Source organism: Arvicanthis niloticus, chromosome 1 (assembly GCF_011762505.2).
Source record: "Arvicanthis niloticus isolate mArvNil1 chromosome 1, mArvNil1.pat.X, whole genome shotgun sequence".
Taxonomy (NCBI): domain Eukaryota; kingdom Metazoa; phylum Chordata; class Mammalia; order Rodentia; family Muridae; genus Arvicanthis; species Arvicanthis niloticus.
The window spans coordinates 39,950,099-40,073,611 of NC_047658.1; the positions used below are offsets into that span (position 1 = coordinate 39,950,099).

The following is a 123,513-nucleotide window of genomic DNA, read 5'->3' on the forward strand; positions in this document are numbered from 1 at the left end:
GAGATGGAGGGAGGGAAAAAAAGACAAAACAAGTCTTGCTTTTTTCCTAAAGCTTTGGCCACAACTGGAGTACCCAGCACACAGGCAGGGATCCCCCCCCACTTGATGGGCAGCTTTTTGTAATAGCCAACGATTAACAACGATGTCTGGGAGTCCAGCACGACGTCTCCATGAGGAACAGCACCAGAAAAAGCACGTTGTAAGTTCTACTCATCAGTTAAGCGCAGCTGCTGCACCTAAGGGTGAGAGTGACAGCCTGGAGGTTGTGTGGCCAGGCCTGCTGGTGTTCAATACACTGCAGAAACAGGAGAAGACGACACCTGGAGGGTAAACACCTTTATTAAGAATTTAAACAAGTTAGAACAAAAGTATCCTACACCGTCTCTCAATGAGAATTCCTGAGTATCAGGGTGACATGTCATAGCTCCACTTAAGACATAAGATGGTTGAGGGCGAAACAAAGGTGCAGCCCTGTATTTCGCTGCTGTTCATTTAAGCCAAGCACATATGTGAAGTGTCAGATCACATTTTCCTGCCTCCAGCTTATATACATGTAGGGCTTGTGCTGAAACTTCCATTATTCCGAAGGATGAAAGAAGAGGTACATTTGATCCAGACGCTCAGTTCCTATTATACTGTAGGCCTTTGAAATATTAAGGCTGAACAGAGCAAGTTGCGAAAGGGACAGGAGGAAGTAGGGACAGTGGCGACACATGGTATGCATGGCCGCTTTCTGCCTCTGCCATTACTTGGAGAGTCAGTTTTTTGGGCAGCAGGTGGTGTGACTGCAAAGAGATCACACACTTGTCAGTAACTATGTAGGACTTTTGGCACTGTTAGAGCCTAGAATTACAGTTAGGCTGGCTAACAAAATGTTGCCAACCAAAGTTTTGGGAAATAGTTTTTCCACCAAGCAACCCTTCTTGATTCTCCTTTTACTCATTTTACATAAATCATACCAGTAAATAGAGAACTTTTACCCCCAAAAGCAGTACTCCACAGCAACGAAATGAACACCTGAAAGTAAAGCAGATTACAGTGGCATCCTTTTAAAGGAAGAGCAAATCAGTCCGCCCCCCACCCCACACCCTCCCAGAGAGCTCATCTCTCTGGCAAAGGAAAGCTCATGGGCTTTTTGCAAAGGTGGAGTGTGGACCCATTCATTCCTTCTGTTTCCCTAGGGAGAAATCAGAGGAAAATGAAGGCAATTTCACATACTAGGTAAATACACTAAGCCCCATTAACAGCAGGAGATCAGAGATGTCAAGCTTACCAATTATAAGAAAAATTTTAGCATAAAAAAATCCCCAATATTTCAAAGTGTCTTTTTCTGTAATAGTTTAGAACAAAAGTATATTCAATTAGTGTCTACATTTTTGTTTTTAAATCCCTCTCAAAAAATGTCTTCATAGGTTGCAAAACTTAGAAATATAAGACAGGAACTTTCCAGAGAGCGTGTGCTCTGGAGCCCGCTGTGGCTCTGCAGGAGTCTAACTGCTCCAGCCCAGGTGCCCTGCCCTGCTGTGCTGGCTGCCGAGGCCATAGGGGTCGCAGAGACTCCAGAAACTGACAAGTTTCTAATGGAGAAGCTCATGAGAATAGTCTCAAGGGGAAATGATCCTCTGGGGAAAGACAGAGGATCATCACCAAAGGTGTGCCATCCAACAGTTAATTTGGTCCTATTACCAAATTAAGAGTTCTTCAGGGAACTGTAGCTCGCTTTAAATTAGATGTGGGGAAGCTCATCTGACTAAGCTTATGTATGAAACACACTCACAAAGAAAAACACAGAAGACAAAATGTCCTTAATTTGGGGGAGGATATATTCCGACTTGAGGGAAAGGTGAAGGCCTTTTAGTTGTGAAGCCCAATCAGGACATTTCCAGAGAGTTCAGATGCCCCTTCTCTGGACAGGACAGGGCAGGATGGAAGGGTCTGTCCTGCCTGGCTGGCCTCTCCTGGCCCGGCCGCACATCCTGGGCGATGGCAGGCAGTTGCAGTGGCTGAGCTGGCAGTGCTCCTAAGGCTCGAGTGTTTATCAACACAGCAGGTTAAAAGTCCGCAGACACTGGGTGGAACAGCAGTAAGCCACGAAGCCAATACTTGTCCTCCTGGGGGTGGGGGGAGACGGAGGGAGAGAGGAGCACTGTTAGCTCAGGAGTGCAGCAGCTGGTCCTTCCCCACTGGAGACACTTCTTTCTTTGTTAGAACAACTGACTAGGCATGAATAGCAGATTGCATTGTAGAAACGTAAGATGCCACTTTCAATCCAAGCCCAGGCTGCAGGTAAGGCGTGTGCGCGCATGTGTGCTCCCTCCATTAGTGGGGTTTGGATGACAACCATCCCTGTTAACAGCTAAGCTTTTTTATCTTCTAAAGGGCAATCAAAGAATATGAAGTACATTATAAAAGTCACAGATAAGCATATTTTTTTCATGTCTATATTTCTAGTACCTGGAGGCTGAGGCAGGAGGATTGCTATGAGTTCCAGAGTCAGACCTTGTCTCAGAACAACAACAACAACAAGAACATAAAAAGCACCATCGATTTAGCTATAAAACACACTGCAGAGCTTCCTACCACTTGAAGGAATTCATCCTCCTAAGACATTCACACAGAGTGCTCACGGAATCATTTCAGAATGCTTACATGACTCAAAGGCCTTACATAATGGAGAAGCTCTTCTCCTGCTTGGGCACCTTTGCATGGTGAGTCACGAGTTCCCTGGAGCTCCTCTGGACAGCACAGGCTCTTAGAGGCATCTCCCCCCCCCCCCAAGAGCCATGCTCTGGTGTGGGGAGAGTGGCTTACTTTTCACAGGACTGCCTGTGCTGACTGCTCAGCACTTAATCCTAACTCTGCCTTGCTCCTTTGAAGCTGCACTGCCGATCACGTGCGCTCAAAACGTCAGATGGAATGACAGTGGATGGTGAGGTTCCGGGAGAGCAAGCGATTCCAATGCTCAAAAGCTACAGCATCATGGTGTGGAGTGAGATGGCCAATTCTGACTGAACAGAACTATAAGCTAACCAATCAAATAAACTAACCAAAACTCAAATGTGCTCCCTTAAGATGACAGAGGAGAGAAGCAAGGAGTCACTCTCAGAACCGCATCAGAATGCTGGAAATTCTGACCTCTGCAATAGATCGAGAAAAGGGCAAACACAAGGGGAGATAGTATTTATTGGCAAATGGCAAGACATAATTGCCTATGCAAAAAATCCCATGTACTCTACAAAAAGTACTCCAAAAACCTAGTAAGCAACAGCAATAAGACAGTTGCAGACACAAATTGTATTTCTTTGTACTAACAATGTACACATAGAAATTGAAGTAAAAATACCATTTAAAACTACAAAAAGAAAGCCAAATCTCTGGGCATAAACAAAGCATTTCAGCATCTGTACGCTAACAATCATCAGTTGCTGATGAAAGAAATAAAGGAGAGCCTTAGTCAGTGGAGACACACTGCACTCATCAGTAGATCCAGCACTGCAGACAGCAGCTCTGAGCAAACTCATCTGCGGGCTGAATGTAATTCTCATAGAAAATCTAAAAAGGGGTTTTGGAGACAAAAAACAAGCAAGCAAGCAAGCAAGCAAGCAAGCAAGCAAGCAAGCAAGCAAGCAACCAAGCAGACCCAAGAGTAAGCTAAAAATAAAAAACTACAACAAAAAACTTAGACCCAAGAATGACCCAAGACAACTTCTAAGAGAAGAATGAAATAAGCTTCAACTCTACTTGTGTTAAGCCTATTACAGCTGCAGTTTGGTCCTGGTTGAGAGGCAGATCCAGAATGAAATGATCCAGAATCCTAGAAAAGCGTCATGAGTGTACTGCTAACAGAGATGGCTGATCTCCACGGCTGATCAGCAGGATTTAGAATCATCATGGAACAAAGCCCTGGGCATGTCAGAGATTTTCTAGATTAATTGAGGTAGAAGACCCACCTTAAAGGGTGGGTGGCACCATTACTTCAGTGCTAGCCTGGACTACAGAGTAAATTTCAGGCTAGCATGGGCTAGAGTAAGCCAGGTGTGATGCCGCCACCTTTATTATCAGTACTCAAGAGGCACAGGAAGGCATATCTCTGAGTTCAAGGCCAGCCTGGTCTGTGAAGTGAGTTCCAGGACAGCCAAGGCTACACACAGAAACCTTGTCTTGAAAAACACACACATACACAGAGAGAGAGAGAGAGAGAGAGAGAGAGAGAGAGAGAGAGAGAGAGAGAGAGACTGACTTTGTCTCAGAAATAACTAAATCTTAAAAAGACGAGGGCAGTAAGGAAACAGCTCCGCTGAGCTCCGCTTCCATGGTGTCAGGAGCTAAATTTAGAGCATGGCACATGTTAGGCAAGTGTGTGTTCTGCCACTGATCTGTGTGTGTTTCCAGCTTTTACTTTTCACTTTGAGACATGGTCTTTTTTCTTACTATGTTTTCCAGGCTGGTCTTGAACTCACTTAACAGCCCAGGAAGGTGCTACAGTTGCAATCCCCTGTCTCAGCTACTCCCTGGTCCTGAACCTCCAAGCCTGGCTGGAATTGGTTTTCTTACTGCAAGAAATGATAGAAGCTTTCTGTTAGGTAGTTTTCATTGCCCATATCTTTGTTGTGTTGATAGTGTGGGGTGGTACCAAGGGGCTCACATACTAGGCAACCGCTCTAATGATGAGCTATGCTTCTACCCTTCTCAATTAGTAAAGTCAGAAATCTAGCCGTAGTTATTTTTATTTGACATTGGGATCTATACATTTGTATAAGTCACAAGTAAAATGGCTTTAGACAAAAGATCTGTTTCTAATGCATTTTGGAGATTAGCTGATAAAAGTGGACTCTCGCTTTTATGATCGATTTTACCTTTACTTGTCTGTGTGTGGGTGCATACATGTGAGTGTAAGCGCCCTCAGAAGCCAAGGCTCTGGATGCCTCTGGAGCACACACAACTGCTGGGGCACTGCCCGAGCCCTTGGTCTTGGTTTTAACAATAATTACGGGAAGCCAACCCCTTCACAGCAAGGCGACTATCCTTAATGCTGGAACCAATGAGCATCTAACAGTTGTTTCTAAGTAAAAGAAGGGAAGTCTGTGAAGGCCTGCTCGCAGGAGGAGTGGCCTGGAGGTGTTCTATCCGTGTTACAAGGACACGGCAAAGCTGCACACTTTTCTATTTCTGAGAGGCTCCTGTAGCAACTGGAGGTGTCTGTGTATTGTATAGATGGTCCAGTTGTCACAAGTCTGTGTGTGTGTACTCACTGTGGTCTCAGAGGCTTGTCGGTTTTAGGGGACAAAGTAAACGACGCAATAGCTCCAGTTAGGAAAGGCTGCCGACAAGTTCTACAAAGACCACGAGGCATGACGCATGCTTAGAATCTGTGTGTTTACAGCTGAGGCAGAAGAAAGAGCATCTGAGCTAGTTTTAAAATACAGAACTACAACGATTCCTTACGAGACGAATCACAATGCTGCTGGCACAGACTAGAGCCCACAAACATCGTGAGAAATGTGGGATTTTCTCTTTTAACGTGTTTGCTGATTAAAAATAAAAAGCATATCTTTGACTCATTACAGAAATTCAAGCCAAAAGAAGAATAATATTTATATGAGCTGATAGAATGAAGTCCCACGCACATAACTTGTGGAAGAATCACCTAACTGCGTCGCATACTGTTACATTTATGCCACAGCAACTTCCTCAGAGAACATCCCTGTGTAGAACCAGAGGCTGTCCCAGACTCTGGGAACAGGATGAGTTAGATGATGCAGTTATGGTAAATTCCCAGTATAGCGCACAGCACATAGTAGGTGGTCCATCAGTAATTTTTGAGAAGGCAATGAGAAAGAAACAAAAAGAACACCTGCCAGGCAGTTAGTTACACAGGCCTGTGTTCCTAGCTACCTGGGAGGCTGAGGCAGGAGAACAGCAAGTTCAAGGCCAGCTAGGGCAACTTATGAGACCTGGCCTCAAAAGATGAAATGAAAGTAGGGCAGCGGTGTAGCTCAGTGGTCCAATACCTGCCTTGCACAGGGAGGTTGTAGGTTCTATCCTGATACTAGGGGAAAATAAAAACCAAACAAATGTTACCTTTGGAGAGTATTTTTCTTATGGGACATAGCGTCAGTTACTTTGAGGGTGTCAATAAATAGGCTTCTCTTAGAGAAAAAAAAATCCCAAACATCCATGCAAATAATGTATTTCTGATATGACTTGGTTTTCTAGAAGGAAGTGATATGAATGAAAGAAAGGGCAAGGAAGTGTGCAACATCTCACAGGAGACCACACCAGGAAAGAACTATCTGGAAGAGACCATTAAAAAGCAGACTGCTGTCAAGAGGGAGGAGGGAGTGTAGCAGTGCTCCACGCACCTTCTAACCAACGGTCCCGGTCCCAAGGTGCAATGACTTCATACCCACAGCACTCACGCAGTCACTCTGCAGCACACTAAGACTCCCAAGAACCAGAGGCCACTCCAAGATTGACAGCAGCCTGAATGAAGCCACTGCGCTGCCTCCTCCCAAGGCCCCCCAATGTGCGTAAGTCAATACATGCAAGGCCTGTGGGAGGAGGCATCGCAGTGCCTTCTGAGATGCACAGAGCACCAAAGAATTTCTTATAAGGAATTAGTGGCCTACTAATGTTTTACCAATTGAGGTTCAACTTCCAAATTGATTATCATTTTTAAATACAATTCTATCTTCTTTTTTATGACAAGGCTTTTCTATAAATATATAGTTGTTTACATGTAATACTGTACATGTGCAGGAAGAAGAGAGAGAGAAATGCGGCGGGGATGGAAGCTGACACTAATGAGCTTGGCTACCAGCCTTTGGCAGAGATGATATGAAAAGGTTAGGATAGATGGGATAACTTGTCTAATCTGTGTGAGCATCTTGTGATTTGAATATTTGCTAATATATAAATCCATTGGTTAACTTTAAGTATCAAGAGTTTTGATTTACTGGGTTACTGCAAGTGGGTCTGCCAACAACAGAGTGGTTATGGCTGTGAAGGAACTAGCGGCTCCAGGGATGAGCAAACCACAGCTGGATGCACAGGGACTTGTCGGACTGGTCGCTATGGGGGCAAGCTAGAGTGAGTAGCCTGGTGGAACGAGCTCAGGAGCTCCGGCCCACTGGAGAACTTGTGAGACAAATGGGCTTAGTGCAGGAACATGGCGGCTGAGCCAGGAGCCAGCCTCATTTCTAATACCTCCTGCTATATGGCCCCCATTGGCTCATATACTTGAACTCCTGGTCTTAGGGAGTGGCACCGTCTGATAGGGATTAGGAGGTGTGGCCTTGTTGGAGTAAGTATGTTATGGAGATGGGTCTTGGGGTTTCAAATGCTCAAGCCAGGCCCATAATCTCTTCCTACTGCCTATAGATCCTGATACACAACTTTCAGCTACCTCTCCAGTACTGTGTCTGCCTATGTGCTTACACAGTTCCTGCTATGACAATGAAGGACTAGAGCGCTAAATGTACTTGTGCCCAAATTAAATGCTTTCCCTTACAGGAAACTGCTATAGTTACAGTCTCTTCAAAGCAATAGAACACTGAGTAAGGCAACACCTATTGCATGAGAAGGAGCCTGATCTGGTGGCTCTGGAATATGAAGGGGCAAACCGCCTTCTGCCACGCCTTTCACTTTCGTCTTTCTCTTGCTCATCACATGTCCCTGTGTCACTGAGGTGCCACCACAGCTGACCAGATGCAAGCTCCATGCTCTTGAGTCTCTGTAACTATGAGCAGAATAAATCTTCTTTCTTTGTAGAACACTCTGCCTGTGGTATTTTTGAAGGAACACAAAACAGTGTTAGGCACCTCAGACTTCATAATTCCCAAAAATAGTCAAACTGACGACATCTGTCCAAGCTTTTTAGTGTGTGCTGAAATCATATATGCATGTAAATGCATACAGATACACACATGTATATTTCTTTTTTTTTCCAAGATAGTGCTTCTCTGTGCTACAGCCTTGGTTGTTCTGGAACTCACTCTGTAGATCAGGCTGGCCCTGAACTCAGAGATTTGCCTCTGTCTCCCAAGTGTTGGGACTAAAGGCATGTGCCATCATACCTGGCTCTGGAGATATATATTTCAAAAATATCTTGCTCAGGCTATTAGGTTATCAGTTTTGTATTTTTGAATGCTACTTCAACAGTATTCTCTCTCACTGAACAATACAGTGACTGAAATGCAGGGCTGGAACCTGACTGTTAGGGTTCGAATCCCAGCTCCACCATGAAACTCTGCTCTAGTAAAATCAGAGTTACATTTATGCTGGACCACATGAAGTGCTGGGGCATATGACTCAGCTTAGCCATAGCTGAACAAGGAGGCACCTGAGACTGGCACACAGTGTAAAGAAATGTATTGTAGGCTACCACTCAGCTGCCAAGCTGGAGCTCCTGGTGCTAGGTCTTTTCACCGCACCCTCAGGGCCCAAATGCACAGAAGCAGAACTGTTAACCATCCAAACCGAAATGTACTTTGTACTGTCTGCTATGCAAAGCTTAACCCAGCATTTATGGAAGAACCATACAGGTGGTTGTTTCTAAATACCTTGGTGAGTTAAGTGAGATCTTTTAGAGATGGTAACAGCTGCTTTTATGGCAAATTGCTTAGGCTATTGGCCCCCATTGTTCAGGCAAATCAGTCACAATGTTGCTGTGGTCATGTTTTAAAATTAATACTTAAGTTAATAGACTTGAGTTAAGTAGATCACTCCCTCTCATACAATAGGTGAGCCTCTTTCAACTAATCTTAAGAGCAAAGCTGTAGAAGACATTCTCCCCAAGACAGAAACCATGTCTGATCTCCTGAAGCACCAAGTCCCACCGTGCAGTTGTGAGTAGCAGCCCTCACAACTGTCCTTGAAATCAGTCAACCTTTCTCTCTCAGTCTGGGAGGAAAATGAAATTCCTTAGAGCCTGTTACAGCGAAGTGATAGCTTGCTGTAATAAACACGTCTAGAAAGGTGGAAACGGTGCCCACACTGACTAACAGAGGCTGGAAGGCTTTGAAGTCCATGATAGAAAAAGCCTATGCTGCTCACAACTGCTACTGCCAGAAACAAAGGAGAATGTGGTGAGGAAAGACGGAACACGTAGGGCATTGTGACTGTCTTAGGGACACAGAGCTGCCTTGAACACAATGCATGACATGAGTGCTGAGTGTGCTCCCCATGACATAACAGAACACGCCCCGGGAAACCACGAACTGCTCTCTGCCTTGACCGAGTCACATTCTCTGAGGTGGAAAGCAGAACTTAGAGGTGATAATGAAGTGACTTCTCTACAGTTTCTAAGCCAGGTGCCCAGTGCACCACTTGACTTGTCACTTACAGTAAGATGCAAGGGAGAGAAAGAAAATAGGGCAATTTTATTATTAACCAAAAATGAAGCAGACCTTGAAGATTGGGAAAATTCAACCTTTCTTGAACCAAATGTTGGGACGATCAGGGTGAAAGAAAAGTCAAAAATAGACACTGGAGAAAAGACAGCATCTTCAACAAACTGTCCTGGTCAAACTGTGTGGCTACGTGCAGAAATGCTGCTGTCTTGATTTGGACAGGTTAAAGAAAGAAGAAGGAGGAGGAGGGCTGTAAGACACTTGGGTCTCATGGGCCAAAATGGGCTCATTGGCTTTCTGGCTACAAGCATGTTATGCCTGAAGGAAAAAAAATCAGCTAGATGTGGGGCCATCTCAATTCTTTGGCTTACCAAGCCTGAGGGGTGGAGCTGTCCTGTGAGGGGGCCAAGAAGACAGACCATGGAGGCCTTTGGGGCTTCAGCCTGTTAGAACCTGGGATCCTTCTTTCCTTCAAAAGTTCTCTCATCTCAGATGATGCTGGGCAGCCTCTACCTGCCCCACATCACACAGTAGGAACGGAGACACTATTTGCTTTCATGTTTGCAGATGGAGTTCTGCCTAGAAAGAGTAATATACTAAGTTTTGCTCATACCTAATTTACACAATATTTAAGACAAGAATCTGTACATTTAAGAGTTGATGCCAAAGGAGCTTAATGTTTAAATGTTTCTCAGACATTTGTTTCTCATCTTGAGAACTGTTAAGTTGCACTCCCTTTTATAAACTGGATTGTTTTTGTTGACATTCAGATTTTTAAAGGGTTTTGTGTGTGTGTGTGTGTGTGTGTGTGTGTGTGTGTATCTTAGAAACTAACCTTCTATTGGATACATACTTGGTAAAGCTCCTTTCCCATTCTGTAGCCTGCCACTCTGCCCAAATGATGGTGTCCTTTGTTATACAGACATGAAATCTCTATTAATGTTCTCAGTGCCTGCTCACCAAGTCTTCTGTGCCAATGAGTTCAAAACTATTTCTTACTTTGTCTTCTGACAGATACAGGATGTGCAGCCCTATGTGAAGGTCCTTGATCCATTAGAGTTGAGTTTTGTGCAGGGTGATAAATATGGATGCTTATAGTCTACTGCCCGTAGCCACACAGTTTGACCAGGACCATTTGTTGAAGATGCTGTCTTTTCCCTAGTGTCTATTTTTTACTTCTCTTTCAAAAATCATGTGTGTTAGGTGTGTGGGCTATGTCTGGGTGGACATGTTGGCTCATGTTTGTGATCCTAGGACTATGGAGACCAGCCTGGTTTACAGAAAACAAAAACTTTTACACACATTGGAACAAAGTGAGTTATTTTGTGAGAAAGGCATGAACTGTGTGTTTGGGGGTAACACTCTGGAACCACAAGTAGTCTTCAAGTTCCTTTCCTGACAATGATCCTAAATCTTTTAGAATTGTCTGCATGCTGATAACCTGACTGGCCCCTCAGTGCACAATTACCCAGTTCCCACTTTCAGCCCCACCCCATCTTCCGTCATCTGGGAGAGCCTAAGTGCTGAGCTGAGCTGAGCTGGTTCCCAGCGGCCAATGACTTCATCACTTACGTCTATGAAGTACATTAAACACTGAAAGAGCTGGGTTTGGAGAGCTTCCAGGGAGTGGATGATGTGGTACTAGAGGGTAGTGGACCTCAGAGGGCATGGTGGTTCAGTGCACTTCCCACACGCCTGCCCTCTGCAATCTTCCCCTGGCTGCTCATCAGGAGTCTCTGTAATCACAGGTAAACATAGGTGAAGTGCTTCTCAGAGCCATGAGCCAGTCTAGAAGATTAACTGAACCCATGGAGGAAGTGACATGCTGTCAAACTGTCTCTAAATAGGTTTATATCCATAGATCACTGTTGCTTTTAGCCTTGGTCAGAGAAGCTCCTGTTTCCAGTGATGTGGTTAGCAGAGCCTTATAATTGGTCAAGGCATTGAGAGTAAGACTCTGGAGTGTCAAGCCCTAAATGGAGTATGGGACTTTGTGGAAAGACTGTAAGGGTCAGAGAACAGATAAGACTGCTGTGAAACACTAAGTGGTTACACCCATGAACTCACAGCAGTGGAGGTTAAACCTGCACAGGACTGAGCCCATCAACATTCCATCACGAAGAGGAAGGGCCTCATGGAACCTCTCACCTCCCTGAGGAGTGATGCCACTTACCAGGAGAGAAGGAGTGTCATAGTTCAAGGTGATGGAGGCACCACAGGTTAAGTTGCCCTTCCTCAAGGAAATAATCTCCCACCCATGTCTGTACAAGGAATCCTAATTAAATGCAGTGAGAGCTGTCTGTCTCTGTCTCTGTCTCTGTCTCTGTCTCTGTCTCTGTCTCTCTCTCTCTCTCTCTCTCTCTCTCTCTCTCTCTCTCTCACACACACACACACACACACACACACACAAGGACATTAACACAGGAAGATTTGGGGAGATAAAGGGGTTAGAAGTAGAGGGAAGGGGTTAAGAGGACAAAGGAAGTGCAATATTATCAAAGCACAATACACACACACACACACACCACACACATGCAATTGTAGAGGAATAAGATAGAAATATTTAAAAAAGTAAAGTTTCCACAGTTTTTTTTTTTTTTTTTTTTTTTTTTTTTTGCTTGTTTTCCTATCTCAAATGTATGAGAGATCATTATGGGTAGAGTTTTATATGGTCCCATATAAAATTCCTTATATGGTCCCAGCCCTTAGTATTTCAGAATGTGTTTTAAGACTATCCTCATTGTGTCGGGGTCCAGCACATATCCCGAAGGGAATAACTTGTGTACATAGAGGCCAAGAAGAATGCTGAGATAGACACACCCTGTGGGATCCCCAACCAGGTCTATAGCAATCATGTCACACAGTGAAGTGTCCATGAAAACCCAATGACAAGGTTTAGGAGCTCTTAGATGAATGCATGGGAAGTCTGGGAGGCTGACATACCAAGGGAAGGTATGTCACACCTCTTCCCCAGGCCGCTTCTGAGAGTCTCTGCTATGTACTCTTGTGATTTTTTTTTTTTTTTTTTTTTTTTTTTTTTTTTTTTTTTTTACAATAAGGTGGCTTAAATATTTCCCTGGGTTCTGTGAGCTGCTCAAATAAATGAACTGAACCCAAAGAATGGACTCTGGGAGCCCTGACTGTACCCTGTAGTTAGAGGTACTGGTCAAGTTAGCTGGGGCCTTCTGAGTGTTTTCCAGATGGGAAGGACAACCTTGGGGTCTGAGCCTCAGGCTGTGGGATCTGCTACCATGTCCAGATAGACAGTGTCATACAACCAGTGTCATGAGTGTAGAAAACCCTTGAACGCTATATTGTGTATACAGTAAAACAAACAACACAAGTTATAATTGGGGGCTTGTTTTTTTCCCCAAGAATAAGCATTAAATTAAAAAGGTTTAGAGTAAAGCTTCTGTACACAAAAGACATTAAAAAATACAAAACTGCTGACATCAGAACCCATAGTGTATCAAACAGGATTACTCAGGGCAAGGGAGGAACGAGCACAGTCTGGGAGAGGAGCAGGCAGAGACATGGAAACTCGGCTCCACTTGCTGAATGGTGATCGGGTGCCAGGTGTTTGCCTTCCTCATCTGTTACTCACAGCTATGGCCAACAACGCAGACTGTTCTGTCCCCATTCTGAGGCTCAGGGAAGCTTGGCAGGCTGCCCAGGTTCTCAGTGCAAAGTCTATGCTTTCTGTCTCTTATCCCACTTAGATTAAGGAACAGAAACAGGGCTGGGGGTATATGCCTTGCCCACAAGGCCATGGGCTCTGTTCCCAGCCCTGGGAGAAAAAAAAGAGGGGAAACAAAAAGACAGGAGAAGGGAGAGGAAAGAGCAGTAGAAGGGCAGGGGACAGGTTCCATGAAATGATCCAAGGCTGTGGGCACACCTGTTACCCCCATCCCTCAGGAGGCCAACCCCGGCTGTTATATAACAGGATTCTATCTCACACAAAAATGATCACCGTGGAACTCGTGCTGACACTGACAAGGAGTGAGAAGCTCCCACATTCGGAAAGTTCCCCAGACAAGTGAAAGCATCCTTTTTGTTTCTCTTAGCTTTAAGGTGCTCAAACGTAAGCTGGATGTGGGGGTATATATCTGCGGTCCCAGCATTTTGGGAGCAGAGGTAGGAGGATGAGGCCATCCTCTGCTCACAGCTGGTTTTAGGCTCCATCTCAAAGGGAGGAGGAGGGAAAAAACCAAACATGAAAACCTATAAGCCAAGGCCAGGCACATGGGGGCTTTTCCAGTGCTCCACTCTTTCCCATCTGGCGTTCTTGCTTTCAGTAACAGTGCTGGCTCTGGATTTTTACTTAGTGAACATTCGCCATGAATTCAAAGCACTCTGCCAAGAAATACAGAGTGGTATGGGAATGCCGTTGGAAGAGTTAGATTCAGAACAGAACCAATCGCTCATGTGCAGAGTGTGGCTCACACTGTAGGTTGTGCCAGGTGAACTCAAGGGACGGGTTCTCTTTATACAAAGCTCCCTCCCCTTGCATGTGGGGTGGGACTAGAAAGAATGAGCTGCTCCACACAACACGCAGCTGTGCACGTGTTCTGTGCATGCTCCTGTGTATGCCCCCAAGGCGAACCGAGGCTTTGTTGCAGTAGTGAAAATGAGCAGGTTTCTTTTAGCCCCGTGGATCTCAGCCTTTCTAATGCTGCAGCCCTTTAACACAATTCCTCCTATTGTGGTGACACCCCTACCACCATAAAAATAATGTCATTACTACTTCATAACTGTAATTGGGCTAATGTTATGAATCGGATATAAACTGTGTTTTCCGATGGATGGTCTTAGATGATCCATGTGAAAGACAGTGCTTTGAAACCCCACGGGGTCTCAACTCACAGGTCGAGAGCCACTGATTTAGCTGCCTTAAGCTGCAGACTCAGCATCCCCTCCGTGTATGATCCCCTCATTCCCATGCTGCACCACTGGCCCAGGTGAAGCCCCAGTGAAGCCCACTTAGGCCTCATTACCTCTGGTGCAGGCCTGCCATAGGTGTCTCTCTCAAGGGGAAGAGCTTAGGATAGACGAAGGTAAACATGGGCTCACTACACCGGTGACAGTGCCCCAGGGGGCAGTGCAGCAGCTCCAGGAGACTTCTGGGTAATGAGATTGGAGACAAAAAGTTCAGATCTAAAACAGAAGAGAAAAATCAGGCATATGAGTGAAAAATCCTATTTCCTTAAACTAGACATTTGAAGTTTCTCTTTGTTACCAAATAAGTTCAAATAGTTAAAAGAACATCATGTTGAAAATTCTGTTATCTGATAGACATTCAATAAAAATCTAACATTATTAGGAAATGAAAGATGTTTTTTATATTTTTGATAGTAAAGGAAAATGAAAATCCATTCTTTTATGAGCAGCTAGAAGCTGTCCAGAGGCAGAGGCAAGGAAAGAATTAGATCAAATAGTCTTTAGGAACAAGGATCAAAACGCAGAGCAGGCTTTCCTAAGTCAGAGAATTAAAGGACAGTGAGGTCTGAAGACCCACAGCAGCTGCCCTCAAGTTCTCTCCAAAGCCATCAGCCGTTCTGCCAATTAAACACTTACGAGAGCCTAAGTATGAAAAGGCTGATTGCTAAAAGTGTCAGATACGGGAAGTCAGAGAGGATGAGAGGAAGATGAGGAAACCAAGGTTTGCCTTGCTCATTCTTGTCAACACAGGGAGGGAATGGTCTTCCTAGCCCAGTGTGAGCCACGCAAAGGACACATCTAGAGCAAGCCACCGAAGCCACCCAGGCAATCTTGACACAGATTTGATTAGTTTTTACCCTTAAGTTAGCCATGCACTGAATGCTCAAACTGAGGTGACATCTCAAGTTTACCAGCTAATCCTGGCAAGGACACAGAAACTGTCTTTTAGAACTTTCCAGATGATTGACATCCACTTAGAAAAATATAATTTCTATATAAGTAAATAACTAATAGAATTTCTGTTCTGTAAAAACAAAAAGGATAAACAAAAACCAGTCTACAGGCCAGTAATATGGCTTAGTAGGTAAGGGTGATTGTCACCAAACGTGGAGACCTCAGTTTGATTTCTGGAACACACATGGGAGGAGAAATAACTCCCCCTCTATTTTAAAATGAGAATTAAAGGAGCACAGTTTTAAAAACAGCTTAATTTTGGACTAACTGGGTATTCCTGGAAAGTTAAGTTGGTTTTCTTTTAGTTGAACTTCATGGCCCCTCTCCAACTGCAAAGACAAAGCACTGAGCAGCTTTAAAAACATGTCAGTGTGGTTCAGTTAAGAGCACTTGATACATTTGAGATCCAGCACACATGTCAAATGATTGGGGAATGTGATGCCTTCTTATGACCTCCGTGGGTACCCTACTCATCAAACATGTACACACATACAAATGTCATAAATGTAATTTTTTTTTTTTTACAATAGGAGATATTTTATTAACACTGTTTGGGTCAGTTGTTTGCTTATTCTTTCTTGCTTCTTTTTCTCCTGCCCTTTCTTTTGGCACTGGTATTGGTCTCAGGGCCTTATGCATGCTCTAGTACTGAGCCCCATCCTCATCCCCATCCCCCACACCCGCCCCCATCCCCGACCCCCATCCCCCATCCCATCCCCATCCCCATCCCCCTATTCCCATCCCCATATCCCCAGCCCCAGCCCCAGCCAATGCTATCTTGACATGTTTCCTTCCGATATGTGCTGAACAATGCCTATACAATCTAGACCCTTTCCAAACAAGCATCAGCCTGCTTGAGAATGCTGACAAAGGCTTTTGGGATTTTTTTCTCCTTACAGTTGCTGGATCCCAGGAGACGAGAGACAGCTCTTCTGGAAGAGACATCTGACTCTTTCCCTACTGTCCACCTTTCACTTCAACCACACATATTTCCACACCAGGTTTTCTAACTTATAGTTTTCTCTGGGAACTGCTGCCCTTTGCAATGAAAACCACATTTTAATAAATGCTTCTATGCGTCTGCAAGGGGTACCAAAGGAGCCAGTGTTGAAAATTTTAAAACTTAACAAGCTTCATGGGGGGGCTGAGACAGGGAGACCACTAATACACTCAATGCCAAGAAATGTCACACTTGGTTAAGATGGTAAATTTAGTGTGAAATGTGTATGCTGTCATGATTAAAAAAAAAGAAAAGAAAAACAAAATAAAAGATGAAAATCAAAACAGACAGGATAAAAGCCAAGTATTTTATTTCCTGACCGAGACAGCAGAGAAGACCCATGTACTCACCTTTCCAAAGCCTATGGTAGGTGCGATAGAGACTCCGCATGGTCAGTTCTTGCAGAGGCAGGACGTGATCGTTCTCTGTGCCTATTGCCTTCACCTCTGCTGGGAGGAAGACGGTCAGCTGCCCAGATGAAAAGGTCAGCAGCCTCACCTCTGACAACTGGATGGGGATGCCACAGCTGCATAAAGACACAGCACAGGGGCATCAGTCATGAGGTAAGGCTTTGGGCCAGGCTACAAGGCATTCACAAGGCATATACAACAATTCACGGTGGCTGAGCTGCCAGCTTCCTTTCAAACTGAGTTGATGCTGACCCAGGCTCTTTACTCAGTCCTGGCCAGAGACACAGAAGCAGCTGGAGTACAGGTGCACCACTTATAGCACGGCTACCTATATAGTAGTCCTCCTCCACAAGATCTGTAAAGCTTGCTGCAAACTCTGCTTTCCCCCATTTAATACCAAGTTTATGTTGCTGGATGCTTCCAAATTAAGTTTCTAAGACAGAGTCTCACTGTACAGAGAATTTACTACATACATGAGGCTGGCTTTGAACTTTCAGGGATCCTCCTGATTCTGTCTCCTAAGTACTAGGGCTACAGGGTAGAATACCCATGCTGGGCTTACCTTTTAGGAGTGAAGAAATAGCTGCTGAGATGTCTAAGTAGGTACAGTGCTTGCTATATAAGCAAGTGTCATCAAGTCCCCAGATTGCACAGAAAAGTCAGAATCAAAAACATAGACATCTGTAATTCAAGTGTGACCCTACCAAAAGATGGGAGATGAGGGCCGGAGCCTTGCCAGGCCAGCCAACATGGCTATGAATTGGTGAACAAAATTGATGTATCTCAAAACAAGGTGGAAGGTGACATCTGATGTGTCCTCAGACCTCCACTCATATGTCATGGTATGTACCACCATCTCCCACAGCAGGGATGGGTGGCGGGTGGAGAGTCTGGTACTCTGTTGAGAATATTCTACTTTAAAATTTTTAACATTTTTTTGTGTTAGAAAAAGCTAAGCCCACAGACATACATTTGAAGTGCCAGAGAGTAACTTTAGTGGGTCTTTCCATATACATGTGGGGAAGTATATGGGCCAGGAATGTTAGCTTGAGTTTGATGGTTTTAATTCATGGCTCACTCTCCTACAACCTGGGTCCCTTCTTCTAGCCCCTGAATAGGCCAAGCCATGATTTTTCTGCTGCCAAGTTGCTCTAACCATACCCACAAACTGAGGTCACCTGAAAGTCTACATTCCTTTCTTCTCCAATGGCTAAAGGCTTTATTTAACAAAGGCAGTTCTCTGAGCACTACCTAGGGAGTTTTGGCTGTCAACTTGACACAACCTAGAGTCATCTGAGGGAAGAACCAAAGAACAGTCCAGATCAGGCTAGCCTGTGGCCAGGTCTGCAAGAGATTTTCTTAATTAATGACTCTTGTGGGAAGGGGTACTAGTCCACTGTAGGCAATCACTTAGGCCTGGGATGCATAGGAAGACTAACTGAGCAGGAGACAGCAAACCAGTATTTCTCCATGATTTCTGCTTCAGTTTCTGCTCTAACTTCCCTTTCCCTTTATGATGGACCATGATTATGGGAGTGGGGATGGGGTGGGGAAGGGGGGTTAGGGGAAGGCGTATGTGTGTCAGACAAATAAATCCTTTTCTCCCCAAGTTGCTTTTGGTCAGAATGTTTTATCACAGCAACAGAAAAACAAACCAGAACAACTACTAAGATAATATTTTTGACTTTGGCCAGAAAAGACAAGGACACAGGGTACAGGACTGGAAGGCAGAAGCCTGAGGCTCCTTTGCTCATAACAAGTTTATTCCTGTATCTCTTCCTTTATCTCACTAGGAAACAATTCCAGAACAGTTCCACTGTAATGCTTGTGACTGAGAGGGAGGCAGGAGAGGACCTGAATGAGTCTTTCTGTAGGACTTTGAGGGGGATGTTTCAGAGGGACCCACTTTGACTTGAGAAGTCTCCAATTTAGACCAAAATGCCACACAGAATAAAAAGCAGGTGCCGTAAGCGGGGATCAGCACCTGAAGACAAAGGCTGTGCGGACATTCCAGGGGCTGGAAAAAGGGACTCAGGTTGTGGGAAGGTGGGCCAGGAATGTTAGCTGAAGTCAGGGAGTTTTAAATCATGGTGAAGACTATTGGCTGTCTCTTTTCAAACTGTATGGTGATATGGACAGCGAAGAGACTTGACTACAAAGAGGGAAAGAAAACTACAGATACAAGGGGTGGGGCAGGACTGAAGGAGTTATGAGAGTCTGAACAAGCAGGGAAGAGGAGGTATGGGATGGAGAGTTGAGTAAGAATCCAGTGGCCTTGTCTGCAAGTTGTAAAACCAGATAATTCGTACCTTCTAACTGCTGATAATTTGAGGGTCTGATGTGTTTTAAAGAGAGTGTCATTACTCTTCAGAAGCAGGGAAACATGAGGTGGACTAATCTCACTCAGTGATTTCTTCTTCAGAAGAACTGCTTTAGTTCATCTGATCATATGAACTTTGGTATTTTAGCCAGGAGTCTTTTTAAAAGTGTTATTTCAAAACAATATATTATTATAAATTTAAATGGTAGAAATGACATAACTTATTTCCATGGGTTAAGCTGTATTAAAAAATGGAAAAAAAAAAGTTAATTTTTTTTCTAGGCTTCCCACCTTCAAGCCCTACCTCCAGTCTCTTAGTCCCAGTGGTATTTTGGTGCTTTAAAGTTTACTTTCTATACTTGAAAGAGAGAAAGAAAGAAAGAAAGAAAGAAAGAAAGAAAGAGGAGGGGAGGGGAGGGGAGGGGAGGGGAGGGGAGGGGAGGGGAGGGGAGGGGAGGGGAAAAAAGCTGAGATAGACCCTCTCTTTTACTTTTTAATCAAATGAGATCACACAGCACTACAATGTTCCACTCACACAATCATGTGGCCTATCAAGACACAACGAGAGAAGTCTTTTAAACAGCTATGGAATAGTCAGAGTGTGACTGGAATTTACTATGTTCATCTCAGCTTTTTCAGTTTTCCCTCCTATCACATGGCGTTACAATAAAAGCAACATATCCTTATGTACAGAAATTCTCATGACTGAAGATAATATTCCCCAAAAGGAAACTGCTAGCCACAGAAACAAAGCTGTAAATACAGAGAGGTTGTGAACTGTACTGTCCAAAGACTGCAGGGTAGCAGTTGCTTGTACAGTCACAATTGAGTTATCAATCTCTTCACTCTGGCAGGTCTGACTAATGGAAACCCACGGCATGCTTTCTAGTTTATAACCTTTGCGGATGTTTACTGGTTATTTACATTTCCTCTTCTGTGACCTACCATTCACACTTTTGCTTACTGTTCAATTGAATTAAAAATCAATTCTTAGAACCTTTCATATTGGCAAATCCTTTTCACACCTGATGGTCCCTTTCCCCACTTAGCTGACTCCCCTGCTGTTACAAGTACCCACCCTTCCATCCACAATATCTGAGTCTTCCAGTTGTTAGGAGGGTTGTCCTAAAGTTTCTTCTAGTTACTTACTCTATTATCTTACATGTAGATGTTTCTTTTGTTCCATGTTATAAAATAGAACAACCTATAGTGATACAAATAAAATAACTGTTCACCTCTGAATTGGAGTGCCATCTTCACCATGTTAACTTACCAAGTGAACACCTTTGAATTAATTGAGGATTTTCCTGTCTGTGTTAGTACTACATCTGTCAGACTACAGGGCTCTGATGACCCTGCCTTGCAGAAGATCCTTGCAGGATCCTTATTAAAGTCTTTTTCTTGCAACTTTTGGTTGCTTATTATTAATCTTGAACTTTACACTAGTTTTATCTGGATATCACCCAAACTTTCCTGGGATTCAGTTCTTTTAACAATAAAGAATAATATTGATTCTTGGTTTTCAAAGATCTATTTTATCAGATAAAGACACCCCTTCCCCCACAGCAACCCAGTTTGCTGACAGGTTTTCCTGTTTGTTTTTTGAATTAGAATATTTATTGTTTTCCTTTTCCTTCACAGTAAGTAGAAATACAAGGTAGTGGCTATCCTAGAAACTGAAACCTCACTTCAACTCATCCCAAGATGCACAACTGAGACAGCTGTTAGTGACCACATCCTGCCAGCAGGTCACTGTACTTGTAAGGGTCCAATAAGGAGTCAGGAAAACAAAAAACCAAACAAACAGGGGACACTCTTAAGGATAATAAGCAGTGAAAAGGCAGTAACTATATAAAAGAGCTGTGACGTTGACACTGACTGCCAGCTTCACAGGATCTAAGTCACTCAAGGGACACACCTCTGGGGATGTCTATAGGGGCCTTTCTAGATCAGGTTGAGGTGGGAAGACCCTACATGTGGGAGCACCATTCTATGGGCTAGGGTAAAGGCTTAATGAAAAGGAGAGAGCAAGCTGAGGACCAGCATCCATCTCTCCCTGCTTCCTGACTGCTCCGGTGTCTGCTGCTCCTGCTGCCTTGACTCCCCTGCAGTGATGGACTGTAGACTCTCAAACCGTAAGCCAAAATAAGCTTTTCCTCCTATCATCTACTTCTACTCGGGCATTTTATCATCAAAAAACAAAACCAAAAAACTTCAAAAAACCCAAACCTAACCTGATTTAGGGTGTAGAAGAAACGAGAGCAGACAGCAGATAACCCCTCTATAATTTAGGGAGTATGAAGAAAAAAGGGAAAAACTTACAACTGTTGGGGAACACTTTGGGGTTCACAGTTCTTGGGATGAGGAGTTAAGAGGACTGAGTACTACGGTGTTTGGTGTGTAGTGACCCAACAGGAAGAGGATGCCACAAATAAGGAAATAGACTTAGAAAAATAACAGCCATCTGTCAAGTGGAATTTTGGCAAATGTCTTTTCTTTTCTTTTTTTTTTTTTTTCTTTTTTTTTTTTGTGGCAACCTGGTAAGGGCATAGTGCCCAGGTATTGAGGTAAACACCAGACTAGGTATCCTTGCGTAGGTATTTTTCGATAGGATTAACATAGACTACATTTATAACGGTAAAGCGTATGGCCCTCTGGAATGTCGGTGGACTCATGTGCTTAGTGAGGGCCAAAAGGACCAAGAACAACCATCACCACAGACAGGGGAATTCCACCAAAGACTGCTTTGGACTTCTGTTCTTCCCTAAAGATCCTGGACTTGCCAGCCTCCATGACTGTGGGAACTGAACCCTGACAAATACATGTATGTACTAAGATAATATTTCCATTTCTAAACTTTATTCTTTGTTTTGTATTTTAGTATGATGGGCATTTGTGAATTTCTCTGAAGAATTCTTTGTGCCCTTGTGGATCATCTCAGAGATTCAATATCATGAATGGCCACCATAGGGCCATTTTTTTTTTTTAATACAACATAAAATAGTCCTGACTTGAAGACTGATCTGAGCTGTAGCTTGAAGGCTGTTTCCAAACTTTATATCCACACTGAAAATTGAGAATCCTGAGCAAAAATATAAAATAAAAATGTGGAGTAGAAAGCATATTAAAAAGTTGGCTTCCAGCTTATGACCCCTGTCCCCTGCCTTCTGTTGGCCCCCTGAATGCTGAGATTATAGTACATCATTCATGAATGTACCTCAAATCCTGTGCTGTGACAGCTGCTGCTTCCCAGCTTTATCCTGAGTGCTTCTGCATGGATTAAGCCCAAACCCATTAACAACAAAGGGGTAGGACACTGAAAGCCAGGCTTTAAGGCTCTTTTGTCCCTTGTAATTACAATCACAGATTATATTGAAGAGGCTCACACTAAACAAGTATACCCTAATTTTATAGAAAGTTTAATTTTTCTTTGATAATTCTTTTAGCAGACACCTCTGTTCTTCACCACTAGGTATTAAGAAGCTAATTAAATTTAAGATTCATCTATTCATGGCTTCTATGATTCACCCTCAAGAGCCAGCTGCAGCAAGGTGCTGCCAGGATTGAGGGACTGAGTCAGCCATTCTGCTGCCTACCTTCCCTGAGCTACTGGAGGAGTCAGCAGAAGAGTCCCAGCCCACATAGGTGTGAGCCCAGGGAAAAGGGAGAGACAAAGCGGTGGCAGCAGTATGGCTACTGCCCAGGCTGAGTGCGGATGATGACGTGGCTGCTACCAAGATTCTTAGACAACTTCCTTCTAATCTAAAATAGGGAAAAGTCACAAGGTTTGTTGGGAATATTTTGTGCAATGACACAAATGAACCAAGAGCACACTGTCTGGTACCCAACAATTCTAATCCACACATACAGTTAAGCTTTCTTTTTATTACTAACTGTTATTATTGCTGCTTCAGAGTAAGATTAGAGTTGTGGCAGTCAATAGAAAACAAACATATGAACTTGGACTTAGCCATTTAAGGCACAGGGCACAGGGCACAGGGCACAGGGCATTAACTGCAGTTCCAACTGGCTAGAGTTTGGTACATGAGAGAGGCTGGAAAACACTGCCTTGAGAAGTGAACATCATAGATCTCAAAATTGAAGTGAGGCTGGGTACTGGTGTCCCACACCATAGTCCCAGCACTCAGGAGGCAGGGGCAGACGGATATCTCAGTTTAAGGCCAGCCTGGTCTACAGAGTAAGATCCTAGACAGCCAAGGACAAGCACACACAGAGACAAAACCCTGCCTCAAAAACCAAACCAAACCAAACCAAACCAAACCAAACCAAACCAAGAATAAAAGGAAGTAACAACGAAGCAAACTCTCATTTGGAAGGAATGGAAGATACAAAATGCTTCAAAATAAATAGGATTATTACCCAGCAATTATTAAACATTGGTAGTTTTGATTTAGAATTCAGGCAGTTTAAAACATTTTAGACTAAATGTCTAGGAGGTTACAAAAATATACGTACACTGAATCCTTAAGTAACTTATTAATATCATAAATGTTAGCACCTCTGGTTTAGATAATTATAGTAATCATTGGGCATCTCCTTTTAATTCAATATTGCCATAGTTGTCACTCATTATTTAGCTTAAAACAGGTTAACTGAAGAGCAATGTCACCTTGCCACTGAGATTTTGCTACACATTTGTCCCAAATATATGATGTAGTAAATTAGTTCATATCCATTTTTGCTTTCATTATTTCATTATTCCATGTCAAAAACAAAGTTAGGGCTGGAAAGATGGCTCAATGGATGAAGTGCTTGCTTTGCAACCATGGGAACCTGTGTTCAAACCCTCAGAACTAATGTAGGAGGGCTGGGTGCAGTAGCAGCACATATCTGTGATGTCAGTGCTCCTACAGCATGAAGGGCAGGGGGTGGAGACATAAGACATAAGGAGCTGTGGGCCAGCCAGCCTAGCATCCACAGTGGCAAAGACAACTTGCTTCAAATATGGTAGGAGGCAAGGACTGACAACAGAGTTGTCATCTGACAACAACCATGTCATGGAGCCTGTGTAACTACCTTCAACCCCTCCCCACAGACAGACAGACAGACAGACAACAGACAGACAACAGACAGACAGACAGACAGACAGACACACACACACACACACACACACAGAAGAGTGGGAGGGAGGTTGGGATTGAGAGATTTTTTTTTTTTAAGTGAAGATTTAAATTCTCTTGCCAAAGCATTCAGATTTTTTATCCTTCTGAAAGTATCCATACAACATCCATCTGCCATCACAGGGATGCTCCCTTGTAGCAAAAAACAGCTTTTCATTTTAGAGAAGGAAAGAAACTGCTACCTAGAAAGAACACCTTCATCCTGATGAGGCCTTTGCTCACTGGATAGTTACTAAGCAGCTCTGAAGTGCTCCTTTGCTTTCACTCTGTTTTCTCATTCGTTATGAAGCCCAGGATGGACTTGCACTCAGAGCAATGCTCCTGACGTGTCCTCCTCTGTGCAGACATTATACACTGGGTTTTATATTAGTACCTTAGAAAGGTCTCCTTGTTATCTTTAGTTGCTTTCAAAGTTCCCTTCCCAGCTGACTGGGCCATGCTGCCAGGCAGAGCTGTGTTGACACTGCCTCAGAGGTCCAGAGCTTGTTGAGGATGTGAAGCCCAGACAGCAGAGGTATGACTTCTTGAACCCTGCTGCTGCCACCTCATTCCCTCCTGACTCTCCTGGGACAGGGCATGCAGAGTCACGTGGGCTGGGGCTTCTGTCCTGGATCTGCTCTGCAGTCTTAAGGCTGGGTCTCCTCCACTCCATGTGCCTCCAGCTTCACTTCTTCCTGTTTGTTTGCCTATTCTGCCATAGGAAGCTAGCAAGCAAAGGTTTTATCTCGGGTACTTTATTTTTTTTATTCTAAAACCTTGTTATATTTCTTTTTTGGTGTTCTGTTTTCCTGGTCTTTTCTTTCAGGATAAGTCTATTCTTTGCTTACTGATGAAAGTTACACAATTATTTCACAATCTTTATTTTTGCATCCCAACATTTCAGGTCACTTCAGGTTGGTCTCTAAATGTCTTTATTCTTGAGAATGGGCCTAATTCCTCCAGTTCTTTACATGCCACAGAATTCTGAACTGCATCCTAGACATTAACACCAAGATTAAAGAAATGCTAGGTTCTATTATATTCCTCTAATGTTTAAGTGAAACTAGTATTTTTGTCTCACCAGGTAATTTACTTTGTTGGAGTCAAAACGCAACAAGTGTTACTTGAGAGATGATAGCTCAAGTAACACTTTTGTTAGATGCAGCTGGGCTGTTCTGGGCCTGCCTCAAGGGGGTGCGATTTGGATACTCAATATTGTTTTGAGTATAGAGAGCCCTTACATAAAAATGGTCTGTGAACAATGGAAACTATCAGCAGAACACATAGCTTACAGAATAAGAGAGTACAGCTAGCTGTTCTTAGCAGAGAGTTAATATCCAGAATATATAAGGAACTGTGAAAATTAAACAGAACCTCCTCTCCCCCCCCCCCCCACAACACTGCCAATCAATAAATGGGTTAGCTGGTGGTCCATGGCTTTAATCTTAAAAAGCAGAAGCAGGCTGATTTCTATGAGCTTAAGGACAGCCTGATCTACATAGTGAATTCTGACTCAACCAGGGGTATATAAGGAATAAGATCAGGTCTCAAAAATAACGACTGAACAGACAATTCTCAAAGAGAAATAAGAAATATATATAGTCAAGAAATATATAAGTGGCCAATAAATATTTTAAAAAGCATCTAACACCCCTTGCTATTAAGGAAATGCAAATTAAAACTGCTTTGTGATTATATCATCCCAATCAGAACGGCTATCATCAAGAAAACGAATGACAACAAATATTAATGAGGGTGTGGGCAAAGATGAATCTTTACTCACTGCGTGTGTGAGTGTAGGTATAGCCACTGTACAAGAAAGAATGAAGTTTTCTCAAGAACATAAAAAACACAACTACCACGTGCCTCAGCTATAACATTCCTGGGTGTATACCCACAAGAGTATATCCTACCACAGAGACGCTTGCACATCCATGTTTACTGCTATTCTAGTCACAGTAGCTAGGAAGTGGAACCAGCCTAGATTCTAACAAGAGATAAATGAATAAACTTATAAAACTTTCAGAAGGAGGAAGATCTGGAAGTTATATTAATCTAAGAAACCCAGACTCAGAAAGACAAATATCACACATTCTCTATCACACGTGGATCGTAGCTTTTAATGTTCATGTGCGTGTAAACATGTAAACTACTACTAGACTACTAGAGAGCGGAAGAGGTGTCGAGGAGCACATGTAATGTCCAAGTGGAAAAGGAAACTGGGGGAGAAGGAAGGGAGAAACAAAAATAAACTATGCTTGAAATATAATTCTTTGCATGCTAATTTAAAATTCATAATTTCCCAATATATTATTGCTTAGTAAGTCTATTCATGATATATTAATAAACAACTTCCACTGACTAGAAAAATACCTTAAAACTGGTCTGTTATCTAAAAAATTTTTAGTCCATTGGTTCAACTCATTTGAATAATTCTATGACCTTAAGTGCCTGCATAACAAACCATTAGGTCACTTAAAGAAACTGCTCCCAGATACAGCTGGAAATGTCCATGTACAAATGTTCATTTCCTTTTTCTCACACAACCAGGCTTCAGGAGATATAACTTGTGTGGGACCACTTTTACCATTAAGAATGTAGGAAGAGACAGACAATCCCAGAGAAGACACTACTCATGAAGCTGGTGCAGAGCATGCATGTAAGGATGCTGTGAGAGCCAGTTAGCCTCTACTTGGCCCTCCTAGCCGTGGCTTCTGAAGCTCCTTCCACTGTGAAGATGCCTGACCCGTGTAGTCAACAGGATTTAATGTGTAACTCCGAGCGGGGACACAGGAGTCAGTCAAGCTGTAGGTTCACTCACCCGTCTCAGGGTGAGTGAACCTACAGCTAGCTACTCTCTATTGTTAGTTATGCCACAACAAGCATTTGAATTCTTCGGCTTTCTAGCAACTTCTAACACACTCCAGACATGCTTATTAGTGTTCAGTATTTGGACAACAAATAAATTCAATGAGGAGGGGCTAACTTTGTTCACATTTCTATAAATGAGGTTAAGTTCATGAGACTTCTGAAACGTTTGTAAATAACTTTATTTATTTATTTATATTTTTATTTTTATTCATATTTTATGCTTTTTGTATATTTTATATCCATTCTCTAATCTCCCCCAGAGTTATGACATATGTGTGTGTATAGGTATAGCATAAGCAAAATATTACCAACAAAATATCTAAGGTGGTATTCTATATACATACATATATATACATACATATACATATATGTATGTATGTATACATTCTGGTCTACTGGTCCCTAAAGCTGTGTCATTCTATACTGCTGGAGCTCTGGTTTCCTGGATGCCTAAGCCGAGCTGAGTAGAGCTGTTCCTTTAATATCTGAGTCCACGTGGCAGCTGGAAGCAACATGAGTGAGAGTGAAGAACGAGTGATAGAAGCCTGTGTGTCAGTACACATGACATCTTGTGCAGGTCCCTTCCTTACAGTCCTTCCCTGATCCCAGCTGCACATAAGGGCCATGAGGGCTGGCACCTCGTCACTTGGCTCACCATGATATGTGCTTTGCGGTGACCAAACAGGGAAACTGATCGCTAAACATCCAACAAATGAACAGGTTACCCAAATGTTTGTTTAAACAAGCTCCCTGGCTCAACCTCACAGGCACACACACCTTTTTCTCTGTCAGGACCATCTCTGTCTTTCCTCTCCTCTCCTACAGAAAAGCAGGAGCCTCCCAGACCCTGACTGGGAATCAGGGCCCTGGCTTTTGATTTTCTGCATAGACAGAAGAGGAGAACAGTGGGACCTCTCTTCAGCATCCCCTAGAATTTTGAGAATGTTTTGCCATTTAAATACTATACAAACAAGTATCATTTTAGGCATAAATTAGGCTAAATGACCTAAGGATGAATGGCTTAGGAATCTAATGACAAGAACATTCAAAGTTTTGTGTTAAGCCAGCAGACTGAAATGGAGCACAGTCTATTTGTAAGCTAGACTGCACATATCCCAATACTAATATAAAACTGGGTATACATGTCCTATTACTATCAATGAGGTAAGCTCATAACAATATGAAGAAAGCACAGACTATTAATTAACACTTCATTTATCTTTTTCCCATTTATTTCTCCAAAAGTTTAGCATTTTCCTAAAATCTACTAACATTGCTGCTGATATAAACTCAAAGACAAAAAACTTTCTCTATTTAGCACAAATAGAACATTCTGGCAGTCAGCAACACCCATGTCTACACAACAGCTATTTCCTAACTGTGGCAGAGGCTGAACTGACCTTGCAGCACAGCTTCTGAGGGTCAGTGTTGGAGCTTGCTTACATTTTTGGTATGACAAAAGCTGAGGTCATTCTGTTTACCACATGGAAGAATCAGGCTATAGTGAAACCCTTTAAGAATTCACTGGGGTATGACTATGCCATGTCACATCTGTGACAAAGTCAGCTTTAGAAAAGTCACTCAGCTAAAAACTTTAACACCATCTATTGTTCCTACTTCAAAGAAAGTTTTGGATTTAATCTGCCTGGACAGGCTGAGCTCACCTAGGCTTCCCACACTAACAAGAGATCCCTCTTCCTAAGGGAAAGGCACAGCTCCTACCCAGAAACAGCATCCTCTGTGTTCAGTATTGTTGCCTGTCTTCTCGCTGAGCTCCATGGGGTGTGAGTCAGGCTGTAGAGCCTGCTGGGAGTGAGAAGAAGAGTCAGATGTGTTAGCACCTTCATCTCTAAGGTGCTCCTTTGGCTGCTGAGGTGAAGAAAGTAAGCTGGGAGTGTGTCAGTCCTTCCATCTCAACACCCACCGGGGACACTTCCTCTCAGGTGCTTGTGCCCATGCTGTTAGAGTTCACATTCCTGAAAGCCTATAAGAAGGGGATTCTTGTTGCTCTGACTGAAGCATTTGCTTGGTTGTTTGTCTCAAGCTACATAAGAAGGGTTTATGTCTGCTGTGGAATTCTATTCTTTTTCTTTCTTTTTAAAGATTTATTTATTTTATGTATGTAAGTACACTGTCACTCTCTTCAGACACACCAAAAGAGGGCATCAGATCCCATTACAGATGGTTGTGAGCTACCATGTGGTTGCTGGGAATTAAACTCAGGACCTTTGGAAAAGCAGTCAGTGCTCTTAACCTCTGAGCCATCTCTCCAGCCCCCCTGCTGCGGAATTCTATATACTTAAAACCAGTAAAATCTTAGCTAAGAGGCAGTTACTGCAGCAAATTGGCCTTGTAATCATGTTCCAAGGAAGAAAATCTTTTAATTTAATGCCAATTCCTCTACTTTTTGGAGTTTATAATGGTATGTGTGGTATACTGGCTCTGGTTTTGTGTGTCAACTTGACACAAGCTAGAGTTATCAGAGAGAAAGGAGTCTCCCTTGAGGAAATGCGTCCATGAGATCCAGCTGTAAAGCATTTTCCCAAGGGGGTGGGCCCAGCCCATTGTGGGTGATGCCATCCCTGGGCTAGTAGTTTTGAGTTCTATAAGAAAGCAAGCTGAGCAAGCCAGGGGGAGCAATCTAGAAACCAGCACTCCTACACGGCTTCTGTATCCACTCCTGCCTTCAAGTTCCTGCTCTGTGTGAGTTCCTGTCCTGACTTCCTTTGTGGAAGTGTAAGCTGAATAAACCCTTTCATCCCCAACTTGCTTCTTGATCATGATGGAATAGAAACCCTGACTAAGACATGTGGCAAGGTGAGACATATTTGAAATTTTCATGCTCTAGACTTAAATATATACAATTTGTCAATTAAGACAAAAGTAGACTATTTCTATAGCAAAATAAAAAAATAAAAAAAAATAAAAAAATACATGTACTCTTTTTTTTTAGATTGAAAAGTAATAATTCATGGACTGTCCATGGCTTACTAGCTGAAATCAACATACATACAATCTTCTAAATTGTTTGCCTTATATTCTTAGTTCATAAAGATATTTGGCCTAAGACAAACTTAAGTAGAATTGTCCAGCCTCGTTCATCTACTTGTAAGTGCGCAGTGATGGCAGGCAGCCTTACCCGTTGCAGCCGATGACTTTGTTGTAGAGGTACGAGGGCAGGCCCTTCAGCTGGACGTTGTTATCCACATACACATACTGCAGTTCTCGAGAGCGACCTAAATCTGGAGTGCAGAGAGCAGAGTTGTGATTCCTTTGGGAATTAACCATTATAGTGTCAAGTACAAATGTAATGCCTAACATCATAAGTAGCCCCCCAAAGTTCTATTTGGAAACAAAAGATGAATGCATGATTCTGAGTGTAAACTTAAGGCAGCTGTAATACTGGCTTTGTGTTGAGAAACATGCTGTAGAAAACTTAACCCAAACTTTGATTTTTAAACTGGAAGAAAAAATTGTCAAGAGTAAAATACTTAATTTCTTCTTACATATAACTTCCTTGACATTCTACAGACAACTTCGATTGTCCTGTTACAGGGACCCCATTTTCCCCTTCTGAGCCATAGAAAATGTTATACAAAGAAAGGTGATAAGTCAGCCTAAACAAACTTTGTGCTTACTCCTTACAACTTGAATTTATACAAGCCGGTGATGGGGCACGCCTTTAATCCCAGCACTCAGGAGGCAGAGGCAGGCAGATTTCTGAGTTCAAGGCCAGCCTGGTCTATAGAGTGAGCTCCAGGACAGCCAGAATTACATAGAGAAACCTTGTCTCCACAAATTTTTGCCCAATAATTTTAATATTGCCCATAATTTTACCATGGATCTTGTTAGCAAACATTCCATAGTTATGAATGTAATAGTGATTTTTCTATCATTCTTTTTTTTTTTCTGGCCACATTTACTAACTGGAATTCCTCTGTGAGGAAGGGTTATCCTTTAAAAATACTTTTATACTAGTATAGATTCACTGACCTCTCTACTGTAAAGAATAAAGACCCAATAGTACTATTAGTTTGTTCTGTTGCACAAATGCTCCAGTCTTGGCAATCATAAATGATGTGTACTTGCTCTAAGTTATTTAACTTATCCTCTTGCTTTTCTGACCATTTCAAGACTTTCTGGCATTACACTATACTTCAGGCTTAGCTCACACTCTCTGCCAAAGCTCTGGAGTTAAACCACTCTCCAAGGTGTCTACTTTCTTTTCTTGAAGAAACCTATCTATGAGCCAGGTGTGTCCATGACTACTGAGAGATCACACAGAGATCTAGGGTCTGGGAGGTGTGCATGCACACTGACCCTTGCAGACACACACCTCAGGTGCCAGAGATGTTTCCAGCATGAGCTCTGAGAAGTGAGCCTGCGAGCTCAGACTCTCTGGCACTGCTAACGTTCCTTCAGAGAATATATCAGTCAAGTTCCACCAGCACTGAGAGAGAGCAACCTCTCACCCACAGGAAGCATTTCATATCATAGTTTTAAATCTTTGCTAATTATGGCCAAGAAACAGAATCTAAGAATTATTTACATTGTAATTTTCTAATTGTGTGTAAGCAAACAATTAAAAATTGTATTTCTGTAGACCCTCCATTCCATATTTTTCTATCAGGCTCTTGAAATTTATCTTTTTCCTTCTTTAGGGAAAACTAATATATATCTCTGATACATATTACAAATATTTTCTTTTAGTTTGTCAGTTGTCATTTTACTTTGTTGGTAAGTGTTTTCTGATATATAAAAAATTGTAAACCAACTTCTCACCCTTCCCCCTATGTTAGGAAGGTTAAGCCTAAACTACATGGTGACTTTAAGACCTGCTTAAACATCTAGCAAGACCATGTCTCAATAAAACAAATGCCCCAAATCAGAATATTAAAAGTTGTTAATGCAAGCTCATCACACTCCTCCTGTGTCTGCACACCTCATCTGCCTCCCTCAGCACTTGTGGGGTTCCTCTTCACCTCCTTCCCTCCCCTCTTTCTCTTTTAAATTTATATTCTCAATCCAGTTGGAATCTTCTCTTATGTAGCACAAAATACTTTAGCATTAAACATTTATGTTTAGCCAGTAATTTATTTTTCCATTTCTGAAAATCTTTTGCTTACCTTTACACCAGAAAGAAAAAAGAAAGGTCTCTAAGATAGCTTTGTGGGTAAAGGTGCTGCCAAGTCAGACGACCCAAGTGTCACCCTCAGGACCCACACAGGAGGAGAGAACCAACTCCTGCTAGTTTTTCTCTGACCTCTACACATGTACCATGACACATGCACTAAGCACACTGCACATGAATGATGATGATGATAATGATGATAAAATAATAATAACCTCGAAGATTAACAAGAGGAAAATTATCACCAAGGGCTCAGATCCCAGACTTTCTAACTGCGGCTAAGTCAAGCTGCAAATACATAAAACAATACAATGGCAGAAGCACTAATCCAGAAAGCCCAGTGACTGTGACATCAGCACTGTGGCTGAGGACCTGTTTGTGCCTCAGCAGTTCCCGTGTGAAATGGCACAGCACTGCCTGGTCCCCAGCTTTATCAGGGGTAAGGAGCATATGAAAAGAATCAAGTTTCAACCATTATGTGGCACAGATTTAAAGTAATAAAATATGTATGTACCAAAAAACTGAAAACTGCTCTTTTAGTGAACCAGAAAAATTTACACTTACAAAACAGGTGAGAAAAATATTAATTGATCAATACCACATTCCATTAACAACAGAAAATTCACTAAAGATACCTGTTTCTTCACAATTTCTATGACAAAGGTTTTAAACACAAACAGAAATTTATGTTGTTTAAAGACACAGAAAACTTTTAAAATAAAAACTTCATTAATAAATTATAAATGGGTTACCCCTAGGTGCCACATGCATTTAGTCTTAGCTCTGGGGAGGCAGAGGCAGGTGGATCTCTATGATTTCCAGGCCAGCCTGGTCTATATAGCAAGCTCCAGGGCATACGTAGTGAGACTCTGTCTCAAAAACAACACAACATCAAAATGCTAACTGGTCTCTAGTCTCAGATTTGCCTTTCTGAGCCCCCAAGGGCTCAAGGAAGTACAAGTGGGGGTTCCTGGCTTGGACTGGAGCAGCAGTAAGGCACAGAGCAAACTAGCAATTAGGAAAGGAGAGTAGATTAGAGTCAGACAGCTTGGCTTGAATCTTCATTTTTCTGCTTACTAGATCTCATCTGTGTAATAGGGGAAATAAAACTATCTCCTAAGTTTGGGAAGAATGGCTAGGTTTATAAACATGTGAAGCAGGATTCTTGGAACAGAGCCTTCTCTAGTATATGACAGGTATTATTCTCATTATTATTAGTAAGTGACACACTGGGAAGTGTGGCCAATTAACAAAGAACTTTCTTTGGCATGTAGCAAGGGTACTAACCCTTTTCTATACTTTAATTGCATAGAACGAGTTGGAGGCTACAGCCTCTGGAGATGATTCATCCCTTCAAGCCAAGGACACAAAATGGGACATGACAGAGGAAGCACCTCTCTGCTCTAATATACCACAAAAGCTTCTGTGCAAATTAGATGAGGTGACATGCAGACATCACACCACAAAGTTAAATACACACTGACACTTGCTACTTCTTACACACCATCTCTCCTTGCTTTATGGGAAAAAGATGACTAGTTAATGACTTAGAAATATTATTTGGCTACATTGTATCTTAGGAGGATCTGGCTGGCATTCCGGAGCACTTTTGAATTCATTCCATATGCCTTAACAGTATATACTATCTTGTGCTATAGCTGGATCAAAACTAGTACCAACTGTATAAAGCCTATTACATATTAATGCCACTTAATATTTCCAAGTAGCACAATCTGAGGAGGGAGGGAATGGAGGAAAGGGAGGAAAGAAAGAGGGAGAGAGGAGAGAGGGAACGAGAGCAAGCAATGACATGCTCTTAGTGTGTTTGGGGTCAGAACTGAGACTGGATCCTGGCTTCCCACCTGGTAACTTGTTCCTGGTTCAATCTTTCTTTGCTGTACAATAGGGACGACAATGTAATGGCACACAGATTTGTGATTCCATGAAATTGGTGTATATGGTGGCAAGCTTCATTGCACAATAACTGGTCCTCAGTACATCTTGGTCATTTACTTCCCTCTTCTGAGTGTAAAGAGATCAGAAAAGAAGTGTAGATCCTGAAGAGAGCCAGGCAGCTGTTTTAGCTGACACAGCACAGCCTGCTGGCCAGGGTGAGACAGCTCCATGTTTGGCAAGGTCCCAGCTGAGAGAGCAGTGTTCTGACTGCCTCAGGAAAGCATGCTCTTAGCTGGCCAGAATAGAGTCTGCTGCCAAGACTCCCAAGCCCAGAGGACTAGCATTTTAAATAAATGAGGCTGAAATACAAGTATCTGCGGCATGTTAAAGCTTTTTTGTTGTTGTTGTTTTGTTTTGTTTTGTTTTGTTTTGTTTTTTGAGACAGGGTTTCTCTGTATAGCCCTGGCTGTCCTGGAACTCACTCTGTAGACCAGGCTGTACTTGAACTCAGAAATCTGCCTGCCTCTGCCTCCCAAGTGCTGGTATTAAAGGCGTGTGCCACCACTGCCCAGCATGGAAAAGCTTTGAGACTGTTTTTATATTGTTTTACCCAGATTAACCTGAAACTCACAAAGCAGCTCAGGCTGGAGGCAACCTCATGACAATTCTGCTTCAGCCCCTCAGTTAGGATTACAGTCATTAGCCCCTATGCTTGGCTTTTACATTCATTCGTATGTATGTATGTATGTATGTATGTATGTATGTATGTATATATGTATGCATGTGTATGTATATATGAGTGTAAATGAATATATGTGAACATAGAAATAACACTACACACATAATGTTGTTTCTTATTTAGATTATTCATGTGTATGAAGTTTATGTACGCATTTGTACCATGTCATGCCTGTTCTTACAGAGATCAGAAGAAGGCATTGGATTCCCTGGATATAAATTTATGAGTTACAGATGGTTATGAACAACCACACGGGTGTTGGGAATTGAACCCAGGTCCTCTGCAAGAATAGTAAGTGCTCTAAACCAGTGTACCATCACTCTGGACCCTGTTTCTTACATTCTTAACAGAAAACCTTCACTAACTTTGGAAGAGACTACTTACCTACTACTCATTAAAGGTTTACTTTCTTTTGATTAATATTATTTACATTATTTTATGAATACTGTATACTAAATAAAGATCATAAAAGAAGATTAAAAAAAATACTTGTACCCAGGAAGCAGAGGCAGGTAGATCTCTGAGTTTAGGGCCAGAATGGTCAACATAGTGAGTTCTTGGACAGCCGGGGCCATGTAAAGAGACCCTGTCTCACAAAACTAAGTCCAAACACATATGCAGAAACCAATAAAACAAAAGAGCCTGTGAAAGGGCTCACCATGTAAAGCTTCCAGAGCACAGAGTCAGCTATCTGTCTGCCTGTCCAGATTTAAAAGCAACCAAGGACTGTTCAGGTGGCCGTTTTCTTGAGACAGGGTTTCTCTGTGGTAGCCCTGGCTGCCCTGGGACAGAACTGTAGACCAGGTTGGCTTGGAACTCACACAAATTTGCCTGCCTCTGCTTTGAATGCTCTGATTAAAGGCACACATCATTACCAGCTTCAGGTTACTTTGAAAGGAACTGCACCACACCTCAAGTAGCTCCTTCTTTTACAGCCTCACAGACCAAGTGTGGTGCTAAGAAATCAGCCAAGGCTCGGAGTCCTCCACAAACCTCAGTTCTCTCCTTTTTATCAACTTCAGGGCTCTGGCATATGCAGTCCACATGGCTGTAGGAACAAGAAGCTCCTATGTGTTCTGGCTACTGCTCTCTTAACCACGCAGTATGAGCAAGCACAGAGCGATACATGCCAGAACAGAACAGGATCTGTGTTTATTACGTCCTGGCTAGTATAAACTCCATTTACTTATCAAAAGATGAATAACAAAGTCTCTTAAACAAAGAGATGGGCTAACAGAAACTGAAGCATCAAAGGAAACTGCCTGCTTGAAATGCTCTATCCATGTCGAGCCAGCCAGCACAGTTCAGTAAGCTGGATGCCCAGTCCTACAAAACCCAGGGAGTCCACACAACAAATTCAGAGTAATTTACAGACCATCCAAAATGACTTTCAAAATTAAGTCACCTATATAACTCCCTAAATAACAAGGACACTTCAGCCACTTTCCAGAACAATGCATTTCCTTTAGATGCTAACTTCTTTGAACACAGATAAGCCTATGCACCAGACTCTACTCTATCTTTTACATAACCATAGTCATTCTGATTTATTCAACTTTTACAAGATAAAATTTCAGGCTCGGCAAGATGGCTCAATGGGTAAAGCAGTTGCCCCTAAGCCCGATAATCTGGATTCAATCCAGGGTGCCACATGGTAAAAGAGCACCAACTCCAGCATGTGGTCCTTGGATTATGCACACGTGTGCATACATGCACACATACATGTGCACATGCATACACGGAGATAAATTTAACAAAACACTTTCATAGTAGATTATAATTTAATGAGATGCTCCCTACTTTGTAGAACATAAACAACTGTTAACAAACTGACAACAGTGGATTGCGTAGTGGAAGGCTTCCTTGCTGTTGGTTTGAATAGTCACACTCTAGGATCTCTAGTTCCATTGCACAGGTCAAGTAACAGAAACCAGAAGCAATGGGCTAGAAACTGCAGGATGTTTAAGGGCACAAAAATCAAGACATAGTCCCTACCTTTTTTATAGTCTAATGTAAGAAAAAAAGCGGCTAAGATTGATTGGATATTTATGAAGATTTTACAGTATGCATTTTTCATGTATCTTACTGAATCCTTACAGAAGTGCTATCAAATGTGCTACTATTACCCTATTGCTGATAATTAGTTCAAATAACTTTCCTAAAGCCAAGTCCACAAGAGCTACTTAACTGTAGTGCTGGAACTATGGATATAAGTGCCTGCTTCAAAATGGCATGTGCTGGACAGCCCTTTAAGTAGAGCTCACACAGAAAATAGGTATGGTAATGCCCAGAGAAGGCATGGACATTGAAGGAACATATCCCGGGCATTCAAGTGTGATGTCAGCTGAATCTGCAAGGAATACTGCCAAGGAAACAAGCAATGGATATGTCTTTGCTTCCTTTAAAAGACCAGGAAGGGCTGGAGAGATAGCTTAGTGGTTAAGAGCACTGACTGCTCTTCCAGAGGTCTTGAGTTCAATTCCCAGCAACCACATGGTGGCTCACAACCATCTGTAATGGGGTCTGATGCCCTTTCTGGTGTGCCTGAAGACAGCTACAGTGTACCCATATTCATAAAAACAAATAATTAAAAAAAAAAAAAAAAAAGACCAGGAAACTAGAAGATAAGTTTTGCCTCACGGATTTCAGGCAGACACATCAAGGGTGGGAAGATCCTTGGGAGGGACACGTGCTAATGACTGCCCAGCATGGTAGGGACTGGAGAACTCAAAACAACATGTTGTCTAGTGCCATGGCCAACAGCCAAGGAGCAGACTGTCTCTGCTACGAGCCATCCTGCACTGCTGCTTGGTTGGACTCAGGCCTGTATGTTTTGAATGTTAAGAACTTTAGAACGATGTCTGATGGAAACTCCAGATTCTTGCTTTTAAGTCGACTGACGACATCATCCAGACTCTACCAGCACCACACACTCTTGTCACCATTCTAAAACAACAGAAAGTTTTGCCGGCTAGTATCTGGCTCCAGGCTTAGCCCTCACGTCACTTAGCTTTTAAACTTTCACATCTGTATCTTTCTAAGAATAGGTGACAGGATGTTTACTTGTTTGAGACAGGATTTTAGGTAGTCCAGGATGCTGTCTCATTATGTGACTAAGGATGACCTCGAACTCCCAATTCCCCTGCTCTACCTCCCAAGTGCTGGGATTATAGGCGTGTACCCCCATCTGGCTTTGTTTTTAACTGGTACCTTCCATCTCAATCTCATCCCACCCCACCAAATCCTACTCAAGCTTAGCAAAAAATACATACTTGTCCATATAAAGCTCAGCAAATCTCCGCGTGCTTTCTCATTACACACTAGCACAGAAAGTCAACATCTGGCCCACGCTTGTAGAAGCCACATTAAATAATCCTTGTTAACTCTCTAAGAAAATCAGAAGCCAGAGCAAAGACTTGGGAAGCCGATATAGCCCCATCATACAACAGCAGACAGGGATCAGACAGTGAAAATGACTTTCATCACAAATACAAAAGGGAACACTGAACAGCCATTATCCATTTCTCTCTCCTCCTCTCCCTCTCCCCTTCTCTCCTCCTTCCTCTCTCTCCTTCTCTTCCCTCTCCCTCTTTCCCTCATTCCCCCTATGGATATATGAATATATGTGTGGAGGCCAGAGGTCAACCTCAGGTGTTATTCCTCAGATGCTGTCCAGCTTGTTTTTCTGAGACAGAGTCTCTCCTGGCAAAATAGGCCAGGCTGTCTCCTCTTCCCTAGTGCTGTGCTTACACACATGTGAGCCACAACGCAGCTCTTTCACAAGGTTCTGGGGTTTGAACTCAAGAGCAAGCACTTAGCCTGAGCTACATTCCTAGCCTTGAATGTCCATTTTCTTGAAGAAATTTGGATTACTCTTAAAGTAAGATCTTTATGGCTTTAATTAATAGATTATTCCCTCTGATGTCTTCCCACTACTAATTTTTGGACTTTACTATCAAGGCTTTCTTATGATTTCTACTTTGTAATTAGTTTAATTTCTTTTTCAGTTTTTCATTTCATTAATATTTCTCCTTTGATTACAGACTTACCCGACATTATTCCTAGAGAATACAATCTTTTTGCCTCATGTTTAGGTTTCCCTTTAGAAGGCAGTTATTATACTTTGAGGTCAAATGTAGCCTAATTCTGACTCCTGAGACTCTTTGTACTAGAACAAATTTGCTTACGTTCAAACTTATTCAAGGCCACAAACTTGGCAATTAACTCCCATTAACTGGAGTTACAAGGGCCTCATGGTGGCAGTTCTTCAGAATACATCCACACATCTACAGGTCGGTAGCACACAGCTGACAGGCATCTCTAAGTCTCGGATCATCAAACTATTAACTGATACATACATCAAAGCATCACAGGGTATCTCATAAATATACATTTTAATCTTTTTATGTATAAGCTAAAAGTTAAAAAATGAAGTTAGTAGTTTAATACAGCTCTAATAGTGGTTTGCAGTCTGATTGGTTTTATCATGTAGATTTAAACAAATAAATAAAAACAAATCCTGTAAATAGCAGCAATTCCTGATTTCCTCAGCAAACATGGAGGAAGTGGGAGTCAGAAAGAAGCAATACAAGCAGTACATATAAGGACCACACTTGGAGTTTTCATCCACCATTTGCAATGAGGAGTTTGCTTCAGTGCACATTTAAAATCCTGGGAGCTGGTTTCAAACACTAACTTACCATGTTTGATTTTTTTCCTAATAAAGTACCAATTCTTATAAAGCTAGTGGACAGCTACTCCAAAGCCCCCAGTGCTCTCCAACTGTGTGGCACGGAGACAGCTTAAAGCATTCTCTATGTCACATGGTAGGAGACAGTACAGACCTACTGTTCCATTGTAGCATGGGTCCTTAACACTCACAGCTTCCCAAGAAAACATGTCACTGCTAGACTAAGGGACAACTCTGAGGCTCGTCTAGAAGCCCAAATCATTTCTCATTACTATGCTCTACTAACTTCTCGACTTACTCCATGATAATCTATGCACAGGCTCTTTTGTCAACCTAATGTCACATGCTAAGTGTTCTTAAGAATTTACTCTCTGGGGGCAGGAAAAATGGCCCAGCACTTGCTATTCTCCTAGAAGACCTATGTTCAGTTCTCAGGACCCACATGGCAGCTCACAACCACCTATATCCCCAGTTCCAGAAAATCTAATTCCCTTTCCTGGTCTCTGAGAGCACCAAGCACACCATGGTATACAAACATACATTTAGGCAAAACACTCTCACACATAAAATTTAAACAAATCTTTCAAAACAAATAATTGACTGTTTTTAAAAACAGTCTTTTTTTTTTTTTACATTTCTTTATTATTATTTAATGAGTGCACATGCAAAGTCACATGCTGATTTGCAGGAATCAGTCTTCTCCTTCCATTTGGGTCAAATTCAGGTACTCAGGCTGGACGGCAAGCACTTCTAGTAGCTGAGGCATCTTGTTGATCCTCATTTATAACATTTAATAAAAATTTAGCCTGCTAAACTAGATGCACTTTTGTTTTCTTGTCAACTATAAATGCCGCACGCACTGAATTTAGTGACAGAGTACTTTTGGGGATCTAAAACATGCTTTTCTACAGCCAACCTATGCCGAGCAATCCACAATCCTTGCATCCATTATTCAACATGGAATAAGTAGTAAACATTCCCAAATAATTAGGTTTACTAATTATTCGAGGAAAAACAGGAGCAGCCAGGGAAAGCTTTTCTCTATACTCCCCTCAACTCTCAGGAGGTAAGAGGTGAAGCTACAATTCTGTGAGCTAGTGAGTCAACCAAGCTGTATCAACTCAATAGCAAGAAATGCCAAATTTTGAGCCCTCTGCTAACTTTCATAGCACAAGGCTCAAGCGACTACTTTTTTCCTCCTATGCTGAGAGTCACCACTGTGAACAAAGCCTGTCTGTAGGCTCATCTGTCATTCAACTGTCACTGTACAGGAATAATAGGAACATCCCTCTTTCTGATGCATCTTTTCATTTCAGGAAGAACAGTCAAAGAACCTTAACGGTTTGACAGTATTACAAGTGACTAAAGCAGTACATACCCAAAGGCAGCTAATGGGTTCAATGGTATCACACACGATCTAAGCCATCCTTACAGGCAGCCTTTGTAGCTGCCAACTGAAGCAGCTAGTATCAGACAGCTGTTTAAGAAAACTCATAAAAACTGAGCTCCAGGAGACTGGGGAGGTGGCTCAGCGGTTAAGAGCACTGGCTGCTCTTGTAGAGGACACGTGTTCAATTCAGCACCCACACGGCAGCTCACACCTGCCTTTAACTACAGTTCCAGACGTCCGACACCCTCACACAGACATACACACAGGCAAAACACTAAGGCACATGAAATAAAAATAGAGCCGGGCATAGTGGTGCACACTTTCAATCCTAGCATTCAGGAGGCAGAGGCAGGTGGATCTCTGTGAGTTTGACATTAGCCTGGTCTACAAAACGAGTTCCAAGACAGCCACGCCAGGGCTGTTACACAGAGAGACCCTGTCTCAAAAAAAAAAAAATTAATTAATAAAAAAATTGTAAAGAAAAAAAGAAAAACTGAGCTCCTTCAGCTGAACTTTGGTAAGAGGCTGAATTTAGTGAGTGGTCCCTAAATTATGGGTTCCACCTCCCATTACAGAGACATCTCACAAGACTTAAGTACTTATACAAAGTTCTCAGTAGCATGGCTAAACACAAAGCTTTCTTTCTTTCTTTTTTTTTTTAAATTTTTTATTAGATATTTTATTTACACTTCAGATGCCATCCCCTTTCCCCATTCCACCCCCCTTAGAAAACCCCTATCACATGCCCCCTTTTCCTTTTTGCATTTATACATTGTTTTAAAATAATGTTAATCATAAGCGTTATAAGTTTGGAATTGTTCAATCAGAGGTGTAACCCACTGACCAACCTAGATATAACAACTATCTTTGACTGGTGGAGATACATGAATATCTGCCTCCCTGTCTCCCCCCTCTTTCTCTCTTTCATCACCTAGCTTCTCCTCTCCTTCTTCTTCTCCTCTTCTTACTCCTTTTCTTCCTCTCAGTACTCCTCCTACCTTAGCTCCTCCTACATATCACTCTTCCTGTTAAAATGAAACTTTTCTCTCAAAAATACAATTAGAGCATAATTATGCCAATTTGTACCAGTGAGGTACAAGATAGTCCTAATACCCCGTCCATCCTTTTGTTGACTAACCAGCACCTCTGTCATCTATCCTAATTAAAACATTTAGTTCTGAACCTGGCTTTAGGATGAATGTCAGCTGACGACCATCCACTCAAATCTTTTCTCTCAAGGTAAATAGCTATAAGTTTTCAACCCCGTCAGAAATCCAGAATGACTTAGTTAACTATAATTGTGGGAAGCACAAAGCATAGCTTCTACAACTTAGCCAATTTATAGAGACCTCTGAACACCTGAAAAGCCCCTATACTACCGAACGTTGGAGCATTAAATCTTCAGCCTTCTGGCCCAGAATCATCTGACAGACCTAACACAAAGCTTTCTATTGTTCAAATACTTTGTGTATATGTGTATGTCTGTCCATCTGTCTGTCTGCATGACCATTAAGAAGTATTCATATTTGCTAAGAGTCTGTCTGAATGACCATAAAGAAGCACTCATATTTGCCACATTTCTAGATGGCTCCTCAGTTTTGTTAAAAAAAAAAGGGGAGGGGGGGCAGCACCAGCAGCGGCCATGTTCCACTTGATCCTTTCTCAAACAGTTCTTAGAATTAGACAGCTATGGTTTAGCACGAGTCCAAAGGAAGATTTCAAGTGTATATACTTAAAAGATTCCCCTCCTCCTCTCCTTCTCCTCGACATAAGCTCTCACATGGTGGGCCAAGCTGGCCTAGGGCTTACTGTACAGTAAGTCCTCAAACTCACAGTAATCCTTCAGCTTCTGAGCAACACCAGCATCAGGCAAAGGACATTTAGAAGATAGCTCAAAGCTGTCACTACCGAAACAAGGGTAGGAAAGGAAAGCAGATGGTCAGGGGAGCAGGAGCCAGGGCTGAGGAGGTACTGCAATGCAGGAAGGACCTGAAGGCAAGTGCAACTGTGTGAAAAGTTGGGTGGAGACAGAAGAAGTAACAGCAGCACCCAAACCAAGACTTAGCCTGTGGCAACAGACTCTGCCAAGAATTGGAGAGACTGCCAAAATGGCAGCGTGATACCAGATACTAGAGATGGCCACCTTCAGTATGGAGTCCCCTTATACGGACCAATTCTGGACTATAAAGAGTATATAAGGTGGAAAGAATGTCAGGCTTAGAACTGGAGTCTGCCCTTGAGTTCTATTACTAGCTGCAACTCCAGGCAGGTTACTGTACATCAATCTCTTCATCTGTAAAATTAGTTTGTCAATGGGTTTGTACAATAAGTTTTATAATTTTAAGAGACTAAATGTTCAGCAATTAAACAAAATACTTGACTAAAGAGAGTATACATTAATAGCTTATTATTCCTGCACAGTTAAATTAGTACATGTAGTTTCTAGTAGAAACACATATTACACACACAGAAATATATATGTGATGATAATAAAAATGATAGAAAATTGTATATACAACATGAGATTTAACTAGCTCATGTGTTTCTGGTAACATCTGACAGTCAAGCAAAGTTCAAGGTTGCTTATAAGACAATTTGCAGTTTTACTCTGAACTCTGATGTTACATTTGCAAGTTGAGTTATATGCCATACAAATGAAATAATTTAATCTTTTTCCTTCCCCCCTTTCAGCCGTGACTGCACCATCCTGGCAATCACATGGTTGAAAGCTATTAGGAAGTGGTCAAAGGTGGCTCCGGTGGGTATGAGGTGCCTCGCACATGAAGAGGAGGATGAGCACAGTGGGTATCCACTCTACAGGTAGAGCTCCTCACACCAGTGCACTTCTTATAACTCTTATCCATCAACTTTGCAGGATAGAGACTGTCATCTCTGACCTTCAGATATGGACAGCGAAACTCAGCAATTACTACAGGTCACACACTGTGAAGTGGTACAACTTGTCCAGGTGCTGGCCCCTGCAACTGTTCTCAGTTCTCCCTGTCAGTCCAGCAGGCATGTTTACTCTTTAAATATGTATATTTGACATTCTCACTCAAAAAGCTCAGACTTTTTTTTTTTTTTTAGAAGTATAGCTTGTTTTTTTAAATAGAGTTATGTTGATTTGTTAATTTACTATTGTAGACTATATATGTGGGAAATTAATCTCCTTAAATTTAGCAGTTTTTATTATATGAATTGATTTTAATGTTTCTATTGTTAATTTATTATTATAGAATATATCTGTGGGAAATTACTCTCCTTAAATTTAGCAGTTTTTATTATATGAATTGATTTTAATGTTTCTATTATTTTAAAGATTTCATGAAGAAACTTTAAATTGAAAATACATAAAATGAATTATATTGGTAAACATTTCCTTCAGGGACTGGTGAGCTATTTACTTCATTGTCCTCAGAGATAAATTACTATTAAGATGCTTTTATGAATGAAACTGTAATAGTTTAGGGTCCTATGTGACTTTATTTTTTTTTTTTAACTGGCACTTGCATTTCTTAAAAGTTGAAAAAATAATTTAGTTCTATGTGAAATAAATGTACCTTATTATTAAAGACCCATGTGCCCAGCATGTAACGTGTCAAAATGAACCAACTATAGAAATCGGTAGAGGATAAGGTTTTATTTGCCAAGATGGCATTTCTGGTTCAGTAGGCAATTTAGTCTATTTTAAAGTCTTCAAAGTCTTACAGTCAGATTTTCTGACATTAGTACTTATAACAATACTCAAAAATAAGTTTAGAGGGCAGAAGCCAATATGGATATTGGCTTCTAATCTAAAGAGACAAATTTTGGGTTTGGGGTATGTGGTTAGTGGTGGAGAGCTTGCCTAGCATGTGTGATCCTGGGTTAAATCTAAGGACCACGGGAGAAGAGGAAACAGTTATTAGCAGACGTGTTTGTACTAGGAGTCAACCATATACCATATGATACCATACCATAGCTGGTATACTCTGTGATGGCATTGACTGACTTTGTAAGGATGGGACCCCTGAGCTAGGCACGGTGGCACATGGGAGGCTGAGGCAGGAGGGTAAAGGTCAAGAACAGTGTTGCCATACAGGGAGACCCTGCCTGGCAATACAAGCAATGACATCATCCCTGACTAAAAAAAACTTCACTTGTCATCTGGCAATAATGCTGTTGTTCATGTCAAAAATGGATCTACAGAGGAATCATCAGGATAAACAGAAAGAAACTAATCCATTTTAGTTAAAGAAATGCGTTGTATTTTATGTGTTGGCTAGTCTAGTCATCATATAACCACAGTACTTACCAACTGGCAAAGATGCAAGACGGTTTCCAGCCATGGAGAGCTCATTGAGGCTGGGCAGCTGGCAGAGGTGACGCGGCACACACCATAGCCGATTGCGGTCCACAGTGAGGTACTGCAGAGAAAGGCACAGGTGAAGCCTCTCGGGTAAAGCTAGCAAACGATTGGTAGAAATGTCTAGTGTCTGCAGCTCCTTCAAATCGCCAACCTCTACAACCAAAATCAAAATTAATATAAATCGCATTCTGATTTAACTCCAAAGAATAAAATAAAGAGAATCAATACTGCTACAGTTCAAGTAAATAAAATTAGTTATATCCACAGATATGATGCTGAAGCACAGAACTTGGGTCTAGACTGCAAACCATCCAGACTTGGTAAGCATGTTTCTCTCAGCTAGCCAGATTTGGGGAGAGTGGCTGCATGTGTACACAGATGTGAACACAGATGTGCTTAGCCATGAGTGCATGTATGGAGAGCAGAAGCCAACATCATCCATCTTTCTCTATAGCTCTTCACCTTAGTTTCTGAGACAAGGGTCTCTTGTTGACCTTCTGCTAACTGTTTCAGCTACTCTGGCTGGCCATGGAGCCCCAGGTTCTACCTTCACCCCTTTACACCAGTTAGGGTTACAGATACGCACTAGGCTATACACAGATATGTATCTGGCTTTTATGTGGTTTATGGGGATCTGAATTCAGGCCCTAATGCGTCGGTAGCAAGCACTTTACTTACTGAGCCATCTCCCCAGCAAGTGCCAGAGTTTCGTAAATACAGAAAAGTATTGGCTTAAAGGGTGGGGCACAGAGTCATTAACCTGAGCCAGAAATCTGATACTGATGAATCCAAGTTTTTGGTCAGGTGAGAAAGGAAAAGTTACTTCAAGGTAGCTGTTTCTGTAACTGTACAGCTGCCCTCCTAAGCTGATAATTTAAGATTTACGAGCGGAGGCACCCAGATAAACAGAAGAACTCTACTTGGTGTAAAGACTGTGATGATGCCACTGCCCCCTCACACCGCCTTTCCTAACCCCTTTCTCCAGCCATTCATTCCTCTTAGGTTAGGGCTTGCAGTTCCACTCTGGACACAGTTGTTTAGGACGTAGATGAGGAATATCATTTCTGTCAGACAGTGAGTCTTTTGCATTCACATGAGCTTTTATTGTTTGTTACTGACCAGGAGTTAGCCACACTACAACTCAGCAGATCAAACCTGCTTGGCATAGTAAACTACAGGGGCTGGAGAGATGGCTCAGTGGTTGGGGGCACTGACTGCTCTTCCAGAGGATCAGGATTCAATTCCCAGTGCCTACATGGCAGCTCACAACTATAACTCCAAGATCTGATACCCTCAAACAGACATAATTCAGGTAAAATACTAATGCACATAAAAATAAAGATAAATTATTTTAAAAAATAGTAAAACCACAGCATTCAAACAAAGATTATGTGGTAAAGATCATATGTGTCCTACAAACTTAAATACGCTTAGAATCAGGCCATTTACAGAAAAAGTTTTCTGACTTTTCTACAAAATTATTATTAAAAACATCCTTTAATTTTTTTATTACATTTATTATTATTACTGTTATAGCTATGTATACACAGACTTGTACAGGTCAGGGGCAACCTCCGAGAGTTAATTCTTTCTGCCACCACGTAGGTTCCCATCATTAGGCCTAGCAACAAGTGCGTTTACCCTCTGAGCCATTGAGCCATTTCTTTGGCCCTAGCAACATTCTTAACAGCTAATTTTTTATGTGAAAGGAATGTGGGGTCAAAATATATTGACTTCAAGTTATTTTTCTAATACTGACAAACTTGTCCTAGGCTACTCATTATTTACTAATTTATCCAAAAACTGAGTCAAATATTCATTTGAAAACAGGTAGGGATGGTTCTGTATGTAGCAAATGACTCTCAATAGCAGTTTTGTTCCATCTGAACTTAACTGATCTGTAATACAAGGAGCTAAATTCACTCTTGTGTTCACTCTTAGCAGTGATATAGCTGATAAAGTCCATTTTTGTATCTATTCACAGAACCAAGTTACTACATATGTGGGCTGTGCTGGTGAGGTAGTTAGTGGGCCTATGTTTCAAAAGCGAATAAAAAAAGACAAAGAAAACAAAAAAAACAGGAAGGAAACTTTTGACCTAACTTTAGCAGTGACTATAGGAGTGACTGGACATCCAGGTGGGCCAGGTGACAAGAGAATGTCTCAGTAGGCAGTGCCTTTGGAACCAGGACTCATACAGGAAACAAGGTGGGACAGGAGCTCAGAGAAAGGAAAGCCACATGAAGAGCTCAGGCTTTTGGAAAAGTTCCTGGGAATGCAGCCAGGAAAGGGCAAAAGGAAAGAGGATATTGCATTCCCAGCAGGGGGTGGGACGTAACTGGAAGCATGAGGCCAAGACACAGACGTGAAAACACTAAACCCAGTGTGCCCATGCCCAGCAAGCACCCATCCGCTACAGGAGGAGCGGAGAGGAATGCCAGGGCCGAGGGCCTGCTGGAGGAATGGCGACAGTGATCACCAAGAGCCAGAGCTTGGAGTGTTGATAGGAAGTCCTCTATGCAGCCTCCAAGTAAATATGCAGAAAGCATCCCAGTGGGAGAGAGCCTGGCTGAGAGGATGTATGTCACTATAAAACAGAAAGTATGAAGGAACTTGAGGAAAAATCCAGGGACATTTAAAGAAAAGCAGACAAACTTGACTGGAGATGGTAAACAACAAAATCAGAGAAAGTCAGAATCAGGCTTCGGCTTTTGCTACCCTCTAGAGCAGTGCTTCTCAACCATCCTAATGCTGTGACACAATTCTGCATGTGGCAGTGACCTCAACCATAAAATGTTATTGCTACTTCATAACTGTAATGTTGCTACTGTGAGGAATGGTAATGTAAATAGCCAATATGCAGAACATCTGATATGTGACACCCCCCCCCCCCAAAAAAAAAAAGGTTCATGACCACAGGCTAAAAACCACTGCTCTAGACCATTATTCAAAATATGTATGGGGATGCAAATCCAAATTTTTGTTTTCCTAGAAAAGAGCATAATAGAAATAATTAAAAACAAATCAAGCTGACCTCATGTGACACCTCAAAAGCTAGAGCAAAAGACACATTGTGTTTCAAAGTGGTGTTTATCCCAGGTTATCCCAGGTTTGACCACAGCTGTAACATTAAGCAGGTCTCACATTCCAAAGGACTGAAATGATACAAAGTAAGTGCCATGATCAAAGTAGGTTAAAGGCACAACTGCTCCACAGGAGGCCCAAAACACCAAAGGCCAAACCAGAAAGCAACAGAAAGACACAAATCAACAGAACCAGAGACACCAGTAGGACAGAAGGTAATTGCAAAAACACTTGATACCCCAATAAGAAGAAAATCCAGAAAAGGGGGGCTGAAAATTCAAAATAGTGGTTAAATTTTAATCTAAAGATTCAAAAAGCTCAATAAAGACTACAAACACAAAGAAACACCTATGTTCACATCATGAACAACACTGTTAGAACCAGACTCTTCATGTTTATGATATTAAGACACTTAAGGTGAGGGCTGGAGAGATGTCTTAGAGAGTCTTAGCACTGGCTGAGCAAGCCTCGTGGCCTGAGTCCAATCTCAGATCAATCCACAAGCACACCATGCACATACTCAAGACTGTGCTGGCTGGCTGTCTCTCTCTCTCCTCTGCCCCATCACAAATTAAAAAATTAAGCTAAAAAAGAACAAACAAACAAGAATATTTATGACTTACATGAACTATAAATGGCAAAATGATGGATGTAAATATAACTATATAAATAAACTGAGCCAGGTGTAGTGGCATTTGCCTTAAATCTTAAATCACTCTGGAGGCAGAGGCAGGTGGGTCTCTGAGTTTGAGGCTAGCCTGGTGATCTACAGAGCAAATCTAGGACAGCCAGGACTATATAGAGAAACTCTGTTTTGAAAAACAAAAAAATGAAACAGGAAATTAAATAAGCAATCAAATGTATAAAGATGTTAGACTACCTTTAAAAATGACATGATATCTGTAAGAAGCACACTTTAAATTCAAAGGCACAGCTACGCTTTAAGTCAAAGGAGGAGAAAGCACAGAAGCAAACCACCACCACCACAGAGAAACAAGGTTAATTTTCTATCACAGACAGACAAGAGGATATGTGTTCCGATAAGAGATTAAGAAATATTTCACAATCATTAAATCATCAGTAATTCAGGAAGAAACAAACAATAATTACAAGTATACAGATACATAATGAAAGCTCAAAATGAAGGGACAAAAACGACACAAATGAGAAGAAAAGTAGCATTTTAACAATGACAAGGGACAGTGGTGACACACCACTGTCACCAACCCACAGAGCCACAGCACATGAGAATGGCAGGGAGACAATAGACTCAAGCTTTGCCATCAAGCAAGCTGGCTCTTTGACACCCTAGAAGCCACACCAGAAAACACATTGTTTTTGAGCACACGGTGCATTGTCCAGGGCTAACCATATGCTACACCACTTAGTATGTCTCATATTTAAAAGGACTGAGGTCATACAGAGGAGGCACTCTGACCAAATGGGTATTAAAGGAGAAAGAGATCTGGGACATCCCCCAAATACTTGAGAATTAAGCAACATATTTCTAAATGACCAACAAGTAAAAGAAATTGAAAAGAAACTTAGAAAATGTTTTTGACCAAATGGAAACAATAAGACAAAATGCCCAAAGTGAGGCCGCTGTGGTGGATGGCAGCTGAAGCCTGGCAGCTCTCACTAGGAAAGCTCCAGATGTGCTCCAGAAGCTCCTACCACTAGGGAAGGAAAAGAAGTGAACACTGACCATGGATTATTAAGTGTGAAGGGAAAGCTACAACTACAATAATGAAGTAAAAATCTAAAACCCAGAAACTCAACAAAAGTCAGCTCTTAAAAACTGACAAAGCTTAGGCAGGCATGGGGGTGGGATGGGAGGGAGGACGGAGGGACGAGGGGACACAAACTGCTAAAATGGAACAGAAGATGGGACAGAACAACTTCCTTCAGTAGGTAAAAAGACAACTCTGACATGTACATACAGTCTACTGCTACTCAGAAATAAAATAGAACAGTGACACCAAGCCCAGATAACTCTCACGTGACCAAAGGCACACCGCATGCTCACAATTGTCATTAGGTGGAAAAGTCTAAACTCCTGCACTAGAAAACAGACCAGGGACTGATCGACAGAGCCTGAAGGGTGAACTAAGGCTGGCATGTATACAAGAGATATAAGAACCCTGGGAGGGAGAAGCGCTTACAATCTCACCCATGACTGGATCCTGAAAGGCCGAGTTTTCCTTTGTGTTAAAACTCCAACAAATAGGGGCTGGAGAGATGGCTCAGAGGTTAAGAGCACTGACTGCTTTTCCAGAGGTCCTGAGTTCAATTCCCAGCAACCACATGGTGGCTCACAAACATCTGTAATGAGATCTGGTGCCCCCTTCTGGCATGTAGGCATACATGAAGGTAGACCACTGTATACATAAAAAATAAATTAAAAAAAAAAAAAAAACTCCAACAAATAAATCCCAAGAATTATCTTAATTTTCTTTCTGAAGTTATCTTTATTACAACTGTTATGCAAATAACACACATGCTTGCTTATTAAAGCAAAATTTAAAAAAATTATATACTGATTTTCTGAACATTTTAAATCAGTACAATAGTTATTCTGAGAATAAATTCAAATAATTTAGTTTAGCTGCTTTTATTTCAATAAAAAATACTGGTAATTTTTATTTCTAAAAGAAAGTTATTTTTAAAAGAGTCTTTTTGATATGTCCTTATCATGTGTTCTGTATATATATACACATTCACATGTGTTTGGAACATACTCAAGTTCAAGCACATGGAGGCCAGAAGTCATGTCAGGTGCCTTCCTCAGTTGCTTTTATTTTTTGAGGCAAGGCTCTCACTGAACCTGGAGCTCACTGGCTGGCCAGTGTGTCTCAAGGAGGTGGAGCTCCTGTCTCCAACACCTTAGATGGAGTACAGATGGATGCTGCTACCCATGTCTTCTTATGAGAGAGCTGGGATTTGAACTCAGGGCTTCATGTTTATGTGGTAAGTCCTTTACTGGGTAAGCCAGGCCCTCAGCTCCCGCTTTATCATTCTTGATACTAAAAGTGTTTATAATGAAAGTGATTTAAACTAAAACCTTTAATATTTTCAACAACCTTAAAGCTATTTATTGTGATGCTACCTAGAAATCAACACAGGACTACTCACAGTTACAACATGTTTCTCTGGGGATGCTGACATACTCCTCCCCTTTTCAGCTGGGTCTTCTGAACACACCTCTTTGGCCCTGCTACACCCCTTCCCTGAAGGTAACCACCTATTTCCTTAATGTCTCTTAACAATCCTAACTTCACAACTGTTAGTCACTGTTTACTTTTATGCTAAATATGCATTTCCTTAAAGCTTCTCAGCCACTAGTATCTTGAAGACAACTTTGCTGCTGCCACAGTTATTACTGAAACCAAGCAAAGAAATAACATCTGGTGCCAATTTCAAAGAAAAACAGCAAGACCCCTTTAAATAGTCATTCATGGATGAACACTGGCCTAACCTAGAATTTAAATGGAATGGGAAGGAAGCCACCCACTCCAGGCCATCCCAGTGGCCACACAGAGTCAATAACAAGGCTTGCTATTTTCAAGTTTGGTTCTTTCCGGTGCCACTAAAAACAGCTCGAACTTAAGCTCTGACGGCATCCCAGGCTTAGGAGAACATGCAGAGAAAAAAAGCCAACATTTCAACACCAGGTTCCTTTACTGCACAATCTCTCTCTCTCTCATTCATTCACAACTTACGATATGGTTTTCAAAGGCATTCCTTGGCTATTTAGATATGAACAAGCCAAAACTGCTTGTTAACTGTTAAGTATTATCAACCATAAAACTTTGGGCTATTTACTTAATTATTTATACCTTTAATTTGCTGTAAACAAACAAATATCTGTTTAAAAAAGAGAATAACCCTTACCTCAAGAGATCAATTATGTAACTATATAAAATGTACCATATAATTAAATTCAGCAACACATGGAAGAAAAAGAAGCATTTCTAATTTCTAGTTCATTATACTATAAAATATTCTCAATGGACACTCTGCATATAATCAATTTTGTGATTTTATGGTTGATATCTTATTACAGAAACAACTATAAACACATTATATGTGTTTAACAGAGAAAGGGCTCTTAAGAACCATGTGTCTTTCAGAAACTCAGGAGTACTTTTCTTGGAAAAAAATTGAAACATACACACACATGTATAAAGCACAAAGTGAGCATATGCACACATACACGCTCACATACACACAAGCACACAACCCCCCCACATATATAGACATAAGCACAATACACATAAAACAACAACAAAATGAGCTCAGGGATAACCAATGTATTAATGCACCTAAAAGTAAAGTTCTAAGGCTTAACAGTATGCAACCACCAATTCTGCAGCCTCTTAGACCTTGCTTGTCATCAGGCCCGAGATACATTCTAAAAATCATTTTTAAAAAGACAGAATTTGTGTATCTTAATCTGTTTCTCTGACAAGAGAAAGTCCTTAGACCTAAATTATTGTACAGCTGCATGTCACTCAACCAGGGTATGATCTGAGAAATGAATCATAGGCAATTTGTCATCTGAATATCATAAACTGCAAGTGCACAAGGCTAGATGGTATAGTCGACTATCCACATGTACAGTGTATGGAAGCCTATGGCATCTGGACTACAAACCTATGCACTGTACTGAATACTGGTGGCAACAGGAATACAACAGTAATGGCTACAACATCATTATGTGCTAGGAAAACATTGCTTCATTATTTCTGATGACTATGCAGTCCATCACTGGCTGAACTTACTTTATGCAATACATGGCTACACCTGCATTTTAAAAGAAAAAGAAACTTTGCTAGAGGGGACTGGGGGGGGGGTGTCACCATTTGGAATGTAGTAAATAAGAAAATCACCTGTTTTGACATTTCCCTGGTACTTTGTGTATGATTACTCACTAGAACCCTTCTCCAGTTCTTAAAAATAAGTTATTTCCCGATGTTGAATATCTAACCAAATAATTTGGTATTTGAAGTACCTGGCAAAACAGGTACTCCTGATTTGGTACTCCTGAGAATGTTGCAGGAAAAAAACAAAACATTAAAACCTGCAAAACTATAAAGTGCTCTCAATGGCAGCTGTAACTAACTGCAACAGAGAGATGGCTCAACTCTCTTCCCCAGATATATTCTCTTTGAACTTTAAAGCATTTATTCTAAAACTCAGCTTCTTTATTATTACTTTGTATCAGTACATGGATGTCTCCTCAGAGCAGCTCTTTATCTCCTTCATTCTTCAAGACTCATGGAGACCACATTCACAGGTTCTCGTTTGTATTTTATTTTAGTGGTTGTCTGTTACAGATTTCTTCTAGGTCTGACTTTTTCCTCTGTATGGGGGTAGCACAAAAGAATTTCCAGGCTTTGACTTGCAGGAAACACTAGGTGCCCATTGTTGGCATAAAACCATTATAATCTGTCTCAAGATAGAGCACAGCATCACAGACAAGAATACTTCTTTATTTCACTACTTTACAGACAAGAACTAAAAGCAATCCATATTTTGTCTTTTGAAAAGAATATTACAATGCTACTACTTTTATCTCACTTTCATAAACCAGGGAGATGTTTTAAGAAGAAAGTATTTAATGTATATACAACATTACCAAATTGGGTCATTTAGTTTTATTTCTTTGAACTTATAGAGGAGTTGACGGTCACCACTGACTACAAACCACTTGGAAAATACAGGTTTAAAAATTCTCCAGGGGCTACTGTGGGTAAGAGTGTTTGCTGCTCAAACATGATATCCCAAGTCAAATCCCTAACACCCATATAAAAAAACTAGGTATGGCTGGTCTAAAAACTAGGTAGACACATGCTGGTCTGAACCCCACCCCCACTCCCCACCCCCACACATATATAGCAGAAGGCTGCCATATCTGGCCTCAGTGGGAGAGAATGGGGCTAATCCTGCAGAGACTTTATGCCCAGGGAGGAGAGATGGAGGGACTGTGTCCCCGATAGCTCCATGCCATACAGGGTAGAGACAGGAGGGTTACAGTGACTAACAGGCCACCTGACTCAATCCAGGCTTAAGTGAGACCCTGACTCAAGGCAGGGAAGTGGGAAGTGATACAAGATGTCGTTCCCATGTGTGGACTCCCACTATTACACACACACACACACACACACACACACACACACACACACACACCACAATCTCACTAAAGTCACAGATAACTGATTTCTAAATGCAAACTCTTTGTAAAGACTCAATAGGAAACTCATGTTAGCAGTATTTGCATGAAAACTAAAGCTTCTGGGTTTGCATATTGAGGTTACAGGTCTTAATCCAAAAGTCACAGGGTTCTACTTTTGTGACTACTGCTTAGAATTAACACTGCTGAAGAAAATAAATACTCAACAATGACACCAAAAGTATGATGAAATACTGTGGAGAGACGTATACACTTAACTTTTCTATGCTGCTTCAAGTTTTACCTCCAAGCTCATGTGAACATTTATAAATTAAATTAAAAATTAATTATGTTTTAACATTTTGTTTATTTTATGTTTGTATGAGTATACTGTCACTATCTTCACACCAGTATAGATGTTTGTGAGCCACCATGTGGTTGCTGCGAATTGAACTCAGGACCTCTAGACGAGCATCCACTGTTCTTAACCACGGAGCCATTGCTCCAGCCCCAATCAATTAGTTATTATGACAGTACCTCGGCCGGGCGGTGGTGGCGCACGCCTTTAATCCCAGCACTTGGGAGGCAGAGGCAGGCGGATTTCTGAGTTCGAGGCCAGCCTGGTCTACCAAGTGAGTTCCAGGACAGCCAAGGCTATACAGAGAAACCCTGTCTCGAAAAACCAAAAAAAAAAAAAAAAAAAAAAAAAAAAAAAAAAAGACAGTACCTCACACATTTTGAGATTCCAAGAAAGGAGAAAAAAAAAAGGTAACCCCCCGTTACACTGTTTTGTTTTGTTTTAAAAAATGGTTTCATTTACTTTATCTAAGAACGATCGATCACACAGAAATTTATTAAAATTCTAAGAACTGGATTTTTTAATAACTCAGGTCATTAAAACTCAACCTAACAGAGACTAAACAATTTACTAAATATTTATTTACTAAATGTATTTATTTAGTTGATTCAAACCCATACTTCTGAGGGTCTTACAAGTTCTGTTATAAAATAGAAAAATTCTAAATTTATATAGTTTCTGTCAAATGTATTACAGAAATTTGTATTGTGCTTCTAATAACTCATAAAAATGTATTTATTTAGATTTCTATTTAATTTTCCTAGCCATTAAAAAATTCCTTCATGGGACTATATTTGGCTAAAACAAAAAACAAAAAAACTAGTCCCTATATACCAGAGTTCAGTCTTATTGTGGTCTGTAGATATTTTGTCTGTACTGTATTAAGAGAGCTTTCAAAACCTAGATACTAGAAGGTAAGGACAGTGGGACAAAGTGACAAAGGAACTGTGTATACAGAAGGGATGGCGAAGAGTCCCACACAGGCACTCATTTCCCACGTTTACCTTGTGCTTGACTTCTCCTATCATGTGAACTAACAGTCCAGTAGAACATAAGTCAAATCAAAGCTGAGCAGTGGCGCACGCCTTTAATCCCAGCACTTGGGAGGCAGAGGCAGGCAATCTCAGAATTTGAACTCAGCCAGACCCAGCCTGGTCTGCAGAGTGAGTTCTAGGACAGCCAGGGCTACACAGAGAAACCTTGTCTCAAACAAAAGAAAACAAAACAAACAACAAGAAAAATTAAGTCAAAACAGCATTTAAAAAACCAAGAAAAAAGAACTCAAACATGCTAATACAGAATTGCTGTATTAAATTTATCAAAGGTTGGTGAGGATGGGCACTGTGGAGTTCATGGAAGAGTGTGAGCGGCCTGTTTTCCTGAGGACAGCCTCACCAATACCAGCTAGGTCAATGTTCTCAGGTTCTAAAGGGTTTGGGAGAAAAACACGTGCTACATGTCTAACTTGCACTTCACAGAGCAGTTACCAAGTCAAACACTTAGCAGGCTCCTCGGAAGTTTTAAAAAATGCTGACAATCAACATTTTAAGAGACACCTTCTCCATCTGCTCTTTCACAGCTTAACATTCTAAACAATAGTTTTATATTCCTCTTCTTTCCTTCTAAAATTCTTTTAAAAGACATATCCATTTTGTTTTATGGGTATTTTGCCTGCATGTATGTATATGCAGGCTTGGTGGCCTCAGAGATCAAAAGAGAGGATCAGATCCCCTGGAACTTGGGTTACAGATGGCTGTGAACTGACACTTGGGCTGGGACTTGAACTTGGGACTCCGCAAGACTAACAGGTGCTCTTAACCACTGAGCCTTCTCCAGCCCCTCTAATCTGCTTTTCATATAAGAAAAACAAGCTATCTGGACTCTGCTCAAAAGCAAATGAGAATGGGACACTACCTTGAGTTTATTTGTGCTGCCACTGTCATTATAATACCTGCGTATGTCTGTGAGGCCCTGGTTATAACCTTAGACTGTCAGCTTGAAGAAACTAAAACCTTTCTTGGTAGCCATGCTTGCATCTACACACGTTCCTTTAAATATTATTTTGCAGATATTTTTGTCTTATTCTTCCGAAGGATGTTCAAAGAGCTTTGCAGTTACATCTTAACCTCAGATCTGCATCCCTAACTCTCTCCTATCACACATCCACTTTCTCCCTCTGGGAAAGTACCATTCAGTCTCCTCTGCCTCATATATCCAAAGCAACAGTAGTAATTAAAAGGTTTACTCGACATACAGAATAAGCCAGGCTCATAAACCCCCTTAAATCCTTCCACAAAAATATGACTTTCGTTATTTCCGGACAAGCCTTTGCACTACAAAAACCCTTCATAATACAAGTCACAATCACAGCCAAAGAACCTAAAGAAAAAGTCACTCTGGTTTGGAAAGACTAGACAAAAACACGTACAACCATTGTGATACTTCCTCTGTATCCACATTTTAAATAAGCAAAGCAATACACATGGCAGATGTCCCCCTGAGTAACTATAAGTGTAACAAATATTATTTGTCCCAGTTTGTTTTAGACCTGTATGTAGGCCAGGCTGGCCTAGGCTGACCTACTCAGGTCTTAACCTACTGAACTATTTAAACTACTAAAGCGCTGGGACTACAGGTGTGTGCCACCATACCACGTATGAGATTATTTTTATATATCCTTAAGTTTAGAAACTTACCAACATGGCTACATTAAAAAAATGCTTACTGGATGAAACCATACAAAAGTAGAATTAAAATGTGCTATGGTTTATGGAAGACATGGGTTCGTTCTACAAAGCAATTCTGTAGAGAAGTTGTTAATTTGTTTCTTAAATCCAAGTTTTTACTTGTGATACGTTTTGTTTTAAATGAACATCTTAAAGCTAGGCGTCCCACCGGTGAGACACAGACAGGCAGGAGGAGAAGATGGTGTTCGTGGCATGCTTTCTATGTGGTCAGAGCTCGGGATGAACAGGGCATGAGATATTTTCTTATTCAAGAGCAGGATCATAGTTGGTATTTAATAAATTTCTGCCATGCACTTTAGATAGGTTCAAACCTTTCTGCATGTTTGCTTTCACTAATCACCAGGTAACAACAGCTATTCTGTATTAACTGTTGGGAAATTTTAAATGATATGATTGGTTTAAAGCATATGGACATATCTCCATGTGACTCTACAATTATCTCAAAATTAAAAATTAATTTTCAAAAGGCCCACAGAGTGCCAGGAGCAGTAGAGGCATATGCTCATGGAATCTGTTCCCACCATAAAATTTTAGACTTGTTTAGGAGACTGGAAATTAATTCATCAAGCCTACTGTTCAAAAGTAAAAACACCCACTAGGCTTAGTAATTCAAAGTTCTGAACACTCAGCATCAGAGACACAAAGAATACAGAGCAACAGCTCACAGTGTAAAAAAATGTACAACAAGTGCACATTTCTGTTATCAGAGCATTTTGCCTGACATACTGGTCCTCTCTGTTATATTGGTTTTTGTTGTTGTTGTTGTTGTTTTGTTTTTTCCCCCGAGACAGGGTTTCTCTGTGTAGCCCTGGCTGTCCTGGAACTCACTCTGTAGACCAGGCTGGCCCGGAACTCAAAAATACGCCTGCCTCTGCCTCCCAAGTGCTGGGATTAAAGGCATGCGCCACCACTGCCCGGCTCTCCATTATATTTATTGTATATAACTAATCAGCACTGACATTACAATATGCTCTCCTAGCAATTGTTATAATAATTGCATGCTCACTAGTTTGAAATCTATTACAAAATCTATTATTTTCATTCTCTAAAGTTGAAAATCTATATAAATAAACTCAGCTTTTATTATTTTATTCCTTTGCATTAAAGAAAATAAAAACTGGTGTTAAAGTTCTAAGTAAGGAAAACTCAAAATGTGAAGCTGTTCACATACCGTATTGTTTTCTAGGGAAATTATAATTAGAGGTTACATTTTACTTTATTATATGTTTAGAAATGAATCTACAAGAATGGAAAATTCAATTGTCCTGAAGGAACCACATTTTGGAAAATTACACATATGTGTGTGTGTGTGTGTGTGTGTGTGTTTTCACTGGGAATAACTGGTTAATGAACGACAAGCAGAAAGCTTGCCTCAGCTTCTTCTCAAAAGAAACAGACACTATATAACCCCAGAGAAACTGTAGGTGAAGAGAAGCTGCTTCCATAGCAAATGGATCTTGGAACCCTGGCAAATTCCTGCTAGTCCCTGTGAACACAGGAGCCTGTCCAGTGACACAGGAGAGCCACACGTGGGAACAAGTGCCACAAAACTCAGGACAAAAACTAGTTTGTACAGCTTCACAAACTCCTTAGATGTTTTAAATAACTGCTTAAACAAACAGCTCAGGGATATTTTATAAGACTAGCAGCCCAGGACATGAGGAACTTTGTGTGCTTTCTGCACCAAAAGCAAGCATAAAACATTGGACAACTAATTAAAAACAATACAAACGACCTCACCACCAAACTTGTGGAAAAGCAACCCAACACAGACAACAACTTAGAAATGTTTGTTTGAACACAAGGGCACCCAAGTTCAAAAACAAAACCAAACAAAAAACTGTATTAATAGCTTAAGTCACATACACATTAACCCTCACACAGTGATAGTAGGTGCCTTCAATACCCCAGTCTCACCAATAGACAGATTGTCCAGACAAAAACTAGACAGAAATGCTGGAGCTAACTGGCATTATTATAATCCAAAGGGACCAATGATACTTTTTACCCAAATACAAAACAATATTCCTTCTTTTCAGCAGCTCATAGGACTTTCTCCAAAACTGACCACAAACTTGGACACAGAGAAAGAAAGTCTCAACAGATACAAGAAAACTGAAGTAACAGCCTGCATCCTAACTGACCGCCATGGATGAAGTACAGCTTGAGATCAACAACAAAAGAAACAACAGAAAGCTTACACACTCATGGAAACTGAGCAACTCACTAAGTGAAAAAATGGATCAGAATGAAGTTAAGCAAGATTATTGAAACTTTCTAGAATTAAATGAGAATGAAAACACAACATACCCAAACTTATAGGACACGGTGAAGATGGTTCTTTAAGAGGCAAGTTCATAGCGCTAAGTGCCTACATGGAAAAATTGGAGAGATCTCATATTAGTAATTTAATAGCACACCTCTAGAACAAAAAGAAATAACACCCAAAAGAAGTAGATAGTAAGAAATAAACTCAGGCCTGATATCTATAAAATGGAAACAACATACAAAGAATCAATAAAACAGAGTTTGTTCTTTCAGAACCAACAAACCCTTGGCCAAATTACCTAAAGACACAGAGAGAGAAGATCCAAAACTGCAAAATCAGAGACAAAAGGGAGAATCATACGGACATACTTTAAAAACCTGCACTCCACCAAATCAGAAAACCTAAAAGAAATAGATCATTTTCTCAACAGAGACCACCCATCTAAGTCAAATCAAGATCAGATGAAGACCTATAACTCCTCGTAAAAGAAAAACTGTAATTAAAAGTCTCCCAACCAAAGAGAGTTCCGGGCTAGATGGTTTTAGAGCAGAATCCTACCAGACTTTCAAAGATGAGTTACTGTCCATACGCCTCAATTATCCCACAAAACAGAAACAAAATCAATATTGCCAATTCATTTTATGAGGCTATAGTTTCCCTGATACCTAAACCACATAATGACCCGACAAGAGAAGAAAACTATAGACTGGTTCTTTATGAACACAGATGCAAAAAGTCTCAAGAAAATGCTTGCAAACTGAATCCAAGAACACATCAAAATGTCATCTACTATGATCAAGTAGGCTTCATCCTAGAGATGTAAGGACGGTGATATATATATATTCCACTATATAAACAATCTGAAGGACAAGGTCACATGATAATCTCATTAGATGCAGAAAAGACCTTTGACAAAAGTCCAACACCCCTTCATAATAAAAGTTCTGGAGAGTAGAAATACAAGGGTGTGGTGGGTTGAATAGGTATTGCCCCCGTAGCCTTGACTACATTAGTATAGAAGACTTTCAGAATAGAACACTGATAGCACAGTCACTAAAACAAACAAACAAAAAAACCCTACTAATAAATGGGACCTCAGGAAACTAAAAAGCTTCTGCAAGGCAAAGGATACCATCATTTGGACAGAGACAGCCTACAGAACAGGAAAAGACATTTACCAACTAACTACACTTCTGAAAGAGGGCTAATATCCAAAATATATAAAGAACTAAAAAAACTGGACATCAAGAAAACAACCCAATTAAAAATGGTGTAGAGCTAAAAATAGAGAATTCTCAACAGAGGAAACTCAAAGAGCTGAAAAGCATTTAAAGAAATGTTCAATATCCTTAGCCATCAGGGAAATGCAAATCAAAACTACTTTGAGATTTCATCTTACACATTCAGAATGGTAAGATCAATAAAACAAAAAGCTCATGTTGGCAACAACATGGAGTAAGGTCAACATCCCTCCACTGCTAGTAGGAGTGCAAACTTCTACAGTCACTATGGAAATCAGTGTGGTGATTCCTCAGAAAGATTCCTCCTCAAGAAGTGGCTATACCTGTTTTAAGCCCAAAGGATGTTTCATCCTACTACAAAGACACTTGCTCAGCCATATTTATTGCTGTGCTAGATACTGAAAACCACCTTGATGCCTGTCAATGGGCGAATGGATATAGAAAATGTGGTGCATTTATACAATACAATATTACTAAGCCATTAAAACAAAACAAAATCAAAGCTGGAACAGGGAGGGGGAGAAAAAAAATGGGGTAAGGGGGAGAATACATGGAGGAACAGCTAAAACTAAGGATAACTTGAAAGGTTGTATGGAAACCTAATACAGTAGAGGCTTCCTTATGTATATGTATATATACATTGTATACACATACACCACACACACACATACATACATATACATATACACACACACATAAATAATAGACATGCATGCTCTAAATGGAATGTCTCCTCAAATAAAAGGGGAAACAGACCCCCAACTGGACCTCTCTCATAACCAAATGAACTTTTCAGTGCCAGGAACAAACTACATTTAATCAAATTGTTGTCCAAAGAAGTCCCGGTGGCAACCCCAAACAACCCAGGCTATTGCCAAGGCTATGGGTGGCTCTCCATAAACTAAGGTTAAGGCCCTATTGCTGGAAACCATACTCACAGAACTCATTGAAAAATGGAGAAAGCAAGCTGGAGCCTACCTAGAATGTTTCACCCCTATATACTAGCATTCATGGAACTAGAAGGTATTCTGTTCATGGACAAAGAAAAACACCAACCCAGCCACAACCCATTCAATCTATAAGAGAGACTTGCCAGCAAGATATGCTGCTGTGACAGTGGAACAAAGCACTAAGAGTAACCAATATCTGACAAGCCAAGGCAACTCGGTGAGAGGGAACCTATACCCAATGCTGTGTGAGTGGCCAAGAACATGAGACTAAACAGGCAGGGACCTAGGGGAAAACCAAATACTGATCTGCTAAAGGAAAGTACAGAGGGCACAAGGTCTTTGTGCTTAGAGATAAGCACTAGGAAATCAGGAATGTTAAGTGTGCTGGGCTGTCTTCTCAATAGAAGACATGATGCCTGTTTTCCATTAGGAGCCCGGGAGTAGATGTTGATAACAGCCTGGTGGTCTGTGCTATCTAGAGGGCCAGGCCACAGCCAAATTCTTCATAATGTTTACCCCAAACTCGTCTTCCCTAGACCTTCATCTTGAGCATTCTCAGTCAGTAGATCCCATCCCAGGGGAGTTGTCACATGTACTTTGTAGCCTGGTGACATCTATGATGACCTCTAGACAGCAACCTCCCCTAGGCCCTTAAGCTATAGCATCTACTCTTATGTCAGAGGTCACATGTACTTTGCAAAAAGAATTTTGAAGTAGTCACACCTTTAGCTTTATTGTGATAACTGTCACCAGAAAACCATTTTCCAAAGTTGTACTGTGCTTAAGTATGTCTGAAGAAACTGCCCAGTGTCAGACTCTACAAGCCTGAACCAACACAGGCTACTGAGTTGTGCTGAACTGGACTGCCTTCTTCCCTCACTCAGATTGTTACTCTAGTCACAACATTTGCAAAGACATTCTGTTACACTTACAGATGCATGCCTTGCTCAGCCAACCATCTAGAAGCTTCCTCCTGCAGCATTATGGGAATAAATACAGAGACTCACAGCCAGACACTATGTAGAGAGTAAGAGACCTTAGAGCCTCATTCCCAAATGGTTCATCTCCATCAAATCCCTCCCTTCAGGCCTCAGGGAACTAACCCCTCAGGAAAGGAGGCTGGAAGGCTGTAAGAACCAGAGGGGGCGGAGGACACCAACAAATCAAAGCCTTCTAGACCCAGTAGGGCTGGAGCACACCCAAATTCATAGGGACTATGGCAGTATGCATAGGGCCTGTACAGGTCTATACCAGACGGCGTCCCAGAGCTTAAAGTTAAAGTAAACATAACCCTAACCCAGAAGCTATCTCCAATTGATAGCCACTTGCAAATGAAAAATTAATGTGCTCTTAAGAAATTTCACTGGAAAAAGAAGTCCCATGCCCAGCAGTTGATGGCCAACACAAAATGAACTTACCAGCATCTCTGGCGGTTTCTGTGTAATAATGCCAGGATGGTCTTGTTTCATGCTTTGGTTCCCCTCTCATAATGAAGATCTTCAGTGTATATATTATGGCTTCCTACTTAGGATTTTTTATGGACTCCAGAGTGTGCAAACATGTGTATTTCTGCATCTGTATGCATTTCTTGTGCTTTTTGTTTCTTTTGTTTTTGTTGTTTTGTTATTATTTTTTGTTGTTGTTTCATTTTGTTTTTGAGACAGGGTCTCCTTATGCAGCCTTCTCTGTCCTAGAACTATGTAGACCAGGCTGGCTTCAAACTCAAAGATCTACCTGCCTCTGCCTCCTGAGTAGAGATTTTAAAGGTATATACCATCATGTCCAGTGGTTCTTTTTCTTATTTGGTTGTTTTTTTAATATTCCAGTTTATTTTTTATTCATCTTATCTTATTATTATTCCTTAGATGCCTATTTACTTTCTAAGGAAAGACAGAAAGGATGGAGATCTGGATGGAAGGGGAGGTGGGAAGCAACTGTAGAAGTAGGAGGAGGAGAAACCATAATCAGTATATTATATGAAAAAAATCCATTTTTTAATTTAAAAGTAAGAAAGAGGGGAGCAAAGCTGGGCAGTGGTAGCAAATATCTTTACTCCCTGCACACAGGAGGCAGAGAGGTAAGTGGATTTCTGTGAGTTCGGGTCCAGCCTGGTTGACAGGGGGTTCCAGGACAGCTAAGATTATACAGAGAAACCCTGTCTCAGGGGTGGGGTGGGGCTGGAGGTGGTGGAATGTTTGCTTAAGCACCTGCAAAGCTCCAAGAAGGAAAGCAGTGCTGGTTCATTCCAGTTTGTTGGGGGGGGGGGGGGGGGAGTCCTCTATAGGACATTGGGAAGCCAACAGCTAGCTGCCAGAGAGGGCTCTCCTCACCATTTGGTCAGGAGATACAACTCTACAGTTGTGCCAATTAAAGTGGCAAACCCTGTAGGAAAAGAAAATGTCAACTAAGAACTCTACATGTAGCAAAAGTATTCTTCAAAATAAAGTTAAGGGGCCCATGAGATGGCTTGGTGGGCACAGGCACTATCAAGCCTGACAACCCGAACTCCATCACCAGGTCCCACATGGGAGACAGAACTAACTTACTCAAGTTCTCTGATCTCCGGGTATACCACCTCCTCAACATACAAAAAGAACAAACTGGTAAAATTCTTTTTAAAATGGAGAACAAAAACAGTTGTTAGCACATCTGCTCTGTAAGAAATATTAAAGGGACTTAAAGACAAAACTCAGAACAATGGGAAAGGATTCTGGGACCTGCTTTGTGGACTGGTGTACAAAGTATATTCTGAATAGTTTGTTTTCTATTTCTGTTGAGGTTAAGGATTGATTTAGGGTGGACAACAATGTTGTTCACATTTTCTTTATCTGTAATGCCAACACAGAAGGATCAAAGTCTCCATTTATAACTGAGCTCCCTGTTCCCTCTTTCAGTTCCATGATTTTCAGCTTCATATGTTCTGGGCCTGTTAGCATCCAGGCGATTCTGCTGGCCTGCCCTAGGGGGCTTAGCAATTGCTTATGTCATCACCTGCCACCCCTGCCAAGTGCACCAGGGTGTCCTCTACCCCCTCTCCAGGTCCTCACTCCCCTCTCTTCCCCTAACAACTTTATACCTGATCTGTTGCAGGGCATATTTACTCAAGGGCATACCTTGGGATAGACCCACCAGGTACTCACCACATTACATTTCATAACAGGGCCTATCTTGATAGAACATATACATTAATAATTGATACATCTTCCCAACATATTATCTTATAGGTTGTCTTTCACTCCAACATTTTTGTCTTAAAGTATTTTGTCATTTCTTAAAACAGCTAACTATGAAAATCACTGTAAATTTCTCCAAAAAAAAAAAAAAAAACCCAAAAACCCTAAAAAAACAAAACTTAAAAATAGTACGATCACAGGAGATTGAGAAAGATAGCTCAGTGGATCAAAGTGCTTGCTGCCAAGCCCAATGACCTGAATTAAGTTCCCAAGAGCTACATGACGGAAGGAGAACAGACTCCACACAGTGTCCTCTGACTCTGCAGATGCATACATACATTCACACACTGAAAAGTACAATTTCTTTAAAAGAACTACCATCTGACCTAGTTGTATCAGTTTTGCCCAAAGGCTCAGAATCAGGATCCCACAGAGATACATGCTCACCCATGTACACTACTACACTACTCACAACAGCCAGGACGTCCCTCCACAGCCTGGTGTACAGGAACACATCTATACCACTGAATGGTGCTTAGCCATGAAGACGTCCTATTACAGGAAGACGATGGAACTGGAAAACACTCCATTTCTTTGATGCAGATGTTCCTACTTCAGCTTCTACAATACATAAAACACTGGCTGTGTACATACATAACTCAGATTCCCACAAACTTGTCCTGACAGATGAGGAACTCTTGTTTCTACATGACAATCAATATTCATTTGAGACTGCTAAATTTGTAGCTGTAGGGATGAGTTTCTCAATGCCCTATATATCCTTAAAGGCTTCAAGTAAAATATATCAAGAAATATACAATAGCACTAAGCTAAAAATCAACAATAAGGAGGAAATAAAGACTTTAAACATCTGAAAACTGAACAACAGGCTTGTAAGCAATTCATAGGTCAAGAAACTGAAGAAAATCATGAAATAGCTTAACATGAAACCAAACATACCATGTCAAAATGCATGAGAGGAAGCTAAAGTTTAGAAGTTTTACTTTAAAATGTGTGTACTACCAAAAGTGAGCTAAAAATAATGTAAATTTTTATCTAAAGAGGCTACAGTAAAGACAGGTAAACCAAACACAAAGTGCAAGAAGGAATAACAGATTTGGTGTAGCAAAACCAACAAAATGCATCAAACAAAAACCACAGCAAAGACAACAAGAATAAAAGTGGGCTCTTGAAAGGATCAGCTGGATGACAACTGTTGGGCCAGCCTGGGGAAAGGCAGTGAGGGCAAGAATGAAGGACAACACACAAGACCACAGGACGTACATGAGCATAATTGAGAAGAACTCTCTAGAATCATAGAGCCACTAGAGAACTTTATATCCCAAATCAGATTAATACAAATGAAATTTTAAACCCCCAACAAATCACCAGAGATAGAGGAACTCTCAGAAGTTTAAAAAGGTGAATTAGTAATATAAACTATTTACAGATGGATAATGTAAAGCACATATTTAATAGATGAATTCTAGAATTCTTTCTCTGTATGTGTCTGTCTTCTTCCCTAGCCCCTCACTCTTTGTCTTGCTTTTGACACCCTGTGAAGACTGGCCTAGAGCTTGTTTGACTTAGAATTTTCACACTCATACACTCTGTATCCATTGTAACTGGCTTCTTTTGTTTAAAATCATCTAGTCTCTTGGGAGTCAGAGGTATTGCTCAATGTAGCTGCCAGGCTGCCAGATCAGGTTTTTTTTGTTACTATGCACTGTCATAATACACGAATTGACCACTTTATCCATCTCAACATAAAAGAATACTTACTTCTAGTTTCAAGTACTTATGGACACAATCACACACATCTTCATTCCATTATGGAAGGAAAGCTCTTGGTTACAAGTATAAGCAGAACTCCATCCATGATATGAGCTCTGTGACTCATCAGTGTGTGTTTGCCCAACACCTGTGAGTCATCCCTGCTGTTACTTAGTGGAGCCTTATTGTGGCTTTAATGTGCATGTCCTTGGTGACTAAGGAGGCTCAGCATATTAACATATGCTTACTGGCCATCTGGGTTTCCTCTTTGGCAAAGTGCTTGTCCTAGTCAATGACTATTTTTCTTTTTAAGCTAAACTGCTGGTCTTTTTCATTTTTATTTGTAATACTTCATTATGGATAAAAGCCTTTAGTCAGTTACATCTATAGCAAGTATCTTCTCCCAGAGAGATACTTAACCTACCATTATTTAGTTATCTATGCCTGAGCTCCACAACTACAGCCACTGTGCCAATACTGGACCGCCAGTTTTTTAATAGTGTTATGACAATATTACATATTGTCCATGAGCTCTTTCATGCCGCAATGATAGAATAACTGGGACAAAAACCATGCTGCCTGCACTAACTTGCCATTTATAAGGTGGGATCTACAGTAAACATGTTCCCTAAATGTTAATGTTCATGTTATTAATCTTCTGCATCTGCACATTGTGTCCTATTTAAGAAGTTGCTTCCTTACTCTGAAGTCTAAAGAAACTTACTTGCATTAATTGGGAAAATTAATTCCAATTTACCTGACTTGTGGAAAGAAGACAGTAGAATTTCGTTGCTTGGTGGATTGTTGTGTGTTCTATGTGCCTTAACAGAATCTATTTCTTTTGTATACTATGCTATGTATTCTATTAGGTTCACCATGGAGACATGAGTTGTACTTTACCTGAGAGACATGTGGCTGCTCATGCTCAAGCCTTGGGAGCATAAATCAGCTCAACTGTAACTACTGGTGGGCTCCTGCTGTTGGTGTCCCTGCTCCAGAGAAGCTGTGCTGTCATCGTCAGGACCACTTCCCACTCCCTCACCAATTACTGCACTTGCAAAACTACTTTAGTAGATTTTTTTTTTTTTTTTTGAGACAGGTTTCTCGATGTAGGATTGACTGTTCTGGAATTACTATGTAGACCAGGCTGGCCTTGAACTCAAAGAGCCACCAGCCTCTGGTCTCCAAAGTGCTGAGATTAAAGGTATATGACACTAAGTCTGGCCTTTAAGCTTTTTATCATTTTTTAATTACCTGCATGTGTGCAGTCTGTGTGTGGTACATTTGTATATGTGCATATGGCCTTGGAGTCAGATACATCAGATTCTGCTGAAGCTGGAGTTACAGGTGGTAGTGAGATGCTTGAACCAGGTCCTGGAAATCACACTCCAGCCTTCTCACAACTCCAGTGAGCAGTACTCACAACTCCAGTCTCAATATAAAGTTCTTAAGTAAGAAAAAGAATGAGACAACAGACCGAAGAAAGAAACTGTGGAGAAGAGAACCCCAAAGTTTTTCAAAGACACATTCCTTCAGTTGTTGCATTAATGAGACAGGCTGACTCCATGATAGGCTTCAAATGGGTAGTTCAGGAGATTAGGCCTAAAAACTCAGGCTTCAGGCAGCTAGTCAGAAACTGCCCCACTACCTAGTCTGAAGCAAGGGCATGGATCAGCAGTTTCCAGCCAGCCCTGGTAATGAAATGTCATCCTTAGACATAGAGTAAGAAAATGCCCACTCTACCACTACTGTTGATTCCTCAGCAACAGTTTCCAGCTCCCAGCCCTGGTAATGCAATGTCCTTAGAGATAGAATAAGACAAATCCCACCTACACCAGAATTCCCCAGTGTGGTATAAATCAGGCCTTTGAGCTCACTTGGTTGTCTCTCTAGCTGGATAATGGGAGACCCCAGCATGCTAGACTTCTGCAGAATAATATACTCTTTGTATTTACATATTATTTGAATCTGGGTATCATTCTTCTGCAAATCATGGACCCTTACAGCATCACAAAAGGAAGATTATCTCAGAATAATGAACAAAGCTGGAACACAATCTAGAAAACCTGTTTGAGTACAGATTCAGAGCACCACTGAGAAAGTTGCTGTGTTTTCTGAACCTTCTACGATTTTTTATAATTCAGCAAGCAAAGAATCTCCAGAAGATCTGCATGGCCCTGTATAGTAGACAAGAAGTGGGGTGGGAGATGGCTACTGTGAAGCTTGCTTAGGATGCTGAGCTGTGACAGCTAAGTCACAACAGCATCCAGTACATCCACCCGGATCCCAAACTGGATAGAATGGGATGAACAACATTTGGAAACACATCCCCCAAACCTCAAAATAAAAAAAAAAAAAAAAGATATAAGCATTATTTTTTTTAACAAAATATTAGTTGATTAGCAAAAAACAGACAAGAATTCCTTTATTACAAGGTTAAACATATTCAATCTCCCTATATGAATTCAACTATTTTCGTTCCATTCTCAAGTACAAGACAGTGTTAAAGAATCTGCAATAAACATTGGCTCCTTCTGCAGCCGAGCCTCAGTTGGATCCACCGTCCCAGCCACCCTACCCTCAAGTGCAGCCTTGTGAGACTTCTAAGAAGATTCTGCTAAGCTGTGCTTGGCCTGTAGGTCCTCAGGACCAAAGATAATAAACTGTGTTATTGTCTTTAACCACTCACAGGCAATAACTAAGAGAATATTAAAAACTGGTACAACACTCTTTTTGATACTATAAAAACTACTCATATCAAACAGTTTTCAAAGACTACATGTGTCTGGCTAAAGGTCTGGAGAAGAGCCTGGACTGAGAATTGGAAGATCTTGTTCTTGAGTCTATCTAAATCACCCCATGTAAAGTTTACAGCTCCTCAGTGCTTCAGATTCATTACATACAATCAAGGAGAAAGCCTCCCACTGAGCTAGAGAAAATGAGGAGATTCATGAAGATTCTAAAGCACCAAATAAAATAAAGCAATTTTGCTCGCTTTAGCAGGAGACAAGACCGTCTCCCAGCAGGGTGAGTGCTGTGGACTGCTAAATCATCACCAGTGTTCGCTCTTGGGTCCTATTTTACAACAGCTGTCTTAGCAGTTACTTCTGAACCTCATGAGATCACGTCCCGAGCTAAAAATCCTCCAGTGGCTTCCCACTGTATCTAGTCCATAATGACCAACATCACATATATTAAGACTTTCTTATTAATAAGAACAAGGTATTGTACCTTAAAGCTCTTCAGTTATGTTATCTCTTTTTAGTGATTTTATTTTTGGTATGGTGTTTATTTTCTGATCACTTCTTGGAGGAACAGGGCCCTCTTTCAGGAAAGTACAGGGAAGGCTGGTTTCAGAGCCAGGCTCTGTGTAGATTTTTGGAGCACAGGAACAAACCATTAGGCAGAAGAATATAGTAAGGAAAAAGGTAATTTCACTGAGTATACACTTTTATATCTTACTCTTTTCTGTGTGACAAAAGGAAGGGAGATATCTCAGCCAGCAAAGTGCTTGCTGCATAAGCTTGGGGACCTAAGCTTGGAGCTTCGGCACCTATGTAAAGCCCCTACTGCAGGGGACAGAGGGATGAGAAGATGAGTGACTGCCAGCCAACTTAGTCTATAAGGTAAACTACATACCACAGAAACCCTGTTTGAATAAATATGAAGAAAGGCTCCAAAGGAAAGACATGAGTCTTCACATGTACCTGAACACCTGCCATGATTTAACAGAATATTTGGTCCCATACTAGGACTGAGCATCTGTTAGAGGAGGGCAGATGAAGACAACATGAAAATAAGAGACTGAACTCAACAAAGGAAGACTGTCTTGTAATTAGAACAATGAAGGGCCAATAGTCTCTCTGTTTAAGTGCAGACTGCCAAAACCCAAGAAGCGTGGGAGTTTCATGGGACAGAAAATGGAACTTTTGGGGCAGAAGATTCCATCTGTAGGTCTGTTCCCTGCAATCTCATCATGGTAAAGCCCAATGGAGATTGGTGTTTTGACCCTGTGGAGCTTTTCTCAGCTCCTAACTGCCTGCAGATATTGCCAATGTGACCGCGTCACCTTTCCCATCCAGAGGTCCTCAGCGCACCTGTGCCTTTTAGGTCACTAACCCTTCAGCATCTATCTGCCTTATTCAGACATCATTTTTAAAACCATTTTTAACTTAATGTCACTTATTTATTCATTATACCATATGTATATCTGTATATATGTGCATAGGGACACAAATGTCATTGCACACTAATTGAGGTCAGAGGATAACTCTCAAGACTTAGTTTTGTTCTTCCGACCACACACACTGGCCCCAAATTGACTATTCTTTTGCACATTAGTAAACTGAGCAATTGTGATCAAGAAATTTGTGCTGTTGAGCCCAACAGGGCTGGCTTAGCTTTGTCGCAATGTCTGAGGGTTCAATCCCTAGGACCCAAGTTGTTCTTGGATTTCCTTCCAAACATGCTCCATGGCAAGTTGGTGCCATCCCCTCCAAAATAAATAAATCAACAAACAAACAACAATTTTATAAAGCCATGATGAGTATTAGTATTGTTATTTACTCTTTTGGATGAGGAATTGTATTGATCCTGAAACATGGAATTTGACTACTAATTAAGCATGCATGCATTAAAATCAATCCTGTTCCCTTGTTAAGTTTCAAACCCAGGACAAACAGCTGAGGTGCCCATTTAACTTATCAAAGCAGACCTGGCCTCCAGGCTCTCCCAGCATCTTTAGAGTTCCTACCAGTTACAGGGTAGAGCTGTCATGCCCTGCCCTCTACCCTCACCCCAACTCTCCAGCCCAGGGGCTTGGCTGCTGTTCTATCAGATGCTCTTCCCTATATAACATAGCCACTTTGGTTATGTGTGCCTTTTGTACCTTCCACCTCCAGGCTGCTGTACCTCATTCCCCTATCTCCCCTTTCTCCTTTCTTTCTTCTCTCCATCTCCTCACACGGCACATCTCAGCCTGGTCATGTCCACTCTGGACTCTCCCAGATGTGTCTGCCTCTGGCTATGCTCTCCCACATATCTATAATAAACTTTCTCCTCCTCCATACCTAGAAGCAATCATGGCCTTTCCTATTTTTTTTTTCATTCGTTTCCCACTGAGACCAATGCTGCCTTATAAGAGATAAAGTCTTTGTTAATGAAATTTACTTCATAATAACCCAACTCCAGTGTTGACAAACAGATAGACAGCTGGCCTCCTGACACATAACAAGAAAGACTAGAATAGGGTGGTTTGACAGAGAAGAGCAGCAAGCCAAGACTCAAGTTTTAAGATTCTTCTCACAAACTCAGAGGCAACTGACTGCTGCAGACCCACCCTGGTCTCACTGTGTAGACCTGGTTAGCCTGGCTCTGCCTTCCAAGTGTTGGGATTAAAGGTATGTATTACAAGACCAGGCATCCAGACTACAGTGTTAATGATCATAATGCAGTGATATTCCTGGAACAGGTCAGGCAATAGGCACAAAATCAACCAGCCTCTGTGAAAGGAATCAGAAACGAGAAATAATCACTGGGGGCTGGAGGTGGGGGCTCGTGCGTGGTAGTGGACTCATTTAAATCCCAGCACTCTGAAGGCAGAAGCAGGCAGATCTCTGAGCAAAGGCCAGCCTGTTCTACAGAGTGAGTTCCAGGACAGCCAGGGGAATTGGAGAAACCTGTCTTAAAGAACAACACAATATCATCAACGACAACAACAATAATCACTGAGTAAAACTAGCAATTAATGTCCACATATTATTTATGAGAAATTAAAAACTCAAGTACAAAAGCCAACTTTGGAAAAGGAAACTTTCATTGTGTGTGTGTGTGTGTGTGTGTGTGTGTGTGTTTGTGTTAACAAACCAGACTTGGGGTGTGTGCCAGTAGCTTAGCTGAGTTCCTTTAAATAGTCAGGGATTTGTGAAGTGCAGAGCTCATGTAACTTAAGCTGTGTTTTCCTCAAATCCCCAAGCGTCCATTTGCTTAAGAAACCCACGCTTCCTGGCTGCATGCCCGCATACCAAACCTGCCAGGTCTTGAATAGTTTTAGTTCTGTTACTAAATTAGGAAACTAAAGTAGGCAATGTCTGGGCAACAACAAACTAAAAAGTCTCAGCATCATTAGCCTTCAAGTCTCCTTAAAAGCCAGATCATTAGAAGATGTTTAATTTTTAATTAGAGATACCAAAGTAATTTAGCCTAATAAGGAGCAATACTAGAAATAATTAAATGAAGACAAAAAAAAGAGAGAGAAAGAGAGAAATCCAAGCATTTAACAGAGGATTCTTTGGAAACAAGCTTCATCCCTATGTTGGAAACAGACCAGGACTTGAGACTTGAGGCTCAAGGACTCAACGGCAGATGCTACAATGTGTTTCCAAAGCAGTGAAGGGACAGGTGAAGTCCATCACAGCGGTACAAAGACAGGCATTGTGTGTGTGTGTCTAGAATACAGCTCAGGAAGAACAGGAAAGCAGCCAGGAAAGCAGAAAAACACAGAATGATTTAAAAAAAAAAATAGTCACTTTATATATGACAAAAATATGAAGGGAAGATATATAATTTTCCTCATCCCAATCTTTATTGGTCTAATCAGCATATCACAAGGTTTTAAAAAGGTACATAGCTATTAATTAGTGTTCCCTAAACTATTTTAAAGTCACCCTTATATTTTCTCAAAAGCTAATGCCTGAATTCTGAAGGTGTTTGGGGAATTTTAGTTCCAAGAACATCCAAAAAACATTTCCCTTATAAACGTTGTTAAACATTCATAAATTTCAGAGCCCTGTTTATTATGACTTTAGCTCTGTGAAAATAAAAAAAAAGTTAAGTGTGTATTTGCTATGTAGTCCAATTTTCATGGTTTATATATTTAAACACCAGATTTAGAAATTACAGAAGCTTGACAACATCTGAATGTGGTAAGATGCCCTGAAAGACTAGTCACTGGGAACACTTGGGATCCACCAAGCACAAAGCCAGTTCAACAATTCCTGTGTAAGACTCTTGGGGCGCCTTAGCTTACTGAAGACCCACTCGAAGACATAAATCGATGCAAAAAGCAAGAGGAATTTTAATGATCCAATGCATTGGGGCCATCCTACACTGAAAGTGGAGTGGCGACCCCAGGCAGCCCATCTGGTCAGTTTTTATACAGTTTAAGGGGTGGACTAGAGAAACAGTGACTAGGTACAATATGATTGCCAGAACAGTGTGACTTTTAAACTGATTGGTCTTTGGGGAATGAGGTGGCAAGGACTTCCCTTGTCTGTAAGTGGCAAGGGTTGGCCTGTCCTGTGGGGATGTGTCTCTGGTCCTTCCCTACCCACAGGTGGGTTCCCTTCCATGAGGTCTGTGGAATATTAATCAGCCTCTCCCTTCCTCCTCTGAATGTTAATCCAGCAAGTGTCCTCTAACTAAGGAATGTTAATTAGCCTCTCCCATGGGGCAGGGTGTTCCAAAGTTCCTATTTGCCTGATGCTTTAGCATGACATCTACAGAACTTAGAAATGGACCAAGGCAACCCAGCATGCACCCAGACCTAGATCCTCTTGTTGTATCACTCGGCTATCATGCCTACAATCTGGCCATGCATAAAAAGCAAGGCAGGCCCATGGAAGAGGCTGGGCCATTCCACCTCACATCTGTGGTCCTCAGATCTAGAGGTGGTAAGGCTGGGTCAGATCTCCCTAATCTACTCCATCGATGTCCCTGTGCTAGTGAAAAAAAGCTGTGCTGTTGTGCAGGCACAAGAAAATAAGAGAAGCTGGGCCCAATGTTTGGATAACTAAAACCAAGAAATAGACTGGGTGTTAAAATTATAGGGGATAGTATAACGGTCTCTGGAGACCATGTTGGTAAAAGATCCTTTAGGTCCTAGGCCTCGTCTTCCTCAGAGTACTCATACACACACGAAGAGCCATTTGAATGAATTCAGTGTCAGGAAAGAAAAAATGTGGGGCCAGAGCTGACTCAGCAGCTAAGAGTGTCTGCTGCTCCTGTAGAGGACATGGTTTTGGTACACATTAGTCTAGAATGTACCTTCCAGGAGATCCAAAGCCCTCTTGGCCTCTGAGGCACCAGGCACGCACATGGGCACGACAAACATGCAGGCAACACTCATACACATAAAATAAAAATAAATCCTAAGAAGAGTCAAGGATGTCAAAAGAAATAAAAAAAAAAAAAAAAAAAAAAAAGAAAGAAAGAAAGAAAGAAAGAAAGAAAGAAAAAGAAAAAAGATGGACTCTTTCACTGCCTCATTAAAAACCCTAATTTAAAGCTACAGGCACTAAAGAATAATGGAGCAACTTCCTTTTCAACAGACTGAGCTGAACAGCTAAAAATGCCATATGTTAAAAACAAAACAAAACAAAACCAAAAATCTCAACCCTTACCTACAGCATGCACAATAATTAATTTGAAATGGATTACAGACATAGATGAAAGAGATAAAACTGCATTAGGATTTATAGAATATAATATTTTGTGATCCAGAGTTCTTTTTTTTTGGGGGGGGGGGGGGGGTTCGAGACAGGGTTTCTCTGTGTAGCCCTGGCTGTCCTGGAACTCACTCTGTAGACCAGGCTGGCCTCGAACTTAGAAATCAGCCTGCCTCTGCCTCCCAAGTGCTGGGATTAAAGGCGTGCACCACCACCACCTGGCTGACCCAGAGTTCTTAACTATAATGTAGGAACCAAATATAAGAATTTCAGGTCTTAGCCCAAACTTAAAATCCCACTGTCCCAGGACACATCCCGGGAGGAACACATTCCTTAGTCAGAGGACACCTGCCTGATTAACACTCAGAGGAAGAAGGGAGAGGCTGACTAACATTTCTCAGACCACAGGGGAGAGAACCCACCTGCAGGTGAGAAAGACCCAGAGCACAGAGACACATTCTAGGATGGGAGTTGGTCAGGAAGCTGGACCCTTAATGTAATAAACCTGGGCAAATGGAAGACACTCATTGTCATAAAAGTAGTGTGAGAATCTTAGTCACCTAACCTGGGAAGGTCAGCCTTTGTGGTTGCACTCGTAAACTCTGTATAAAAACTGCTCCCAACTTTGGCTTGGGGTTCCCCTTGTCTGCATATAGGGGAACCCCAGTATACTGGTTAACATTTTATCATCAATAAACCTCATGGTATTGCAACGAATCCCATCCCTGAGTGTTTCTGGGGAAGCATGTCCCCTGGTATCAGATCTTAGAGTTCAACATTTTAGAGGTCCCACCGAGATTCGCTCTCTCAGCCCTCATGGCTCCAGGGATCAGAGGTCTTCTTGCTCAAGCAGGTCTGTGTGCTGTCTGTCTGTCTTTTTTTTTTTTTTTTTTTTTTTCCTTTTTTTGTACCTGTGAAGTGTCTGTGCCCGTGGCAGGGGCAACTGTCTGTGTTTGTGAAGTGTCTGTGCGCCCGTGGTGGAGTCGACCATCTGTGTAGCCTGGTTTCTGTGCTTGTGGCAAGGGCAAGAACTCGGCAAGCCATGGAGAGTAGGACCCTGGGATAGGGTCAGGACCCTGGGACAGGGTCAGGTTATGAGTTCCGAGAGGGAATTCTTGGGTAGTGGAAGCAGTGAGACAGACGTATCTGCACACTGCAGGCCACAGTTCTCTGGGGGATGCCCCCGAGTTTGTTTGTATGGGAGATAGGGTCAGGAATGACCCTTCTTCATTTGAAGGTGGTTGAAGAATGCCTGGGGCAGCATTTGTTGTGCTCTCGTGGTAGTGTGTCCGTGTCTAATTCTGTTTGTGTTGTTCATTGCTGGTGGTGTTAGAAATCTGTTAGATTTGGTCCAGCGTAGGCTGACCAAATCATCTGAATCTGTTAAATTAGGTCCAGTGTAGACTGGCCAAGTTGTCTGGTTATTGGAGTGTTTCACCGGCAGTTTTTCTATGTCTTGATTGTATAACCTAGCTTCTGTGCCTATGGCAGGGACAAAAACTGTTTGTATAACCTGGTTTATGTGCCCATGACAGGGGTGAGTTATCTGTGTTGTTTTTCTCTGTTTTCTTGGTAAACTGTGTGTTGATTGTCATTCTATGTGTTCTTGGACTTTGACTGATGTTATTCTGGACTAAATCTACTGTGTTAGACATCCTAAGTTAAAAAGAAAGTTACTTGGCCACCAGCACAGAGCTACTACAGAGCAGAGAGGTGGGTCCTTTGGAGAACAGCCACTGCAGTTTGAGCAGCCCACCCACCACATGTAGGGTATTCCCCAGGTGGCACTGCACAAAGAGTGCTCTCACCCAGCCCACTCTCAGTGGGTGACAGCTTGCGGCTCCCCTAGCGCAGCACCCTTGAACCTCCCGGCTGTACAGGTTGGCCGCCAAGAGAAAGAAGCTCTGTTCCTCTGCTGTCGGAGGAGGCAGAGGCAGCAGTGGGGCAGCACGCGGCAGCTGCCTACCCTGGCATGCGTGACTGGGGTGGGGACCCTGGGGTTACTACTATAGCAGCCTGGCAGCTTCCCACCTGCCGCTTGTGGGGACCTTGGCCTCTGGCCCCTTCTGGTACAAGAACCCAGATATCGGGGGAGGAAAATGCCACAGCACAGTGGCTGCAGCTCTTAGTCCACTCCCTGCTCTCTGTGGCTGGTGCTAAAGAATCCAAGGGCATCCACAAAAAAAGATAGGCAGTGCCCAGGTAATTAAGAACCTGGTGGAGGAGAAGGGCAACTTCCCTGAGCCATGGCAGCTGGACAAAACAGCCCTGGCGAGATTATTCACCTGAGAGTTATAGTTATATATTTTTATTTTAAAAAAAAAGTGTCCCCTCAGACATGGGGGCACCATCAATTGACCATGGTCAACAGTGGGTTGCTTCTGACCAGACGTGACTGGGGCCTTTATGCGGCAGAAGGTAAGGGTCATCTAAAAGCCCACACCAGATTCCATTGGTAGGTCTCAAAGGGGCTACCTGAGCCCCACTAATTTTGACCAAGGCACGTGAGGTTAAGCAGGGATCAGATGAGTTGCCCACAGCCTTTATAGAATAGCTCACAGAGAGACATTCTGTCAGTTTAGACAAGGCTATTAGATACCAGGAAAAAGCTTCAGAGGCTAGAGGGACTACAGAATAAGTCGTTAAAAGATTTACTGTAGGTTGCTGAGGAAGTCTACCATAACAGGTAGACATAGAAAGAGAAAGAGCAGAGAAAGAAAAAAGAAAAAGATAAAAGAGAAATGAGAAAAAGAAAGGTGACAGGAAAGTAATTTCCAGAAGCTTGGCTATAGTAGTTAAGAGAGAGCAGAGAAGGGAGATTCCAGTCAAAGGGAGATCGAAAACTCCTTGAAAAGGACCAGTGTGCACATTGCAAGTAAAAGAGCCAGCTGCTGAGCCCGAGAGTGCCCTAACAAATGGAAGCTGGAGTCAGGGAATCTCAGGCCTTGGGAAAAACACCCCCAAATGGCAAAAGTATTAGCTCTGAGTAAAGACAGTGATTGGGGTAGATGGGGCTTGAACCTACCATCTTGGTAGACACAGAAACTCAACACTCAGTCCTCCTCCAAGCCAATGGCCCCATTTCCAAGAAAAGATCTTGGCTCCAAAAAGCTACCAATACCAAAATGTATTCATGGACTACTCAAAAAATGGTGGACCAAGAGATGGGCTGGGTATCCCATTCATTTATGATTATTCCAGACTGCCCCTAACCTCTGTAAGACTTACTCCTCAGGATGGGAGCCCAGATACACTTCCTGCCTGAAGGGCTACAACTAACTGGCCCACAAAGAGAACCCAGGAGTAGAGGGAAGACTTCTCCTATTGACCCCTGCCGGGAGCCAAGGCAACCTGTTTTTCAGACAGGAGCAGTTTTCTCCATGCTGGTCAGAGACAAGCTGGTGTTGCTGTGGTAGATGGCACAAATGTCATCTGGGCTAAACTTCTACTCCCCACACCTGGGCTTGTCAGCGCAGAAAGCAGCCTTAAAACTTGAAGCTGGCAAGAAAATCAACATCTACACGGACAGCAGGTATGCCGTTGTCACAGCCCATGTCCACAGGGCTATATGCCAAGAGAAAAGACTGCTCACATCAGAAGAAATCTTAGATCTCTTGGGTGCCCTGATGAAGCCAGCAACTGTGAGTACTATTTGATGTCCAGGACACCAGAAGGGAGGAGACTCAGTGGCCCGAGGCAATAACCAGACAGATCAAGCAGCTTGAGAAGTAGCTATACAGGAGCTTATCCTGGTTATGGGCCTGCAAGAGACACCCACTAAGAAATGGGACTAGATTAAGAGATGGCCTCATTTAAAATACACAGAAGAAAGACTCAGATTGCTAGCCACCCTACCAACTATTACCTAGGGGAAAAAAGGCAATGGTGCACACAAAAAGGGAGAACTATGCTCCCCAGAAAGCAAACAAAAGATTTAATAAGCTAAATACACAGATAGACTCTTGAGAGATAAGTGCACCCAAGCAGTCAGGAGATCTAAAGTACATAATGGACCTCAGGTTTTGAGCCAGAGAGATAGTAAAACAGTCTAAGGTATGCCAGCAAGCAAAGGCTTATGAGGCTGAGAGTAAACAGAAAAAAAAAAAAAATACCTAGGAGAGAAGAGCCTTAGAGTATATTGAGAGGCAAATTTTACAGAAGCTCGGCCAGGAAAATATAGATACCCTCAAATATTTGTAGACATTATCTCTAGATGGGTTAGGGCTTTCCCCTCCAAACAGGAAACAGCTACTGTGATAACCAAGGAGGTATTAGAAAAAATCTTCCGGAGGTTTTGAGTGTCCGAGGTAATTGAATCAGGTAACGGTCTTGTTTTTGTTTCTAAGGTAAGTCAGGGATTGTCAGATATATTGGGGACTAATTGGAAGGCCAAAGAACAGCAGGCCCTGATTCCTGAGATATCCCTACCCTAGAGACTCAGGGGTAGAGATTACACAAATGTCAGAGATAAGGTAGACTTTTTAATCTAAACCATGTCCTAGATGCAGCCTTAGAGGGTGGGGCTTAGGGTCCATACACCCAAAGTTGAATGACAGCTTGTAATTCCAGGGTTGGAATCATCTACAAGAAAAAGGGGGGATTGTAGGAATCAAATATAAGAATTTCAGGTCTTAGCCCAAACTTAAAATCCCACTGTCCCAGGACACATCCTGGGAAGAGCACATTCCTTAGTCTGAGGACACCTGCCAGATTAACATTCAGAGGAGAAAGGGAGAGGCTAATTAATATTCCTCAGAGCACAGGGAAGAGAAGGGTGGGGAAGGCCCAGAGCACAGAGACACATTCTAGGATGGGAGGTAGTTAGGAAGCTGGACCCTTAATGTAATAAACCTGGGCAAACAGAAGACACTCATTGGAAGCTTTACAACTCTGAATTGCTGACAGCTGACAATAATATAAAATCCTCCTTGTCTACAGGCATGGGTGCATGTTGTCTCTGGGGGAAGGGTGGCCTTTGGTCCTGTGGGAAAAGCCGGCTCTGGTGCTATTAAACCTATTTTAATATTACTCATCCCATTTTGTGGATTTTCCTTTGTAATAGTTACAGCGTACCAACTTCCTCATTAATGAGCTAAATAAGTTTTATCACATTTAAAGTCTTTGCTATATGAGAACCACAAACTTGTCTTTCTTTTTTCTTTCTTTTTTTCTTTTTTCTTTCTTTCTTTATAAAAATGATGTTCCAAAACCCAAATAAATACAGAATCATTCAGAATATACAAAGAAACCTTACAATGCCACAGCCACAAGTTCTGGATTTGACTTGAGAGGCATTTCCTCAAAAGAGCAATACAGAGTGACTGAGGAATACTTCTAATATCAAGATTAAGATGCATGTAAAGAAGAAAAATTATTTTTTAAAAACTAATTTATGGTTAAATATCTGAAATACTTTACCAAATAAACGACAAACACATAAAATATATTAATCTTTAGGTAATAAAATGTAAATCAAAGCTTGAAAAAGATGTTACTACATGGCCAGTGGAACTACAATTTAAAAAGATTGAACGTACCAAGTGTTACAAGGATAAGAGAGAACCAGAACCTTCAACATTGCTATCAGGCATATAAATGGCACAGTCACTTTGAAAATATAGTTTAGAACTTTTCTCTAGTTAAAATTCCACTTGCCATATAACCTACCAAGTCTACTCAGGTATTTGTGAGATAGAAAGAAAAATACATGTCCACAAAAACCTTGTTTACAAATGTTCACAGCAACATTATTCGTAACAGCCCCAAGTGGAAACCATCTAAGTTATCAATCGACTTATGGATAAACAAAACACAGCCCATCCATACTATAAAAATAATACTCTGAAGTAAAAAGTAACAAACTAGCAAAACTCATGCTTCATGATGTCTACACACAAAAACACTGTCCTAAATGAACCAGCCTCACAGAAAGGCCACATGGCTCCATCCAGGTGAAACTGAAAAAGTAAAAACTCAAGAGACAGAATGCATGACCAGAGTCGCTCAGGTGAGAACAGGGCCTGGAAGTGAGCAGGCACTGTGGAACTTGAAACTGATAGAAATGTTTTAACTGGACTGTAGAGAAGATTCCTAGTCTGTACATATTTTTTTAAAAACTTATCAGCTGCATGTTAAAATGGTGTATTTTATAATATATAAATGATACTTCAAATTCTTTAAATCAACAGGAAAAAACTTTAATTACTAACTCATGGCAGAAACAAAATTACTGGCATTGTCATAAAGTTTAACAACATATTACTAAAAAGACTAATGTCTTGTACAGGGAAAAGAACTGTACAGATGACAGACTGTAAATCAGCTATAGATAATGTGCTGGGAATAGATAACCAGGATTTTATTTCTTGTTGTGCTCTCATAATAAACCTGTTTTTAATTTAGAAGTAGTTGAAATCTAAGCTATGGACAGGAAACAGACTGACTTAACCACCACATCTTACTGTATTTTTTAGGAACACAAGCAAATTTTCAAATTTCATTTTATATCATGGATGTTGAATTGTAGTGGGAGTTAAAAATCTCCCTACCACACAGGAAAAATAAAAGCAGGGATGAAAAAACATTAATTAGAGGGAGGGGAAGTGCCAGGAATTGAACCCACTTGCTAGACAAACATTCTACACTTCCAGCCCCAAGTCACATTAATTTTATAGTCACTTATTTCATTTCAGATTTACAGTAAAGTTCCATGGAATTCCAAGTGTGGAAAATTTAAATAGGTCTATGGGTAAAGCTCAAAAACAATGTAACTGTCGATCCAATGCAAGCCAACAGCAGTAGATGAAACAATACAGCCATGACATTCCAGAAAAGAGTCTTAAACACAAGATAGGTGGCCGGGTGGTGGTGGCGCACACCTTTAATCCCAGCACTTGGGAGGCAGAGACAGGCGGATTTCTGAGTTCGAGGCCAGCCTGGTCTACAGAGTGAGTTCCAGGACAGCCAGGACTAAACAGAGAAACCCTGTCTCGAAAAACCAAAAAAAAAAAAAAAAAAAAAAAAAAAAAAAAAAAACACAAGATTGGTAAAAGTACTAGTAAGCAGATATAGAGTGAAAAATTATAAGACCATTTTATGAAATATATGTAGACTTTTTCTTTGCCTTTAGACCTGAGCAGAAAAAGTGCAGGTTCCAGAACTCGGAACTGAACGTAAGATTTCAGGCCTTCACTGCTCTGGGACACATTCTGGGTGGAGGACATTATTCCTGAATCAGAGGACACTTGCTGGATTAACATTCCTCAAGCCTCAGGGTGGGGAAAACCCAAAGCAAGAAGATACATTACTGACCACAGAGAAAGATGCAAGTCATCTAGGTGGGGCTATAGCCAGAACAAGTGAAAAATAGTTAACCTGAAATAGTTGGTAATGACAGGGTAGGGCACAGTGACATGGTAAAACTACATTTTTGAGAAGAATGAGTGTGCAGAGTGATTTTCACATGACTCTAAATCATTTAGGGTGAGTTCCTCTGAAATGTTCCACTATTTTTATGTTATGTATCCTTGACAACTCCTCACCCCACCCCCCTTTCCCACTCCCCTGGTTTGTGGTTTACTCCTTTAAAAACCCTCCTCAGACTGACTGACTTTGTAAAACTCTACTCCTGCGCAAGTGTGCAGTTTGGCCGCTGGCTGCCAGCTCTCTTCCCTAATAAACCTCTGCTGATTACATCCAGGTATGGTGTCTTGGAGTTTGTGGGTGGTCGAGACTTCCCGAGACTTGAGTAAGGATGTCCCAAGTTTGGGGGTCTTCACATTGATTCATGAAACAGGTTTATTTATATTAAGGGCCACAAAACAAAAAAAGTTAGAACATCACTTTTTTCTTTTACTTAAAATTAGTATTCTACAGTCTATATTTAACGTCTTACTAAACACCATATATTATAGCACCACTACCATCACCCAACACACAGTGTACATGGTTCTTTTAACCTTTTTAAAGTGTATTTCTCTATGTGTATATGTGTGGGCACATGTTCCACGGCATACATCCACACATCCAGCAGAGGTCAATTTGACGGCATTGGTTCTATCTTTGTACCAGGTAGATCATGGAGACTGAACTCAGGTTATCAAGGTTGGTGGCAAGTATCCTTTTGAATCTGCTGAGTCATGTTACTGTGGGGCGGTGGGCTGTGAGAGGCAGCCAGGCACCTGGTTGATTGCAGGCCTTGAACCCAGGATACCCTAAAGGGACAGGAGGAGTTTGGCCTTGCTCCTGGACCCTGGTTCCTTTCATTTAGCATCAGCCATCCACAGCCCCTCCCAAAGAAAGGTTTGTGGCCTTAGGTCATGTAGCACAGGTAGCACAGGTAAAGGGCATGACCACAGGCCGAAGAGCCTCAAGAGAGCTCCATATTAATGAGACACCTAAAGGCCAGAGGGCGTAGCCAATCAAGCATTCCTTCCCAGAGCCCTCTCCTTGCAAAAGGTATCTAACCTCAGGCCCGCCCTAAGGTCAGGGGTTACAACTTCGTCCACTTTTCCCCATGACAATAAACCTTTTAAAACCATGGACTTCCTCTTGACTTTGGGTCCTGCCTTGGAGAACTGTAGAAGGGGCCTTCAACCAATGAGCTACCGCTTAATCTCCCACTGGAGGACTTCTCTACGTTCCAGCCATGGAGGACTGCCAAGTCAAGCTAGCCGAGCCAGCCATGACCCAGCCAAGTGAGTTGCCTCAACCAAGAGTCTCATCTACCCTGCAGTGCACAGCCGGAGCTTCTCTCCCTCACCCTTCTTGGCTGTGGGCCGGTTCAGCCCGTATGTCCCCCATCTCAGTCCTTCTGCGGCTTCCCAGCGGTGCCTGGGAGCCCAAGGGCTGAGACCAATAGGTCTCCGGCCAGCTGCCTTGGCCTGGAGACCCCTGACCCCAGAGCTACACCCTCTCAGGACCTCAGACTGAGATCTCCCCATGCCTGGAGCGGAGTTCTGCGACTTCTCACAGCCCGATGTCTGCCCATGCCACGTGGAATGAACTCAGTCAAATTCCCACTCTTCTGCCCCCCCTGAGCCACATGGGGCAGCAGACACACCGAAGCTGCAACTCAGCCCAACAGGACCCAAACCCATGCGTGAGCTACAGCCCCACATGTTACCAGGCTTGATATCCGATTCCTAGATAGTTGAAAATTGAGAGAGCTGACCTATGTAAACTACAGCTTTCATAATGCACCAAATTCTATCACTCACAATGAAGATCAGAAATCTACCTCTGAGCAAGCCTCTTCCTCTCCTCAAGCCACAGAAAAAGTCACCATCCAGTGTTGTGAAGTAACATTGAAGAAAATCAACTTGAAGGAACAGACTTATTTACGCCATGGTATTAGAAGCTTCACTCCATCCATGGCCATGTGGCTCAGCTACGCCTATGGCATGGCCAGCCAGGCATCATGGCAGGGAGCATGTAGCACAACAAAGCTGCTCCCCTTATGCAGCAGGGCCGGAACAAGACAGGGTATGGGGCTGGGGATAAGACACATCCATCAAAGGCATGTCTCCATCAACTTACTTCTTCCAAGTAGGCCTGTCTCCTTAGGTTTCTGCTGTCTCCCAAGAGCACCACCAGCTGGAGGCCAAATCCTCAACCCATGAAACTGTGGGGGACATTCCAAACCCAAACTATAGCAAGATGCCAGGCTTTAACTCTCTCCAAATTGTATTAAAAGCAGAGATGTAAACTGGCAGGGAACAGAGGAAATGCGTAACTAACTCATGGTATCTGTCATCTGCATGTACGGACACTCACTCATCTCTGCAGCCTCTCCTCACTGATAAAGCCAAGTGTCTTCACACCGAGGTGGGGAGGTGGGGATTTTGTTGGTTTTTGCTGTTTTTTTTTTTGTTTTTTTTGTTTTTTTTTTTTTTAATCTACAAATAAATGAACAGAGAAAACAGAGTCTGCTTTCAAATCAAAGCATCTGAAGAAATGGTGGTTTAAAAGATTAAACAGAGACCGCCAATGCCAACTGTTACGCATATGGGGAGGGCTGTTAACAAGCAATATCAAACTGCATTCCTTTAACTGCTTCTCATTACATCGACTCCTTGGCAAATGGGAAGGCTTTTTAGTCATTAATACAATCATTAACCATAAAATCACTTACAGAATAGATAATCAGATTTCAATTAAAACCTTTAATAGGGTTAAGACCCAATTTGCAGATGAAATAAAGCAACACTTATGCTTCAAATAATATAGTTAAATAATAAATGAAACACAAAGCTTATTGTTTTACATACTAAACATTTCTTCTAAAGATATATTTTTGCACTTAACCTATATGCTACCAGTTCTGTTTTCTTCTGTTATAATGTTTAACATGAAACTCTAATTTTCTGGTGATGTCACTAACAGTAGTAAATTGATATCAAGGCAGAAAAATCAACTTAAGCTGCTATAAAATAACTATGTATTCCTTGTTGATAAAATATCCCGAGAAAAGTAAGTGAAGGGAGAAAGGGCTTATCTGGCTCACAATTCCGAGTTAGAGTCCACCAGTGCACAGGAAGCACTGAAGCACCGAGTCACTTTCCATCCCCAGTCAAAGGCACGGCGATCACCCAGCGTGCATGTCTGCTAGTGCTCTGCTCACTGTCACAGTGGGTGGGGCCTCTCACCTCAGTTAGTGTAATCAAGATAAACCCCACACACCAACTTAACCTAGATAATCTCTTCAGGGAGACTGCCTCCCAAGGTAATAGAGACTGCGTCAAGTTGACAAACTTTTACAATATGAAGATATAATCCTTGTTTATATGTCAAGATGAGCTTTGTTCGTAGAGCTTGGTTAGTATACACAATGCATCAAACACTACTAACAGAAAAACTTGTCTAATACCTAAAAGTTCTTTATAATAAAAATGATACAAGTTCCACCAAAACATCAAAAGACTGATAGAAATTGCTCCCTGCTACCTCTAAAATACTGAAAGCTCATTTAGGTGCAAAAAGAATTCCCTGTCAGAGGGTTCATGCGCAGGCTATACCTAAGAAAACACATTTTATTAGTCCTCAAGAACGTTTACCCCCAGAAGATTAAGAACACATCTCTATTCATCAGGCTGTAAAAAGTATTCTGACTTGTTCATTTTCAACACTAAAAAATGGTTTATAACTCAGGACAGGCTCCTATCATAGCAAACAAAACCTCTCTTACAGTTTTACTAAGGAAACCTCAAGTCTGAGGGCTCTGGAAGCACTGGATGTTGCACACTAGGAGGTGGGCATGCTTCTGCAAACCACTCACATGCCAGCTTGGTCCCTGAAGTTGGACCTGACTTCTTCACCTCCCTTTGCAGACCGTGGAGGCATCACTGCAGTCCCCATACAGTGTCAAGCCTGGAAAAGGCCTGGTGTAACAACTGCTTGTGGACAGAGCGAGCACTGAGTACAGGTTTCCGTGACACCAGTTGCCATGACACTTCACAGAGGAGTGGTCTGTGAGCATAAACTCAGTGTGCCTTGGCCAGCAGCAAGACAGATGGAAGAGGCATCAAATCTCAGGCACCAACTTTACTTCTCTTGCTTTTTAAATTATTTAAAAAAAAAAATACTGTCACAATGAACTTTTGTTGTTCATACATTTGGCAAGTTTTCCACCATTTCCCTTCACACCTTTCCTAAAAAGGAATATTTTCTGTATTCCACACTGAAAAAGATTCACAGTCCAGAAAATAAAACATTTTCCTTCCCTTAGAAGAATTTTAATGGATATTTTTATCCTCTGTTACTGGCCAAATTGTCAAAGTTTATAAAAGTATATAAATAAAATTTAAAAGCCATAGTTTCATGTTTTTCTGAGAAAGTTACATATTTCATTTAATCCAGTATACTAATTTTATGTAAACAACTAAATAAAATATTTGCATAAAGCTACTTATATCTAATTATGCTATGAGGTATTTTCTATTGAAGCATTGACTGCCACATGCTGTAAGTCTATAATGGCTACTCAAAGCACAAGCTCTCAGTGTGACCTAAGACAGACAACTTGGTAGGTGGTCACTCTGGCAAACTGGGATGACTGCCAGTCATTGCCCCCTTTCCTGCCATTGTCAAAAAATAGGTATTTTTTTTTTCCCTCAGCTCTCTACTGAAATAACAACTAGTAATCATAATATACCCAATTCCTCTCTCTCCTGTCTACTCGGTCTCTCTTCTTTAGAAGCCTGAGTCCAGATTCCATTCTGCACTGTCACGCCCACTTTCCCTAGCAGAGTGATCTAATTCGCATGTCTGTTTAAGCAACAGAAACAGTAATTCTTTCAAGTCAGCTGTCCAGCTTTGGCCACACATACAGTGTAGTGACACTGGAGGAGTGCTTTCCAGAGGGACTATTTCTCAGCTGTGTTTTCAGCAACAAAGTGATGGGAGGGGGAACAACATTACCTGGGATGACATACAGTTTGCGTAAGGAGCGTAGTACGGGGTAAAGAGACTAGATCACTGGGGCACAGCAGGCATAATGCGGTATTTTGTGTTTTGAGATTTCAAAAAGCTGCCTTTGAGTTGATTGCTAAGAAGCTGAAAGGTGAGCTCAATGAGATAGATAATGAAGAAACCCAGTGTTCTGTTCCTCAGCCACCTAACAATCTTAGAAAAGTTAATTAGTGCAGGGAATCAGAGCCTGTGCAACCAGGGTTACAACTACAGAGTGGAAGCCATACCTCTAAAAGAATCAATGTAGCACCTGCTCCAATTTGTCAGCCTGTGCCACAGTTGGTTACTCTGTGTCAATAAAATTCAACAGAGTAGCAAGCAACAGGGAGCCCAGAGAGTTGAGTACTGGGCCTTCTGCAAAAGGCTGATTCTCTCCCCCTACAGAGATTAGTGAGCAGAGTCCGCAGCTGCTTGGGTACCAACATGATCACCCTAAGAGGATGTACTAAGCCTCAGCTCGGTGAAGCAACACGGGCAAGTGGAAATGAAATAACTTTAAGAAAAAGAAGTCACATTTGGAGGATGACTTTCAGAAAAAAATTTCACTGGTTACATGAAGGGCACAGCTGTGTGCTGCTTCCATGAAAACCATAGCTGTCTGTGTGCTGGCTATGTGAAGGACACAGCTGTGTGGCTCCATAGAAAGCAGAACTGTGTGTGCTGGTTGCATGAAGGCACAGCTCTGTGCTTGTACATGCTTTTAGCCACTAAAGTACAATCCGTTCATGGTTTTAATTTGAGCGAAAAAGCCCTTCCTTTTTTGGTATGCAAAACAGCTTTTCAAGGATTAAAGCATTAAAAAAAAAAAAAAAAAAAAAAAAAAAGCCTCATTTATAAACCAGATGTGAGCAACATCTTTTCAGGCTCCTGGTTTCTTTATGTTGTTTGTCACTATAACCCTCTCCAGTGGGAGTTCTAGGGAACTGATGGTCACAATAGTACCAAGCAGTTTGCCTGGAGGATTAGCTAGTTTTTCTGTTTTGTCCAGTTATCACGGGCCTTTGCACAATAAAGTATTTGGCAAGTGTGCCTGCACTGATGGGGGCTCTTCATCAATAATACTTTATTTGTACTTGTGTAGTGTTTCTTTTCATAATATATATGACTTTGCATCATCAAGTTAGAAAAACCTTCCAGAGAATATTAGTTTAGATGTGTTCAAAAGCAAATAGTGTTATAGTTTTGATGCAGGATTCAATAAACTGGGGCTAATGCGAGATGACACAATACATGAAACGTAAGAAGGCTTCCTGAGGACCTTTACAGTGACAGAATGAGCTGAATTAAGAGAGCCCTGGACCTGACTATGAGGCATCAGGTCTTGTCTAAAGAGCAGGGGACAAAATATGAGAAGGACAAATTCTATCTTGAACTCTATCTGAAAGAGGTTATTCGGGAAAGAAAGGAGAGAGGAGAGTGGGCAAAGAAGTGATCTTGTAGCTAAGATCTGTGGGTGTGCCTGGTCTCCCCATATTTTTATGAAGTTATTTCAACCTGAATCACAATTTAAGAATTATTTGTTCTACATATGCCTCATTTTAGATAAATGTCTATTGTAACCATAAAAACCATACATCAAGACAAACTAAAGATAACAAGAACTACCTTCTTACAGCAGTAGTGAAGGCCATTAGAGGCGGGAACAGTGGCATAAACAACAACAGACTTTTACCACACCCAATGGAGGGCAGGGAAATGGAAAGTTACCCTTAAAGAAAGAAATCTAGTCAACTCAGAATTCCACAGCCAGGAAAATCAAAGATAACTGTACTACAAGGGATAGTGAAGGGAGTGCTTCATGCTAAGGAGAAATGCACACAGAGGAAAGTCATTTAGAGAAGAGAATGATGAACATGTGTGCATTTTAATCTACAGAGGAAAAGTATAGGACTTAAGAGCACCCAGGAAGGATGTGCATGGCTATGATACTGTCAGGTTACCTTGACATAATGGCACAAAGTGTCTTGAGTATTAAGGGTGCACAGAGAAAAGCTATCACAGGAAATAAAATCCAACACTAAAACATGTGCATGTAATCCAAAAGAAAACGAATAGGACACCCAGAAGAACCACAACCCACGGCGGCCAGTTGTGGGAAGGGCAACTTCAAAATACAGACATTTGGATGGCAAGATGGCTCACTGGCTAAAGGTGCTTGCCAAAGAGTCTGGTGACATGAATTTGATGTTCAGGACCCACAAGTGGAAAGAAAGAACCAACTTCCTCAAAGTGTCCTCTGACCACCATGCATGTGCTTTAGCAAGCGAATGTGCACACCCACACACAATAAGCACACACATGCATGCCTGCACACACACACAGTTAAAAAGTTTCAGAGTCCTTTCGGTGTGGGCCTGAGCACTGAGCAGATCCCAGGCGGCAGCTCTGCCCCCAATCTCTAAGAACCCAGAGGAAGCTCCCCAGAGGGCTCCCAGGTGCCCTAATCCTGGCATTATCTTAGGTAAGCAGACAGCAACGCTTGCCGCAAACAGGGAGTAACTGGGACCCACTGGGACCCAGGAAGTCACTCCTGGCCTGGAGCACTGAGCAGATTTTGGGCCCCAGGTCTTACCCCAGTAGTAACACCCACCCCAGACAGTTCTGATAAAACCAAGATAATAGGAAAGACAGGCTCCAGTCAAAGACAGGGCAGGTAGCACTAAGGAGATCCAGATAACAAAAGGCAAGCACAAGAACATAAGCATCAGCAACCCAGGGTATTTGGCATCAGTAGAACCTAGTTCTTCCACACAAGAAAGTCCTGAATTCCCCATAGTGCTAGGAAAGCAAGATTTAGATTTTAAATTACTTCTAATGATGATGATAGAGGACTTTAAGAAAAACATTAACACTCTCAAAGAATTTGAGAAGAACACAGGTAGACAGGTAGAAGCCCTTAAAGAGGAAACACAAAAATCCCTTAAAGAATTACAAGAGAACACAACCAAACAGGTGAAAGAATTGAACAAAACCATCCAGGACATAAAAATGGAAGTAGAAAAAATCAAGAAATCACAAAGAGAGACTACGCTGGAGATAGAAAACCTAGGAAAGAAATCAGGAGTCACAGACGCAAGCATCACCAACAGAATACAAGAGATAGAAGAGAGAATCTCAGGTGCAGAAGATGCCATAGAAAATATTGACAGAACTGTCAAAGAAAACGCAAAATGCAAAAAGTTCTTAACACAAAATATCCAGGAAATCCAGGACACAATGAGAAGACCAAACCTAAGGATAATAGGTATAGATGAGAGTGAAGATTCCCAACTTAAAGAGCCAATAAATATCTTCAACAAAATTATAGAAGAAAACTTCCCTAATCTAAAGAACGAGATGCCCATAAACATACAAGAAACCTATAGAACGCCAAATAGACTAGATCAGAAAAGAAATACCTTCCATCACATAAGAATCAAAACACCAAGTGCACAAAACAAAGAAAGAATATTAAATGCAGTAAGGGAAAAAGGCCAAGTAACATATAAAGGCAAACTTATCAGAATTACACCAGACTTCTCACCAGATACTATAAAAGCTAGAAGATGCTGGACAGGTGTCATACAGATCCTAAGGGAACACAAATGCCAGCCCAGGCTACTATACCCAGCAAAACTCTCAATTACCATAGATGGAGAAACCAAGATATTCCATGACAAAACCAAATTTATATAATATCTTTCCACAAACCCAGCATTAAAAGGATAATAGCAGGAAAGCTTCAATACAAGGATGGAAATTATACCCTAAAAAGAGCAAGAAAGTAATCCTCTTCCAACAAATCCAAAAGAAGATAGCCACACACAGATAATTTCACCTCTAATAACAAAAATAACAAGAAGCAACAATCACAAGCCAGGGAGTGGTGGCGCATGCCTTTAATCTCAGCACTTGGGAGGCAAAGGCAGGTGGATTTCTGAGTTCGAGGCCAGCCTGGTCTACAGAGTGAGTTCCAGGACAGCCAGGGCTACACAGAGAAACCTTGTCTCGGAAAAAAAAAAAAAAAATTCCTTAACATCTGTTAAGATCAATGGTCTCAATCCCCCAATTAAAACACATAGGCTAATGGACTGGATACATAAACAGGGCCCAGCATTTTGCTGCATACAGGAAACCAGCCTCAGTGACAAAGACAGACTCTACCTTAGAGTAAAAGGCTGGAAAACAATTTTTCAAGCAAATGACCCTAAGAAACAAGCTGGAGTAGCCATTCTAAAATCTCCAGCCCGAGAACACAAAGGGAGGGACCCATGGCTCCACCTGTATAGGTTGTTGAGGGTGGCCTTTCCAGGCATCAGTGGAAGTGGACAGCCTAGGTACCTGAAAGTTTGGATTCCCTAGTTTTGGGGAATTTCAAGAGCAGGGAGGTGGGAATGAGAGGATGGTGGGAGCACACCCTCATAGTAATTGGAGGAGGGGGGATGGAATAAGGGGTTAGGCATCAGTGGAAGTGGAGGGCCTTGGTGCCTGAAAGTTTGGATTCCCTAGTGTTGGGGAATTTAAGAGCAGGGAGGTGAAAATGGGAGGATGGTGGGAGCACACCCTCATAGAAACTCCCAGAATTATATGGATTAGACATGACAGAGGCAGGCTGCCAGAAGACTAGATTCCAGAATTCAAACAAAAAAATATCTTGATACTAAAATTTGTTTTGAGAATTGTATACTGCAGAATACACAGCCTCGGTGTATCTACTCATCAAGTGACCTGCTCAAACCTCTGATGTCCTGGAATTCCAGCTGGATGCAGTGAAGACACAGACGTCAGAGGCTTATCAATTCTTCTCCCTGCCCCTCTTCTAATATCTCAACACCCATAATCAGCTTGAAGAAGTTAATGAAGAGTCGGCGCCCCTATTTCCTGGGCTTGGGGACTGAGGTGGTTAATATTGGGCTGTCTTTCTAGGGAAAAGTAGTGGTTTTGTTGGAACAGGGAGGATTAGCTAGGAGTTATTGCATAGCTATAACCTATTGTTAGAAATATGTATAATTGTTATTAAGATGAAGTTATAATTTCTTAAATGGTACAAAATTTACTTTGATTTCAAATTGAAGGTTTTCATTGGTATCAGCATCTTATTGATATAAAAGTGAGAATAATATTGTTACTCTCATAGGCATTGTGCCTATATAACACTTTAGGAATACAAGGCTTAGACCCAGTCTTCTTTAACTTTTTAGACTGATTTGAGATGGTTAGCCAGTGAGTTAAGGGCCTATAGCAAATTCATGGCTCTGAGTTTATTATTAGGGTGTTTTCTATATTTTATTTAGCTGAGAGGAGTTAACAAACAATAGTCCAGATTGCCTTACATGGATAGTTGGTTTTCAAAACGTCAGAAGTCCACAGAATTGACATTACAAACATTTCTGTATTAATGTCCATCTTGATTAGAGATCAGAGACCTGTCTGCTCCTGACAGCTTCCTGTCTTGGATTCTAAGAAGAAATTGAGCATCTTTGGAGTTACTCCAGTTGTTGTGAAACAGCAACTAGGCAAGAATTGCCTCTTTTTATCTACAGACAAATTACTGTCCAGAAAAGGACACACTTGCAGAATAGTCGACTGATTATATCTGCCAAGATAGAGTAATCAGCCCTTAATAATTCTGCATCACTAGGTCTGTCAGATGATCCTGGGCCAGAAGGCTGAAGATCAGATGCTCCAACGTTTTGTAGTATAGGAACTGTTCAGGTGCTCAGCTGTCTCTATAATTTGGCTAAGTTTTAGAAGCTATGCTTTGTGCTTCCCATAATTTCAGTTAACTCAATCATTCTGGATTTCTGACGGGTTGAAGACTCACAGTCTCATAGCCAATCTCAGCCATTTACTTTGAGAGAAAAGGTTTGAGAGAATGGTTTTCAGCTGACATTCATTCTAAAGCCAAGGAAAAAAGCCAGGTTCAGAATTAAGTCTTTTAGTTAGGAGGGATGACAGAGGTTCTGGTTAGTCAACAAAATGATGGACTGGGTATTAGGTCTATCTTGTATCTTACTGACACAAATTGGTATAGTTATGCTTTAATTGTATTCTAAGAGAAAAGTTTTATTTTAACAGGAAGGGTGATATGTAGGAGGAGCTAAGGTGGGAGAAGTAAGAAGAGGAGGAGAAGGAGAGGAGGAGCTAGGTGACAAGAGGGGGGGGGGACATGGAGGTGGATGTTTACATGTCTCTGCCAGTCAAAGATAGTTGATATATCTAGGTTAGGTATTGGGTTACACTTCTGATTGATATTGAGCATTACCAAACTTATAAAGCCTTTGATTAACATTAAAAAATAGTATAAAAGCAAAAGTGGGGATGGGATAGGGGTTTTCTAGGGAGGGGAAATGGGGAAAGGGGATGGCATCTAAAATGTAAATATAATATCCAATAAAGATTTTCACACAAAAAAAAAAGTTTGAAAGAAAACGGAAATTTTAAAATTTGAGGTAGAGAGATGGTTCAGCAGCTAAGGGTATACAGTGCTCTTACAAAGGATCCAAGTTCAATTCCTGGCATGCATAACTAGGTAGCTCACAATTATGCAGTCAACTTTAACTCTAGCTCCAGGGGGTCTGACTTCCTCTTCTGACTCCATTGCCTCTGAGATCATACAGTCACACCCTCACACAGACACACATGTGCACTTAACTACAAACTAAAATTAGGAAGGGGCTGGATCAACAGCTCAGCAGTTATGTGCACTGGCTGCTCTAAAGGACCCGAATTCTAGCCTCAGTGCTCATGTGGCAACTCACAGCCATCATTCCGGTCCTAGGAGATTCTGTGACTTTTTCTGGCTTCCACAGTCATGACATACATGTGGTGCATAGACATACATGGAGGCAAAACACCTATGCACATGAAATTAGAAATTCGAAAAGTTGTAAGAAATCACCATTCTCCTGTAACAACCAACACAGCTGGATATGCCACATAATCATAGTTCCTAAAATGCACTGGCTAAGAGGTCACAATTATTTATCCTAAGCCTATTTTAATAAGTGACAACTCACTTTAAAAGAAAGATCCTCAGCTGCTATGCCCCGACTGCCTGACTGAACGAAAAGGAAGAAAAGAAATTTGCCCTAGACAAAGGCTAATGAGAAATCGGTCCAACTGTGAAAGGTAACACACACACACACACACACACACACACACACACACACACACACACGTGCACATATGCTGATGCAATTTTCCCAAGGTACTCAAGGCTTTCAGCTAGGGAAAACTGGGGGATGGAGATAATAAGAAAGCCAAGATAAATTTCTGGGAGGCAAGAAATCTTTAGAGTACAGAGAAGCAAATAAGGCCTCAGTGGGATGGCAGGAAGAACTCTCATGAGATGGGGCTGGGGCAGCACTGGTGATAGAAATCTTCTCAGCAATTGAAAAGGCCAATCACCAGCATGTAAAACAGGAAGCTGTCTCCGCAAATCAAAGGAAAGGTTCTAAATAGCCTGTAAACACAGGAGAAGGTACTTGTCACTCTCAGGCAAGAAGAAAACACAAACGAAATTCAAAATACAGGAACTATTTTTATCCTCAGTAGCACTGCTAAAAATAAGCAGGAGAAGCAGACACACTAGGAGGCGGGGCCAGGAGCCTCCTACACACTGCCCAAGGGTGAGAACTGAGCAGGTCACTCTGACAGCTGCTAGGAAGTGTCTTATAAAGTTAAATGTACATCTGCCCTGTGAATCGACAACTTTCATTCTTGAGATATTTTACCACAAAGAAACAAAAACAGCATGTCCACGAGAAGTCTTGTTCCATTGTGTTTTGTTAGCTTTATTTGTATGAACATCAATATTTGAAAAGTCTATATGCTCATCAAGAGGAACTGAGTACTTACGCAATGGAATATTACTTTGAAATAAAAATAAGGACTGATGTATGCAGGAACATATATTCAATGAACAGCAGGAATGCTACTCAAAACCATTCTCAGTGAACAAAGCAACATACAGGGAGCATGCTTTAGGGCGAGAGAGGGTAGAGGCATGTGCTCGGGAAACAGAAGGGACTCCTTGGAGGAGAGGAAGGAGACAAGCAGAGTGGGGGAGAGAGAGTGGGAGCAATAAGAACAATATGATCTATATGAAGGAAATGTCTCAATCAAACCTGTGGCTAACTAAAAAAAAGAAAAAAGTCACAACAAAGTCTATTATTTTGTATAACTAATGTACAGTAATAGGGCCAATGAGATGGCTCAGCAGCTAAGAGTGGTTGCTGCAAATGCCTAATGACTGGAGCCTATCCCTGGACCACACAGAAAGGTTTAGGACAAAACCGACCTCACAAAGCTATCCCAACTTCCACACGTGTGTCATGGCACATCCCACATACCCACACATCATATTTTCATATAAGAATAATGAAATATTTAAAGACTTCATTCACAGAAATATGCATATGTACAGTAATAATATGCTGTTTTTAATTTACAAAAGAAACACAACGAACTTGATTGACATCCCATTCACGCACAGTCAGATCAGTCCTCAGAAGAGCTGCACAGTTCCTTCACATGCCTTCATGCTATCTGTCTACTGTTCTCTGCACCCTGTACAGTATTATTACAGTCAAGTGGGAGCAAAAAGACATCATACCAAGGAGCAGCAGGCATATTATAAAAGGTGAAGAGGTGACAGAAAATGCCCTAGGTCATACAGGAACCTGCTAGCAATGATGCTATGACTGACTTCCCAACCACTAACAGGACAGTGTGGTGCACAACAGGCTGCAGAGCTGAGTGACAAGATCAGTGTGCTCCAGCTCCGACACCTCACACAAGCAGTCTGAGTCTTGGAGGCTCTGGCACTATGTAGCAGTTGGCTGCAGCTCACAGACACCACACAGCTAGAACTAGCTCAAGTGGGCGGGATACTGAAGGAAAGCATGATGCTGTAGCCTACTGGGTGCTTAATGTTCCCTTTTCTTTTACTCCAATCTACATGTCTGACCTAGCACCTGAGAAGATACCACAATACAGTACAATATCCAGAAAATAAAGCAAATCAACTTTTACAATTCCCCATCACCTTCCCCCTGTCTCCTCCAAACTTCCTAGGAAAACATTCCTCCTGCTTCTGCCAGGCACCCACAACGGCAACAGCCGAATGTTGAGAAAAGGCAAAGGCACACAGAGGAGAAGAGCATTACTCTGCAATCCAATAGAGGAAGAAAGAGTTTTTAGAAAAATAGGTATTTGTCAAGAACCACCTTCTAGTTATCTTGTAAGTCATGAGTAAGTTTGAGAAACTGATAGAACCCTGGGCTTCACAGCAATCTGGACAAGTAAAGATGAAGTGTGTACACCCTTAAAGGCAGTTCCTGAGAGCTCTGACTATCCTTATAGCCAGGCTTTTTAATATGTGTCCTGTGTTAATTTACATCCTGAATACTTTTCATATTTCAATTACCAGCTATAACATTGTTTTCAAAGGTTTTTGAAGCATACGCACGCAAACACACATACACACACACAAGCACGTGGCGGCCTATATGCATACAAACACAAGACAGACAAACCACCACAGTAAATTGGTAAGCCTTTTGAGGGAATACAGCATACAAATCAGCTATACAAAAGGATGGGCTGACTATGTAGGAGGGGCTACCAGCATATATCAGGTAGTGTCTACAGCTGCCAAAAGAAGAACAGGAGAGACCCTCCCCTTCTTTTCTTTATACTATGTCTCAAAACAGCCAAACACCAGGGAGATGTTTAGACTTGTCCCCAACACAATCAAATATTTGAAATGACCTCACAGTGAGATGTATACATGTGAGGCAAGGAAGTAGGAGGGCCTGTCCAGAGCTACAGGATGCTAGGAAGAAAGAAACCTACTCTTGGCCAGGCGTGGTGGCGTATACCTGTCTCTCGGTACTCGGAAGGCAGAGACAGGGAGAGCTATGGAGTTTCAGGACATCCAGGGCTACACACTAGAGAGAATCTATCTCAAAACAAAACAACCTACTTGTGGTTCACCTAAAAGCTCCTATTCAAGTCACACAGTTCTACAGAATAAAATATCACAAAACAAGGACAGCCAAGACTATACGACAGAAACAAAACTGGAAAACTAAAAAAATTGCATGCCTGAATTCCTGCAGAACAGAAGTGTAGATAAAACAAGTTCTATGAAAGCAGTCAGGAAATAAATACCTTCAGTGGTTATTAAGAGGCAGTCAAATGATGTTAGAAAAACACCATTAACTTCTGGGAATGCACCGGACGGAAATGACCACATTCCACCACAAATGTGACACACAGCAAAGAACAAAGAGCAGAACACCCATATGGAACAGAAGTGCTGTGTCCTTGTATGTAATCAAGCATGGTTTGTAAGCACTGTATTCAATTCATGCATTTCATTCTTTTGTTTTGAATTTTGAGACAGGATCTCTTGTATCTTAGGCTGGCCTTGAACCCAACAAGTAGCCGAGACCAACCTTGAACTTCTGATCCCCCTGTATCTGGTTTGTACAATGCTGGAGACTAAATCCAGGGCTTCATACATGCTATGCAAACACTCTATCAACTGGGCTACATTCCCAGCATCCTATTACACATGTGTTAGGGTCAAACATGAAAACTTCTATCCCCGTTGATACACTTTCTGGGAAGCCTTCAAAAGAGCATCTAACTCTCTAGCTATTTAAAGAGAGAAACTTTTTCAAAGCTGGAATGGTCAACCACCACAAAGGTAGTCACATGATAAACCCTGACAATTGTGTTCTTCACTGACTTGAAAGTCTCTGCATTGAATATAGTTGAAAGTAGTGACTCACTGTATGAGGTTAAATATTATTTAACTTCTTAATTAATACCATTTTTACAAAGAGACACCTTAAGCATCTGAATTCACTCACATTCTTTGATGTGAAATTCAGAGCTCTTCACGCAAACCTTGGCCAGCAATAAGAAGAGTGATGAGCGGACACTCATCATAATGCACCCGCAGTGGCCCCAAACAGACTCCATCTGCTTACATTTACACCAGGAGAAGGCTTGGTCAGGTCTCACCTACAGTCCTGTGTTTCATCCTTAAACAGATACTTGCAAATACATTCAAACACCTGCTGCTGGTGTGCACGCTACTAAAAACAGATTCCTGACACATAAGAAACTATACAGACAGGGATTACCTGGAGGTAGGAATTGTAGTTGGTTATTAGCTAATCGAAGATGACGCAATGCTCTCAGACGGCCGATTTCTGGGCAAACGATCTCTAAGGCATTGTCACTGAGATCCAGACACTGGAGCTTCACAAGGGACCCAATGGCTTCAGAGAGAAAAGGGAGAGGCAGAATGAGCGTGACTCGGTGTTCCTAGGTAACCGCTTCACTCTTGACTCTCACTCACATGACTTGAAAACAAAGTTGTGAAAGTGGACAGTATTTCTACCTTGAGATAAAAATAACTGAAGAACAAGTAAAATTGTTAAAGCAACAGGGGAGTGTGTGACTAAAGAAAGAATTCAAAGATGAACCCAGCTGGGGTAGTCCTGGAAAGTTGAGGCAGGAGAGTAGAGTTTGAGGCCAGCAGAGTGGCTCAGCTGCTTAAGTGCTTGTCCTGCCAGCAAGGACACCTGAGCTCAGTCCCCAGACCCCCAGGTTTACAAAGCTCCAGCAGCACATGCTTGTAACCCAGAGCTAGAGATGCAGGGGCAGGGCCCAGGGCTGACCAACTTGGCGAGTTCCAGCCCAGGGGGAGATTTCCCAAAAAAAAAAAAAAAAAAAAAAAAAAAAAAAAAAATCTGAGGAACAAGTTACAAAATGGTCCTCTGCACCTCTGCCACCCTCTCCCCCCCCACACACAAAACTTTTAAAGAATATATTATTTGGGGGCTGGAGAGATGGCTTAGTGGTTAAGAGCACTGATTGTTCTTCCAGAGGTACTGAGTTCAATTCCCACTAACCATGTGGAGGCTTACAACCATCTGTAATGGGATCTGATGACCTCATCTGGTGTGTCTGAAGACAGCGATAGTGTGCTCACATAAAATAAATTTTAAAAAATCTTTAAAATAAAAAGGATACATTATTTTATATGTAACTAAATTCTTAGTTAACTGCACACAGCACTTATTTCACTATTTCCTCGATAGTAGTGTGTCCAGTAATTCTCCTGGCCATTTAATGTCTTTAGACTCCTCCATTTAATTTTTCTTAACTGGACTTACATTTTAAAGCAAATAAATTGAAAGTCCTTTAGATTAAAATTCCCTAACTCACCAATCAAAATAGGTTTAAGAAGCTAGAGATGAAGAGACAGGGTCCGAGGCTCATCTGCTCAAAAAGCAAAATATAAATGACACTGTTTTCAAACTAAGAATTGTAAGTGCGCTTACCTTCTGGAACCACAACTATGTTGTTTGAGTGAAGGTACCTGTGACAAAAGGGGAGAAAGTTGTTATTCAATATTTTGTCAGATAACCAGTTAATACAAGCTCTGTTTGAAAACTTATCAAATCTAAGCAAATCTAAGCAAAACTTCCCCAAACACACAGACATAACAACAGCTAATACTTTGAGAATAATATGTTAAATCACAAATATTAAATCTATTTTCTGGTTTAGTCATTTTAAAATCATTAATATAAAAAATCATATGGCATTTAACCTCATGAAAAAATTACTAGTTTTATAGGCTGGAGAGATGGCTCTGAGGTTAAGAGTACAAGCTGCTTTTCCAGAGGTTCCCAGTTCAATTCTCAGCAACACCATGTAATGTTTTATAACCACCATTAATTAAACGTAGGGTCCTCTTTTGGTGTGCAGGTATACATGCAGGCAGAACACTGTGAATATAGTCATAAACAAACCTTTAAAAGAAATTACTAGTACCTCCAGTTCATTTAAATAATTGAAGTTTTCAGAAATAAATTAATTACCTCCAGTTCATTTAAATAATTGAAGTTTTCAGAAACAAATTTATTGTGTAAAGAAAAATCAATATCTATTGTATAAAAGGAGATATCAGTTTTAGTTTGTAAACAGTAAAAGTGGAATAAGGTAAGTTTAACTAGCTCAGTCAGCCATTAAGAACACTTGTTCTTACAGGGTCCCAGCACCCACTTGGTGGCTCCTAACCATCTGTAATTCCAATTCCAGAAAACAAACACCCCTTTTCTTCACTACACAGGCACTAGGTATGCATATGGGGCACATACATACTTGCAGGAAAAACACTCAGACAAAATAATCTTCAAAACTCTTAAAGATATCTCTAGCTGGCATGCTTACTGTAACTCAAGAATAGAGATTAAATGTTCGCTAATGTGTCCGTAGAAATGCTCAGATGCCAAGGCACAGATATTTGACTTCTCAGCAACAGAAGTCTTCTTTAAAAAGACCTGCAAGTCCAGGCTAGTCTAAGCCAGCAACACTTTCCCACTGAAGCATCTTTGGCACACTCTGGTGGAGACTCCAGGTACCATCTGAAACCACATATTCAGAGCCAAATGCTGTGACTGCCAGAGATCATACAGTAAAAATAAAATCAGTAATAAGACTTATTTTCTTGTAAGGTAGACAACTTGATTTTAGAACACTTGATTTTTAAACGAGCCAATTTATTATTGATAAAAATAAATTCCCAAAGTACTTTAAAATATAACTTAAGAGATTTTCTTTTGCATTTTGACTATCTTTAGTGAATGTTAAAATGTCAGTAAGTACAGAATGATAAAAGCAAAAAATTTGTGAAGGCTTTTCTATGCTGAATTAAACCAGTGTTGTAGAGGATTCATTAACCTGTGGGTTTTGAAATCGGCTAAGACCAGACACACTCAGATGTGAGACTTTTTCCTCCAGGAAATACCTAAGGGCTTTTCACTAATGACTCTTAAGGTTTGATACTAGTTTTTCAAACGTTGCTATGAAGAGAAGCAACCAGGTTGCCTGACCAGATCACACGCTCCAAATCCTCAGGGGAACACAATAAAGTCCACAGCCAAGGAAGAAAACAAGCACCCCTGTCATGCCACTGGCCAACAAGCATTTCCCCTCCTTCCTTCCATGCTCCCACATCGGCACTAACTGACAGACGAGAGACCCGACTCTAGAGCTCCTGGTCTTCTTGCAGTTGGTCCAACAACAAAGCCTTTTCTCCTGGCAAAAGTCACTGTCATAGGACTGGCCTCTGTGTTTGCCAGACAGCAAGCCTTCACTGGATAACCATGTGACACAATTTAACCACGTGTGCGCTCTAAAACAGACCTCATTCTTCGCTTTGTGCACATGAATTGATTACACATTTTGAACTCAATACTTTGGGAAGCATTCTTGATAAATGTCATTTGTGCCAAAAGACTGTAAATAAATGTGCAGGCAGACTCACTACAGTATGTAAATATGTATTTATTGCACAGAAAAAAAAAAACAGATGCCATCACATAAAAATAGAAGCAGTGCTGATTAAAAACTACTTCAATAAAATACTTGTCTGGAGTTTTACCTATGAAAATGTCCAAGTCAAAATATGTACTAGAGTACGCACTATTATGACTGAAACTTAACAACACATTTTAATACACTAATATGTCTATGTTATAATAAAGATGCTGTATAGCACTACAGTGCTTCTCTGACCCTAACTACACACTGGAACTAGCAGGGTCTCCAAAGATCATCTGTGCACTAAGTACAATGCAATCCCAATTCCACAAATAATTTTAGGACACAGCCAACTGAGAATCTACATGGTACAGGGAGCTAGTACCTACTTAATAACTGAGTGACAGGTCTATCAGAGCACCCCATTGTCTTTACTGCACATTCATAGTCACATGACCATGGAAGCATTACCAACACCCTCAGTCTCCTCATTTATAGTCACAAAAGAGCATGTTGGCCTGTGACTGGGGGACTAGAGGACAGAGGCATGGAGCTCTCAGATGTGTTGTGAGGATACACTGAAAGGCCAGTGAACATGCCTGCTGTTGGGTACTGTGAGTCATTGTGACCACAGGCTTGGGATCTTCAATTTTATCATTTAAAAAAAATCCAGAATAACTGAAATCCTGATGTTTCAAAGTAGCTAGCTTTCATCACAATTTGCTGAAATACTGCAGAAAATGAAATTCATGTTAGCACAAATACCACTTAAGGGTACAGTCACTTTGGCAAATGGCTTCGTCTTTTTTGTCTTATTTTTTAATAAATTGAAACAAAGTTTTACTCAATATGTTAACGTCAATTTCTTAGTGTTGACAAATGTCCCACTGAACTCATGTTAACCACAGGGGAAACTGGGTGAGGGGTATACCAGAACACTCTGTGCTATCTTTACAACTGCCCTGTAACTATGAAACATATTCTACAGTAAAAAGCTATCTTCTTAATTGAAGGAACAGGACTTCCACTTCTAGACATAATGAGTAACAAGGACCAGACTGACCTGCCTGCTATAAACAAGGGAAAACAGATGGGATCTACAAAACAACTATTTTCAGACAGTGACAGCAGGTGACGAAGACTATGCTTCCTTAAAAAAAAAAAAATGGAACTAGCAAGGAAAGCTACATCATCTCCTAACTCTCTGTATATCTGTAGGGAGATTCTGAGCTATGGCATAAGAAGAGAATTCCTAGGTTATGGGGCCTTTAACAGGACTGAGGCAGTTAGCAGTCAAAGGGAAAGACTAAGACTTCAGGAGAGAATGGAATTACGCCCCACCCCCCAATACAACTCCAAAAACTTAAAAGAGCTCCTCTTTGCTAAATTCAATAAAATGCATAGCACACAAAGCTCTCTGGACGAGAGGCATACATTCAAGCACACAGCCAAACCCTGCCTTTACCCAGGCCATTCACAGAGACCCTAGAGAGTTGAGGCCTTTGCAAGAGGGATAACCTCTCAGATCCTTAGATATGAGATTGCGCCTATTCTAAGCAAGCCATACAAGAACCAAACACAAATGTCAGCAAACAGCAAAACAGCAAAACCAAAAAGAAAATACATTACTATGGAAGATTTATAAAACTCACCATTCAGTGAGGAAAACAACCCCAAACTGGAAGAAAAAAATCAATACAAATAAACCCACTAAGCAAATGATTAGCAAATAAGGACATTTAAATAATCATAATGATTGTAATCAGGTAGTTAAATGAAAATTATGAACATTTTAAGAACTACAAAAATGAAATGTGTAGAGATCAAAGATATCTATATATAAAATGAAAATATATAATATACAAAATCACTGGATGGAATTAACATAGTAACTGACCTCAAGGACAGAAAAATATAGTTTATCAAAACTGAAGCACAAGAAAGCATTGAAAAAAACTGTCCTGCCCATTATGGGATATATTTGACCATCTGATGAGCAGGCAAGAGTCTCAAGGGTCAGGGCCAAAGACCAAGCAGAGGGATAAAAACATGAGCTGCAACAATGTCTGGAGTTATCCAAAGAAGACAATAAACCCCAGAATCTTAGGAGATCAAATTCCAACAAAGTGGTATGAAAAGCTGGAGGCTCCTGGGACTGAGCGGCAGCTCCATGAAGGCAGAGTACTTCCTCAGCACAGAGTCCTGACTGCCATCCCAGGACCATCACCACAAAAATAAATTCATTTTAAAAGGAAACTCCTCAGACTAGATCAAGAGGACAAAAAAAATCTACCTTATATACAAAGAAATAAATAGGAGAGCAAGAGACATGTCCTGATGAACGGCAAGCCAGAGGGAATGAGTGCCTCCAAATGCTGAAAGACAGACATACCAACAACCAAGATCCCTAATCCTGGGAGAAACACTGAAAACCGCAGGAGGGACTATGACAACAAAAGCATGACTTTTAGGGAAGGAAAAGAAAACCACTGAGTCTCAGGCTTCTCCACTTGAAATCTCCAAAGCATCATACATATGAGCAAAACAAACGCACTCAAGTTCACTGAAGCTGACTTTACTGTGCAAAAGAACAGAAGGAGGATGAAGAGATGAGCTGTCTTAGAAGAAGAAGTACATGTAACACCAGACAAGACAACTTTGTAGACTACATCAGGAACCATTAAAACCTACGCATAAAAACTGACGTAAGACACCGATGACAGACAAGTACATGAAGAGGCTCAGCATCACCAGCCACTAGAGACACACAAGGGAAGCCACACTGAGAGACCATGGTCACATTAGAACGGCTGGGATGAAAAACAGTGACAGCACTGAGGAGGGAGGCACTGCTGGGTGAGATGGCTAATCTTCACAGTCAATTTCACCTAAGAATCCCCTAGAGACTGCAGCATGCCTCCTGATGTGCCTGTGAGGGCATTTCCAATGAGAGTTAACAGAGAAGAAAGACATGCTTTGAATGAGTGGTGCCATCTCATGGGCTGGGGCTGGGCAAAGGCGGTAGTCTGACTAAAGGTCTTGTCTTCCTTTCTCTGCCTCCTGCCTGCACTGTGTGAGAGCTGCCTCTGCCAGCTCCAGTGCAGAGCTAGCCTTCTCCCCTTCCCAGTTGCTCACTGAAATTCCTCTGAACTGGGAACCAAAGTAAAGCTCTCTTCCCCTCAGTCAGTGGTTCTTAATCTGTGGGGTCACCACCCCTTTGACAAACCTCCAAAATATCTACATTACAAATCAGTATTTGGCAAATCTCCAAAAATATTTACACTAAAATTCATTGACAGTAGCAAAATTACAGTTGTAAAGTAGCACCAAAAATAATTTTATGGATGGGGTCACCAGAACATGAAAAACTGTACTGAAGGGTCACACCAGCATTAAGGAAGGTTGAAAAACATGCCATAAGTTGCTCCTGTCTGGCACTTTGACAGCAGCTTGAACAGTAACTAATAAGCTGTGTGTGGTGGTGCCTGTAATCGCAACACCTGGCAGGTAGAGGCAGAAGGTTTCGGAGTTTAAGGTCATTCTTGCCTACACAGCAGGTCTGAGGCCAACCTAGGCTTTGTTAAGTTCCCGCTGTGGGTGAGAGTTAGAATACACCAAGGAAGTGTAAACTGATAAAGAATTTCCCTTCCACAGAATCACTGACAATACTGTAAAAATTGTTCAGAAGCAGCATACATAAAACTATGGAAATTAGCCCAAGGCCTGTGGTGATAAGGGAAGATCTAGAAAGAAGAACTCTGGTGACTGTCAGATGGTGGGCCATGAGCTCTCCTGTGTTTGCATGTGTGCTAGTCCCACATCCCACTGCTCAGTTCTTCAGAATTAAGGAAAGCCAAGAGTTCACAAGCAAACTGAAAAGCAGACACCTGGATGAAGGTGGGCAAGAAAGAAGGCTTTCCAAGCCATAGTCCCAAAGAATCACTCTCCACTGTTCTCAGTTACATGAAAGACTTGACTGGTAAAGCGTTCTCTCTCTCTCTTTGTGTGTGTATGTGTGTGTACATATGTATATATGTATGTGTGTACATGCATATATATTTTGTATGTTTATAATATATATGTATGTGTGTAATATATATATTATACACACACAAAAAATTAAGATAGACAAGGTTAATTCCAACATTCCTAGTATAAATTAAAAAAGAAAGAAAGAAAGAAAGAAAGAAAAAGAAATATCCTATCTCCAGTACTAAACTGAAAGAAATTACAACCTTTTAATCTCACGGCTTTGTTAGGCAGTAGAAGACAACTATAACAACTAACACACAGACCAGAAACTTAAAGGAAACACTAGTAGGGAGTGCCCATGAGGGCTTTGGCAACCCAGCAGACCACTGGCACATGTGGGATGCATACAGGTTCAGAGATCAGAGAATGAGCAACTTAAGATCTGAGAACGTCTTGGGTTCTCACACTGCTGAGCTCAAGTCCTACATAAGCAAGAAGTGAAGGCTAGAGCAGAGTCATGTGGCTGACAATGGAGAGGCCAAGGTGTGTCTCCCACCCACACAGAGACTCAGGCTAGGGGATTGAACAATCAGCCTCAGTAAGTCTAATCATGAGCTGACCACTAACAGTCTGTGCTAAGTCTGCACACAGGAAGTCTAGAGCAGCTGATCAGTGGTCAGCTCATGATTAGCCAGGTTGCGTGTGTGTGTGTGTGTGTGTGTGTGTGTGTGTGTGTGTGTGTGTGTGTTTCATTTGTGAATCCAGAGCTCTTGGACGGGTGCAGAGCCGCAGGCACACTCACAGGGAGCACAAAGCGGACTTTTAGCTATCTACCACTACATACATATATACACATTCACTACAAAACATTAAACATAATTGACAAAAGCACGGAGAGGTCCTGAGTCTAGAGGGGAAACACTGCCCTCCCTATCATGCAAACAGAAGGCTCACAACACCTCAAAAAACAGAAACAAAAAGGTAAGTTTTGTAGCATTATGAAGGTAATCTTCAAAAGAACTGAAACTACTGAGACAGGGAGGAAGGGCCAAGGTTTTCAGGCATCACTCTGTGCCCTCAGGGAGCCTGCATCCAGTTTGACATAGGAATATTAAGAGTAGGGATTCTCCCAGGAGCATGCATTCCTGGAAGATCACAAACAGGCTCTACCCAGAGCATCTTCATTGTCTGAGCTGAGCTATTTCAACATATTAAAGGCTCTAACACACCACAGGGGTTAGCAACGCCTCCAATCTACCCATAGCAGCAGCATGTCAACCACACCCAAAAGTAACAGATGAATATATTGAAATTATATGTCCCACTATTTCAAATTACTTAAAGTTCCCACTCTTATTTTTAAAACAAAAAATGAATAAACACACTCACAGTTCCACAAGGTTTGGAAGCTTCTGAGCAAGGTTTTCTGGCTGAAAATCAAAAACTCAGAATTAAATTTTATCTTTAAAAAAGTATGAACATTTTTAATACCTTAAGCACAACAGAATAACTTCTTGAGATGTAAATTTTGAGAACGTGAAAATAATAACTAGCATGTTTGGGATTCATTCTCACACCAACCACAAGACACTTAGTATAGAAACAGTTAAAATCAACATCCCTATCACATTTGTCCTGAACCCTCCTAATGCTGTGACCCTTTAATACAGTTCCTCATGTTGTGGTGACCCCAACAACTTATTTTTGTTGCTACTTCATAACTGATTTTGCTACTGTTATGAATCATAACATAAACATCTGTTTTCCAACAGTCTTAGGTAACCCCTGTGAAAAGGTCCCTCATTTCCCCCATCCCCTGTGCTCTGTTACAGTGGCCTCATACTGACAGCCCCCAACCCTTGACTCCCCCATCCCCTGCTGCTAAAGAGAGGCAGATCTCTGGGGTTTCCATGCTCTGAGACAAAGAAGGTTGAGGATGAATAGAAACCTAGGACTGTGATCCAACATTTTTAGGCCTGAGGGTGGCATCTTAAGAGGGGATGGCAGGCTGATGAAATAGATGACATGTGCCTGGGGTGGAGTGGTGTCCTTTTCCAGGGGAAAACTTCTACAATTCTACTCACCGGTTGAAAAGAGTGGGGTGGGAGGAGGGTTGTTTCTGTAAGTAACTGTGTATATAACATGGTTCAGATTTACAAGTACATGAAGATGTACACTATGAAAACTGAAAGAACACATGCTTTTTTTCATTCCCCATCCCCCAAACACCAAAAACTAAGCTAGTTTCAATGACAGACCAGAAATGGCTTTCAGAAAACAAAAACAAAAACATGTCTGGCATGGGTTCTTAAAGACAAATACGAGATTGGCATGAGGTGGAAAGGTGGGGTAGTTCTGGTCCACCTTCAGGACACAGGAAGTAACATGTGCAAAGGGGGAAGGAAAGGGGATGTTTAGAAAATCATCTATTGACCGGTAATGCCTTACCAGTAGTTCTAAAAACATAGTGGGTTTTGTAAACCCTGCTATAAAAGTGACTGTGCTTGGGGGCCGGGCCAGCCTTAAGAATGTGTGATGGTTTGAATGGGGTGTCCCTCCACAGTTGGTGCCACTGTCTGGGTAGGTTTAGGTGTGGCATGCTGGAGGAAGTATGTCACAGGAGGCAAAGCTCGGGTTTCAAAGCCATTTGTCATTCCTAGTTGGCTCTGGGATTCCTTCTTGTAGCTCAAGACATGAGTCCTCAGTGCTGCTCCAGCAGCTGTCTATCACAGCAACAGGAAGTTAACACGAAACACATTCTGCTCTTGAACCTATGTCGGCTTGGAACCTATGTTATAACCGCCTGTAACTCTAGCTCCAGGAGCTCTGATGCCCTCTTCTGGGCTCCTTGGACTTCTGTACACACACATGCACATACTCCCACAAGTGTATGTAAATTTAAAAACTAAACCAAGTGAAATCAAGTATAAAGATAGTTTTACACAAAGTAGCAAGGACTGTTATATTTTAATGTAAAACATTACTACAGACTCAGGCTTAAACATTTGGTCCCTGAACGGTGGTACTCTTTGGAAAGATTGTACAGCCTCAGGAAGCATGGCCTAGTTTGGGAGGTGGGAAAGACAGGCCACCATGAAAAGAGATGTTATATTTTATTCTAGGGCATAGGTTTTTTGAAACCCTAAAGAGACTGAAAATCTACTGGTCTTATTTTAGATAAGAAAACAACAATTTCATTCATGCATACAAATACATTCCAACTGTTAATATACATACAGCCATGCCCTTTTGTCACAAGCTGCATAACTGAACATAGATATTGTGAAACGACTGAAGTTTTGAGTTCTCACTGTTGACAGAACTACTTAGACATTTCAGTGGTACAAGCTGTGAACCCTCACTCAGTATGCATTCAGACTAAATTCTCAGATGTCACAAGTGGATCTAGTCAAATCCCTGCAATAGCCTTTTAGTATTGGTATCTTTCCTAGTAACAACACACGCTTCCATTTATGGGCATACCTAGCAAAACTAGAGAACGGTAAGGCAGTGGGCTCAATCAGCAATGCTCCCATTAAAGCAAAGACCAGGGCAGGGAAGAACCCTCAGACCCTCACTGCATTTCATCTGCTGGAGTATCAACATTGTATCTGGTTGGCTTACATGACTCTCTGCTTACTTGACTCTATCAGATAGCATTCTATGATAAACCGCTTTGCTTTTAGTTTTGGTGTTTTGAGTTAGAGCTATATATAAAACACTGAAACCATACTTCTGCTACTGACAGGCATCAGTATGAACTTATTGACAAGTTAAACACGTTGTATTTATATTGAAAAACCCATACTAACTTTTGAGAAGATGGTAGTTCATGAGAACACTGCCTTTTGAAAATACAAAGTAAGTAAATACATCTCTCAAACAACCTAGAAAACAGTATCTGTTGAGCAGGCCATGACTGACCCCTACTGGTGCCCAAGAAACTATGTCTGCTGAGCAGGCCGTGACTGACCCCTACTGGTACTTAAGAAACTATGTCTGCTGAGCAGCACAGGACTGACCCCTACTGGTGCTCTGTGGTATCACTCCCTCCTTTCTAATCCCACATTTTCAGTACATGGAAAACAGAAATCCCATTAACATTTACATCAATAATTTTTTTCATAACCAATGCAAAAGTAAACTTTCATATGCATAGCTGGCATAAAATGTTGCTTTCAAATTCCCCTTAAATGTGCAGACTTTTACATGTTTATAACTTGGGACAAGTATTTCATGTATTTTATAGACCACAACAGATCTGTGACATTCTGTGGTAGAGACTGCCCTTCCCACTCCTCTCCTTCAGGAACTAGGGCAGATGGGATACAGTCTAGAGATCTTCATCAGGCTCAAGGTTTTGATTTGTTTTGTTGTTGGTTTGTTTTTCTTTCCTGCCAATTAAAGAATTAAATGGCAGGAAAAATCTTGAGCCAGGTAGAAACATCTCAAACACTGCAAACAGAAGTAGACAGAATTAACAGTCAAAGAAAGGCATTTAATGGGAAAAACACAGGCTTCCAGCAGACAGACACAGAAAAAGGCCCCTAGAAAGTGGACAGAACACTCACAAAGCCAAAAATTCCACTCTCTTCTCAAGGGTTGGGTTTTTTTAAGTCTTTGAAGAATTTTTTTCCCTTAGGGTTGGTCAGTTTAAAGAAAGAGATGATGGTTGATTGGCCTACAACTGCTGTGTGACTTGTCCTGATAGACCTTGAGCCAGTCTGTCAGCAGGGGTCTTCCAGGAGACAAAAGCCTATAAGGCTTTCTTTAAAGCTGTCAGGCTTTTGTCTTAAATCAGGAGGATAAGGAAAACCTGGCCATCTTGGAAATCTGTTTCCTTTATCACTTAGCCATGGCCCCTCTCCCTATTTGTTTACCTCCCAGAAGTCTAACTCCTGGTCTCTCAAAAGAACTCACCTGCTGCGCAGTGACATCAAGATGGCAACAGCTTTGTTAGGGTTCACCGCTGGGGGAAAACACCTCAAGCCAGAGTGCTCAAATAATCTGCAATTGTTTGCATTCATCAGGAATAAGAAATACCTGAGTGGCTGTAAGCTGCTAGGACTCAAGGCTCAGCACCTGCTGCTACCTAACATCTAATAACACATCTCACAGAAGTCACAAGTTTTGGCTCTTAGAGCAGTTATAGAATTCTATTAAAAAGAATAGTTTGTATCCTTACTTCACACTACACAAGAATGAGCTCAATTCAACTTTATTTAGTTTAGGAGCTAAAATCATTACTTATACAAAACATAAGAATACGGTGCTAGACTAGAGAGATAGATGGCTTGACAGCTGAGCACACTGGCTGCTCTTCCAGAAGACCCAGGTTCAATTCCCAGTACCCACAGGTTGGCTCACAACCATCTCTAACTCCTGTCTCATGGGATCCAATGCCCTCTTCTGGCCACCATGGGTACTGCATACATGTGGTGCAGAGCATAACTGCAGACAAAACCGGACATGCATAAAATGAAAACAAATTATTTAAAGGAATAAATCTCCTTACTATTGGATTTGGCAGTGGATTCACAGATGGTATACAAAAGCAATGCTACAACAGGGGAAAAGATGACCATAATAATTAAGACCTTTTTTTTACATAAGAGGACATTATAAATCAAAGACAAAGTACAGATTGAAAGAAATATTTAGAAAACACACAGCAGATAAGGATGCAGCACCCAGAACATAAAAGAACTATTGTAACCTAGTAACGATAAAAGCTACTGAAAGATGGACTAATGATAAAAAACAAAATCTGCTAGAGCTGGATCTCAAACCTCCTTAAAGGCTTGACTCCCAGGGTGCTGCTATCCAGAGACAGCGAGTCTTTAGGTCACAGGGGATGTCAACTTGAAAGGTTCTGAGTCTCTGCCTTCCTCCTCCTCTCTTACTCCTTCTACTGTTGCCCCCCAGCCACAGAGGACAGTTGTACTCCAGAGTGGACTAGAACCTTTAAAACCACAAGCCATAATAATCAGATACACTAGTCCATCTGTTCCCACTACCACCACTTAAGATCTTCTTCAGCTCCCACCCACTCCTTCACTCTCTCCAGTCATCTACAACTAGAGTCCTTTTCAATGCCTTTATTCATCTATAAGTGTGGGATAAGATAGTCAGTGCCTGCATCAAAGCATTGTTTTCAGGATCTAATAACACATGCAAATTGCTTGGAACAAAGCTTGGCATTTGTTGTCAGGCAAATGCCTTGGCAAAGACTCAAAAGAAGTTAGCTGTTAAGTTTTAACATATTAATGGACATTTATAAAAAAACAAGTGTTCATCACATTACCACTCTATGATGAATATCCCTGTTTCTGGCTTGTTTTCCTATTGTGTATTACAATTTTACTAAACAGGGTCTAAACCACCAAAAAAAGGTCCAGTCAATTTCCACTCCAATAGTGAGTCACAGTGTCTCCTCATAGTCTCTAAAAAGATACTAAAAATCTTTACAGTAGATACTGATTTTGTGTGTGATATGTATGTGTATACATGTTCATGTGTGGCACATGTGCTCACATGTGTAGAGGTCAGAGGCTTCCTCAAGGTCAAACTCTTCAACATATGTTTTTGAGAGGATTTGTCACTGAACTTGGAGCTGACTCATTCAGCTAGTGTACAACTCAGCATAAACACCAGGGACCGTGCAGATGCAAAGGCATCTTCTGCTGGAGGACCTAATTGAGGACTACCTGAGAGATCAAGGATTGCTAACACAGACAACATTAGGCAACCAGGAACTGCTGTTTAGAAGAGATGCTTTCTTGGGACCAATGGGGTGTGGGTGGAGGGTATTAAAGGAGCTTGTAACAGCATTCAGATGAACTCCATGCCTTATTCCTCACCTACTCCTGGAGTCTGTGTCGTTGCCTCTGAGCCACCTCACCTCCAACCCCCAAGGGCAAGTAGGGTTGGACAGCAGCAGTCTAGGGCACAGGCAGCAGCCTGCAGCTCCTAGATCATCACCTCCCTAGAGTGCTGGAATTACAGGTACATGTCACTCATACCTTTTACATCAGTGCTGGCAATGGGAACTTAGGCCTTCATGCTTGTCCAACAAGTACTTTCCTGACTGACAGATTTCCCCAGTCCTAAAGGCCTCACTTCCTAAGTCTCCCCCAACCATGGCCACCAATTGGGGACCAAGAATTCTAATGCCAGAAACTATGGCATTTACAGGAAAGTTAATTAAAATATTTTCTAAAGTAAATTTCAGGGCCCCAAATCATAATGTTTCCTATCTACTTTTGTCTTTTGTAGTTCTGGTTTTAGTTTGGTTTAATTTGGTTTGGTTTGAAGTATGATCTTGCTATATAAGGCTGGCCCAAAATGCATGACCCTACTATCTCAGCCTCTCGAGTAATGATATTACAGGATTACTACGCTTCCCCTAACTATTCTTGTATTCACCCTTAATTACATAATTGGGTTCCCACATAAACCAGCTCATATTATACTGAAAAAAAGTTGGACAATTTCCTAGCTATACAAAAAAAAGATAACACTATATAATGAAACACTACTGCAAAGTATTGTAAAATAAAATTATCTAATTTTTGACCCAGCATTCATCCCTTTATCTCTCTGAGAACCTCCTAAACATTAAGTGTATATACACATAAAGAGATTTCTACCTACTAACCTAGAGATATTATAAACAAAAAGGAATTTAAAGCAAAATATGTAAAATACAAATCTTTTATTATTTAAAAAGGAAAAACAAAGAAATACTGCAAAGTTATAGAAATAGAAGCAAGGGAGTAGAAGGTGTTGCAGTCTGAATGCTGCGTCTAACCTAAAATTCATGCTCAAGTCTTTGTCCCCAAGATCATGCATGTATTAGGGCCTAGGTCCTTCAGAAAGTGATTAGGTTATGAAAACAGAGCCAGCATGAATAGGGTAAGTACACTTATAAAAAGAGGTCAAGGACAACCCCTCATCATCCAACTATATGAGGAACAGTAAGAAGGCACTGTCTACACAGAAGCAAGCTGGCCCTCACCACAGTACCTGGACCCTGGACTTCATATTCAAGAGCACGAGTGGTAATCTCTGCAGCTTGAAAGCTGCCCACTTAATGTTTCTGACTTTGACAGCTATCATATTTGACATTAAAAAGTTGGCCAAGCTTCTGTGGAGTGGGGGCGGAAAACTGAAGAACACAGTTCTCCATCATCACTGGCATAAGGGGCACTGACCTCATAGGTGTGTGCATCTAGGCCCTAGGATCTTTGCTCCAGGCCCACTGGTCCTTACCAGAGCCATTAGTGCCCCATGCAGAGGGACAAGGCAGCACTTACAACCTGGAGCCCCAAGCCAGATAGGCCACTGTCAGCCACAGATCAATGAGAGAGTGTCCATGGAGCAGCAGAACCAGGCAAGAAATGGCAGACAGGCACCATGGTCTATGGCCATCTAAAAACTTACTCTCATCTCAAAAAAAAAAAAACCCTACCAAAAAATCATGCAAATCCAGAGGTGCAAATCCTTGTGTTCATTTTATGAACACTCAAATTGACCAGGTCATCAGGGTTATGCAAAGACTCACCAAGTATCTGAAAGATGTCACTTCATAAGAGGAATGTGTGCAGGTGTGTCCAGGCCAAGCAGTGGGATGGATGCAGGGCTAATGGCCTGAAAACTGTGTTGAAGTTTTATAGCAACAAAGAGAGTAACATGAAGCTTAAGGCTAGACATAGACTAGATTAACCCACATATGATGGCTAGTCTTAGCTGTCAACTTGGCTGCATTTGAAAAGTATTTAAAACCAAAAGCAGCTGGGTGCACTTGTAAGGATTTTTTCTTGGTTGAATTATTTGAGGTGGGAGACCCACCCTAAATCCTATTAATCAAAATAAGAAGATCTACCCTAAATCTGGGCCACACTTTCTGTGGGGAGCCCACATTAAGAAAATGGGAGGAAGCTTGTGTGTTTTCTGTCTGTGTGCCCTCACTCTTGCTAGCCTGAGAACAACTACCCTAAGCCATTCTTTCCATGGTGGGTAGAGCCTATTTCTTCAAAATCCAACATGAACTGAAAACTGGCAGCTCTTAGGACTCCCCTGGTGCTCCAGCCCTATATCAGAACTGCTGAGACATCCAGTCTTGTGGACTTAACTAATGAACTCTTGGCCTTTCTGTTGGGAGATAGCCATTGTTTAACTATTTGGATCATAGCCTGTACACCATTCTAATAAATTCCATGTGTGTGTATGGACACACACACACACACACACACACACGAGCTCCCCTGCCACACTGAGATGGTCCTCATTGAAAGGAGGTCCTCATTGAACAGGAAAGCACTGTTCTTCAGCTGGAGTGGGAGGCTGCACAGAGAAAGATAGATACTCCAGAGAAGGAACTTATGGCACAGGAATAAATTCAACATAAAATAAACGCAAATAAAAGGTTTTAAGTGAACGGTCTATTCCATTAAGTTCACAGGGCTTTTTTCCTGTTTTAGTTCTAAATATTGGCATTCCCCCAAATTCTGAAGACATGACCCACTATCATCCTACAAATACAAGCCACTGTATCAAATAACACGAAGTGCACAAGGGAGAAGGGTAGAGGCTGCACACAGTCACTACTTCTGGGGAAGCGGCTTCTCATGGTGAGGGGTGGAAAAGGAAATTTAACACAATGAAGGAAAAAAAAAGAATTGTACCAGGGAAGAATGAGACATGAAAACAAGTGACTGGCAGGTCTCCAAGTAACAAAAGGCCAATGAATTCATAATGCACTTGTCAGCCTACATGGCCAACAGAGCTGGCCAGCAGCACAGAAGCTTTGTAGTTGCTGATCAAGTTCCACAAACTTAAACCCCAGGCAGGAACTACGTTTTAACACCAGCAAACACCTAAAACCCTGTCTCCTAGCTGGTCAAGCTAGGGACTGGAACAGCTCTGAGATGACTGCTGAGTCTCAGCATCCTATGAGACATATACAGCAGCCCATAGCTCATAAACCTCACAAAGGAATTTGATACACACCAACATTAACTGCTAAGAGAAAACTTTGATCACAAACACCTGCACGAATTTAATCTTCACAGACTGAAAGGGTGGCAGAGCATGAACCTGGAACACATGCTGTGCTATGGGAAGGTGGATAGAGATGGGGAGAGGAGGAAAGGGAGAGGAACGTGAGCAGGGCAGGGGTATGCAATGGACATGTCCTAATGGAATCCTTACTCTGTACACCAAACAAAAACAATTTTCAATTAGGTATGTGTACTGAGCCACTTTATTACGTCTACATTGTGTGGTAGATACCAAAGCAGTTTCCCAAACTGAAAACTGACAGAAATTTACAGAAGACCAACTGCTTAACTTTTGTAAGCGAAGGTTAGTTTCCATCAGGCTATTGATGACAGGCAGTAATCTGCTCCTGAACACTTCTGTGCATACTTTTATACAAATGGGCAAATTGGAGCTGTTATCCTTGATAAAATATCTCTTACACCACTTCTTCCCAAGGGCTAGACAACTTGAGGTAAGTATGATCTCACATCATACAGAAGCATACATATATTCATAAAGGACTAATGAAAGTGCAGATAAGACATTTTCAAGTTTAAAAACATAGCTAGAAAAAAAAACCCTAAGTATTCAACCTCATATAGGTACCAATATGTCAAACCCTAAAAAGACACATAACCATGTGTTCCCTGATAAAGCAAAGATTCACGTTATAATGCATTCCACCTGTTTCAGATTATCCAAGAACACATGCCATAAATATAAAACTAGTATGACAAACTTTCCAGATGCTTAGGAAAGTTCAAAATATAGACAGGTTCATTTACAAAGAAAGAGCAAGTAACACAAGTCACAAATTCAAGCACAAAATTCCAACCAGGTAAAATGATAACCACAAAAGGCTATATAAGTAATGTCACTTAAGATGGGGACATTTTATAATAAGCAGTGGGAACAAAATTCTCTTCCCAAACTTAGTTTATTTTACACATAACAGGTTAGAGTGACAAATTTGTGCTTACTCTTAGAACATAAAGTGAATCAAAGGTTGCTTCAGCAGCAAACTTTAGTGGGACCCAAACCATATGACATCTCAATGCCAAATTCACTGATTTTCAACAAGGCAATCATAAAGAAGGTTTTGGTTTTTTTAAACACACAAAGGCTTCTTTAAACTTTGCAAATATCTATTAATACTGTAATCATCAAATCATTCTCTGTTTAATGCCTACAACTTGGTCAGGCTTGTTGGCCTTCTCCTTATTTACGTCTCACCTAGGCCACTTTAACACACAGCAGAAGCCAGGCCCCAAGAGATGTGCTTGCTGACTGAAGACAGACTAATCTTCTCAGTGGTATATCAGAATAATTTCACGTACCTGCATATTTATTCTATAGCCTAACTGCAGGAACTTTGGTAATGAACGTGCAGCTACTGAGAACCCATGCATATCTCCACTGCTGCATATTCAACTCCTTGATCTAAATAGTGTGGATGGATAAAACAGATCTTGATCAGGACCACATTTATAAATGGTATTAACGCAATATAATATCTACCAAGGTTGTGAGGGAGTTCCTTTTCATGTAGAGCCTCTCCAGGTGCTGTAGCCCTTCATCTTTCAGTAACTCCAGTGGAAAATGGTGCAGATTCCTGTAATTTAAGAACAAATTCTTGTGCTTTTCAAGCCTGGCCACAGAGATCGTCTTACAGAGTTCGGATGCCATGACTGAACATGTCCAACCAGGAGGGCTGCTGCACTACATCTTGTCAAAATTGGTCCATTTCTACAAAGAAGGCAAAAAAAAATTAGTGATTAGGATCTTACAAGCATTGCATATAAACCTGTCATCCTACAGAGCTAGAAGACAACACTAATACATATATATATACATATATGTATACATATACATATATATACTTTCTACCTTCTTTTATGACAACTAAAATTTTTGCACATATTTAGGACATTAAAATAACAGAGTGGTCTGATTAGGCATACTTAACTACTTACTAGAAATAGACCTTACTGGGGAAAAACTCTTTTGGACTTAAGATAGGACTCTATGAGAACTGAGATCAATTTCTGGCTTTGTTTTTTAAAGACAGGTTTCTCACATACCCTAGGGTAGCCAAGAACTTGCTATGTAGCCAAGGAAGGATCTAAATTTCTGATCCTCCCGTCTCTGCCTCCAGGAGTGCTAGGATTCCAGGTGTGTGACACACCTCTTTGTTTCTGCAGAACTGAGATCAAACCCAGGGTTCTGTACATGCTGGGAAAGCACTCTACCAACTGCTCGGCATCCCCAGACCCCAGAGACAAGTTGCACAGCACGACCAAAGAAAAGGGTGTTAAAAAAAACAAACACAGTAGGCCCCATTTTCATCTTGAGCTGCTTCATTTTGTATTTTACTTACCTTGAACATTCAAACATTATTAGTTCTACTTATGTCACCAACAGCTCAATTCCTTTACTTCCTACTGTCTAAATGGTGTCAAATATTCCACACTTTTACTTCTTCTATCTTTTTAACCTTGTCTTTACAGCTTTGCAGAGTATCAGAAATAGCAAAGAAAGCAGTCAAAAGTCATCAGTCCAAAATACTGCACTGGGAACAAGAACCCTGTATGATTCCATTATAAATCTCTGGGCCCCAGGTAACTCATGTAGATGCAGCAGTTAATATGTTGGTTAAATTGACAATGAAGCGACATTTGACATCTTCCTGGGCATACAGATGAACAAACTTCACTATTAACAGGTGAGGATGAACAAGCTTCATCAGTAACATGACGAAACAGACTCAGGGCTTCCAGACCTTGTCAAAGGTGGAATGGTTCATAAGGACTTAAAAGCAAGAATCTGACACCAGGCCTAGTGTGGGTTCTGTATGATGAAGCACAGGATTCCAGAAGACATTACTGAAAGTACACAACAACAAAATAGCTCAAAAAGTCAATTTTTCTAGACATCCCCTCTAGTTCTTTATTGAAACATAAAAAGGAAAGGGAGCAGTTTCAATTATTTTATTCATTTTAAGAAAATAATTCTTGTTGAATAGTCATATGAAGGCTTTCAATGAGCAGAGTTTTATAACTTTGGGGTTAATGACTATCATTTTCAAACTCAGTTCTTGATGTCAGCAGTTACCATTTTACTTAAGAGTATTTATTCTAAGAAGTGGTCAGTAAACAGCCCCAGGTCAACCTAAGAATCTAATACTTCCCCTACTTACTCCAGCTACTTCCTTCCTCGCTTTATTGCCAGGCACCTGATCTTTGGACATCTTACGTGTCTTTATATAAAGAAAAAGGGAACTACAGCACTGACAGCATCAATGTTTCTGTATGAAAGACAAAGCTAGAACAATTACCCCAGAAGGGTAATTAGCCACTGAGTAAGCAGGAGTGGTTTAGAGGTCTTACAGCATCGCTGAAGTCACACAATTATGCTCTGAGTAAGGGGGAGTGGTTACGAGGTCTTACAACAGGACCAATGTCATACCTTCCCAGACAGCTGTCAGAGCTCATCACCAGTTACCTCCCCAGGTTTTCCTGTCTCAGCAGATGTGGGGGAAGCACCCTTCTACCCACACAGCAGCTCAGCTGGGAGTCAGGAAGGATCCCATCCCCTCCATCACAGCTTCCTCAATCAAGGCTAGTGCTCCTCTTTCCAAATACATCTCAGTTCTAGCCATCTCTCTCCAGTGGCCAAACCCACCGGCCACTGCCAACTCTGGCCTTGGCCAACTGTACTCCTGGCCTCCACGTGTCCTCTTTCATCATTCCCAGCAGATCAATCACAGCAATGGGCCTCTGAAAATGCACTCATAATTGCACCTCTTCCTCTCAGGCACGTCTTACTAAACAAACCCTTTAGCAACTCCTTATTGAGAAAAGCAAGTCTTACGAAGTTTCCTGAGCCCTTGACCATCAGGCCTAACCTGCCTGTCCGGCCTCCTCTATGACATTCACCAAGTTCCTGACCTCTCTTAATCCTGGGAGCTACCAAACGCCTCCAAACTCTTGCTGCCCCCCTCTTACGCTAGAAATGTCTCTCTCCCCTGCAGGTTTCAACATAAAACTCACCTCCCTATCCCAAACTAATTATTTCCTTGGCTTTCTTTCAGAGCAATCCAGTTGTTCAGTTTTTACTACTTGTTTTACATTATATATCTATAGATATAGATATGCACACCTGTTTACTGACACTTTAGACAAGAGTCTGTAAAATCCTAAGACCAGAGAGATGTTGCTTTCCTCATGTCTGCATGCCTGCATAATACAGTATCTAAAATGTTTTTAACTTTCAAACAGCAAATAAGTGGATGACATCAGAGCAGCTGTTCCAAAGTTGATTTTTCATCTACCCATTGACATCACTCATAGACAATTTAAACTTGCTCTCTGTCATAAATATCTATCTTCACAGCCAAGCAGAACAGCAGACATTAATTAATCCACTTTACAGGTGAGGTACTTTGCCACAGCCGAAATGCAGGCGGTCCTAACTCCAAAGTCTGGGCACCACCTTTCCTGTAACGCAGCCTTTTACAAACGTAAAATGTAGCCAGTGTGTCATCCTTATGAGAGAGCCCAAGATTACACACATGGAAGGCTTCCCTTTTGCAAAGTCAAAACCATATCCAAAATCTTCACCCACTGTAACCAGATGGCTCTTTCTGAATGTTCCACCTGGCACTGGTTGCTTCAAAAGCAAACTAGGAAATAACGCCTATGCAAATGAAATCCAAAAGCTCCCAAAGATCAATGATACTCTTGGTTTTCCAATATGCACTCATTGGCAATACAGCCTTTTTAGTTTTCCTGACTTTTTCAAAACTCTGACCACGGTTAATGTAAATAATGTAATCAGTATTGACTAGATACAGCTGTGCCTTCCGTTTTCTGAACGTCTAACACCAGTCTTCTCAGTAGAATCAGAACAATCTCTCAAGTACATCCCCATTTAAAGCACAAGTATTTTAAAGAATCGTTCCTGACTGACTTTCCAGTACTTGAATTGACAGAATACACAAGAAGGCTTTCTAACGCTGGAGATTAGAGACTTACAAACTGTATATTACAAGCATCTGTAAAAAGGCTGTTTTCTCCATGAGAAAAGCTACCAGACGTCTTGGTTTTGCCTGAGTTAGTTCGAGTCTAAAGTCATAAGAATTCGGCAGCAGGGAGCCCAGAAGATGATACCGGGATACTCTGGTACCAGGGGCCATGGAGGACACGCCAGCGGTGGGGATCCAAGGCCGGACAACCCGCTGTCCCTCTCCCAGAGGCCCAGGCGCTTCTGTGGCGACGGGGATGAAGCGTCCCCACCGGGAGCCGAGCCAGCGGCTTCGACCTGTGAGCCTGGAGGCCAGACACTCACCTCGGCGCCCGCTGACCAACACTCAGCGGCTCAGGCTGCGCTGGTAGGCAGTCCAGAAAACAGAGGGAGGGCGGGGCTACGGGGCGGAGCCTGCGGAGAGGCGGGCCTGACTAACGGGAGTGGGGTTCGGGAAAGAAGGGGGCCAGGAGAACGAGACGTCGCGATAGTTCGCTTCAGTTCTCGCTGTCTCACGATAGGTGGACTGAAAGACTCATTTTAAGAGCCAGACGCTTATTGGCTGAGAGCGCGACTTCCTCTAGCGTCCCAGCCATGGCTTTGTCCTGATTTCCGGCTCCGGCTTGGAACTGGTTGTCAAGAAAGTTGGTGTTCTGCATTAGCGTTTTGGTGGGTTGTTTAGCTGGCGCCTGCGTAGGGCCGCCAGTAACTAGCCCGTTCTTTTATTCATCCATTCATTCCGCTGCCAACAATAAAACTCGACGCCGAGCGATTAAATACCTGGCATCGACCTATGCACAGTCTTGCATCTGCTCTATCAGCAGTTTCGGCTGCTGTTACACTACCAGTCTGACTTTTAAACAGAATCTATTGGCCTTATGTAACGCAAGTATATGGAGTCGACAAGCAGAACTTAAAGCGCTGGATTTGATGTCTCCAAATGCTCACTGATAGCTGCCAAAGATGGTGTCTACCCTTCAGATATGTGTGGACTAGGCATGGTGGTGCACGCCTGAATCCCAGTGATCTGAAGGTGGAGACAGGAGTTAAAGGCCAACCTCAGCTACGTGAAACACTAAGAATTTTAAAAGAAACACGGGCTCTAGTGCGAGAAATAACTAAGGATAATCACAATTTAGTGAAATAATCTGGTAGTTCCTATATGGCTAAGTAGACAGTCGATGAATACCTTAAGACTAAAAACCTGATTGTTCTGATGGAGCAAGCGTTACAACCTCTGGTACTCTTAAGGCTGAGGCAGTAGGGTTACAAGTTGAAGGCTAACATGGATTGCTAATGAGACCCTATCTCAAAAAAGTATTTCAAAATGAAAAGGGGCAGGCATGTAGCTCAGTAGAGGCACTAAGTTCAAGCCCCAGTTCCAGAGAAGAAAAGTAAATTATTTTTTTAAATGTGCACATTGATCAACAACTTTCTGTCTTTAAAATTTCCTCTAAGACTTACTCTTTATTATTTGACAAAACTCATTATGTACATGAGGTGTTTTGAACAAATCCACCCCTCGTTAAAAGTCATTCTTTGGGGGTTGGAGAGATGGCTCCGGGGTTAGGAGCACTGACTGCTCTTTCAGAGGTACTGAGTTCAATTCCCAGCAACCACATGGTGGCTCACAACCATCTGTAATGGGATCCGATGCCTTCTTCTGGTGCCTCTGAAGAAAGCGATAATACACTCACATACATAAAATAAATAAACCTTTTTTTTTTTTTTTTTAAAAAAAAAACTTATTCTTTGTTATTTAATAAAAATTGATGAGCTGGGTAGCCTTTATTCATAGCACTCAGAGGCAGAGGCAGGCGGCAGATCTCTTGGGTTTAAGGCCAGCCTGGTCTACAGAGTGAGTTCCAGGACATCCAGGGCTACATGAAGAAACCCTGTCACGACAAAACAAACAACAACAAAAAGATGTCTATTAGTTTGCATAGAGGCTTCTTGTTAAGCAGCCCTAATTCTTTTTATCTATCTATCTATCTAAGTAAAAATAATATGACACTAACTTTAGTTAATGAATGCTGAGATCAGGAGAAATAATATTCCCCAGGAAAAGCACACCAATTGATTATCCTATACTAAATGGTCAGCCCTGAAAACTAACTAACTCTCTCTCTCTCTGTCTCTCTCTGTCTCTCTCTCTCTCTGTCTCTCTCTCTCTCACACACACACACACATTCTCTCATGTAATAATAAAGAAAAAAGAGGTCATGAGTATGAAAGAGAACAAGGGAGGGGTACATAGGAGGCTTGGTCATAAGGAAAGAAAAGGGAAAACCACGTAATCATGATTTCCATA

At 41.5% G+C, this 123,513-nt stretch overlaps 1 protein-coding gene and 1 pseudogene across 8 annotated transcripts; one reads left to right on the forward strand and one right to left on the reverse strand.

The window, feature by feature from the left end:
• Positions 1-321: 321 nt before the first annotated feature.
• On the reverse strand, positions 322-121,663 carry Lrrc28 (leucine rich repeat containing 28). 8 transcript variants are annotated; one of them, XM_076935650.1, is made up of 11 exons: positions 121,527-121,663; positions 117,699-117,926; positions 107,529-107,569; positions 100,181-100,218; positions 98,975-99,112; positions 45,104-45,310; positions 30,103-30,205; positions 28,686-28,766; positions 16,593-16,768; positions 14,345-14,504; positions 322-2,111 (listed from the first exon to the last, which is right to left on the reverse strand). In XM_076935650.1, the coding sequence occupies exons 2-11, from the start codon at positions 117,864-117,866 to the stop codon at positions 2,039-2,041; spliced, it is 1,185 nt and encodes a 394-aa protein (XP_076791765.1). In that variant the 5' UTR covers positions 117,867-117,926; positions 121,527-121,663; the 3' UTR covers positions 322-2,038. The 8 variants fall into 8 exon arrangements, with proteins under 8 accessions (XP_076791765.1, XP_034375452.1, XP_076791752.1 ...); XM_034519561.2 differs by having other exon boundaries at positions 28,686-28,769; XM_076935637.1 differs by lacking the exon at positions 121,527-121,663 and adding an exon at positions 121,349-121,504 and having other exon boundaries at positions 28,686-28,769.
• On the forward strand, positions 89,048-89,268 carry LOC117720882 (cytochrome b-c1 complex subunit 7 pseudogene; annotated as a pseudogene).
• Positions 121,664-123,513: the final 1,850 nt, after the last annotated feature.

Bases quoted from the DNA above. Each gene is read 5' to 3' on its own strand.
- Lrrc28 (XM_034519561.2), bottom strand. From the start codon at position 117,866: ATGGCATCCGAACTCTGTAAGACGATCTCTGTGGCCAGGCTTGAAAAG. The intron at 16,769-28,685 runs GTAGGAGCTGTG...GTCTTTATGCAG, and splicing joins ACAGAGGATGCTGTTTCTGG to CTGTGGCATCCCCATCCAGT. The intron at 14,505-16,592 runs GTGAGTACATGG...CTTCTGTTTTAG, and splicing joins CTACCATAGGCTTTGGAAAG to ATCTGAACTTTTTGTCTCCA.